At 34.7% G+C, this 142,303-nt stretch overlaps 13 protein-coding genes, 1 long non-coding RNA gene and 1 pseudogene across 24 annotated transcripts in view; 7 read left to right on the plus strand and 8 right to left on the minus strand.

The window, feature by feature from the left end:
• LOC109719547 lies at positions 2,611–3,227 on the plus strand. Its single transcript, XM_020246300.1, has one exon. The coding sequence runs from the start codon at positions 2,689–2,691 to the stop codon at positions 3,091–3,093; it is 405 nt and encodes a 134-aa protein (XP_020101889.1). The 5' UTR covers positions 2,611–2,688; the 3' UTR covers positions 3,094–3,227.
• On the plus strand, positions 4,590–8,319 carry LOC109720467 (receptor kinase-like protein Xa21). Its single transcript, XM_020247612.1, has 2 exons — positions 4,590–7,604; positions 8,082–8,319. The coding sequence occupies exons 1-2, from the start codon at positions 4,891–4,893 to the stop codon at positions 8,176–8,178; spliced, it is 2,811 nt and encodes a 936-aa protein (XP_020103201.1). The 5' UTR covers positions 4,590–4,890; the 3' UTR covers positions 8,179–8,319.
• LOC109720475 lies at positions 8,307–9,133 on the minus strand. 2 transcript variants are annotated; one of them, XR_002218983.1, is made up of 3 exons: positions 9,004–9,133; positions 8,797–8,914; positions 8,307–8,443 (listed from the first exon to the last, which is right to left on the minus strand). It is a non-coding gene; the product is annotated as an uncharacterized LOC109720475 (long non-coding RNA). The 2 variants fall into 2 exon arrangements; XR_002218982.1 differs by lacking the exon at positions 8,307–8,443 and having other exon boundaries at positions 8,756–8,914.
• On the minus strand, positions 11,053–12,495 carry LOC109715776 (protein PLASTID MOVEMENT IMPAIRED 1-RELATED 2-like). The gene has a single exon (XM_020240978.1). It carries the CDS (start codon positions 12,493–12,495, stop codon positions 11,053–11,055), a length of 1,443 nt encoding a protein of 480 aa, XP_020096567.1.
• On the minus strand, positions 15,844–19,068 carry LOC109715851 (uncharacterized membrane protein C776.05-like). The gene is made up of 6 exons (XM_020241097.1): positions 19,012–19,068; positions 18,053–18,085; positions 17,310–17,405; positions 17,135–17,228; positions 16,730–16,967; positions 15,844–16,446 (listed from the first exon to the last, which is right to left on the minus strand). The coding sequence occupies exons 1-6, from the start codon at positions 19,066–19,068 to the stop codon at positions 16,119–16,121; spliced, it is 846 nt and encodes a 281-aa protein (XP_020096686.1). The 3' UTR covers positions 15,844–16,118.
• Positions 22,302–22,920, plus strand: LOC109721589. Its single transcript, XM_020249278.1, has 2 exons — positions 22,302–22,660; positions 22,728–22,920. Exons 1-2 carry the CDS (start codon positions 22,367–22,369, stop codon positions 22,830–22,832), a joined length of 399 nt encoding a protein of 132 aa, XP_020104867.1. The 5' UTR covers positions 22,302–22,366; the 3' UTR covers positions 22,833–22,920.
• LOC109709105 (subtilisin-like protease SBT1.9) lies at positions 26,918–29,809 on the minus strand. Its single transcript, XM_020231178.1, has 3 exons — positions 29,067–29,809; positions 28,705–28,914; positions 26,918–28,616 (listed from the first exon to the last, which is right to left on the minus strand). Exons 1-3 carry the CDS (start codon positions 29,573–29,575, stop codon positions 27,074–27,076), a joined length of 2,262 nt encoding a protein of 753 aa, XP_020086767.1. The 5' UTR covers positions 29,576–29,809; the 3' UTR covers positions 26,918–27,073.
• LOC109717644 lies at positions 42,221–47,008 on the minus strand (annotated as a pseudogene).
• Positions 46,404–65,268, plus strand: LOC109715935 (DNA polymerase alpha catalytic subunit). The gene is made up of 32 exons (XM_020241201.1): positions 46,404–46,500; positions 53,143–54,509; positions 55,120–55,290; positions 55,383–55,466; positions 55,594–55,668; positions 55,901–55,965; positions 56,615–56,705; positions 56,814–56,999; positions 57,195–57,358; positions 57,475–57,589; positions 58,062–58,241; positions 58,318–58,431; positions 58,937–59,056; positions 59,141–59,464; positions 59,596–59,688; positions 59,856–59,974; positions 60,313–60,385; positions 60,492–60,548; positions 60,869–60,961; positions 61,118–61,240; positions 61,311–61,408; positions 61,506–61,551; positions 62,027–62,140; positions 62,232–62,312; positions 62,891–63,004; positions 63,096–63,185; positions 63,271–63,347; positions 63,667–63,886; positions 64,178–64,231; positions 64,320–64,439; positions 64,533–64,607; positions 64,713–65,268. The coding sequence occupies exons 1-32, from the start codon at positions 46,404–46,406 to the stop codon at positions 64,857–64,859; spliced, it is 4,947 nt and encodes a 1,648-aa protein (XP_020096790.1). The 3' UTR covers positions 64,860–65,268.
• LOC109710528 (nicotinate phosphoribosyltransferase 2-like) lies at positions 56,710–74,188 on the minus strand. Of its 5 annotated transcripts, none has more exons than XR_002216385.1 (17): positions 73,843–74,188; positions 73,415–73,559; positions 72,758–72,877; positions 72,544–72,678; positions 72,405–72,466; positions 71,869–71,944; positions 71,159–71,260; positions 70,606–70,722; positions 69,720–69,778; positions 68,824–68,998; positions 68,203–68,337; positions 68,028–68,126; positions 67,596–67,704; positions 67,108–67,220; positions 66,866–67,018; positions 59,168–59,219; positions 56,710–56,921 (listed from the first exon to the last, which is right to left on the minus strand). XR_002216385.1 is itself a non-coding variant. In XM_020233192.1 (15 exons), exons 1-15 carry the CDS (start codon positions 74,019–74,021, stop codon positions 66,941–66,943), a joined length of 1,704 nt encoding a protein of 567 aa, XP_020088781.1. In that variant the 5' UTR covers positions 74,022–74,188; the 3' UTR covers positions 66,285–66,940. The 5 variants fall into 5 exon arrangements, 1 of the variants encoding a protein (XP_020088781.1); XR_002216384.1 differs by lacking the exon at positions 56,710–56,921 and adding an exon at positions 64,687–65,060 and having other exon boundaries at positions 59,080–59,219; XR_002216386.1 differs by lacking the exon at positions 56,710–56,921 and having other exon boundaries at positions 59,080–59,219.
• Positions 83,479–89,815, plus strand: LOC109720071 (protein S-acyltransferase 8-like). Of its 2 annotated transcripts, none has more exons than XM_020246960.1 (5): positions 83,479–83,756; positions 85,659–85,844; positions 87,291–87,624; positions 88,093–88,286; positions 88,849–89,815. In XM_020246960.1, exons 1-5 carry the CDS (start codon positions 83,718–83,720, stop codon positions 89,338–89,340), a joined length of 1,245 nt encoding a protein of 414 aa, XP_020102549.1. In that variant the 5' UTR covers positions 83,479–83,717; the 3' UTR covers positions 89,341–89,815. The 2 variants fall into 2 exon arrangements, with proteins under 2 accessions (XP_020102549.1, XP_020102541.1); XM_020246952.1 differs by having other exon boundaries at positions 87,291–87,596; positions 88,053–88,286.
• LOC109719434 (ethylene-responsive transcription factor ERF110-like) lies at positions 108,647–115,035 on the plus strand. Of its 3 annotated transcripts, none has more exons than XM_020246130.1 (4): positions 108,647–109,043; positions 111,994–112,063; positions 112,183–112,645; positions 114,482–115,035. In XM_020246130.1, the coding sequence occupies exons 1-4, from the start codon at positions 108,968–108,970 to the stop codon at positions 114,626–114,628; spliced, it is 756 nt and encodes a 251-aa protein (XP_020101719.1). In that variant the 5' UTR covers positions 108,647–108,967; the 3' UTR covers positions 114,629–115,035. The 3 variants fall into 3 exon arrangements, with proteins under 3 accessions (XP_020101719.1, XP_020101711.1, XP_020101729.1); XM_020246122.1 differs by having other exon boundaries at positions 111,994–112,050; positions 112,170–112,645; XM_020246140.1 differs by having other exon boundaries at positions 111,994–112,050; positions 112,170–112,387; positions 114,239–115,035.
• Positions 118,851–124,039, plus strand: LOC109719426 (protein LIKE COV 2-like). 2 transcript variants are annotated; one of them, XM_020246103.1, is made up of 8 exons: positions 118,851–118,970; positions 120,588–120,640; positions 120,723–120,832; positions 121,612–121,779; positions 122,062–122,159; positions 122,350–122,476; positions 123,222–123,353; positions 123,696–124,039. In XM_020246103.1, exons 1-7 carry the CDS (start codon positions 118,863–118,865, stop codon positions 123,320–123,322), a joined length of 765 nt encoding a protein of 254 aa, XP_020101692.1. In that variant the 5' UTR covers positions 118,851–118,862; the 3' UTR covers positions 123,323–123,353; positions 123,696–124,039. The 2 variants fall into 2 exon arrangements, with proteins under 2 accessions (XP_020101692.1, XP_020101701.1); XM_020246112.1 differs by having other exon boundaries at positions 118,863–118,970; positions 120,561–120,640.
• LOC109715151 (polypyrimidine tract-binding protein homolog 3) lies at positions 125,053–131,175 on the minus strand. 2 transcript variants are annotated; one of them, XM_020240015.1, is made up of 15 exons: positions 130,986–131,175; positions 130,642–130,730; positions 130,427–130,498; positions 129,617–129,693; positions 129,193–129,277; positions 127,671–127,803; positions 127,352–127,416; positions 127,221–127,270; positions 127,092–127,133; positions 126,728–126,779; positions 126,566–126,620; positions 126,463–126,476; positions 126,195–126,302; positions 125,968–126,111; positions 125,053–125,671 (listed from the first exon to the last, which is right to left on the minus strand). In XM_020240015.1, exons 2-15 carry the CDS (start codon positions 130,696–130,698, stop codon positions 125,279–125,281), a joined length of 1,347 nt encoding a protein of 448 aa, XP_020095604.1. In that variant the 5' UTR covers positions 130,699–130,730; positions 130,986–131,175; the 3' UTR covers positions 125,053–125,278. The 2 variants fall into 2 exon arrangements, with proteins under 2 accessions (XP_020095604.1, XP_020095594.1); XM_020240005.1 differs by having other exon boundaries at positions 130,642–130,735.
• The window catches only part of LOC109716065 (60S ribosomal protein L3), a 3,739-nt gene continuing 1,574 nt past the window's right edge, over positions 140,139–142,303 (minus strand). Inside the window, exons 4-6 of the mRNA XM_020241355.1 lie at positions 141,628–141,932; positions 141,056–141,465; positions 140,139–140,626 (exon numbers count right to left, since the gene is read on the minus strand). Coding sequence (XP_020096944.1) covers positions 140,368–140,626; positions 141,056–141,465; positions 141,628–141,932 — 974 coding nt within the window. The 3' untranslated portion in view covers positions 140,139–140,367. The remainder of the gene's footprint in view (positions 140,627–141,055; positions 141,466–141,627; positions 141,933–142,303) is intronic.

The following is a 142,303-nucleotide window of genomic DNA, read 5'->3' on the forward strand; positions in this document are numbered from 1 at the left end:
GTCGTGTTTTTGTTTTTTAATGGGATAACTTTAAAAACTCTCTATGTGGTTTCACACTTTCTCACTTTAGTACCCTGTGATTTAAAGTGTATCAATTTGTCCCCATGTGGTTTCTTTTTTTTCTTTTTTTATCAATTTTATTGTTTTTGTTTTCTTAAATCAGTGACAAAATTAAAATTAAAGGGTATTAAAGTAAATATTCTGTAAATATAGATGGGTATCTGAATTTTTTTATATATAATTTAACGAAATATTAAGAAAAAAGCTATAGGAAAGATAAAAACAAAACAACATGGGAACAAATTGATACACTTTAAATCACATGGTACTAAAGTAAGAAAGTGCGAAACCACATAGGGTTTTTTGAAGTTTTTCCTTTTTTAATTATACACATAATCAAAATTATACCGAATCCTATCTGCTGGCTGCTGCTGCCCTCAAAGTCTATCTTCCTTCTGCAGCGGGAAAGAATCACCTACTCTTATTTTATAAGAGAGAGAGAAGCTGGTATACTATCGGTGGTACGAAGACCTTCGTGCTACCAAGTTATTTTTGATGATGTGTCTTTTAAATCAACGATCGGCTCCGTTAGACTTGATCTACGCTACTAAAAATATTTGTTAATTAAATTTCATAATTTTTCGACATTATTTGGCAAGTGATCAAAAGGTTTAAAAAATAATAATTTTAATGACCGATGTGATGCATTTGTGAATTTAACGGTGTAAAATAATTCAAATCCGATGAAATTTTTATAAAAACTTTTTTTTTACTATTTAGAGTAAGATCAGTACCTCTGATTTTAAATTCAAGTCTTTTATCATCATTTTTAATGAAATTTTTATTTTCAGCCGTTCATTTTTAGACTACTCGTTTGATAGGTAAATGATGTCGAAAATTTATAAAATTTAGTTTTCAAATACCTTCAATAGTGTAGATCAAGTCTAACGGAGCCGATTGTTGATTTGGAAGTCACATCGTCGAAAATAACTCGGTAGTATAGGTATACCAGCTGGACTCTCTCTCTCTCTCTCTCTCTCTCTCTTTCTCTCTCTCTCTCTCTCTCTCTCGAGTTAATTGCATACAGGTTTTCGCAAATATAATGAATTGTAATATATATCTCTATAAAGTTCAACTTTCATAAGTTATTCTTGCAAAAGTCCTAATATTTTCAAATATGTCCCTCTGGTTTATTACCGTTAAAGAACCGTTAGAAAACTGTTTATATTTCCAATTTTGCCATCACAAATATGTTCCTCCAAAAGTTATAACAATATAATATAAGAGGGGTAAAAATGTCAAAAATTAATCCGGGTAAAGCATTTAACCTATGGTTAACTAAACTTTTCTAACAGATTCTAACAGCAGGGACATATCTGAAAACATTAGGAGTTTTACAGGAATAACTTATGAAAATTAAACTTTATAGGGATATATTTGCAAGAACTTGTATGCAATTAACCTTATATAGAATTGAGCTTCTATACTTTTAAAAGTACGGAGACCTTTATACTTTTAAGTTGTTTTAAATGATAGGATATTCGATTAGGCGATCGGTTCCATTAGATACAACCTACGCTATTGAAACTATCTAGAAATCAATTTTTATAATTTTTTGACTTCATTTGTTTATTGAACGAGTAGCCTCAAAATGAACGGCTGAAAATAAAAATCTCATAAAAAATATTGATAAAAGGCTCAAATTTTAAATCAGAAGTATTGATCTTGCTTTGGATATTAAGTAAAATTTTTTATTAAAGTTTCATATATTTTGGATTGTTCTATACCGTTGAACTTAAAAATATGCTACATCGACCATTAAAATAGTCATTCTTGAAACTTTTTAGTTTCTAGATAGTTCTAATAGCGTAACTTATGCCTAACGCAGCCGATCGTCGAATCGGATGTCCTATCATCGAAAACAACTTACAAGTACGAAAGTCTCTGTACTTTCGAAAGTACGGAAGACACACTCTATACATACACACATGAGTCCGGCTACAATGCTATCAATAGCACCAAACACTTAGTGCTACTAAGTTTTCTGCCGTTATATCTACCATTTTGACCATTTCATTAGATCATACTATTCAACCAACCACCCACTCAACCCTAGAGGATCACCATCATTCTAACCGCACATTCCTTAATCTCAAGGTCGAAAAATTAATAGCACCAATAACTTGGTGGTATTAATAGTATTCCAGCCTAGCTCTATACACACAATATATACATTGAACATCATGTAAACGGTTAGCAGCATTTAGTCATGAATGAAACTTCTTCTCAATTTACCTTGGCCTTTACTCCACTAAATTATTTTGAAAGAAAAACAAAGTTGTATATGGTAACTAATGTCGTTATTAACTTAAATTAGAGTAGACCGGCCTTTTCTAACGCAAGTAGCAAAAGACTCGATAGTTAATATATGAGATTTTAAATTTAAAGTCCATACGTCTCACATTATCAACTAAATTTAAAGACCTACTGTAATAGATAAAGTCGGTCAATATATACTTTTCTTGTTGGAGAAGTATGAACAAATGCCATGCAACTTCCTCGAATAAATGCGGCGACGTACGCTCCTGTAACTTAAAGGCTCCTATCGTTAACTTGCAACGTTTTAGAGATTCAGCGCGCGTGTAATATATATTTCCCCTGATTTTGATTTCACTTTATTTTGGATCCATGGCCAATCTATTTAACCCCAGCTCGTATGGCCTGTATTTGGTCCCGCTCTTCCTCCTTGCCTACGTCTCCGCCAACTCTTCTGCTGCACGCCTCTTCGCGTGCGCCTCCTTCCTCATCCTGCGTCTCCTCCACATTTGCATCTGCCTTTACGAGGCCGCGCCGCACGGCTCCCCTCGCCGCGGCATCATCAGGGCTGCGGTCTGGTCGCTCTCCACTTTACTGACTGCGATGTTCTCGTACTGCATCGCGGAGACCCTTCCGCTGCCCGTGGCGGTGGTCGTGTGGTGCGCAGGCGCAGCGACAGTAACATTCGGGTTCTACTTGCTGTTCGTCTATAATAATTGTAAGAATGACGGTGCAGCTGATGCAACTGCGGCGGAGAAGCCAGCAGCTATCGATTAATGCTGTTTTGTATTTTTCATGAATTTGGGACGAAGCATGCGCAGATCACCGTATACGTACTTTACTTCAGCGTAATCTTATGTATCATGTATTATATGTATATTAATAAAATGGAATAATCCTTTGTATAAAAATGGTCTGATTACTTTAGCCACTCCAACTTCAAGAAGTCAATTTTTTTTAAAAAAATCCTTTATTAGAAACTACGGAAACTTGTAATTCATTTTAACCGGTCCTCCAAGGCTCCAACCCTAAATTAAAGCGAAGAAGGCAGCAGGACCATCGATGCACTAGGACGCCAGATGACTCTCAATACCAAACACAAAATGACTCTCAATGCCAAATGGGCCTAAAATCCAGTTTGGTGATAGATGACTCTCCCGCTAGTTCGGTTCACTCATGTTAGACTACGAATGAGAATGAGATTCACTAATTCTTCATAGTTATTATTTATTTTACAGAAATCAAATTTCAATTCTCATTTTACTCTAGAATGAAAAAGACCAATCCATTTACGATAATATTCGATTTTAAATTCTGTATTGATTCATTTTAAAGTAAATCATTTAAAATTCTCTTTCACAAATTCCTTCTCTACTTTTTTTATCACTCTTTTCTTTCTTAACTAAAATTTCTCTCGCAAAATTCTAAATATTTCATTCCGATTTTCATTCTCACAATGAGCAAAATATTTTTAAATAATTTATTATTTTATTTTTTTACTGTAGTATAATTTAAATTTAAGTTTTATTTTTATTCTAACCATAAAACAGAGGTGCTCTCAAGGCCAAACGGGGATAAGACCCAGTCTTTCCTACTGGGCCTAAAACTGAAAGCCACGTCCGGAGGGTGGGACCCGGTAGGAGCAGCCAAGGAAGACCGGCATTTACTGAGTAGCGTGCGACGACGGGTCCCGAGTTCCATTGACTACAAAGTCTACGGGCCTATGCCACATCACCATCTCTATTCTATCAATCAAATATTTTTTTTATAAAAAATTAATAAAAAATATATTTTAAAATATTACAATAGAGTGGAGAAAGCTTAAGTACTAAGGATCCGTTTGGAACGTAACATAGTTAAATTATATTATATTTATAAAAAAAACATACGGTTAATAAAATTAACCCTTTCTATTAAATTTATTCTTTTAAATATTTTTATTTTTATTTATTTATTTATTTATTACTAAAAAAAATAACTGATTAGGCCGCCGTACGCTTCCTTTCCATATGGGTACCGCTCCTCCAAAATTTTCTGTGTTTTTTACACATATGTAACTTTCGGGCAAAGTACAAGGTATTAAGTGCCCGTCGGGCACAGGTCGTATTCACTATATCGTATCGTGTAAATAAGATATCGGTATTATACAGATCCTGTACCGATGGTCCAGCTTAAAACCTTCTATTTTTTAAATTAGTAAATAAATATTTTCAATAAAATTTAAAAAATATGATAAAAAAATATACTAAATAGTTAAAATATTTTGTTGCTAAAAAAAATAAATATTTCATGCTATTATGTGTCGGTACATAAGAATTTTTTTGATCGACACGTATCGACACGGCTCGGCCTGCACCGTGTCATACTATGCAGGTAAGTTTTCGGCACAATCCCATATCACGACACTTAAATCCTTGCTTTCGGGTTTCAGCGTGGGAGTGCACATCGTAGTTAGTTTCCCTTTCCCTCCCTGCCCGTTAAGAAGATAGAAAGAGAGAGGCAGAGTTTGCTTGAAAGCTTTCCACAGTCCACACCTGAGCTGAACTCGATTACCGTTGGCCCGAGATTGCAGTTATGTCGCTGCTGTATTCACGTTCCACTTTTGTCATCCTTGTGGCCCTCCTCATTCTCTTTTCGTGCCATCACCACCGTGCAATTTCCTCGCGGGCTCACGCCGCCGCCGCGCTGCTGGACACCACCAACGCCGCCACCGACCGCCTCGCCCTCCTCTCCTTCAAGTCCTTGCTGAGCGATCCGTCGCACGCGCTTAGTTCGTGGAACGAGTCCACTCCTTTCTGCCGCTGGCAAGGCATCGAATGCGGAGGCCGCCGCCACCCGGACAGAGTCACGGCCTTGAGCTTGTCCTCCCTCAATCTCGCCGGAGCCTTCCCCCCCTCCGTCGCCAACCTCACCTTCCTCAAGAGACTCGACCTCTCTAACAACCAACTCGATGGCCAAGTTCCCGTCGAGCTCGGCCGCCTATCTCGGCTGCAGTACTTGAACCTCAGCCACAATTCTCTTCGCGGAAGCATCCCCGCGGCCCTCGGCCGTTGCTCGGCCCTTGAAACCATTGCTTTGGGATACAACCAACTTGAAGGTGAGATCCCACCCGACCTAGCAAACCTCTCCTCCCTCACGTATCTCAATCCGTCCCACAACACACTATCCGGCCAAATACCGCTCTCGCTAGGTAACCTTACCTCCCTCCGCCTTCTCGACCTAACCCGAACACAACTCTCCGGGGCCATTCCTTCTACCCTAGGCCGCCTCTCGAACCTCAAGTTCCTCTACTTAACCATCAACAACTTATCGGGAACAATACCTCCGTCCATTTGGAATATCTCCTCCCTCGTCCACCTCTTGGTGGGCGGCAACGAGCGACTCACAGGCCGCATCCCACAGGATGTCGGCGAGACCCTTCCTCGCCTCGAAGCTCTGTTCATGTATCAAAACCAGTTCTACGGACCAATTCCGGCTTCACTAGCAAACGCCACCAGGCTTTCGGATATTGAGATCAATACCAACTTCTTCAGCGGCACCATCCCTCCAGAGATCGGATCTTTGCAGCTTCTTCAGAAGCTGCTGCTCTATAAAAACTCACTCGAAGTGAAAGAACCTGATGATTGGGGCTTCTTCAAGGCCTTAACAAACTGCACTAACTTGCAATATCTGTTGTTACACAACAACAAGTTAAGTGGGTTGCTACCAACCTCAATTTCCAATCTCTCTGTTTCGATTGAAGTCATCTCTCTTGGATCGAACTCGCTCTCAGGTAGTGTTCCTGAAGGGATTGGGAACTTGGTGAACTTAAACCATTTCTCAATAGTTAATAACACTCTCACAGGTAGTCTCCCTGCATCAATAGGGATGCTTCAAAACTCGCAAATATTGGATTTTTCATATAATAACTTCACTGGAGAAATCCCATCCACCATTGGAAATCTCTCTCGGTTGTGGGAATTATATTTATATTCAAACGGGTTTAGTGGGAACATACCGAAAACACTCGGTAACTTACGTCATTTGCAGCAGCTAGACCTTTCTTATAACAAGCTGAGTGGTATGATACCTGAAGAGGTGATGGCCATCTCCTCTCTCTCAGCAGGTCTTGTCCTCTCGCATAATCTTCTTGTAGGACAGATACCTTCGGAAGTGGGAAATTTGAAGAATCTGGAGATGTTGGATGTACAAGGGAATAAACTATCCGGTACAATTCCTTCTACTCTCGGCGAGTGCCAAGTCCTTCAGTTTCTGTACGCACAAATGAACTCCTTACAGGGGAGCATTCCATCTTCTTTTAGAGCACTGAAAGCTATGCAAGAATTGGACCTCGCAAGCAACAATTTATCCGGAGAGATTCCAAGTTTTTTTGAGGATTACAGCAGCCTTTACTTTCTGAATCTCTCTTTCAACAACTTCGAGGGTGAAGTGCCGAAAACAGGGGTTTTCTCAAATATTAGCGCGTTTTCAGTCCAGGGGAATAAAAAGCTCTGCGGAGGAATCAAGCAACTTCATTTACCACCTTGTAATATCAAATCCCCACACAACAAACACACTTTTAGAACACTGATAATCGTGATTCTAGTTATAGTCGCTTCCGTGATTATCAGTTCAATCTTGCTATTGTTTTTCTTCTTCTATTCTCGATGTTGGCCGGAATCTGCAAGAGATCCTTCAACATCCCTGAAAGACCATTTAAGAATCTCTTACTCTGAATTGGTTAAAGCAACAGACGGATTCTCAGCGACTAACTTAATTGGCACGGGAAGCTATGGTTCTGTTTACAAAGGAGTATTGGAAGGCGAGGGAGAAGATAGTGTAAAGGTTGTGGCCGTGAAGGTTCTCAACCTTCAGACACCTGGATCTTTAAAAAGTTTCACAGCAGAGTGTGAAGCCATGAAGAACCTTCGACATAGAAATCTTGTAAGGATAATAACTTCGTGTTCGAGCTCAGATTACAATGGGAATGAATTCAAAGCGCTAGTCTTCGAATTCATGCCGAATGGTAGTTTGGAAGATTGGCTGCATCACGAAGCAAGCTCACAAGCTGAATCAAAACACTTGAGCCTTCTGCAAAGATTGAACATTGCAATTGATGTGGCTTCTGCATTGGATTATCTTCATTGCCACTCTGGCACACCAATTGTGCACCGTGATCTGAAGCCAAACAACGTTCTTTTGGATGATGACATGGTTGCGCATGTGGGGGACTTTGGATTAGCCCGGTTCCGGACAGCCCAAAAGTCAGCGAGCTCGATCGGGTTTATCGATTGGATACGTAGCTCCAGGTTAGTGTATCAACTGCCACATTTTTCTATTTTTCCTGTTGGATAATACTGTCTAAGCTTTCAAAAATGATATCATATACAATCTAGTTACTGTGATTCATGCATAAAAGGATACAAGGATAGGAAATCAGTGTAATGTACTCTAATTTTGAGCGACAATATCAATAAATACACAAAGAACCCAAAAAGATTATGAGACTTTTGTATATAGATCCCTTGCAATTTAGATAATTATGTGTTTACCCTTCTAAAGTGAAACTTTGCATCCATATTATCAGAAACAGCCAAATTTGTATAGATGGCCCTCTACTCTACTCCACGTAATAAAATATTAATTGGAAAAAGCAAATGACAAAACGACAGTTCTAAAACTTGTAGAACAATTATCCTTTAAACCTTGGCAGATGTCGTATCACTAGTTTTTTGAAGACATTGACTTACAAACTTATTCATTCCCATATATCTTGATTGTCCTAGAGTATGGAGCGGGGAACAGAGTCTCTGCACATGGAGACATCTACAGTTTTGGGATACTTCTCATGGAGATGATGACAGGAAGAAGACCCACAGATAACATCTTTAAAGAAGATCTAAGCCTTCACAGGTATGTTGAGATTGCGTTTCCTGATAGGGTCATTGAGATTGTCGATGCTCGCTTGCTTGCAGAACTAGCAGATGATGAAGACGAAGCTTTCGAAGAGAAGGAATCAACTGGCGGAAAAGCATTTCAGTGCATAGTTTCATTGCTTAGAGTCGGCCTCATGTGTTCAAAGCAATTCCCCGCCGAGCGAATGCTGATTGGAGATGTCATCAAGGAATTGCATGTAGTTCGAGAAATGCTGCTAGGGAAGAAGGATGTGTAGAAAGGAGGAAATGAAGATAGAAAGGAAGCATGTCTTCGAAACGATGCTTCATGATCCATGTGAAATCGTTAATGTTTCTCAGGGATGTAAACTTTATCCAAGCACACAGAATATGTGTATTTGTAGTTGGTAGTTAGCAATATATACAAAAGCCTTGTAGGTGCTGGAAACACAAAGAGCTCTAATACTGCTAAGTCCTTTGATGTAAAATCAAAGAACTAAGACTATGAAAGACAAGTTTAGGATTTATCAGCACATTTTGCTAAAAGTAAAATAATGTTAAAAAAAAAAAAAAGAGAATGATTTATTCATGGTTAGGAGAGGAGCACCTTTTTCATGGCTACAGTTATTTCAAGGCTCTGTAGTGGCCCCATCCTGGAGAATGAAGAGATAAGCCTCTCCAACTTCTATTGGCCCAAATCTGATTCCTCTGCTTCCTTGGCAATGCTAAATTAGACCAACAAAAAATAATAATAATAATAACTCCCAGAAAAAAAAAGAATTGAGCTAAAAAAAAGAAGTGGAGATGAACATACCTTTGCTCGAATAATAATTCCACCTCAAAATCCCAAATCCATCGAATTTACACAGCAATCCCACTAAAAGGAAAATAAAAATGGCGGCGTCTGCGATCGCCTCCGCCATTTCTTCTTCTTCGTCGTTGTCGTTGTCGTCGTCGCCCTTCTCCCGTTCGCATCTCCTCCCTTCTCGAAGACGACCACTGAAGGTGTTCGCCATGGCTAGCGAGAAGAAGGTAACCGCTTCTCCTCTCCTCCTTTCTCCCCCTCCCAGTCCGATCCGTATAGAAAAACCCCTAGACTTAAATCCGCGGGATTGGAACCCTAGGTTAACCGCTACTACGAGGGCTGGAAGAAGCATGATGGGCTGCAAGAATCTTTTAAGTTCGATCACTACTCTGATCTTCTTCATCGACAATTCCGTAATCAAGCCTAATCCACTCATCTAAAGTCAGCGTACTATCTTCTATCAACCCGTCATGATTGTCTCCGTTATCTTTAACATCTGGCATATGTAAGCCAGCAGGTGCTCCGTGTAGGAGTTATAGGGGGTTTGCTTCTGGCGGCTGTGGTGGGCATCCATAGCTGGAACTTCACTTATATATTTTTCACTTATTTTTTATTTTTTCTTTTTTCTTTTCATGCCGGATTGTATTTTGAGAGGCTAATTTTTTTAAAGTGTCTTAATTTTTGTCTTTTATTGTCAACGTTTAGATTGTATTCATTTTTTTAAACATAGTTTAGATTCTATGTCCTTACCTCTCGACAAATTTAATGCCAAGCCTTTATCTTATTCATTCTCTTACCATATGCATTGTGGAATGGCCTCTGACAGTGCGATCTGGAATTTGATGTTTCAGTTAATTACTTCTTTCATATATTTAGTTGCAAAAATTGAATAGGAAGTAGTAATTTCATTTATTGTGATCGAGGCATTGATATTTTGAAGTGGATGTATTATTACGTGACTTAAACTTACTATATACATAGGTTGGATTGTAGGAATATTGAATTTTTAAAGGTTTTTTAGCTTCTTTATTTTTTTTCGTACTTTAGCTTAGTCTCTTTTCTTTGTTTACTGTTGCTTTTGCCTCCAATGATACAAACTTTTATACCATATTTATAGTTTAATTCGAACGATAAATTTTACTTTTAAACCTATTTTGAAATATGCAAGATGTTCTTGGTTGAACTTTTTATTTTAACTCATGTAGGCATTGTTTCAATTGTCTGTAAATATTATTACCTGCCATATTCATTTTCATCAAGTATAATTACTTTTTAAATTAACCCGATCGATGCTCCTAAAATTTTGTGCTTATGTTTGGATTGAAAGTTAACATATAACGAGGAAAAATTGCACTTTTGGACCTTAGTCTATGAAATAGAGAACAGGGCTTTTGTCCTCGAATTTTACCAAATGGATTGTATTTTTTTTGTTAAGAAAGATCTGAGATACGTAAAGCCTTTTAGTTCTCTGACTTGCCTCCAGTGAAGTTGCAGTTTCAAACTCGGGCTATTTGCCGCATTGTAAATGTCGCTGTATTAATTTTCCAGCGGCATAATTTTTTTTTTTTTTACTTCTTATAGCCTTTTTATTCTCATATTTTACTGTAGTAATTACCTTCAGTATTTTTATTCTCATATTTACCTCCTGTGTTTTAATATTTTTTTAGCGTGAGGTGGCACAATTGTACTTGAAATCTGCATTATTTTTGTGTTGAAAGCTCCAGTTATTCTTTGCATGTTTGGCACAAATGTGATGGAATCCATCGACCGTATGCATATGTGGCACCCTTCTTCTGAAATCCAGTTTTGTGCCTGATGCTTGGCACACTCGGCGTTAATTTGGCTAAGGTTTTCTCTGTTGCCTCAGCGGTTCCATTAATTGGGCTACTCCAATCCGCTTCTGCTTTCACTTAAGGTGGATCCTCTTTGTCGGCATGTTATCGTTTAATCGCCGGTCGCGCGTCGAAGTTTCTCCATTCTTCATCCGTCTACCGTATGGCTCTGCCTTGCGCCCACTTGTTATTTACCGCGTTGGCACTCTATGCTCTGCCGTCAGTTTCATTTATGATTGAGGTCCTTTCCTGTTCGCTGTCCGATCACTGTTTCCTCGCCGAAATCACGACGAAGGCTACTGTTGCTGGAGGCCAAAACTTCCTTCTTGAACTGCTTCCACAATTGCTCCCTTGGTGAGTCGGGATCACTATCGGAGCTCAATTCCGATGAGCTTTCATCTATACCTAACATGCGCAAGATCGCAGAATCACGATTAGACCTGCGACCAACATAGCTCTGCGGATCAGTCAAGTTCTCTTCAATTTTCGGAGATTCTAATGTGTCCTCTGATCCTCGAACTGAGAAGGCAACAAAAGCGGATTCCGTCTCTTTCGCCATTTGATCCTCTTCGACAACTTGGTCTGCCGTGCTAGATCCGCCAATTCGATCCGTCGAACTAACCTCGACTCCCTGCTCGATCACGGTATACTTTGTTTCGTCGCACCCGTCCTCCTCCGAACATCCCTTGAGCAGCTCTGACAATGTGTAGTGTCTCGACTTCAACTTGGCCACCTCGCCGAGCTGACTTTGTGCCTCATGATCACTGCTGCCGCCACAAGAATTTTCATCTTCCGGCTCGAGAGGCGCACCGGACTTTGAGCTGCGCGGGATCTCATGGAGCACCTTCTTCACATTGTCCGTCGAATGCCGTTGATCATTGCTTCCAATCGAATCATTCATCTGACCAGGCCAATTCGATCCCCCGGCCTTTTCATATAAGACCTCGGAGATCTTCTTCTCCGCAATCGGATTGGCGGTGGCAGCAGCGCCGTCCTTGAGGATCGAGAATCCTAGGCTGACATCGAGCATTGCGCCCCTCGCCGCCCCGGATAGGCGGAGGCTGGTGCTCCACCTCCCCGCCGCCTTCTCCTCCTCCGCCATCTCCTCTGCGGTGAGCGGCAGCAACCGCGCCAGGTCCACCCGGTGCCTCCCGAGGTCCACCTCCGGGGATCCCACCACCGCGGCGCGGATCGCGAACGGGCGCGGCTCGTAGTGCACCGCGCGGAGCCGGGGCCCGCCGCCCCGGGTGTAGTACACGGAGCACCGGTGCGTTAGGGTTTCCTCGAACTCGGCGGCGCCGCCCACGAGGCGGACGGGGCGCGTCGCCCCGGCGTCGTCGGCGGCGGAGGAGGCGCGGCGCCACCGGACGGCGAGGGCGGCGCCGTGGAGCGCCGCGGGGAGGCCGTCGACGGAGTGGACGCGGAGGGAGAAGACGCACTCGAGGCGGCGTTGGTCGATGTGGGAGAGCGCCTTGAGGGACCTCCTCCACGGCGAGGGCTTCTTCGAGGACGAGGGCTTGGGCCTGGGGCAGGCGACGTCGCCGGAGGAGCGGCCGGGGACGAGGGAGAGGGCTCTGCTTAGGGTTTGGATGTCGCGGAGGAAACGGCCGTCTCCGGCGTCGTCGTCGTCGGCGTCGCCTCCCATGGCGGAGAGCGACCTCTCCGACATGGCTTGAAGTGGAGTTCCGAAAAAAGAGGAGCTCATGTGACCGTCACGCGAAGAGGCGAATTACAGCAAGGAAGTGGAGTTCCGTTCCGTTCCGTTCCGGGGTTCTCCCTCTGACCTCTGTCCGTCGTCGTTGCGTTTGAAGAGAAAGGCTGTGCCTGCATGGATTTGACATGGTGATAGCTTTATTGGTCTATTTTAATTTTAATTTATTATTAGTGTAATTAATTAACATCTAATTTTGTTTTGTCACTTATAAAAATATTTTCAGGTTAGTATTTTCCCTTCGAGGGTTAAATAGGGATTAGCCGAGATTAATAATGCGTTACCGATAAATAAAAAGATTAGAGCATTCAAAACGAGGGGTCAGAGTGGTTGGATAAAATGTGGGGAGATTCGAAACGTGCAAACATGTCTAAACAAATTAATAAATAGGATTCTCGTGTCTTCTTACATCTTACTTACTTATCACGTGGCTACACTTTAAGCGGTTAAGCCGTTACGTAGCCGCTTAATGTCGGGGAGGGACCGCCTGTCCCTAGAGCAAGTCGCAAAAGGCTTGGTGGTTAGTAGTACCTGAAATCCAAGTTCGAATCCTAGTTGCTTCATATTTCCAACTAAATTTATTTATAAATAAAATAAACGAAGCATGTAGCGTGTTATCTCTCTCTCAAAAAAAAAAAAAAAAAAATGTCTGGTAGGACCGGGTCCCATATTATTTTAAATTTATCAAAATTTTAGAGTAAATTTTAATTTGTGTTTTTTTTTTCGCTTAGCATATTTGTGTAGTGACAATCTATGGTTTTAAGAATTACATTTTTTAGTCGGCCTTTTTAGTATTTGTATTTTTTTAATTTTTAATATGTCATTAAATAGAGTGGCAAAAAAATTCTATGTACAGATATAGAATGGTAAAAATGTGAATCATAGCCTAGGATGGCAAAATATTATTTTGTATCATTCCATAATTTCTAAAGTATAATACTTTGAGATCATGCAATTTATAAAATATAGTAATACTTTATAGGATAAAATAAAAAATGATGCAAAATAGCAACAACTGCAATTTTCTTAACTGAAAAAAAAAAGAAAATTCAAAATACGAATTCGCTAATCCATGAAAGGGTTAATCAAATTTTAACATTGCCGTCCCCATTTGGATTAGTTAATTTATACCGGCTCCACACAATATGATCAGAATTTAAGTCACACTTTAAGCCAAAAAAGATCGATGCACACACGCAGTGACCTACAAAATACAAAATTTATTAAAATTAAAATTTAAAATTTTACCTTTATTAAGTAACTGTCGCGAGCCCTGTTCTTCAATTTTTCATTGCTCACTGCTGTAAAAATCACGCTGATAGATTTTTTTTTTTAGAGATAGATAGCACGTTATCCGCTTCGTTTATTTTATTTAGAAATAAATTTGCTAGAAATGTGAATTAACTAGAATTCGAACTTGGTCTCGAATATCAATCACCAAATTCTTTGTCACTTGCTCTAGGGACGGTCGGTATCGCGTTGATAGCTTGCTCCGAGATATGAAGGGCATTGTGGTAATTTCATATTTTCAAAATACCAAACTACCGCTTCGTTACCTCTCTCCTTTTCACTACTGCAGTATAATGATATGGGTTTTCTTGGTCAATGGCCCTCTCCCTCTCTTTCTCTATTTTCCTTTTTTTTCTTTCCCCTTTGGTGTTTGGGGCCATCATTTTTTCCCTTGGAATGCTTTGTGATTTGTACAGCAGTAGTTGAAGCATATTCGAGATTACGATTGGTTTCTTTCTCTTTTTTGGATAGATAGATAGGTCTGTTACTCCATTCCAAAAAGGAAAAAAAGAAAAGAAAAGAAAAGAAGAAGTGTATTGGTTTTATTTGCAGAGGAATGCTTCAATACACCAGGTAAAATAAATTTAACTGTTCATATTTTAAGGGCGAGATTGATTTTTGCATAGTGGTTACCTGCTCAACAGGTTACCATTCATAAGGATAATATGAAAAAAAAATATATATAAACTAATTATCAAATTTGATCAACCTTATACAAATATTTGTTTTCTTGTTTAATTTTGTTACTTACCAAATTAGATAGTGCTAATTTGATAAGTAATAAATCTTTATAAATTGAATTTAAAATTCAATTTGAGCTTAAACTTTATAATTGTGTACATTAAATTCAAACTTAATTTTTATTTTTATTTTCAGAATGAAAAAATTTATGTTTAAATGAATAGTATATTTCAATTCAAATTGTTAATTTGATATATTAAAATGACACGAAATTTCAAATATATTAATTTAATTTAAATTATAAATTATGCTGTATTTATAAACATAACTTTTATTTTTTATTTAAATTAAAGGCTTTTATTTTTAAAATTAAATTCAAATTGTTCATTCGATAGTAAAAACAACATTAAAGTTTAAAAATATTGATTAAAATTAAATTTTAAATTTAGATTTAGTTTATATTATAGTTAAAAAAATAAAATTTGTTAACTATTTAAACTAAATGATTCTAAAGCAAAAAAGGAAAAGAGGTGCGGCAAGGAAGAAAAAATCGCGGCCTACGTGTAGGAAAATATCGCGGTCCACGAGGCTACACTCAGCCTCGTGGACTGTGTGGAGTGAGAGGTCCATGGTGGACATCTCGCTCCACTCCCCCTTTTTGTGTGTGTGTGTGTTGTGTGTGTGTGTATATATATATATATATCCAATTTTATTTTTATATTTTATAAGAATTATAATTATTTATGCATGATAATAGCATAAATCTAAAAAATTTTAATTAAATAAACGAATTTTTATTCCGAATTTTTAAATGATAAACGTAAAATTTTCGTATAAATCGCGTATACGAATTATTGGCGAATCTAATTTTTAAACCGTATTTTTCAACGAACTTAAAAATTAAAATACGATATTTATTCGTATTTTATCCGTATCGAATTTTTATCGTATTCGAATTAACTAACTATGGTTTAAAGACACGAGGTTTAATTTAGGAAAGGTAATAATACAAAGATGGAATATTGGAGGATAAGAATGAAGGAAGGTGGAAGATTCTAAATTTATAAAAATGACATGTTATGAGGATGAAAATTTACCAAAATGCCCTCATTGCAACTCCATGTAATAAAAAAAAATTTTGCCCTTATTAAAGTGGTGACCGGTATCTATACCCCCAAGTGTCGGTCACCCTCTTTTAATAGGTCTATCGTTACCATCCATTTAAAGAATTTTAATGGTTGAGATTTATTCGGTGCATAGGAGTTCAGAGAAATTGATTTTATGGCACCAAAGTAGAAGATTAATTGCATTCAAATCCTGTCACTTGATTCAAAGTTTTAAAATCTTAAGTTAAGATACAGAAAGTCCTGCAATCCTTCCTAAATAAGAATTAACTTGATAGGATGGAATGGATAGACATATCTGTAAACTGATAATCTTTAATTAGAGTATCTATGTAAAAGCACCAAAACGTTGTCGCGCGGCATAAGGATACAAGAAGAAAACGTAAAAGGCGATGTATATTCGTTGCGCCCAAACAACCTGAATTTCCATCGTTCCTACGATGGTTTTATGAATTATTTTGCTCATCATCATATTTGTTGTAATGATTAGTAGAAAGACCAACTGCAGGTTCCCGCATCTGATCGAAAGTCGGCTTCGATCGTCTCTTTATTTTTCTTCTCTTTACTGACGACTTGCCGTGGCGTGGCATCTAAAAGAAAACTCGCGCCGTACCATATGGTTGCAGAGATCTTGAAGATTTGAAACACCACATGCATCCTGTAAGAAAGGAATATGGGGACCGTAAGGGCCATCGTCGCGACGGTGAACACGGCTTGGATCAATATGTACATGATCCGACGGTTCTGATCTCCGAGCATGCCGCTTAGCAGCCACCAGATGTTGTTCGCCCTCTTCGCCTTCTTCGAGAGCTCCCTATTGGGTTTTTGACCAGCATTACAGACCCCAATGAGTTGAGGAACAGGAGACCAAATGAATTCGAAGGGTGATGCATGTTAGTGTGACTTCATTGACAGTAGACTGATAGAAGAACTTAATGGCTTAAGGAGAGATGTACATAATATCAGTTTTTCCTGGCGATTGGTTATGTGCATCAACATCATAATCATAGTTATATTCAATGTTTTAATTTTAGCTTTGGAAAAACCATGCATCAGATATTAAACAATTAGGTTCCATGAAGTTGTAAGATAAGAACCTGTAAGAAGTCATGATCTCAGGATCCTGCAATAGCCTCTGCCGTCTTAGAACATCGACTACGAGGAAATAGAGGAGTTGCCATAATGCATAGGCCACTAAAGGAACCAAAAATAGCCATGTCCAAATGTATGACTTGTCTTCGACGTAGGGCCATGATGCTCGAGCCGCTACTCCGTCCAGACGCATGGCAGAAAAAGTTTGCGGGTTCCACCATCGAATAGTGAAAAAAACTATCCCTGAAACATAGCACGCAATGAATAGTTAATGAAGCTAACTTGTTTGCTGAAGTGATTCAGAGTGTCTAATGTTCGAAAATTTTACTGAATTGCTTATGTAACTCTTTATAATACATAAGCTAAGTATTTTTATTCTTTCTTTTCTGAAAGCTACATAAGCTTCTTACCAGGTAAAAAATGTATTACTACGCTGACGATTTTGTCGAGAGAACTGAACACCAGACTACACCGCCAAACAATTAATGCCCAAGCGAGAGGCCCCTGAAACGATTTTACTGCGGAATAAGTACATAATATACAAGGGTAAAATAATTATATGCCAGAACATAACGAAAACTTTACCTCTGCAAATGAGAAGCAAACCATGAAAAGCTTTTCGTTCCTCGGAAAGAAGAGGAGCATCGCTAGGAAGAATGTATTTGCGTAGTAGCAGAAATCCTACAATTAAGTGTAGTGGTTATTCATAGCATTATTGGAAAATATAAAAGCATCTTATAGCTTGAGAGAAACAAATTATATAAGCCAAAAAAGAAATATACAAAATCATTTCAACACACACACACACACCTGCACGCACACGAAGATCCCGTGAGGCAATTCTGAAAACCGTCCCCCCACTCTCAAAACTGCTTTTAATTATCAGATTCGTTTCATTTACAAGCTTTGAATCGCCTTGGTATACATTTTTTTTTTTTTTTTACTAATTTTCTTGAAAGTAAATGGTAAAACAAAGTCTTCACAAACTTGAACAATGAAGTAATTAAGTGAGAATAACAAGCAGAGCTTACGGTAACATTTAAGTCTGCAAATTACCAACCTCCAAATAAATGTCGAGGGATCGCTAAAGATTCTGAAAACTCTTGCCTCCACATTAATTATCAGCAATATTCTTCTATTGTTGCGCCATGTTACGGTGTTCCAGCGATATTACAATACCAATTAACTTTGTTTTTTTTTTCCTCTCCCTTCCTAAGCTAGGTCAGTAACTATCTGACTTAGAAGAAGCAACTTTCACCAACAGTAATAAGTGCAAAGCACTAGAAAACTCTATTATATTAACAAATTACTCACAGGAAAGAACATACTGCCATTTTCTTGTAGCGATAGTAATATCCAGCCTGAGAGAACAAATGTAGAACATAAAACAAGCCGAGTATACATACTGACACATCTTGGGGCCTGATCAATCAAAATTAACGACACATGTACAAAGAAGAACTATCAAAAAGCCTTTAATTACTTAACTGTTGACGAGCACTAACACATTAAAAGAGAGCTTCTCAAGCACCAAGATGAAGCAAAATGCACCCAAATCCAAGCACACCCAAACAAAATGAGTCACCTGAATCATCTTAAAATCACATTGTGGAGAAAGAAACTCGATTTATGGCAAATTAATAATTGACAACCAAATTTCATTTGCCGACCGAAAAAAAATTGTTTATAAACTCCAAAAATTAACCAACTTTGATATATACACCCATATATTACGAAATGCTATACCGCTCGGTCATTATATTACCCCAAAAGAGTATGATCAGAAATTATCTTAAGCAGCCCTCTCCCGAAGGATAGCAAGACATGTGGTAAATGCTAATTTTTTCAGCAACAATTAATGGAATGAACTTAGAACTAGCTCTGATAAACGTTGTCAAATAATCGATCGAATTAGAAAACGACCCAGTAACTTTCCTTTAAGAAAAAAAAAAGAGAAAAAAAAAAAAAAAAAAAAAAAAAAATAAATTACATCTATCATCATCATGTTTCAGTAAAGCTACAATTATTTTATAGCTAAACTCATAGCCGCCAACAAACAATCAAACAAATTATTTTTGCAGTACAACTACTGAAATAAGATGCGTTCGTGGCTCTCGGCTTGTTGGCGAATCTTAACAGCGTGCTTGGACAAAATCCTCTCACCAAAATTGAAAATTTTTTTTTGCAATCCATAAAAATTATCCGGAGAAAATAAAAAAAAAAAAAAAAAAAAAACGCACCAGAGCATAGTAAGAAAGTACTCAAATCAGCAATTCGCCGTATGTACGCTATCCTTTCGCCGGATCTTTGGATCGCCTTCGGCATCTGACGCCCCCTCCGCCATTTTCGGTTAGTTCCTAAAAAGAATCAAAAATTACCTTTAATCTTTCTTTTTTACCTTTTTTTGTTTTCGTGAATCTGACGCGAGAGCGAGCGAGAGATGAGCGCGCCTTGAGGAGGACCTATATTATCGTCAACCGTCATCCTCTGCGTTGACGTTAATAATTAGTTATCTATCAAAGGTGGATTTTTGGCAGAAGTATTCCTCAATATTTTTTTTTTACATAAACTTCCCTCCTAATGCTTGTAATTTTATTTTTTTTCAATAATATCTAATTTTTTTTTCATACCTGCTTATTCTTCGGGTAGGCATACATATAAATAAGTGCAACATTGTTAATCAAAACATAGAAGTTAGAATTGCTTGTAAATATTAACTTAATCATTAGCAAATTGCATGATTTAACTGAAGTGAAATAGAAAGAGCAAAAGAGGTTAAGAGTATGTTAGGTGTAGAGGAGAGACTATGTGGGGGCACTTCGCATATTGAATTTTCTGCATTTTAATTTTTTTTTTTTTTTTTTTTTGGCTTTAGATCCTTTTTCTTAATTACTTGTCGAGATTGTTTTCAACTCGTGAATAATAAATGTTGAAGGGCTCTATTGCAAAAAAAAGGGGAAAACTTCAAAAACCGCCCCTGTGGTTTCGTACTTTCTCACTTTAGTACCATGTGATTTAGAATATATCAATTTGATGCCCTGTGGTTTCATTTTTATCTTTTCGGCAGCTTTTTTGTTAATATTTCGTTAAATTATATATAAAAAGACTTTAGATACCCATCTAGGTTTAGCGAATATTTACTTTAGTATCCTTTAATTTTAATTTTGTCACTGATTTAAGAAAAAAATAGTAAAATTGATAATAAAAAGAGAAAAATGAAACCACATGACACTAAATTGATACACTTTAAATCATAGGATACTAAAGTGAGAAAGTGCGAAACCACAGGTGGTTTTTTGAAGTTTTTTCCAAAAAAAAAAGAAAAAATAAGGGTTTAAACAGTAGATGTACCAATGGAATATTCCGTATATGTGCTCTTAAATAGATCCAAGATTCTGCGCACCTTTTTTAAGAATATCCAGGAGCAGCAAGAAAAATCAAACAAAGTGGGCGGGGCCTAGGCCTTGCAACTCCAGAGCCCAAATCCAATTTTGTCTGACCCTGGTCGATCCGTATTTGGTTTTGTGTTGTCTTTTAATTAGTGCAATTTAAAGCTGAGATGAGGGATCCGCGCTAGCTAGTTTAATAAGTCGACTATGGTGGGTATGTTCACGTGATTTGAATGTTCATTCGCCGTGGTGGTGCTTAGGTATAAAAACTAGAGCAATACGAATTGTACACATATTTTATAGGTGTAAATCTTACATTCTGATCTCTTGAGAGCTTAGATTTATTTATATGTCTGATCAATACTTTTTTTGTAAATTATAAAAATTGTAAAATGGTTTTTAAATTTTCTAATGATGATATGTAAAATGTGCACCTAGGCACTAATATTTTGTTTTATTTTTGCTTTTACCCTTTCAGCTATTTTTTCTTTATTTTCATATTTTTTTCATGCCATTTCTTATTTTAGTTTTCATCTCCGAAGAGAGAAAGAGAGAACAGTAGCATGTTATCTATTTTTTAAAATAAATTTACCTAAAAATATGAAACAACTAGACTTAAATTTAAAATCTTGGGTGCCAATAATCAAACCTTTAGTCACTAATATTCGAAATGTTTAGTAAAAAATATAAAATAAAAAATAAGCAAAACGAATAGCATGTTATCTTTCTTTATAAATTTTAAAAAAGAATCACCAGCAATATAAAGATTTAGTTAAAAAAAAAAAAAACGAAACGAATGGTATACTATCTTTTTCTATAATTTTTTTTAAAACAAGCTCAACTTTCTGATCACAAACTACAGCTTAAAATTAGTTTTGATTGGTACTCTGCTCATTTGCTGCTAGAGAAGTCAGTGGGTTGGATACGGAAACGGATATTCAAAAACTGTTAGTTCGAACCCTACTATGAAACCGTCGAAATTTGGAAATCTATAACAAACTCCAATCCCAACAAAAAAAATTCAAAATCCGGACGCAAAAACAATCATTTATCTTCACCGTATGACAAAGGGCTTGGTGGTTGGTATCCAAGATCCCAAGTTCAAATCCTAATTGATTCACATTTCCAACTAAATTTATTTCTAAATGAAATAAACGAAACGGATAGCGTGATATCTATTTCTTAAAAAAACAAAAAAATTTAAAAATATCCACAGTAAAAAACCACTATAAAAAAAAACTATAACAAATAATATTTTTATAAATATATTATATTATTATAAAATTGGTTTGAGTTTCAGATCCGAACCTAAATCCGTCAAATTTTAATTTTTAATTATACTCATAACTAAAATTATACTAATTTAGCATCAGGTAAATCTGTTTCATTCCAATCGTGATTTGGATGAAATGTCCGGTATCCAGTCCATTGGCATCCCTTTCTTCTGCCCTAATAGTCTTTCTTCCTTCTGCAGCGGGAAAAGAATCAACAACCCTTATTTTTTTATTTTTTTATTTTTTTTTCCTTTTTTTATTGAACTTCGTGGAAAAAAGGTATCAGCAATTGCTCAAGAGAGATACCAATCTTGCTGGGCAAGTAGATATAAAGCACCGAATTAGGCTACTATACTATCTATAGTACCGAGCTCCGGTACTATAGTGTTGATTTTCGATCTTAGGGCGTTCAAATCAACGATCCACACCGTTAAATATGATTTAGGGTATATGAATTTCTTAGGAATAAAATTTTAGTTTTTTTCGATATCGTTTACTTAGTAAATAAATTATATCAAAATGGACGGTAAAAATTGAATAATCTTTAAAATTTGAGTATAGGACTTTTAAATCCAAGATCAAGAATGTTAACCTTAATCTATATAGTTTAAAGTATTTTCTTTGAAAATTTGAAAAAATTTAGATTCTTCTACACCGTTAAACTCCAAACTTGTCATAATAGTCATTGAAAATTAACAATTTTGAAATAGTTTGATCATAAAGTAAACTATGTCGAAAAAATATAAAATTTTATTTATAGAAACTTTAAATATCCTAGATCAGTTTTAACTGTGTGGATCGTTGATTTGAACGTCCTAAGATCGAAAATCAACACTATAGTATCGGAACTCGGTACTATAGATAGTATAGTAGCCTAGCTCTAAAGCACCTATAAATTAAGGCTCCCAACGTTAAGTTGCAACTTATTAGATATTCAGCGTGTAATATTTCCCGCGATTTTGATTCAGTTCTGGGATTCATGACGCCAAGTTCATACGGCCTCTTGTTGGTCCCACTCTTCCTCCTTGCCTACGTCTCCGCCAACTCTTCTGCTGCACGTCTCTTCGCGTGCGTCTCTTTCCTCACCCTGCTCCTCCTCCGCATATGCATCCACCTTCACGAGGCTGCGCCGCACGGCTCCCCTCGCCGCAGAAGCATCAGGGCTGCGGTCTGGTCGCTCTCCACTTTACTGACTGCGATGTTCTCGTACCGCGTCGCGGAGACCCTTCCGCTGCCCATGGTGGTGGTCGTGTGGTGCACAGGCGCGGCGACGGTAACCTTCGGGTTCTACTTGCTGTTCGTTTATGATGATTGTAAGAATGACGGTGCCGCTGATGCAGCTGCGGCGGAGAAGCCGGCAGCTATGGATTAATGCTGCTTGGATTATTTTTCATGAACGTGGGACGAAGTATACGCAGATCACCGTGCACTTTCCTTCAGCGTAATCTTATGTGTCATGTACTATACATAAATTAATAAAATTATGTGTCATGTACTATACGTTAAATTAATAAAATGGAATCATCCATTTGGTGGTTGGATTTGTATAAAAATGGTCTGATTACTTTATCCACTCGAACTTCAAAAGTCAAGTTTTTTTTTTTTTTTTTTTAAATCCTTTAAAAACTACATAAACTTGAAAGTCATCTTAACCGGTCCTCCAAGGCTCCAACCGTAAATTAAGGCGAAGGAGGCAACAGGACCACTGCTGCACTGGGACGCCCGATACCAAACACCATATGACTCTAAGGTACCGTTTGGTTCGGGTATAAGCAAGAACTAGCTATTACAGGGATAGTTACAAATATGAGGATAAGAAAAATAGTGTTTGGATGAAAATTGGGTTGTTTCCGGGGATAAGAACAATCTTAGGTAGTTTTATATAGAAAATGAAGGTGTTGGTTGGGATAATCGAAAACTACTATTTTTGGATAAAAAATTAGCGTTTGGGTATAAAGGGAAATAAGAGTCTATTCCTATCCCTATTCCTTAACCAAACGCTGCCTAAGGATTCATTTGGTTCGTATTATGAAAAATTATTAGAAGTAAAAAGATATTCAAAAATTTTATTCTTATTTATTCAATTACTAAGAATGTAGTATTTCGGTATTTGGCTCGTAATATTATATTATTTAGTCATATTATTTAAAATTATAAAAAAATATACAATTTATTTATTTATTTTTTAATTAATTTAAAATAATACTATGAAAAATTTTAAAATCTTTTTAGAAAAAAGAAAGAGAGAATATAGATTAGAAAGAGAGAGAGCATAATTAAAGAAATAGAAAGATAAATAGAGTCGAGATTAGAGGAAATGAGAGAGTTGAAATTTTAGAAAAAGAAGGAAAGAAATAGCTTAGTTTAGAGAGAGAGAAAGAGTTGAAGTTTAGAGAGAAAAAGATAAGTTTAAAGAGAGATATGAGATTAGAGTGTAAAGAAAAATAATACCCACCAGTCGGCGGGTGAGAAGAAAAAAAGATATTAGACATATTATTATTACCCTAATCTATTAATATAAGGATACCCACCATCTCTCAAAAGAATGAGATTATTATTTTGGGATGAATCTCATTTTCAAGTAAATATAGTATTACCAACTAAATTACTTAGTGCGTTTAGCCAAACACCATCATATTTTTTTTTATTCCTATTAAAAGATAGCGCGAACTAAACACACCCTAAATACCAAATGGGCCTAAAGCCCAATTTGACGACAGATGACTCTCCCAACTCGTTTCGTTCACCCATGTTAGACTACGAATGAGAATAAAATTTACTAATTGTGATAGTTATTATTTATTTTATAAAAGTTAAATTTTAATTTCCATTCCACTCTAAAATAAGAAAGACCAATCCATTTATGATAATATTCGATTTTAAATTCTGTATTGATTCATTTTAAAATAAATCATTTAAAATTCTCTTTCACAAATTCCTTCTCCACTTTCTTGATCACTCTTTTCTTTCTTAACTAAAATTTTTCTCTCAAAATTCTAATCTAAATATTTCATTCCCATTTTCATTCTCACAATGAGCCAAATATTTTTAAATAATGAATATTTTTTATTCTGGTATAATTTAAATTTAAATTTTATTTTTATTCTAATCATAAATCAGAGGTGTTATCAAGGCCAAACAGGCATAAGAGGGGACAAAAATTTTATGGGCATAGTCCCCAAACTGGACAAAAATTTTATGGGCATTGTCCCCAAACTAATTAGTTTGGGGACTATGCAGATCGACGCCACGTGGCCGATCTGACAGCCACGGATGAAAAGAAAAAAAAAAAAATTTGTGTTTTTAGAGAGAGAGAGAAAAAGCAACTGAAAAACGTGATTGTTGGATCGGCTATGTAGCGCCGTTCTGCATAATCTCTAAACTAATTAGTTTGAAAACTACACCCATAAAATTTTTGTCCCATAACACCCTATCTTTCCAACTGGGCCTAAAAATAAAAGCCACGTCCGGAAGGATAGGACGCGGTAGGAGCACTCAAGGAAGACCAGCATTTATCGAGTAGCGTGTGACGACTGACGAGACCCGAGTCCCATTGACTACTAAGTCTATGGTCCCACGCCACATCATCTGTATTCAACCAATCAAATATATTTTTATAAAAAATTAATAAAAATATATTTTAAAATATTATAATACAGTGGTTGAAGCTTAAGTACTAAGGCTCGTTAGGTTCGGAAATTAGGAAGAACTAATTATATCGGAAATAGGTACAAGTATGAATTTTTATAAAAATAAGAGTATTTTTTTATTTGAATTGTGAGTATAAGTTGGAACTAAAAAAATTATCTTTGGATTGTTAAATTGGAACAAGAGGAATAAGAATTATAATTTGAAATTAAGATTATATTATCTAATTAATTAACATCAAATGTTATATTTATAATTTAATTTTTAAATGTTATATTTATAATTTTTAATTAAAATTTTTAATTTTTAAANCTGAGATGCTTTGGAGACTAAAAAAATATTAATTTTTTGAATTATAGTTAGATTATTTTTTAAAAAATAAAATAAAATGATAATCTGCTCCAACCTAGTAAAAAAAATTCTACAATTATTCAACTCCACACCCTCCCGTTAATTTTTAAATTGTAATATAATATTTTTAATGCTTTGGAGACTATTAATCTTTTGAAGTATTTAAAAATATTAGAAGTTTTATAAGAATAATGTATGAAAATTAAATTTTGTAAAGATATATTTACAATTTACTATATAGATCTGTATTAAATTAGCCTTTTTTATTAAATTTATTTTTTTACTTTTATTTTTATATTTATTTATTATTTTTTAATTATTAAAAAAATAAATGATTAGGCCGCCGTGCGCTTCTTTTCCGGAAAATATTCTAGAATGCAACGGATATATTGGTGACGTGGCGTAACAAACCAATCAAATGTCTCCTTTTAGGAGTATATGTTCTATAATGATTGTAAAAAAATATTTTTATTATACTTTTGTTTGAAAAAAAGGAATGTTATTGACTTGTTATTTGATGACGTGGTGCAAGTGTATGACGTGGTGCAAGTGTGATAGTACAAAATTCCTTCTCATCCAGAGGGGTACTGCAGTATCGCTCCTCCAAAATTTTCCCTGTTTTTCCCACGTCCGTAGCTTTCGGGTTTCAGCGTGGGAGTGCACATCGTAGTTACTTTCCCTTCCCCTCCCTGCCCATTAAGAAGAAAGAAAGAGAGAGACAAGAGTTTGCTTGTAACCATTCCACACCAGAGCTAAACGCGATTATCGTTGGCCCGAGATTGCAGTTATGTCGCTGCTGCATTCACGTTCCACTTTTGTCATCCTTGTGTCCCTCCTCGCACTCTTTTCGTGCCATCACCACCGTGCAATTGCCTCGCGGGCTCACGCCGCCGCCGTGCTGCTGGACACCACCAACGCCGCCGCCGACAGCCTCGCCCTCCTCTCCTTCAAGTCCTTGCTGACCGATCCATCTCACACGCTTAGTTCGTGGAACGAGTCCACTCCTTTCTGCCGCTGGCAAGGCATTGAATGCGGAGGCCGCCGCCACCCGGACAGAGTCACGGCCTTGAGCTTGTCCTCGCTCAATCTCGCCGGAGCCTTTCCCCCCTCCGTCGCCAACCTCACCTTCCTCAAGACACTCGACCTCTCTAACAACCAACTCGATGGCCAAGTCCCCGTCGAGCTCGAACGCCTATCTCGGCNAAATAATTTGCTACCCTAATATTTATCTCACTCCAAAATGATAGAACAATTAAAGCATTTTCTATTTTTCTTCATTAATTTATTAAAGAACAATCTATAATGCGTAATCATATATAGATTCAAAATCACTTCATAAATAAAAATGCCTTACGGTATGTAACTGTATCTGCTAAGGACAAATTTTATAGACATAGTCTCCAAATTTTATGGGTATAGTTTAGGGACTATGTGGATCGGCACCACGTCCCACGAATGTCTTTTTTTAGTTACTTTTTCTCTCTCTCTCTCTAAAAATACAGGGCTTTTTTTTTCTTTCCATCCGTGACCGATGGGCCATACGGCGCCCATCCGCATAGTCCCCAAACTATTTAGTTTGGGGACTATGCCCATAAAATTTTTGTCCATCTGCTGCTGCATCTTCCTGCAATTGCAACTTTAATTTATTTCCCACTCTTCATTATAGCTCTCCATGCACGCGCGAATCTTAAAGCACCACTATAGGGCTCCTCACCGTGTATTTCCCGCTAGTATCAAACCAAATTATGGCACCATAGTTCTCACCCGTACCGGAAATTGGCGACTTAACCGTAACGGTCACTTTGTAGCTCAGCTGCTGAAGAGTCTCCCGGAACTCCAGTGTCTGCGGCCACACCGCGATGTTGACTCCCTTCGCGGGCGCCACCGCGACACTGTAGTTCCCAGGGGTCCCGACGTTTGTCAGGGTCCGCGAGAACTGCTGGGCGGCGCCGCGCGTTGCTTTCGGCCCGAAAATCGCAATGAACGACGGGTAGTTGAGGTCGGCCGACGGCTTCGAGCAGTCAACGGCCAACGGCGGCAACCGCGCGATCGCGGCAATCTGCGCGCGCGTGTAGTTGGCGCTGCACAGCATGTTCACGTAGTCCTGCGGCACGGCTTCGTAGACGAGCCCCGGGTTGAGCGCCCCGTTGGGGTTGACATGCCCGGCACCGACCGCTAGGGGGCTGGCGAAGGCGTAGCCGTTGCCGGCATCCCTGATCGACTGTCCCATGTTGTCGACGAATGCCGCGGTGGTCATCATCGCCGACCGGACCGCCGCTACGCTCCACTCCGGGTGGGCCGCCTTCAGCAGCACCGCCACGCCGCTCGCGTGTGGGCACGCCATCGACGTCCCCGAGATCACCATAAACTCGCTGGCGAGCAGCGTGTTGCCGATCACCGACGTCGGTAGCGTCGGTATCCACGACGCGAGGATGCTGTCCCCGGGAGCTAGGATGTCGGGCTTCAACACACCGGGGAAGCTCGCCGATGGCCCCCGCAACGAGTAGCCGGTCACGACCGGGGCCGGCTTCGTGCCCAGAACCGTCTGCTTGAACTGCACGCTTGCAGTGGGATGCGAAACTGTGCGGACGTACTTCAGGAGCTTTACCGTGGCCTTCGGGCCAATGACCACCCCCGGAAACGAGAATCTGAAGTAGGATTCGTTTGAAAGAAAGATTGCGCCGCCAACGGTGGATTGGCCCACCACCTCCACCTGGTCGAACAGCGACCCAGTGTCGTGGCACACGACGACCGCACCGTCCAATGCAGATAAATCAGCCGCGGAATTGCAAGCCGAGATGGTCCTGTTGTAGACCAAGGATCTGTTTTGGATCCACGCGTTCTCAGGGTAGAGCGAAAGGCCAGTTAGGGTTCGCCCGTTGCCGAGCGTCACCACCGCGGAGAACTGGCGGTCGACCGTGCCGGCGGCCACCGTCAGCTGCCAGGGGATGCCGTTGTGCAGCGAGGTGAGCTTCGGACCGTAGTTCCCGACCGATGACGAGACAAAGACGCCCCGCTCCATCGCAGCGAACGAGGCGATCGCGACCGGGTCCTCGTACAGCGGGACGCCGTCGAACCCCATCGATATCGAGATGACGTCGACACCGTCCGCGATCGCCCGGTCCATCCCGGCCAGCACGTCCGACGCGTACCGCCCCTCGTCCCAGTTCGTCTTGTACATGGCCACCCTCGCCCGCGGCGCGATCCCTCGTGCAATGCCACGAGCGTACCTGTAAAACCAGCCCCTTTATCATCTAAAGCTTATGCTGGTAGAGAATGATTATATATATCAGAGTAAATCACGCTTCCAACATATACCCGTAGAAGGAGGCGTCGGGGACGAAGTTTCCGGCGGCGGTGGAGGAGGTGTGGGTGCCGTGGCCGTCCGTGTCGCGAGTCGAGTTCATGGAGAGGACTATGCCCGGGTTCGCGGCGACGAGGCCCTTGTTGAAGAATTGAGCTCCGATGAGCTTCCGGTTGCACAACGACAAGTTGAACGCCTGGCCCGGCTCACACTTACCCTTCCACCTGTTGAATATAAAATATTAAAATATATTAACATTTAAGTTTTTGGAGAAAATAATTTTTACTTAAACCTACTGCAAAATGAGGTTCAGTAAAATTTTAACAGCTTTATATATGCACATTGTATCAGAGAAGTGACGGTTATTTCGCATCACCTTTTGGGCACCTCAGAATAGCCGGCGTCGTTGAAGCTCCGGCTCTCGGGCCAGATCCCGGTATCGATCATTCCGACGATGACATCCTCGCCTAACTTGGAAGCCGACCAAAGACCGCTCGACGGGTCGAGCGAGAGGAACCGGTACGTGTACGTCGTGTCGAGGGTCGCCTGGCGATCAGCGTACGCCGACACGAAGCCCGGAGAGCGGCGAAGGCTTCGCAGCTCATCCTCCGACAGAAGAGCGCTGAACCCGTGAAAAGCGTCATCGTACGCATAAACGAGACTAGGAGCGTCGGCAGACGCCTTTACAGACGCGAGGGTGACGGAATACCACTCGCGGTGGTCGGAGAATGTCGCTGGCATGGCCGACTTATCCATGTGGACAATGTACGTGGATCTACCGACCGCAGACACCGCCGCCACCGCCGCCGCTGCCGCCACCGAGAGAAGAAGGATTGAGAAAACAAGGCATGTTCCAAGGAGGAGAGCATGAATAGTAAGGGCCATTACAAGTGTACACTAGTTCTCCTTAGCCCTGCAGTGTGACCTGCATATGGTGCACACTTTATATAGCCTTTTCTATCTCCAATTGTAATGAGGTTACCCTTAGGACGGTCAAATAGAATAATCTATGAAAGCAACATGAAATAGAAGAAGCAAAGAAGGACACTATCGCATCGGCGATATCACACCAACTACTTTGGACGAGAGAAAAAAAGGGAAGGAAAGCATAGGAATGGCCGATGCAACGTAAGACTCATTCCTATTATTTTCGTAGGCTTTTTCGCTGCTAGTATAGTTGGTAGAAATATAATACGTATTTTTTAGCTTTCATCGAAAAATGATAAAAAAATAGAATTTATTTCTACAACGTAGAGTTGTTTGAGAATAATATTTTTATATTCAACACACTTCTTAATATCTCGACTTAAAACTTTCTGAAAGATATAAGATGTGGTTGATTTAAACTAAATTAAAGAAAATTAAATAAATTTAGATGATTAGTAAAACTTTAAATTCTATTTTTTTATCATTTTTCGATGAAAGCTAAAAAATACGTATTATATTTCTACCAACTATACTAGCAGCGAAAAAGCCTACGAAAATAATAGGAATGAGTCTTACNAGTGTTTGACTTAGATTTTAAAAAGTGGAGCTTTTGGTTAATCCCCCTTTCAAAATCTTATTCTGATGTCCAAAATCAGACCCTGTTGTTAAAATCTTATTCCAATTTTGAACTAAAATTTTAAGCTTAAGTTTTATTCTAAATTAATTTAAATTTATATTTAGGTTTTAAATTTTAAATTTTGAATTTCCTAATTTCAAATTTTAGATTTTAAATTTCAAAACTCAAATCTCAAATTTAAATTTTAAAATTCAAAACTCAAATCTCAAATTTTAAATTTTAAAATTTAAAATCCGAAAGCTAAATTTTAAATGCTAAAGTTTTAAATTTATAAATTTCAAATTTAGATTTTAAATTCAAATGCCAAAATTTAAATTTGGGTTCAGATTTTATATTTAGAATTTTGAATTATTGGAGTCAAATTTTAATTTTGAATTCATATTTTAATATAAAATTCTGCAAAGAAAAATTTATTTTCAAACAGTAAAAAATTTTTTCCAAACAATTTTATAAAATTACTTCAGAAAATCACTTTCCTTCCAGACAGAGACGAAGCTATATTGGGGCTGAGGGGGCCATGGCCCCCCCAAATTTTCATAATTTGCATAATAGTCCTTTTATATAAAAAATTTTAAAAAAATATTTTTATTTAGTTTTAAAAGTATGATAAGTAATCTGTTTTTTAAAAAAAAAAATTTGCGCTAATATAATGCTCTCTCAACTCTGAGTTATTTATTTTTTATTTAGTACCTTCATAACTTCTAATTTTTTTAGATACTTTTTTTATTTAATTAAATTAAAGTTTATATTAAAGTTAATAGCTCTGTCAACTAATAGTCATTTATTGTCACAATTATATTTAGTAAAATTTAAGAAATTAAATTATTCATTGAATTACTATTAGATTTTATAAATTTTAAAATTATTTTAGTGAAATAATATAAATAAATAATTAGAAGTTAGTAAGTATAAATAAAAAAGGGGTAATGTTTTTTTACACTAATTATTTAGTCAATATATTTTTCATCAAAAAGTTGATTAGGTAAATTTTGTTTATTTGCTAAAATTTTGATTTGTATATATTTTTGGCCCCCCTTATAATCGAGTGCTAGCTTCGTCCCTACTTCTAGATTCAGCCAATACTTTACAGCTTTTAACCAAAATCAATTCTCAAAACTAAAATTAATTCTGTAGAAATTACTTTTTCAAAATCTTAGGCCAAACGGCCCCATATTCAAAAAGCTTGGAAGCATCAAATTTTGGATAGATCATCATCACATTTGCTTTGTAGTTTCTTTTGTTTTTTTATACATACTACTAATATATTGCTTTTGCACTCTATACATATTCAAACTCCATTTAGTAATAAAAATAAAAACGCTTATGTTTCTTTTATCCCTTTCTGTTCTTGTTTACTACGATTATTTCTGGCATTATTGCATTACAAGCTCCAATAATGACAAGAAGCAAACAAAAACAAAAACAAAAACAAAAACAAAATCTCTGCTATATCTAATCATCTAATTAAAATTCAATTTTACTTCCAAATCATGTAAGCTAAATACTTAATTTCTGCTTCTGATTAGATAAAAATATTTCCTCTACGAACCATATATCAAAAATTCTTGATCTACACCATGTCTAAGTCAACTAAGCTCGACTTGACTTAAAAGTCCACTTAAAACTAACCTACCTAATTAATGTTAATAAATACCAAACAGAATTAGAAATATCTCTTTTAGTATCAATTTTTGGGTCAAAGTTTGAATTTGGACCTCAAATTCAATATACCAAAATGAAGAAACTGATCTCCTACATATCTCATTTCCACAAATAATAAGACCAGGAACAATGACCATTTGGATTCTACTCTTTAACTTGCATATGTATTATTATAAGACTAGTTATATTGCACCTGTAATTAGGGCTGGCAAACAAGCGAGCCGGCTCGCGTTCGACTCGTGTTTGGCTCGATATTCGGCTCGCTCGAGCTCGACTCGAAATTGAATGAGCCGAGCTTGAACAAAATAAAAGGCTCGAAATTCATTTCAAGCCGAGCTTGAGTATTACTCGGCTCGTTCGAATTAGGCTCGAAAAGCTCGAAAAGCTAGAATATATATATATATATATATATATATATATATATATAATTATTGTGCAGCTATTGGTGCTTGTAAGTTTGTACGTTAGATCTACTTCTCGATCATTTTCATAACCATTAGATTATACTATTCAACCAACCACCGCACTCAATCCTAGGGCCTAACATCATCGCATACCGATATCTTAATTCAATGGCTAAAAATTAACAAGCACCAATAACTTGATACTTTTAAAAGTATAGGACTCATTATATATATTATATATATAGAAGAGAGAGAAGAGAAGAGAGAGAGAGAGAGAGTGAGGATACAATGTCATCGGAAGCACGGAGCCTTCCGTGCTTCCAACTCGTTTTCGATGTTGCGACTTTCGAATCGTCGATCGGCTCGTTAAACTTGATCTAGAGTATTGAGTACTCTAGAAAATAAATTTTATTATTTTTCGATATCATTTGCCTAGTGATCGAATGGGCTCAAAATCAATAAATTTCAATGGTCGGATTGAGCCGTTTGCAAGTTTAACGGTGTAACATATCCAAATCACGTGAAAATTTTGATAGAAAATCTTTATATATACAATATAAAACAAGATCAATATGGCTCCGTGCTTCCAGCTCGTTTTCGATGTTGCGACTTCTCGAATCGTTGATCGGCTCCGTTAAACTTGATTAAGTATTTGAAGTACCTAGAAAATAAATTTTATGATTTTACGAATTCATTGCCTAGTGAACGAGAGCTCAAATCAACGGCTGAAATAAAAATCTTAACAAAATGTAATAATATACATTAAAATTTTAACATCAAAGATATTGATCTTGTTTTATATAGTAATAAAGAATTTTCTATCAAAATTTCACGTGATTTGATATGTCTACAACCGTTAAACTTGCAAAACGGCTCACTACGACCATTGAAATTTGTTGATTTTGAGCCCATTCGATCACTAGGCAAATGATATCGAAAAATAATAAAATTTATTTTCTAGGTACTCCAAATACTCTAGATCAAGTTTAACGGAGCCGATCGACGATTCGAAAGTCGCAACATCGAAAACGAGCTGGAAGCACGGAAGGCTCGTGGCTTCGGATACATAGTATCCTACTACTAATATACTATATATTATAATTATAATATATAATATATATATATATATATAATGTATTTTTAATTATATATAGGGTTTAATTTAATTGACTATTCATTGTTAAGCCCATAAATAAATCCAACAAGTTCAACCGTGCAATTGAGCAAACTCTAAATTTACATAATACACTCTCTCTTTCAACTGTTCATTCTCACTGTTGCAACATAACCCTAAAACATGATAACATTCAAATTCTCAAATCCCTAATTTTTTTCCGCCCCCTCTCTCTCTGTTCTCTCTCTCTTTCTCCCTCCTCTCGTTCTCCCTCAACCCTCACCAGTCAGGCAGTCACCTCTAGCTCACATTTCTTGCATTATTTTGTATTTTGAACTATTGGACATTTGCATCAAATTGTAGGTAATGTTATATAAAAATTAAACTATTGATTATATAATGTCGAGGAATTTCAATCGGCTCGTTTAGAGCTCGAGCTTGGCTCGACTCGAAATTAGGCTCGCTTGAGCTCGGCTCGAATTAATTTCAAGCCGAGCTTGAGCCTAGATTTAGGCTCGAAATTAATTTCAAGCCGAATTTGAGCTGACATAAGCTCGCTCGAGCTCGGCTCGTTTCCACCCCTACCTGTAATGTACATCACATTTAAAAATTCATTAAATTTAAATTTAAAGCTAAAATAAAATTTGAATCTGTATCTTAAATTTAAATAATTATTGGTGACAAACTCTATTTTTTAATTAAGTTATTTTCTAAATTTGATTTGTTTCTCATCCTATTTAGTTATACTGTAAATATTTTTTATATGTGTTCCGTACCGTACAATTTTTTTTAATATATATACCCAAAATTTAAAAATTGAATTGATTTCAGATATTAAATTAAAGTTTGAATTTAGATTTAAATGTATGAATCAGACTCAAAATATAAATTTAATTTTGAATCCATTATTTGAATTTAAATAATTGTTGATTGGATATGTCTATTTTTAAGCTATTCTATTTTTCATACCTGATTTTCTTTTAGTTAGTTAATTATTAAAAGAATTTTATAATGTGTACGGAGTATTCTTTTATTCTACCTACGATTCTATTTGTTAACTCAAAATTTTTTATCTGCTTTTATATTTATAGTATAGATAGTAAATTTTTTTACTTTTTTATTTTTTCTAAGAATAATAGTAAATTTGTGTCTTTGTTCTTAATTACAAAGATTCCCCCTCAATTGCTACTTTGCATTAAAACTTGCATCAAATTCGAATCCTATATTTTGTCTCTAACTCATATAAATCTAAAATTTGAGATAATTATTGAATTTGGCTATAAAACTTTACAAAACCAAGTTTGCATATCACGTCACTTAAATCGTTTAAGTAAAACTTGCATCTTTTAACTTATTTTAGTTGAATTTGACAACTAAATCCAATAACTATTCCATATTTTTGGGCTCATTTGCCACAGTGACAAAGCATAAGATGAAAATTTATGCAATTTTTAACACAGAACACTAATTAAGATTTTGGCCAAAGTGTAAGGGTGAGTTTTGTAATCAAACTTTTATTCTTTCAGAATTCTAGTTATGGATTATATTCCTCTATAATTGCAGCAGTGTAGCATTTTGGGAGGCACAGCAAGAAAGCGAACTAATTGTTCTTGAACACAGCCGTGAGGGAGAGGTAGAGCTGCTATTTATTTAAACGCTTAGGTATTTTGGTCAGATTTCCAAAAAATCTGTACTGAAACTGCGAAATCCAAAAAAAGAGCCAAAATTTGCAAAAACGCAAAACCAAATTATTTTTATGCAAAATGTCCTATCAAATCTATCTCTTTACAGCTCAACAGTGTGCATATTTATCTTTACAGGTTCACTGTCGTTAGTTGACTATTAAATTTTCGCCGTTTAGACCAGTATGCAAACTTACAAATTTTGCTTTTGTAAAAACTTTTTAAGAATTTAAAATTTATAGCTTATATGGAATGATATAAAAGTTAGAATCAAAAGTTAAAAATCATAAAAGTTATTTAATATAATTAAAAAGACACTTATTTAAGAGTAAAATGAATATTTTATTGAAGAATAATCAACTTTAACCAGTTAATTAACTAACAAATATAAGGACATTTTTACAAACTATACAACTTTGGAGGAATATATATGATAACTTCAGGTCGGGTCGGGTCGGGTCCGAATTTGGATACTTAAGTTACTAATATATCCATCGGATCTATTTGAGCTGGTATGGATAGTGACTATCCGTATACTACTCATTTAAGACCAGATACGAGTCGGATCTAAATCGGGTACAGGTAACCATATACATATTTTTTTATAGGTTTTATTAAATAATCTGTGGACAAATTATAAATCATCCCCTATAAAAAAAATCACATTCTAATAAATTGTACCCAGTCCAATAAAATTTATTCAAAAGAACAATAAAATATCTCAATACATTGGTCCAAAATATATACACCTACCATACGGTAATATGAACCATATAATACCACAATAAGTATGGGACTAAAACACATGCACCTGTTGGCTTAAATAGGCCAGCATCCTGTCCTGTAGCGGGAGACCATGTTACGTCAAGTCATGTTCGAAATGGCGTGAGGCTCGGTGGGTCGAGTCATGTTCGAAGTGGCGTGAGACTGGTTGGGCCAAGCCTCAATTGAGACCCGTGGGCATTGTATCTATATGTTTTAAGTAAATTGGTTGTGTATTTCTCATAGCTCAAGCTTTTGGGATTAATGATAACCGTCAACGATCCGACAAGTGGTATCAGAACCAGAGCTCACGGGTTCGATTTCCGCATGCTGCAAATGTGTGCAGATGCTGGAAGGGGGATTGTTGGCTTAAATAGACCAGCATCCTGTCCTATGGTGGGAGGCCATATTGCGTCGAGTTATGTTCGAAATGGCGTAAGGTTGAGTGGGCCGAGTCATGTTCGAAGTGGCGTGAGGCTGATTGGGCCGAGTCACAATCGAGACCTGTGGACACTGTATCTATATGTTTTAAGTGAATTGGTTGTGTATTTAATAGCTCAAGCTTTTGGGATTAATAGAAAGCGCCAACAATCCGACAGCACCTACTATTATATAGTTAAAATGTATACATGAAACATTACATTAAAAAAAATAAATTTCAAGTTTTTTAATTTTCATGAGTGAACAATAACATAATAGTCAGAATAACTAATAAAATAGTTATCAAAATTTTTCTCTTTGTCAATTGATTCTTTTTTGCAATATTACCAGCAACAAAAATGCTAAACCTATCAAATAAACTCTTAGATGGAAATGAAACAAAAAAAATAAAGAGTAAAAAAATAAGGAAAAAGAAAGGAGTAAATTAAAGAGCTGCTAGAGTTTTAGTGTTTCACTAAGATGAAAATACTTAAAGACTCCTTATCTATAAGTCCTATTAAAATTGATCCCTCAACTTTAAAAGTTCAAATCTTTTTATTTACTATTGGATATTTCACCGACCCCAGTCAGGGTCCGAGTCCAGACTAGAAAACTATTCCGAGCCCTATCCATTTAAAAGTTGGGTTCGAGTCGAATCTAAATCGGGTATGGGTATAAAATATCCGGACCCATATCCGAAACTTTAATCGGTAATTTTTTTTATCCATATATTATCCATTTTTTATTGGGTCCGGTTTGGATCCGGATAGGGTCTGGATCGGATATGGTATATCGGATATTTTGGACAGCTTTATTTTTCCCCTCTCTTTCTTTATAGCTGGTTATGGGCGGGGCCCAAACCTTTTACACTTTATAGCATTTTGTGGGCCGGGCCTAATTTCATGGGTTAGAGGCCTACTTTGGGAGNTTATGGGCGGGGCCCAAACCTTTTACACTTAATAGCATTTTGTAGGCCAGGCCTAATTTCATGGGTTAGAGGCCTGCTTTGGTAGCGCAATTTTGGGCCCCAAATGCTATTGAACGAAAAGGAGTTTGGGGCGAAAGTATATATATATATATATGCTTCTCAGTTTTATAGTTGGACCGTAGAAACTATGTACTAGTGTAATATGCATAGACACGAAAATAAATAAATTGTTTTAGTATCATACTTTTTTATATTGCATAACGCAATCTCTTCCTAGATTTGACTTAGACATGATTACGTGCTAGGGGGCTTATCCTTTATATTAACAAAGCTTAGCCGGCATTTTAGGCACAATTTTTTTGAAAAAAAAAAAAACTTCAGTGGAGAGCTCTCCAGTGAAGTCTCATTGAGGAGCCTCCGATTTGCAGCCACGTGTCAGTTTTTTTCTCTACTCAAATATTATAATCCTCCCCTCTAGAATTTATAATTCTTTTTTGGATTTTAATATTAAAAGCACCCAACGAATTCTCGGATATAAGTAAAACTGACACGTGACAGTGGATTGGACAGCTCTCCACCAAAATTTTATCCCAATTTGCTTTCTTTCTTATCCTGTTTTTTCCTTATTTTTTATTATTGTAGCCGGACTAATTATATAATTATGCATAAAAATCTATTAAGAATAATAATCTTATATTGAATACAAAGCAGAATCCTGATCGGTATATAATGTATAATGTATATAAAATGCGGAGAATATTTTCACTTATTAGTTTAAACTTATCACAGAAGATTCATTACATAGGTCTAAGCTTTTGGTAACGGTTTAGCAAGAACTAAAGTATTCATCACTGTTTTTTTTTTTTTTTTTTGAGAGAGAGAGATAGGTAGCACGCTATCCGTTTCGTTTATTTTATTTAGAAATAAACTTAGCTNTTTTTGAGAGAGAGAGATAGGTAGCACGCTATCCGTTTCGTTTATTTTATTTAGAAATAAACTTAGCTGGAAATATAAATCAACTAGGATTTGAGCTTGGAACCTCGGGTACCAACCAACAAATCTTTTGCCACTTGCTCTAGAAACGATCGGTGTATTCATCACTGTTGCATAAAGGAGAAACAATAAATGACAATTTTAGTAGATAAAACCTAGAATTCCTTTGAGCCATTAAATAACAATTTTGATAAGCACTAGTGTGGGGACATAGTATTGCCTGCTTCAAGGGGAAGTACTTCATGAATCCCTATGACATTTTGGATTGCATATTTAAACTTGTTACGACAAACGCACGGAAAACGAAAAATGGCGAATACGAAACACTCAAACCACAAGCAAAAAATAAATATAACAGACACAGATTTACGTGAAAAATTCTTTGCAGGGAAAAAACCACGGGCGGCCCGAGCCCTCCGCTACCCACCACATACATTCATTTTTCCTTCACAATTTAATTTTTCAATTTGGTCGCACCGCGAAGCTGTCGGCGAGTCGTAAACTTGAACCTAAGTCGATAATAAATTTCGAGTCATATCTAACAAAACTAATCAAAATTTTTACTGATATACGTATATACACATTAACAATTTATAAAGATAATATTGTAACCGACCTGTAACTGTAATTTTTTTTAATATAATGTATTGAATAATCTGACGTCCGACAGCATTTGAGTCGATTACAACTAGATTCTCAGATCTTTTATCGCATATTTATTTTTTTTTTCTTTTCTGCGGTTTTGATTTAACATTTAACTGTTTTTTTTTTAAGAGAGAGAATGATCATAGGGTATGTTTAATTATTTAGTTATTGGATTCCACCATTAAATGAATGGAATTGTCCATATAATGGCGCCGTAGTTTATATCAAACGCATCAATTAATTAGAGTAAATAATTAAGGACAGCTCAGTCCTTTTCAAGGACTTTAGTACTAAAACAAAATAGGAGATAAATTATAAAATATAATAAAATATAAGGACATAGAAATAAATATACAAAAGTTGAGCAACTCTTGTGCGATTTTTATCCATCAATTATTGCGTTCTCTTCATGCATTAAATTCTAATTCCAACAAGGTACATACATTCGCCATAAAAAGCAAAGTGTTGGCTATAAATAGAGAACATATGATATGGAAAAAAACAAAGAATCCCAGGGAACAAAACTATTACCGTTTAGCTCGGGTATAACTAAGAACTAACTATTATAGAAATAGGTGCAAATACGGAGATAAGTAAAATAGTATTTGGATAAAAATTAGATTATTTTCGGGGATAAGAAAAATAGCGTTTGGATAGATAATATGAAATAAGAAAAATAGTGGATAGTTATATATAGAAATGAAGGTGTTGGTCGGAATAGTTATACAAACTTATTCTAGATATTCAAGAACTACTATTCTCTAGTAAAAAATTTACGTTTGAATATAAATGAGGGGATAAGAGGTTATCCCTCCCCTTAAACTCCAACGGAGGGAAAAAAGCCTAGTTGTTAGTTTTAATTGCTTTTCCTATGCCTAGACCTGGCAAACGGGCGGGTTGGGTAACCCGCGGGCAGGTTATTGTACCCGCGGGTTACTTGGGCATGGGTAAAATTTACCCGTAAATTTTTGGGTAGCCAACATCTTTACCCATACCCGCCCGCGGGTGGGCGGGTGGGTATGCGGGTTACCCGCAATTTTTTTTTCTTTTTTTCTCTTATTTTTTTTAAATGCAAATACATACATATAAGTTTTAAAAATATAACATAATTCATTATTTAAAATATCATAACATACAATAAAAATATTTAAAGTATTAAAACAAAAAAATTTTGTAATATAAAAGACACGATAAGAAATTAGGGTTAGAATTTTTAGAATTGATAAATAAAAATATATGTATTTTAATTAAAAAATATATTTTTTAATTAAAAAAAATATGTGCGGGTATCCGTGGGTACCCGCGGGTTACCCAAAATACCCACAGCTTAATGGGTACCCATCCGTTTTACCCGTAATTTTTTGGGTTTGAAACGTTAGTACCCATACCCGCAAATTTATGGGTAACCCGCGGGCACCCATGGGTATGGGTCAAGATTGCCAGGTCTACCTATGCCCTCCGTAGCTTGGGGGGTGTTTGGTTTTTTGAAACAATATGAAAAACTATTTTCATAAAAATAAAAATTTTATAAAAAGTACGTGTTTCATAGCTTTTATTCTTCCAATAAAAAAATTGAAAAATAAAAATAATATTTTTTTCACGAAATTTGAAAAAAAATATATATATTTTAGGGACTGTTTGTTTACTAGGAAAGTGTGGAAAAAATGTTTCCAAGAAATTTTTTCAGTTTTCCAGCCATTTGTTTAAAAAAAAAAACTATTTTTTTAAGCTTTTTTTTCAAATTTCATAGAAAACTAGTGTTTTTGTTTTTCTAAAAAAATTCGAAAAACCAAAATACTAGTTTTCTATTAAATTTAGAAATAAAATTTCAAAAAAGCTATTTTCTTTTAAAACCAAACGAACGATAAACTTTTAAAATATTATGAAAACCTCTTTTTTTAATTCTTTTTTTATATTTTTCGTAGAATCAAGCAGCTAATAAACAGATGAAAATTAGTTTTTCAGCTAGAAAACTATTTCCTGAATTATTTAATATTTATGGAAGAACCAAACACCCTAGAGAGAGAGAGAGAGAGAGAGAGAGAGAGAGAGAGAGGAGAGAGAAAGGAAAGAAAAAAGTGATCACACATTCACAATTCACTTTCCAACTACAAACACCTTCAATTACCTTCAATTATTCAGCAATGGAGAGGGTCCATGATGCTCATACATTACAGAGCATTTCCAGCTGGAATTTTATTTTTATTTTTTTCATTTTTTTTTTGTTTTTTAGGAATCAATACATTGAGCCAAATATGGATGGATTGGGCTGCTTCCACATACAGCATGTGACACTGTTCTAACTATTTTAATTTTATATATTATTACGTATGTATCTACACATCGTACTCCAGTAAAGCAGGATTCGAACCAAAAACTCATTGAGTTAAATGATTTGACAAGAGCCGTTAATATTTTAGTTTGCGAGTACAAATCCACATTTCCTTCATTCACAAAGAAAAGATAATAACCCTCTGAGATTAAGATTATTGTTTTGTTTTTTGGTAAATTTAGAGTACATGCAGTAACTATTTCTTTGGGAATCATTTTGGTGCCTCTTGTATCAATCTCTTTAAACTCTTGAAACAAGTTTAAAACTTTTAATAGTACTCAACTGTCTAGTTTACCTGTCTATTTAGCCTGGCTTTTGAAAAACCTCTATAACATTGTTGCAAAAAAACAACAACAACAAATCCTCATTTGACATGGGAAAAGGCCAAAAAGAGGCTTAAGGCTAGCAGAAAAGCTCTAATTTAAATTTTTTAATTACACTAAAGATTAAAAAATAATAATTATTAATGCTTGTCCAAATAGCTTTATTCAAATAATATTTTCATATGCCCCCAATGATACTTATTTTTCATGTTTGTTTACTGAATGATTTGCAAGTTCATACTTCTGCTTCCTCAATGTTAATGTAATGAACATGACCAGCAATTTCACTTTTACTGTACATAGGACATAGCAGAATGACCAGATTTATGGAGAAGCTCACAGTGAAGCATGAAGTTGTGATAAAGCATTATTAACATGAAAGTAATAATATCACTAGCTTCCTACACGATTACATCAGTTCACAGTGAAGCATAAATGAAGTTGTAATAAAGTATAGCGACAAGAGGATAGTAATACCACCAGCTGCTAGCCTAGTTGGTCAATACCCACCTTTACAGTTCAATAGGTCCCGAGATCAAGCCCAACTTCAAAATGGGGCTCGAGGAGGGGTTGCTTACGAGCCTGAGACCTACCGATTCCCTGCGATGGGGATCAACCAGCTAAGCTAGCAACTGGTATATTTTATTTTCGTAAATCTAGAAAAGTAATGAACCACAAGCATTTACATGAAAAATCATACAAAGAAAACAAAAAAGAATCAAGAACTGTAATTCAGTTACTCGGCAAACTAAGATATCCAGTATGCTTAATCAACATAACTCAAAGCAATAAACATTTTAACTATACAGGAATCACTATTACAAAAAATATAGATGGAGCAAGCTATGCGGATCCTAAACGATAGGGTAAGATATAACGAATGGACGCATAGCCAGAATTCTACAAAATTTATGTAATATGAACCAACTTCGAACCTGAATATACAACAGCGACCGAATCGTATTAATAGGCCCTTTACACCGACCTGCTCGTGGACTTGTGTAGAAAAGTGGCTTTAAGTATTAAAAGCTCATCCTGTTGAGATTGCCGAAGCTATTACTTACTCTTTCCATCTCGACGGCCTGTTGACATGAGTGCTGCTCTCATATCCGCTGCTGTCGCCAGAATCATTCACTTGTTTCTCTAACAATCTTGTTTTCTCGAGCGGACTATCTCGATATGTTCGCCCACCTCGACGATCCTGAAATTAGTTGAATTTTTTGTTATGAATACAATAAAATAGCTCGAGTAATTTTAGATGTTAATCCCTATGAGGGAAGGAGGAAGGCACAACCACTACCATTTAGAAAAAGAAAAAGCGAAACGAGAGAGATTTAGTTTTTGGGTTCGCTTTGTGATTGATAAAAGGAGACTATTATTTGATTATTTGCCAGAGAGTAAGATTCGAAGTAATGATTCGCCATAAAATTGCACTGAGACCACATATAGATTCTTAAAGACTAAAAAAAGGGCCTTTACAATACAATTCAAAAGCAAAGTTCAATTGCAAAAGCTATAGATGTTGGAGTACGAAATGAAGTAAAGCTGCCTTAAAATCCTCAAACTCTAAAGAATCATACTTAAATTATTATTCTGCAATAAAGCAGCAAAAAGAGAAATTAAAATAAGTCACTTAGCAGTCATGCTAGCTCAGAAGGGCTCTAAATGTTAAAGTGGTAGTTTCAAAAAAGATGTAGATAAGTACGGAGAATACTATCTATGAGAAAGAATAAATGAGGTAACATATGTTTGGCATGTCTTCTGTGTCAGCTTCTCTACTCTAAAAAGCAAAGCTTCTATAAACCACATTTGGCTCTGAGCGTGGAGCACATGGGCAGATGCTCCAATCTGAAGCTTTTTTGTGGCATAAGCCGTAAAACAAGTTGTTGCTGCTTCTTTGAACAGCTCTAGTCAAGGAAGATTTATTAGGAAGTTCATGTCAAGCCAAACTGGCCCTAATACATAAAATTTGGCACACCAAGCATGCAAAAGAAACCAAAGAAGAAGTTAATTAAATTTGAGCACATGCTAGTGTACTTACATCTCTATAAGGAAAATCATCAACTTCAAGCATGTGAATCACATGCCCCATCTTTGGTCTCTTATGTGAATCGGGATCGACACATCTTAATGCCACTAAAAGGGCCCTTTTCAATGCCCTGGAAGTAGGTTTCTCCAGCAATTTAGGATCCAAAACCCCTTCAGAGTTCCTATTACTCACCATCGTCTTGAGCCACTCAACCAAATTAACCTGAATTTTTTTCTCCAATGTAGCTTGATTAGTACATTGCTAAGTAGTAATAAAGAATTAACTTATATAAGTAAATTGTTAAATTATGCGAAACAATTGTTATTCCCCAAAAGTTAAAGCTACCAGAGAACAGTGTTTTTAATATTTATATTCCGATCAACACTTCACCTTACGCCTGAGCTCGAGACTTCTTGATACGCCGAATTGTAGAATTAAATTAAATGGGAGGAAATTAAACAAAGCTAGGAGCCTGACGAGACTTAACCTCAGGGCCTCTTGCTCTGATACCATGTAAAATTATGTAGAACAACCGTTCTTCTCCAAAAGCTTAACTTATGGAAGAACAGTATTTTTTATATTTTATCATCAACATAAATAAATACTAACCTCTCCAGGAGGTCTGCTGTAGTCAACTGGGTTTCGGCCGGATAAAATTTCCATTATAAGAATTCCAAAGCTGTATACATCGCTCCTCTCATTTAACATCCCAGTGCTAGCGTATTCTGGGGCTACATAACTATTAAAGCAAAAAACACCAAATTCCCATTAGTAATTTTTAAAAATTTCTAATAAAGTACAAAGTTTTCCTCGGTTTAAATTAAAGCTGACCCAAATGTGCCCATCACGCGCGTAGTTATGTAGCTCCTCTCAGACCCTAAGAGCTTTGCGAGACCAAAATCCGAGACCTTTGGGTTCCATTGCTTATCGAGCAGTATATTGCTCGATTTAATGTCGCGATGAACTACTTTGGGTTCAAGTCCCTCATGCAAGTACATCAACCTAGATTACATTCGAGATCGTACAACAGTGACTTATAGAAAAAACAGTGATTTGGAAATTTACAGAAAAAATTTACAGTAATACCCTTTAGCTGTTCCGAGAATAATGTTCATTCGGATATCCCATGTTAGAGGACTGCGAGGTCCAACATCCCCATGAAGCCATTGTTCTAAGTTCCCATTATCAACATATTCATAAACTAGTATCCTAGAAGAAATATAACAAAATAGTTATACTTCGCAATAATTCATCTGCAATGTTTCAAATTAGAGTAGAATTTAGTCCTGATTAAATGAAAAAAAAAAAAGACAAATACCTGTGAGCACCTTCTGCGCAGTAACCGAGCAACCTAACCAAATGCTTATGCCGAACACGCCCAATTGCTTCTACTTCGACCTTGAATTCCCTCTCAGCTTGGCCCCTAAAAGCACCAACTCATCACTCTCATGCAAAGGAACATGATTCACCAAATCAAGAACCCCAAATCCCACTCAAAAGAAAAAGGAATTAAATAAATAATCACTAGCTAAACTATACATTACCACACAAAACAACTATCTTAAGTAACAATTCTACAAAAATATAGCTCAAATTGCATCAGATGCATCAAACTTACTCCTAGTTAAAGTTCATGGAAACACAAAGAAGCAAATTAACATTGTACCTAAACGACAATGATCCCTCCAAACAATATAAATTTTATTATATAAAAGATCGATTTAGTAAGAAACAGGCATAAGAATGTATATATATTAACACTCCCGCCCACATGCGGGCACGTGGAACCTCACAGAATGATGTGAAAGGAGTTAACGATCGATCTAGTAGGCAACTAGCAGAGGAATATATATTAACAAATTTAATACTCTCTAGTCTCTACAGCAATTCACATCTCAGAGGCAAATGATCGAACAGTAAATGTACAAACCAAAAAAAGGGCCATTGAAGTTGTTACCTGTTGTTGAGCAAATTTTTCACAGCAACCTGAGTCCCATCCTCCAAAACCCCGTGGTAAACAATCCCATACCCGCCCTCGCCGATCACGTTCTCGTCGGCGAAGAACCCGGTCGCCACCTCGAGCTCCCGGAGCGTGTACCAATGCCCCCACCCCAGATGCGACACCTCCGGCGCCGCCATCGCCACCTGCTCCCCGCTCGACGCGGCGGCGCCGGCGCCGGCGCCGGTGCCGCCGCCGCGGTCGGGGTAGGTGATCCGGTGATCCTTTCCGAGCTCGATGTGGATCCTGTGCTGCGCGAGCAAACCCTCCTCCTCGTGGAGCAAAGCGCGGCGCTCGGCCGAGGCGGAGGAGGGGTCGGCGGGCTCCGCCGCCGCGGGGGGCGGCGGCGGCGGGGGCGGCGGAGGGGGAGGGGTTTGGGTTTGGGTTTGGGCGGGGGCGGGGGGGTCGAAGCGGATCTCTTGGATCTCCTTGGAGACGGCGGGGATGTTAGGGTTNNGGGGAGGGGGAGGGGGAGGGGGAGGGGGCGCGCTTGGAGGCGAGCCAGAGGGAGATGAGGAAGAGGAGGAGGACGAACGCGGCGCCGACGCAGATCCCGACGACGACCCACATGTGTAGTCCGAAGATGACGGTGCGCTTCGAGAGCTCGTCGTTGAGGAACGGCGAGCTGTACCCCGACATCCCCGCTTCTTCTGCTTCTAGAAGCTTCTCCTTCTAGAAGCTTCTCCTTCTACCGCTTCTGCTTCTGCTTCTGCTTCTGCTTCTGAGGAGAGAGGGTGGTGGGAATTGAAGCAGAGGAAGAGGAATGTGTGATGTGTTTGTGTTGTGGGTGTGCGTAAAGGTGTGGAGTTTGGGAGAGTAGTGATATGGGTGTGTTGAGGCAAACAAAGATGGGGAAATGGTGCTTGTTCAAGTTCTATCACATGGATATTTCACAACGGGGCAATTTGGAACTAATGAGCAGGTGCTAGATAGTGTTGGAGTGAAAGCTCCAGGTGCTGTTACTTTGAGTAGAGAGAGAGAGAGAGAGAGAGATGGGTGTTCAAGAAAAAGCCTTTTGAGGAGGGGGGGTATGGGAGATGGTGATGTCAATTACTACAAGGGTATTTCACAAGAGGCAATTTTGGCATGAATGAGTGGAGGACACTGGTGAAAGCTCCAGGTGTTGTTGTTTGAGCATAAGAGAAGAGAAAGAGAGATATAGATCAAAGATGGAATCTTAAGACAAAAATAGTTGGGAGTTTTTCAGATCATGTAAATTTAAGTGGGTGGAAGTGTGGAGGAGGTGAGGTGGAGATTGGATATTTTTCTATTGGAATTTAATAGCAATGTCAGATTAGAGAAAGATAGGTGGAGAATTTTTATTTTTTTATTTTTTTTTGCATTTATGTGTTGGAAGGTGGCAGGGAATGGCTTATTATTAGCAAATTTAGCAATTAAAAAACTGATTACAATATCTCAACTAAATATAAAACATTATGATGAGGATCTTAATATTGTGGAGAACTAAGAAGAGGAGGAAACCATGATTTATGGTGGAGCTCTTTGAGGATGGAATCAAAAGAAAAAGAGAACACAAGGATAAAAAACTATTTGCATGCACCCAGTGTATCTGTTCTCATGTACATAGTAACATAGAGCATCCAAGTTTTGATGATTAAGATTTAAGAACAATATTATTATGCTTACAAGTAATTCTACATAGTTTTAAAAAACTTAATTAATTTGCTGGATTTTATTTCTACATATAAATTTTAAATTTTAATTTTAAAAAATTTTTAACAAAATTTAGGAATGATGTGTATGGTGAACCAGGTGCATGAAACAATTTCCAATAACACAAGAGACAGGAGAAGGGAAGAGGGTACTGCATGAAGGATGCAGCTGTCATTGATGGGACCTTTGGAATAATTAGAAGCCTCCAAGATTGGGGGTTTATAGCATAGTATAGTGACATAGGTTTATTTTAGATTCATTCTTAGGCATGGATTTGGATCTATTTGACTAATTCCTCTTGGTTGGTAAGCCCAATAATGATACTTCAAGGTTAATTTACACTTTTGGTCCTCAAACTATGGAGCGTCCGACACTTTAGTTCTTAAATTTTAATTTATTATAATTTTTAAATTTTTTTAAAAAATTATTATAATTAAATTTTATAATCTAACTTGTATGATTAAATATTTATATATTATTAATATAAAAATTATGTAGCAATATTGTCATTGATGATTACGTTATACTGATTGAGATGCCATATCATTTTCATATAATCATTATGTTTATATTTAGCCAACTAAATTGAGTTACTATCTAATGAAAAATGGTTCTTGTACATCCAAAAAGGATTGTATATCTTACACTCTCTATTATAGGATTGATAAAAATTCAAATAATTTTTAGTAAAAATAATTAATATGACATGTAAAGTATAAATGATCTTGAAAATTAGAATAGAATAAGTGTAAGATATACATCCCATTTTAAAATATATCTGTATTATTGATCCTATTTAATACACCCTTGGTCTGAGTGTATATTTTACGTTTCATTCATTCAATAATTCTTACTTTTTAACTTGTCTTATCATCATTATTATTACTACTCCTACTAAAAATAAAAAAGGATTTTATGGAGATCCCCTCAACTAAAGGTTGTTTTGAAACTATCCAATTCAAATTTAACTTTCATTTTTTAGAATCAAATAATTGTTGTGGAATAAATTATAAATTTTATCACACTAATCAATAAGTTTACCAATTTTACTAATTTTAATTATTTTTGGTGGATAAAATTGGAATTTCTAACCACTAGCAACTAATAATAGCATTAAATTTAATAAAATTGCTAATAAAAATGACGAAAATAACTTGATTGAAAAAAAAAAATTAAAAGTTAAAACCTCATTTGGTATTATCATCGTTATTATTCTATTTTTCTAAACATAATTTTTATATAAAATAATGTAAAAAGAATTGTGGATTGCTTGCATTTCTTACATTCAAACTATTTGTTTAATAGTAAAAAATAAAAATTTAAAGGTAATTTTTTTTTTACTTTTTAGAATTTTGTCGATAAATATTCATCTATCACTTTGTTGGAGTGCATTACAAACTAGTTAATTATAAAAATAATAAGAAAAATTATTTTACTAATATATTAAAATATATATATATATATAGTGTTTAAAAACTAATAAAAATAAAAAACATTGATTCCAAATAAGGCTTAAGAGAGTAAATTATAACAGTTAAAGTTGAGGGGGCTTCTTCAAAATTGAGTATAGTTGAGGGGTTCTCCATACATTCTCACAACAATGATATTATAGTAAAAATAATTAAGAATAATTAAGAAATTGACCCCCAAACACCCATTGTCAGTAGTGTTAGATGCCATGCACTAAGTTAAAGTATAGTGAGAAAATTTAGGTGTAATCAATGTTCTACTCACTGATGTTGACCACAGAAGATGTGGGAATCCCCACAAATCCATTCATACAAGAATAATATAATATTATTAGAATAATTTTTTATCTTTCACGCATAAAAAATTTACTAATTTTTTTATCCCATATAAAATAAATAAATAAATAAATAATGTAAATATCTTTGAGAGAGTGTAATTTTTGTTTAAAGAATATAACTTTCATCTTGAAAGATGCAATTTATATCTTAAATAGTGCAATTTATGTGCATAATAGTATAATATTTTTTTAAAATAGTGTAATTTTATCTTAAAACTATAATTTTATATTTTTCTTCCTTCTTCTCTGATTTTCTTCATTATTCTTTAATTTTTGGCATTTGGTTTTTTTTTTTGTTTTAAACAAACAAAAGTGCTCCGATATCACTGAGGCCGCGCTCGTCGCCGCCCTCTCGGTTAGGCGGGTAGGCCGGGTGGCCCCTCCCTTGCCAGCAAGTTCTCTGCGCCGAGAAGCGCTTCCTCTTTGTTGTCGGCGGCGGTGATGTGGACGGCAAGTTTCCAGAAGTGATTTTAGTGGGCACAAAATCTACCGCAGTAGAGGTGGAAGGCGAAAGCGAAGGCAGAGGAAGATAACGCATTACCGTCCTCGTTACCATCGCGAAGGACCACGGAGGCGGTAGAGGAGTATCGGAGAGAAAAAAAGAAAGTAGTAGTGCGGCCTCGGCAGGGTTGGAGGCGAGAGGACGAGAGGTGCAGGCGCAGTGTAGTAACCCTGGAATTCAGCATTTGAGACTTATCGACAGCTCTGAAGAATGTTGGGACAAGTCCGAGTACTGTTTGCGTGAAATAGACGCAAACTGGACTCAGCGGGACGCGAGAGCAGAGAGTTAGCATTGCAATCTGCAAATTGCAGATTTCCAGCAATTGGTACCAGTACCACACAGGGGCGTATCGGTACCCAGTGCATTTTTCTGCGCAGACTACTCTCGGGTTGCCCATTCTGCTACAGCGTACCGGTACAACATTGGACTGGTACCAGTACTCCAGGGTAGGTGAGGGGTTGTTTGGTCTTTTGGCTACCTCGTTGTTTTCACCCTCTCTCCTACTCCTTCATATACATGTAGAGAGACTGAGGGAAGGTTTTGCATGTTCTCTCCTTCTTTCTCTCTCTAGTTCTTGAGCCGTACGTGGAGGAGGCCTCGGGTGGAGTCAGAGCGACGTCGACGTTGCGCCGCGGTGCCGTTCGAGCGTGCGTTCGTCGTGATAGCGCCGTTAGGAGGCCGGGCGAGCGTGTGGTTCTGCTTCTATCGACTTCTTGCCGGATTTAGAATAGCTTTCGAGGTGGGTCAAAGTGATGCGTACCGGATTTCGCGGATTTTCCTCATAATTCTATATGTTGACAGCATGTGTTTTTAGCTTCGTTTAGCATATTGTTTAGCTCGATTCTTAGATTTGCATGTTATTGATCGTGAATTGGAGCTTAGAATACTATCTAAATTATACATGTTGGACTTAATTTTGACTTAGGAAAAAACTGGCGTTTCTATACTGTCATATGTTAAAACTACCAGATTTAGCTCTAAGAGCCGTAATTTATTTGTATCGCCGCAGTTTGTAGACGGTAGATACCCAGAATAGTGTAGAATATATTTACGCTCGTGCTGAAGTGCCGAGTGTATTTTTACAGCAGTGTTTAGGCTGTTCCGGATTGTCGGGTACCGTTGGGGTTGACGGTAGACCCAGATTGCTGTTTTTGCATCAGATTGTGCCGAGGGCACGTGAGTTCAGTTGTTAGACTCTGTTTACTTGACTATAGCCTGTGAGAGCCTGATTGAGCTCGACAGAGACACGTTTGAATACTCGGTTGGGTAGCGCCCACGAGTGCCACTCCGGAGTCGGGCCTTGTGCTTTTGCGTTGGTGTCGTTTTGTCCTGGTTGAACTTGCTCTCCACTGATGACCGGTTTGGTGTCAATTAGTGTAGCTTCGACAGACGGGACGGGTGTGTTCACAGTCCCTAATGAGATTCGATCAGGATTTACATTTTCTACAGATTGTTGTGTTAGAGCATGATAGTAAGTGGCATTTAGCTGTAGATTTGTTCTAGCTTTTCTTACTATCCCTGCTTACTTCTGTAAACTTAGTGGGTGAGCCGTTGAGGTCGGTAGCGGTACCCACTAAGGACTACTTCTTTTTGCAGTAGTTCTCACACCCAGTTGTTGAAACCTTTTGCAGAGCCATCTTCTTCGGCTGCTACTGCTGCTGAGTCTGATCGTGGAAAGGGCGTGGCGAGTTAGAGCCCTTCCTGACGAGTTGTAGAGCTAGAGAAGCACCAGCTACATATAGTTGTAGTTTTTGGGTTATTATACATACTGATGCTTGTATCTCGCTGGAGCGAGTATTTTGTTTACCTGGATGTAATGTATGTATAGTGAATCTCTAATGTTTATATATGTTTTTATTTCGACAGGTCTATATTACTAGTTGTAGTGTTGTGTGATTACAAGTACAAGTACAGCTATCGCTTCGTATACAGGAAAAATTTCTTTGTATACGGCGGATTTGTCGGCGTGCCCGGAGAAAACGAGTAATCCGGGGCGTGATACGCGGTTGAAGGCGAGAGTGCGTAGGGCAGAGGCGAGGCGAGGCGGGTAGCCTCCACCTCCGCTGCCCTCCGGATAAAAAAAAAACGAGATAAAAAAAAAAGAGAAAAAGGAATGAGGTAGTTTGGTCAGTTTTTAATCTACAATATTTATTTGACAACAAAAAGCAGAAATTATAAGGGTTTTTTTGTTTCTATGATTTTAAACAATTTTATTTTGAATCAAATGTGCCCTAAATATATTAATTGGTGTTTGAAAAATAATAAAATAACAACAAAACCGCAAATAACTACTCATATACTTGTAGATTACGCGTCAATTTTATACCTCAGTCATCTAAAAATTATTATATTTGAACTTAGTTTAGGAACTTTTTTAATATTAAAAATCCAAAACTATTTTGTGACCTCAAATACGGGAGAGATGTAAGATTTATATCTATATAAATGAAAATCGACTAATACGGGATAAAGTACACTTTTGGTCCTCAAACTATGACGCGCTTGACACTATATCCCTAAAAACTTTAATTTGTCATAATTTTTAGTTTACATTTTTTAAATTATAATAGTTAAGTCTCACGGGTTAATTTTAATGGCTAAATATTAACAAATTATTAATATAAAAATGGTATAATATCTATGGGTTAATTGCATATAGCTCCTTGTAAACATATCGAAAAGTAATTCAAGGGCGGAGCCATTGAGGTGCCCCCCAATTTTTTAAAATTACATAAAAGTCCTTTAGAATAAAAATTAAAATATTATAAATTTTAATTTTAGGGGGCCAAATTAATTTTTTTTAATAAAATCTATGTCTTAAAATTTTTTTTCGAATTTCACTATTACAGTTTTGTTCCTCTTTGAGCATATTGTCGTTATTTTTGCTAGTAATAACTAATTAGTGAATCCGATAAATTTTTTTCTTATTATTCGAGGTCGAATTTTTTTCCTATCAAATCTAAATCTTGACCCTTCTGAATCTTTATTTCTGGCTTCGTCCCCGAAGTAATTATATGTATATAAAGTTCAACTTTTTATTTTTGTCCCTTTAAAATTTTTACCGTTTTCAAATATACCTGTGCTGTTAAAATCCGTTAGCAAAATATAATCAACCATAAGTAAAATACTTGACCCTGATTAGTGAATGAATTAAATTGACATTTTTATCCCTCTTATATTATTGGGTAAAATACTTTTTTTGGAAGGATCTTTGTTTTTAATCCTAACAATTGAGTTTTTGAAAGAATATATTTATAAGGATAAAAATATCATTTTACTTAATTGCTATTAAAAAATAAACAGTATTCTAACGGTAACAAACTAGAGGAGCAAATACGAATATCACTTAACTTTTGTAGGGATAAAAATAAAAAAATTAAACTTTGTAGGAATATATTTACTATTCGATATGATTATAGGGGACTGTATGAAATTAACCCTAATATTTAAATTATTATCTTGTCTTCATTTTTCATTACTATTATTTTAATAACTTTTTAATATTTAGTCAATTAAATTAAATTATAAGTTGATTATAATAATTTAGAAAGTACAAGTTATAATGTAAATTAATATTTAAGAATTATATTGTAGACAGTGTGATAGTTTAAGGAACCAAAGTGTGGTCCAAGTTCAAAACCCTAGCTTCGCGTTCCTTCTCCTTTTGGCGCCAAACCTTCCCGCCCATTAATAAGTTTCACGAACCGGGGTTTTTCGCCCCCAAATCCCCAATTGCTCAATCGAGCTCGATATCGAGAGAGAGAGAGAGAGAGAGAGAGAATGGCGGAGTCTACAAGCGCCGCCGCTGGGCGGAGGCGGCGGCGCGCTCCGCCGCTCTGGAGCGTCTCAGGGCCCTCCGCCGCCGTTCCGATCTCTCCGGCGACGCCGCCGCCTCCGCCGCCGCCCCCCTCCAGGCGAAGATGGAGGCCCCGATCTACGACACTGTCGCCGAGGAGGACTACGCCGCCCTCGTCGCTCGCCGCCGCGCCGACGCCCAAGGCTTCATCGTCGACGACGATGGGCTCGGCTACGCCGACGAGGGCCAGGAGGAGGACTGGTCCCACCCCAGCCTCCCCCTCTCCTCCGACGAGGATGGCGGCGACGGCATGTCGGACGCTGACGCAGACGATCACCGCAACAGGCGGCGGCGGCGAAAGCCGTCGTCCTCCGCTGCCAAGGACCCCGCGGCGGCGGCGGCAGCGGCTAAGAAGCACCCGCCATCGTCGCTCTCGGCGGCGGCCGCGATGATGGGGAAGCAGCGCCTCTCTGCGATGTTCACCTCGTCCGTGTTCAAGAAGAGCGATCGGGGGAAGGGAGGGCCGGCTGCATCGTCGGCAGATAGCATCGTGGATGACGTCATTGCAGAATTTGCCCCTGATGAGAACGATCGGGAGGAGCGGCGGCGGCGATCTCTTGCCCACCATGGGGTTCGGAGCTTGATGGTGCTACCTCCCCTGTCGGAGATTCGGATTAAGAGTGAGGTTCCGCCTTTTACCCCCACAGATCATGCTATTACTGTTGGAAACCCTAATTCAGATGTGAATGGAGTTGAATTGGAGAATGGTTTCCACGGAAATGGTGATTTCGGTCAAGGAGATGATCCAATTACCGAAATTAAAGAAGAGAAAGCTGCGGATCCTCAGATTGAATCAAGCAACAAGGGTTTAGATGAGGTAAAATCTGATGAAAATGGAGAATTAAGGGCCGAAGAGGGGAAGATTGGGAAGGGGCACTCTCTTAATGCAAAGATTAAGGTGGAAGCAGATAAAAATGTGGCAAGTGCTACAGATGGTTGGAAGGCGATATGTGGCGAAGAGGATAACGCCCAAAGTGATGGACAGGTGATTGAATTGAATGCCAATGCCGATGAGAACTCAGAGTTTATACTGGATTCTGATGGATCACTACCTTTCTATATAATTGATGCATATGAGGAGGCATTTGGGGCTAATCCTGGTACTCTCTATTTATTTGGAAAGGTTATGATTCTTTCCTCCCCTATCCTTGTATTATCTTAAATCATGCTTATGGCAGTTGAGTGTTAATTTTACGAAGCTGACATACAAGTGGCAGCTTTAATCCTGTGCAATGGCAGAAACGCACAACAAGGACATATAATCACCTCTTATGTAAATCCTTTAAAATTAAAGCTAAAAAAAGATAACCTAAATAACTATAAAAGTACAGTGGGTAATAAAAGTATAGAAAATTTGATAACTTCAATATGTTAAGCACCAATGTTTATTGTTATGGGGTGGTCCCACAAGTTCATCGGTGACCAGTTTTTGTATGCTAGGAATTAGTATAAATGATCAATACTTGATTTCTGGATAAAAATTAAGACGTCTGAATTTAATCTTGTACAGAATTAGATATCATTGGATGCATGAATATAAAGATGAAATAGATGTTGGATTAATCTAAATGTTTGTAAATTGGCTAGTGCAAATGTAAAATGAACAAAATTACAGACTCTAATTATAGGTAAGAAAGAAGTAGATCCATTCTCAATTCTACTTTGTAAATTGGTTATGCTTGGAAATGACAATAGCTTATTCATCTGATTTGAGAAGTTTTTCCAACTGTCAGGTGAAAGCAGGCAGTGCATATCAAAGTTGCTGTGTAGTCGTGAAGAATATGCAAAGATGTGTCTATGCTATCCCAAAAGGTAGTGTATTCCCAAGCAATGCTATCTCAGAGATTGAAAGGAGCGCCACAGATGCTCATAATTCAACAGCATCATTTCGGGCAAATCTGCAAGTACGCTTAAAATTCTCTAGGGCACTCTCTAAGTATCCTGCTTCATTTTTATGATGCGCATGAAGTCTTATGCATTTTATACCCTTTTCTAGGAGATGGCATCAAGATTAAAGAATGAGATAGCAAATAGATTGTCGGATTTCAATGCATCCACTTTTGTCATGACGCCAGTTAAGGTTTGTAAGACTCTGTGCTTACTACTTGATCAAAGGCTATGGCACTTCTATCATTTAATTACTCTTGTTTGCTTTTACATTGATTTTTTTTTTTGTTTTGTTTTGGGTCATACTTGGTATGCTTTAGAGGAAGTATGCATTTGAGAGGTCTGATTTGTCCACTGGAGAGCAGTATGTTCTCAAGATTAACTATCCATACAAGGTATACAAGCTACAACTAGACTTTGTTATTGCACCTATATTTGCTCCTCTATCAGTCTATCTTCCTTACTAAAAATCCAGCTTAAAATGAAGGTTACCCATGCCTCATCTAATAAACAACCATTTATTCTTCAGTAAAATATGATGATACTTTGTTCTGATTTGATGATTAAACATAAGGTGTTCTCATTGTTTTCAATTTTTAAGTATTCAGACTACATGGCTTTTAACAGGATCCGCCACTTCCAGCAGACCTTAAAGGAAAACATTTCCTTGCATTACTTGGGACACACACCAGGTATGATAACTCATGGTCATTTGAGCCACACTTTTACATATGCATGTAATTGCCATGAACTTTATGCAGCAGAAACTAGCAGAAATTTATTTTCTGTCATTTGAACTGATATGTCCTTGTAGAGAATCAGAACATCAACCCGTCTCAATATTTGAGGCCTTGGTGCAGCATGTATTATGCTTGTGGCTGGTCGTCAACACCAATGTGACACAGCAAATAAATCTATGATTATGTCATTGACAGCTATATGGCAGTCTTCAACTGAAAAACCTTAATCTAAAAGATAGGTTTACCTCTTATATGTAAGAATTTTGTATGCCCTGGCAAATTCTACTCTGCAATTCTTTTTTCTTCGTACTCCTGCTGCATGCGAATATATTGGTGAAGTGTTTAATTATTGAAGTTATTGTTCAGCTATAATTAAGGATCTAGTTATGTCTCGTAATTTCCTGGTCGTCAGGTTTATTATTTGCAGACAATCCAGTTGATAATGACCAATTATTAAATTCAATATAATGGATCATGGGAATAAATAGACAGGCATTTTGAATGCGACATTTTCTGTTTATAAAGGAAAACATGAACGAAAGTTATACTTATTTCATGGTTTATTCAGGCAGAAAGAATAACCCTATTTTTTTCTTTCCAGTGCTCTTGAAATGTTTCTAATCAAAAGGAAAATAAAGGGACCGTCCTGGCTCTCTATTTCCAAATTTGTGACCTGTCCAGCCACTCAAAGGGTACAATCTTCGGCTCATTTGATAGTACTTGTGATTTTGCATACTGTTAATCTGCTGTATTATCTGTCAACTCAATCATATTACATTCCCTTGGTTGGCTTGGAACAGGTCAGCTGGTGCAAATCTGAGATAGTTGTTGACTGTCCCAAGGATATATCTATTTCTACTTCAAAGTCATTGCTGGAAATTCCTACTGTCGTTGTTGCAGCTATCAATCTGAAAACAACCATAAACCCAAAGCACAATATAAATGAGATTGTCTCAGCTTCAGTTATCTGCTGCCACAAGGCAAAAGTAAGTGAGACTGTTTAGATAACCTGTTCTAGAAACCTTCCCTTTTGTTTGGGTCATTGCACAGGATATAAAGTCATATGTATTCTGTTCTTGTAAATTTAAGTATCGTTAGTTGGTTGAGTTTGTTTTTGCATTTGTAGAATAGTATTGAATTTTACTCATTCGCATATTGATTGTGTTTTGATAAATTTTCAGATTGATGGCCCCATGGTGGCTTCAGAATGGAAGAGAAGGGGTATGCTCACCCATTTTACTGTTGTTCGCAAGCTTGAAGGGGGAATATTTCCGATGGGTCTAACAAAGGAGGTTTCAGATAGAAATTCCAAGGCTGGAACAAATGTACTGGCATTAGAAAGCAGGTGGACTACTGTACTGTTCTTAATTTTTTTGGAACTTTTGTACCTTTGAAATCTTAAAATGTTGTGTTTCCCCTGCTTTGCATATATAAAAGCATTAGCTTTTAAACCTCTCGCAGTGAACGCGCGTTGCTAAATCGATTGATGATTGAAATGCACAAATTAGACTGTGATGTTCTTGTTGGACACAATATTTCTGGGTTTGACCTTGATGTTCTTCTCCACCGAGCTCAGGTTTGACTCTTTCATCAAGCTTAATATATCCGGTCTGGCAGGCTAAAATGTGCATCCTCCAACTATAGGTGATTTGCAAATAGTTCCACGATCTTTATTCTTTTGGATTATAACTCCCGACTATTGTACAATTTGATTCCGGAACTAGATGGATTATCAAGGGTCTCAATTCCATCTGAATTTAATGGTCTATATCCATTAAATCTTCTGACCTTTACCAAAATCAGAAGATGTTTTAGTTAGGGTGTCAAAATCCAGAAGATACAATTTAGGAACCTGTTCCCAAATCACCTACTGTTATGTTGTGGGGTTTTGGAGGGGGTGGGGGTTGTTCCATATATGTAAGTTATGATTGATATTGATAGTGAGGATGATAGCAGACATAGTTTCAACCAACCTCCTCCATTTCAACCTTAAGACTATTTACTCTTCAGTTAATTATATATGATGCATTTTTTCCCTTTTAATGCAGGCTTGCAAAGTGCCAAGCAGTATGTGGTCCAAGATTGGCCGTCTTAAGCGCTCTGTAATGCCGAAGCTCAACAAAGGAAGTGGCATTTATGGTTCCGGAGCTAGTCCAGGAATTATGTCTTGTATTGCAGGCCGTCTACTATGTGACACCTATTTGTGCTCACGAGATCTGTTGAAAGAGGTATGTTGAGTTTCTATGTACATACTGTTTGAATTTCTTATTAATACCAACTTTCTAACTCATTTTGTCTATTTAGGTAAGTTATTCTTTGACCCAGCTTGCAAAGACGCAGCTGAACAAAGACCGGAAGGAGATCTCTCCGCATGATATCCCTTCCTTGTTCCAGTCTTCTGGGACTCTTCTTGAATTGGTAGGTTTTACTGCGATAAAAACGTTCTTTATGTACCTTTTCAGTTTATTTAGATTTCTGTTAGGGTTAAAAGAACAAACCCACTTAGTTTTTCTAAATTGCTGTTTCACTCATAAACTTTAATTTGGTGCACAAACAGACCCACTAACTTTATTCCCATTGCAATTTTGCCTACAAAGTTTTGATTTAGGATGGAAAACTGAGTATCAATGTGAGTAAACATAATATGGTTGAAAAAAACCAAATTCTACCTGCTAAAGTTCAATTCGGTAAAACAAAATAAATCATATCATCAGGAAGATAAGTTTGGTTTGCACATCATGGACCGAATTGCAACTGAAAAGAGCAGTGGGATTTGTTGCACCAAATTAATTTAACGGATCAAATTGCAATTTGGAGAATTGTTCTATGTTTTTATGATTTTAACCATTTCTATTATATGCTTACAGCTCAATGATGCTTCCCTTAAATTTCAACTGCGTGTTCTTTTCCTTTATGAAAGTAGGTTGAATACGGTGAGACTGATGCCTGGCTCTCTCTTGAACTGATGTTTCATTTGAGTGTTCTTCCCCTTACTCGGCAATTAACTAATATCAGCGGGAATCTTTGGGGAAAAACTCTTCAGGTAAATGCCATTATGTGGATTCATTTCTACTCAATACTCTCATAATTCAACCAGTGTATCATTTACTATTTCAAGTATCTTTAGGGTGCTAGAGCTCAACGAGTGGAATACCTGCTATTGCATGCCTTTCATGCAAAGAAGTTCATAGTGCCAGACAAGATTCCTGCACGCAATAAAGAGCCAAACTCAGCCAAGCGAAAAATGAATACTGATGCAGATGTTGCGGATGTGGATGAGCTAAATGTAAATGATATCTCTCTTGATAATGATGCACAACATCTGGATCAAGGGAAAGGGAAAAAGGGTCCTTCATACTCTGGTGGCTTGGTTTTGGAACCCAAAAAGGGCTTATATGACAAGTATATACTGCTACTGGACTTCAACAGCCTATATCCTTCAATTATTCAGGTATTAGAGCTTTCCAATGTCCGTGTCCTTATTGCTTTAAGGTTTGCTGATTTTCTTAGTGTGTTACTTATGATTAATAATTGGCATGCTTTATATTCATCAGCTGCTTCGTTGTGCTTTTCTTTTAACAGGAGTACAATATTTGCTTCACTACAGTTGAACGATCTTATGATGGCCTTGTTCCTAGTTTACCATCTTCAAAAACTACTGGAGTTTTACCTGAGGTATCTTTCCAATAGTTTAGTAGTAAGATGGAGAATCAATTTGTAGTTGCTAGACATGTTTTACTGCCAGTAATTTTGCTGTTGATTTTTGTAGAATACTTGGACTTAATTTCTTGTTTTGATAACCTTTATGTTGCATATTTCATCTGATGTATTTGACCCTGCAGTTGTTGAGGAATTTGGTTGAGAGAAGAAGAATGGTTAAGTCATGGCTGAAGACAGCTACTGGTCTCAAAGTTCAGCAACTTGATATTCAACAACAGGCACTGAAGCTCACTGCCAATAGGTAATGATTGTTGCTGCACATTCCATTTTTTTTTTACTTGTACAGAAGTTCACATCTATACGCCTGAAAAATCTGAATATTCCTAGGTACAGATTGATGTATGTACCTGAAAAATTGCATATATGCCCATACTTACAACTACGCCCCTCTTTAAAAGATCTTTTTCTAATGGATAAGGACCCAACCATTGGGTATTTTTGTAGGAAACTGTGCTTTTGAGGTACATAAATATACTTCAGCTTCTGCAGGAGTATACATGTAAATAGTTATTTTGCAGGGATATATGTTAATTTACCCTTTAATAACAGCTAACACATTCTTTTGTCATTTGTTTTCAGCATGTATGGCTGCTTGGGCTTTTCCAATTCTAGGTTTTATGCAAAGCAACTTGCAGAGCTCATAACTTCACAAGTGAGGAGAAACTTCAATTTCCTAAACTCCATATGGAAGAGTACTACTAAACATGTATAATAGCTTAAATAAACGTATCTAAGCAATCCTTAGATGCTTTTTGCAGGGAAGAGAAATCTTGCAAAGTACTGTGGACTTGGTTCAGAATAACTTAAATTTGGAGGTACTTTGGCAAATTTTACTGTTCTAATGTCATTATTCTGATGTCATTGTTAATTAAGGTGATTGATGAATAACAAAATTCTTGCTATAAGCACCTAGTGGGTCTTCTTTTCTCTCAAGGTTTCAAACTCCTAGTTGTTCCCACTGCATCCAACAGCCTCATTTTTTTTTGCGTGCTAAATTCTGTTACACATCGTTGATATTCTTAGGAATTAATTAGTAATTTTGAACTGTTGCTTGTTAACCTGTGTGATAAATTAATGCAGATGTGAGTTTGAATGAACTTTTTTGGTTCATTATTTTATTTGGGTTGTTGGGCAGGTAATTTATGGCGATACAGATTCGATTATGATCTACAGTGGGTTGGATGACATTTCTAAGGCAAAAGCTATTGCTGGAAAGGTCATTCAGGAGGTAACGCTTCTCCCTAAGTGATTATTATTATTATTAAAATTATTAGATGTTTATCTTATCTTCATATCACTTTCGAAGGAGTTTAACATTTGGAAGAGGAAAGTAAGTTCATATCAAATGCATGATACGTTGAATTTTTGTGAACTTCTGATGCAGGTCAATAAAAAATACCGTTGCCTAGAGATTGATCTTGACGGCCTCTACAAAAGAATGCTTCTTCTCAAAAAGAAGAAATATGCTGCTGTCAAAGTGCTTTTCAAAGATGGAACACCATATGAGGTGACGCTGATTACACTTTTGGTCCATAATGGCGTTCAAATGAACATGTCTCACATTGTATTTGGCGCAGGTCATTGAGCGAAAGGGTCTTGATATGGTCCGTCGAGACTGGAGTTTACTATCTAAAGAAACAGGCGATTATTGCCTCAGCCAGATATTATCAGGAGGGTAGGCATTTGCTTTTATGTAATCCAAGTTAAGGGGAAAAAAGAGCAATTTCCAATTTATCTCTTCCAGTTTGGATATGACTTTCCAATTTATACAGGACATGTGAGGATGTCGTGGAGGCAATCCATAGTTCTCTTATGAAGGTCGGAATGCATGTTTTTAAAATCCGTCTTCAAATTCTTACAGTTTCTATTTCTAATTTGAAATGTTTTGTTTCCAGTGGTTTATATGTCTGTCATAGTTGTATATTAATTTTGGGGCATTAATGTGTATACATACGCCTATCAAATCTTCCAAAAGTATACCCACATAATACTCCTGCATTTTCTTAGACCCCCATTGGAAAACCATTATTTTAAATTGAGTCATCAAATTCTTATGACTTTTTATTTGACAACATTTTCTATTAGTAGCACCTTTGCAAGCACAGGGTATATTTATGTACGAAATTAAATTTTTTTAAGGGTATATTTTGAAAATTCATTTTGCCCTGGAAGTGTGGGGGTGTGTATGTGTTATATACATGTCGTTATATGGGTATACATGTTTTCTTACTTTTTTGTTGGGAATTTTCAATCTTTTATATGGCAACATGCTCTTCTCTGTATATATATACAGGTACAAGAGGAAATGAGGAATGGCGAAATAGCACTTGAGAAATATGTTATCACAAAGTCCCTAACAAAACCACCTGAGGACTATCCAGATGCCAAAAACCAGCCTCATGTCCAGGTCAAACCTGTTCTATACTTAATATTATTGATGTTTAGTTAGTATACATTCTATATGCAATCTACTAATATATTTCATGTTTGTGTTATAGGTGGCTTTAAGATTGAAGCAAAATGGCTACTCAGGATGCTCTGCCGGTGATACAGTTCCTTACATTATTTGCTGTCAACAGGTATAAGATGCCTCTTTTTGTTTCCTGCTTTGATGTATATGACAAAGTGTATCTGCTAAGATTCTGGGTGGAAGTGTGAATTACCTTGCTTTCGTTTCGAAGCAGATGAAATATTGATTTGCCGTATAAGCTTTTCGAAATGCTGGCTCAATACATCTGTTTGAAGAAGTACAGCGGCCTTTTCCAATTAAATTTCCTCTACAGCTTCTTGCCATAGCAAAACTGGAAACTTCATATTAGAGCTTCTTTCTTAGGCCGTAAAGTTCATTTTAGTTTTATGGCTGAGCAAAAGCTTCCGACTTCTTTTATTTTTTAAGTTAGATGTGTGGTTTCTATAAGTTTTTGCCTTTTGATGTAAATAAGCTATTTCAGAAGTCAGGCCAAACAAGCACTTATAGCATTTTTTTTGTAACATAATCTAGAGATATGCATTTTAGCATGTATAATTTTCAAATAAAGAATGCAAGACTTGAAAACGACAGGAATATCTTTATGCCATAAGTTAATTCCGCACCAAATTTATTTTCTTTTACAAGCAACCAGACCTGATATTATTTTTTCATCACCATTTTGTCCAGGATAATAGTTCTAGTTCTTCCACCGGAATTGCTCAGAGGGCTAGGCATCCAGAAGAGCTCAAAAGGGACAGTGGCGGTTGGATGATCGACATCGAATATTACTTGTCTCAACAGGTTCCTTTTCTTGTATACCATTACTCGTATTTTTTTCCTTTGTTGAGGGTAGTCTACCTACAAAAAATTTCTAATCTCTTGCTATTTTCAGATTCATCCTGTGGTTTCACGATTGTGCGCTTCCATTCAGGGCACAAGCCCAGCTCGTTTGGCCGAGTGTCTAGGGCTTGATTCATCTAAGGTGCACCTTCACCCTAGTAATTCATCTTTGGTGGTGTTTTCCAGCTCCGTTCTAAATATTTTTCTTTGTGCTTTTTTATGCTTAGTTCCAATCGAAAGTTGTTGAATCTGCAAACCAAGATCCTTCTACCGTGCTTTTATCAGTAACAGATGATGACGAGAGGTAACTATTTTTTGTTTATGTTCGCAAAACTTTGAGAAAGCCTTCTCTTTAGTCGTCATAGTATATAGGAATGTACCACGTGCCATGCCAATCATATGATGACGTGTTAGAATAATAAGTGTAAATCAGGAGCATTTTAGAAATTCCAAGTTTGAATGAATGTAAAAGAAAATTTTTTTTTCACCTTTTTTCCCCCCTATTTGGTGATGCTTGATTAGGATGTACTCTATTTTATGTGGTATAAGTGTTATAGAGAATTTTTTCCAAAGTTTCATATTAAACATTTTTGTTACCGTCCACGAACAAATAATACATGCAGGTATAAAGGCTGTGAGCCACTTCGATTGTCGTGTCCGAGCTGCTCGAGCACTTTCAATTGCCCTCCTGTATCCAGCCTACTTTCTGCTTCAAGTAATAAAAGCCAATCGGATTCACAAACTGAAGAGCCTAGTCACAACTTTTGGCAGAGAATGCGTTGCCCTAGATGTCCAGATGATATCGACGGATCTCGAGTATCTCCAGTCATGCTCGCTAACCAGGTGCCACAACTTTCAGACCTCTCTTATAAGCTTATATGATGGCTAAATTGCAGAAAATCCCCTTATTGGTAATGTTGTGACTTTCACTTCGCCCCTCTAAAATATTGAATATACCTAAACATTACTGCACCTAAACTACAAGATTTTCATCCTGTCACTCTGCTTAGGTTTTAAATTTCAGTAAGGTAATGTGAAAATCATGGTATTTTTAGGGGATTTTACGAAGTCTTATCCATTTATGATCTAGCATTTGCCAAGTTGTAAAACTAACAATCAAAGCTCTATTTGCAGATCAAAAGACAGGCTGATAACTTCATCTCTTTGTACTACAAAGGGTTAATGACGGTAAATAAGAAATTTATAATCTTATTTTAATCGCTGTGTACTAGAAAATACCACAGTTTGTGATGTATTTCTATTTTGGGTCCACCAGTGTGATGATGAACTATGCAAATACACCACCCGCAGTCTGAACCTTCGAGTAATCGGCGATTCTGAAAGAGGAATGGTCTGTCCAAATTACCCACGGTGTAACGGCCATCTTGTAAAACAGGTTAGTGAATGCAGCGTCGAAACTCGATCCATTCATATTTTCCTCGGATTTTGCTTCACATGGTGACTGAATCCCTGTGCAACTCGTTAACAGTACACCGAGGCGGATTTATACCGGCAGTTGTCATATTTCTGTTATGTGTTGGATGCAGCACGGTGCCTCGAGAAGGTTATTTATTTATTTATTTTTTAATCTCAGCCAATATATTCTATTTTTTTTTTCCTTAATCAGTTATTCTATTTGTTACCTGACAGTCTGATGGTGTAACTGCAGTTGGACCTGAAAGCTAGGGCTCCTTTTGAGAAGGAATTTGCGGCGATCCGTGAAGCCGTCAGTTTAGCTACTTCCGTGATACAGAAACTCCGAGATCAGTGCGCCTATGGGTGGGTACAACTGAAGGACCTCACCGTCTCGATCTAAATTTGATCAGAGGCCACTCTCCATCCATGATAGTCTTGTAGCTGCAGAGGTCGATCAGAGATTCGGGCTGTGTTACGAAAAGCAGATTCTCATAACTCAGAAGCCCAACCTCTTCGAAAGATATGCTATATAAAGGTTGATGTCTCGTTGCGAGCCGCAAAAGCGAGTAGAGCTAGCGAGTGATTCAATAATGTGTTACATCTGCCAATTAGAAAGTGAAGGTTAGGTCGTCTCAGCAAATTTTCATCATAGACGGGTTGCGTCAAATCAGGTACGTAACAAAATGGGAATCTGATGTATCTATCCAAGCAGTTCTAGGTATTGTATTCAGAAGGTCACCGGATGTTGTTTTGTACATCATGAAACAAGCCTCCATGAAAATAGACTTATTTGTTTTTTTGCATCTTAATTACAATTGAGTAATATGCTAGGGATGTTTTAAAACGTTGTTTTTATGATTGTCGATGTATCTGGTATGTATGCTGTCTCGCATACCAGCAGTAGCAGCATAGTATTATTTGTGGGAATTCTAAGCATTTTTTCACAGAAAAAAAATGTGGCAAATGTTTTCCAGGTTTTCTACGTTTTACATATTGATGGCATCTAAAATGAATGGTTCGTGGATTCAAAGATTCAAATTGTTATTTGTTACGGAGGCCAAATTATTCTGTCATTTACTGTTGACAGAAACTACCATTCATTCATTGACCGGACTAAGATGGAATATTTTATGGAATCTTACCCTGCAGTAACGGAATATAATGTTTGTAACAAAGTAAAGCAGCAATACATGGACAAATTGATTTCTCATTAGGATGTAGCAGCAAACAAACGGGATAATTTTCTATGGAGTACGGCTATAGTGCTTCCAAAAGCACCAGTCATGTGGGTGCTTCTAATTTTTTGAACTGTAGATAAATTTCTTTGATTATTTCTAATTCTTGGATTAATATTATCTCCTTAGAAAAATTACAAAATCCTAGAGGGAACTTAGCCCTAGTGAGGACCACTATCATTCTAATCCTACAATTCTTGATCCAAAAACTAAAAAGTCAGTTGCATCAATTCCTATATGCTTCCGGGAGCATAATAACTCTACACATTTTCTATGTTATCTAAGCTATAATTATCAAATATATTCCTATAAAAATTCAAATATTAAAAGTTACACCTACAAGATGACCACTCTTAGTTGGTCGGGTTCTTCCCTCATAGAAATTTATTGTTTCAAAAAACTTCTTTAGAATTTATGATTTATGACTTAACTAGAATTACGCAAGATTTAGAATAAAAATATTAGAAATGATAAGTGCTGTTAAGAACAATTAAAAAATTTTTATTCAAGAATAGGATGGTCATTTTGTAAAAGAAAAGTTAACTTTAACTTGACAAATAATGGACAGAATATATTACAAACAACGAAAGTTGGGAAAGACATTTGATAACTAAATTTTATAGAGATAAATATACAATTTCATTGCTATGTAGGGACACATATGCAATTAACCCTAAACAAAACCCACTAACCGTATCAAAGATAATACACACCAAGGAGGGCAATATATATACATCAAAATATCTTAGCATATATTATATTATGACCTTGTTTGGATATCAAACTAAGTTATCCGATGATAGTTTTTTTATATATAACTGGAAGGTAGGAGTTTAATTTTTCACTTCTCCAAAGGGCTTGACATTTATAATTTAGTAGAATAACATATCATCTATGAGGTGATTTATCTTATTTCGAAAAAATAATTTGAAGGCTAAATATGCTATTCTATTTAAGACATTTAACCACACTCCTAGCTTCCAACCATGGTAGAAAATAGTCATATCGAATAAAATATTACTTGCTAACTTATTCTGACATCCAAATATAACCTATGTTAAATCAAAATACCTCAAAAGATCTTAGTATGTTACATTATGTGAAATAATTGTGTGCATGATGCATCAAGTGAAATTATTATGGCCTCATTGCTGTTTGCTTGAAAACATACCTCTATGTAACACACAGTTTCTCGTTTAGATTGCGTTGTTCACATGTAAGTTCTCCACATGTCACATTCACCTGTTTATTGCAGTTCACCAACCGGTGCCTCACTAAGCCACAGGAAGTGGATGAAGTCATATAACTTCGCGCTCACGCTAACCTGGTCGGTTATTAAATGATATTTTGAGTCTGAATTTTTTACTTGTAAGATTCTCCGATTTAGTGAATTGGCGAGAGCGATTGACGTACCTTGTATGGTGTTGGGTTTAACCTCCTCATGTGATCCGGACGCATTTGGTCGAGATGCTGCATACAGCGCTTTCTGATTTTCCCTATTGGTGGTAGTTCTTCCCTTGTTTTATCTGCAGAAGAAAGAAAAGAGTCGAAATTCAAAAACTTGTGCCTAAAAGCTGTTGCTATTTATGACATAAAAGAAAATTGACGAGGCATTGTTTTCACCATGCTTCTGCTCCCATGACTGATACCGTGTCCTAAAATATTGCTAAACTCACAAGAAACTTCTACAATGTCTTCGAGATATAGAAAACTACTCTTTTTTTTTTTAATAAGAGTGGTATGATCCCTGGAACTTATTTAACTTACAAATTTAGTGTAAATGAAAACATTATTCTAGCAGCGCCTATATATAAGAATCTACCGAAATGTCTCAAAAATAAAAAGACAAAAGTTCATCGCATAGAGAAGAAAATAAACTACTAAAGAAAATTGATCCATACGTGAATTTCCAGGCCAATAACATTTTAATAGTTCCTCGATGTGCTGTGGCACAACGTATGCCCTTTTTGACTCGGTAAATGGATGGCGGCACAATATCCTCTCTCCAATCTATTAATTGCAACCAAAAAAAAAAAAAGAAAAAAAAAATCAAATCACTCCAATAAAAAGATACAAAACTAAAATAACTCATTAACATGTTTCCAATAGACCTAAATGTACTGAAAAAACCAAGAAATACTAATTAAGAGATATCCCTAGTTTTGCTTGCTCTCATCATTTTCGCAAGTTATGCAGATATATAAAAATATGTGAATTTTGAGGGGTCAATATATATGGAAAAAAACTCCCTATGCTTAATCATACAATTTTTTTTTTGTCATTTAACTTGCAAATTTAAACCCTTAGCAATCACAAATAAGGTGATCGTGCACCTTTGGAGCTGGCTCATTTTCTCCAGTCATTATATCCACCAACGGGTAGCCCTCTTTTCCATACAACCTGTAACATCGTTTCTTACATGGTATAGAAACCTAAGAAAAAGAAAAAAACAGAAGCAGTTAGGTGCAAAAAAAAACTTCCATTAATTTAACCAAATACCACATGTACCTTTGTTACATCTTCAGAGAGTTTGATGCGTGGCTGATTATTGATTTCCACAAGTTTGAATACACAACCAAGAGCTGCTTGAGCATAGCAAGTGACGAGGTACGTTCCAATGCCAAAGGCATCTACCTCATGACCCTTCATGAAAAGTTAATATGTCATTATGGGTGTGCAACAATAATGAGAAATTATTGCTTGCACTTGATGCACCACATAAGCTGTGCACCGCAGAGTGAGATGCTTTCGATCCAACTACCGAGCTTACTTTTAGAGCAAATAATTTTTAATTGAAGAAAAGGTTGCAACTCTCTGAGATGTGCAGATTGAAGTACAAGATGGATGGATCGTATCTCACAGGGCAATGCATGCAAATGTTGTGCACCGAGTTTAGACAATATTTTCATCGATTGCAGTGTAAGTGAATAAATGGGTGTAAGCTAGTAGAAAAATCTTTGAGAGTGCATGCGCATGTGCACATGCATCCACACACAAATTCCTGGATCAAAGAACTATATTTGCATCAACCCATCCTTAAGGCCAGGGGAGTTGATTACACTTCAGAAATTCAATTGGTAATCAAAGCTGAGAAGATGAAATCCTATTTCTATGTTCAAATATGTTCACCTGCTTGTTCAATGCATCGATAGTTTCCTCATTTAGATCGTTGCTTGCTGTAATATTCATTTTTCCAAAATCAAACACATCAAATTCTTCTTCTATCGACTGAAAGAACTTCCGGGCTTCAGTTGACAAGTAAGCTAAATCACCAGAGTCCAGCCTAATTCCAATTGCTTTATACCTGCATCAAACAATTTTCAACTTGCCAATATGTAATTTTATGATGATAAATTAGTACAGTTGCAATAAGCGCAATAAAAGATCTGTATGTGAAACTGATGACAATATGGAAGCTCAAGGATGTTACAAACATAACATAAGCAGAATCTATACGGGAAAAGAGATATTGCAAACTAGCGTAACGAAATCATCACCTCCAGTTTATCAGGCAACTGCTGCATTTTGTTTTTTTAGTTCAATCATGACTAAAATTAAGAATCATAATTAACAACTGGTATTTTGAAAGCAAAAGCATGTGCCCAGCATCCTTCACCTTAGTTGGTTCCGCATACACAACATCATTGACTAACATTTTCTCTAAAAACAAGAACAATCTCTTACAATCATGCATTATCCGACATTACTGTTTTGTTCCCAAGAATTTTATTAATGCATTTCATGCATAAAACAGGGGAAAAAAGGTAAAATTCGTAATGTATCCTATATATCCTTAACAGAGGGTTGTTTGCGGGAATGAAGCGCTTAGTTAGAAAGCCATTCTATATATACATATATTATATCTGGTGTTTCCTAGGGAATAAAATATGTTAAAGCAGTTCAAAAATGAAAGGTCAAGTTAAATACAAAGAATAGCATGCAAGGACTGAACATACATCTTTGAATGAAAAGATTAATGTGCATGTGAAGAGGTTCTCGAAAATTAGTTGAAGGCTCAAAATTACCCCAAATCATTAAGAGATAAAGCAACTGCACAGAAGTTGGGCACCCCACTCCGGATAACCTGTTGAATGCACATTTAAAGACCAGCTTCTGTATTAGCTAAAATACCAAAAAAGAGATATCTACTATTGGGTATAAAAAGTCAAACTCCAAAGACAGATTACAATAGTATGCCACAGAAATTGTTGACCGATCAAACCTATTTTAATGCAGCAAACGCACTCCAGTCTGTTATATTCTTCTACATTTAAATCATTAAAATTCGGAAAGGGAGATTGGAGTCCTGTAGTCAATAGGAGTTCAGTGCAAGTAGGTCTTTCTAAACTTCTAATTTGAACCCACGCTACATATTGTATGTATTGGATGGTTGCTCAATTGTTCCTAATTATATTAATACCGTATCTGTCTCAAAAGCTCATTGTAAATAGCTAATGTAGTGAAATCCAAATATCCAATCACTGTTGCTTAAGTGTAAGTGCTAATTCATGTAGTGCGCCACATATTAGTACTTCAAATAGATATAGACAGCTAGATGCACAACATAAGATTGTTTGGGGCAAGACAGGTATTAAAGCTTATATGATATATTGCTTTCGGCTGGTAGTCAAGTACAACTGGATGGCTGTTAAGTGCTATATTGACAAGCCAAACTAAAATCTGCATGTATCCCTGAAATATGACAATTTAATACCATAAAAAAAACACTCATCCTTATGACAAAATTCAATACACAGAGGAAGATTTTGTGATAATTTGCATACATAGATCACAATGGAAGAAACATTAATGGGTTGGAGTAGAAGGACAAAAAAATGGTTTGACAATCAACAGTAGATAATTAAATGATGGGAAGAATAGAAGGTAAGAGCTACATAAACATCAACTTACATCATATGTATCCACAAGTGCTAGAAAGTTTTTTGGAAAAGCCAAAGCATATGATGTGAATGCCGCCAGCTCACTTTGATTAGTCTCCCCAAAGACACCATGGAGTGATTTTGCCCGCTGAAAGCATGTACTTTGTAGTAATTATAATAATTTAAAAAGAAAAGGAGTACAACAATCAGAAGTTTAACACCCTCATTGTACAAACTTGCATCATCCAGCTTTACAATTATTACTAAAAGCTAGCTCTAATCATTTTCAGTATTAGTAGCTTGTCCATTTGAGTGTGAATGGTGTTTTCCTCAACACAAGAAGAATATCAATAGGTTGGTACTATAAACTATGCAAATATGCATATGTAATTGTGAGCCTGTGACAACTATAAATCAAATTTAATTGTATCATTAATCAATCATTGGTGCATATCTATTTGTTCAGTAATAATTCATTTAATAAGTAAAAGATATTGAACATAATGGTTTCAGCTCTGTTTTATTTACAAGGGGGAAAAGAAACGTGAGATTGCAGATAAATTATGCTATAACCAATTAACCACCTGAATTTTGTTCAGCCAATTCTGCACCAAAGTTACAAAATCTTCACATGTGCTTGAACCATCATGAGATAGAAGTGCTTTGTCAATAATCTCATCAAGGCTCTTGATAAAAAGTAAAAAAATTGAATGTTAGAGCAGCAGATGCATTACACACAATAGCAAGATAAAAATAGCAAATATCATAATAACAGCGAGAGAATATCATGTGCAGGACGAACAAGGCATGAAAACATAAAATATTATATCTTTCTGAAAAGGCAATTAGAATTTCCAGTTTGTCCCAAATAAATCTAATCCAGGTTCATTTTTGCATTTAGGAATGGCTTCCTGTTGCCTAACCATAAAGAGACAAAAAGAATAATCAGTGAGAGCGTGTTTTCATCAGATCTTTAAAGTTGATTGACTGGGTTTCTGGTCCGGAATCTATTTTATCATCATTTACAAGCAAACATAGTCTGGTAGTAGTTTAAGAGACAATCAAAAGCCCCATAGAGTTTAAGATTTTGGATCAAATAACTTTGAAAAAGGACCATTATCTGGTGTTTCTCTCCAGTAATAACAGAATATCAAAGAATATGTGCCAACAAAATTCTAAAGCAAGTGTGACTGTGAGATTAATTCCATGGAAAGTAGTGCGACTGTGAGAGATATCTATTGACCATTATGTTCTGGAAAGCTGATGTATAAGGATTACAAGTAATTTCTCCAACCATGTAAGAGCTGACAAAAGCATGTGAATGAGTCCCGCGAAGTGGTATCCCGAACAATCTTCCTGCTTCAACGTTGCTGTCAACATAAGGTGATTCAGCTTTCTCATTATACCAAAATAGCTAAATAAAATTACTAACTATAAAAATAAAAAAACTCCTTTCCTATGATCATAAAGCTATTTCACATTCAAGCGGCATCTAGTAATGTCATTACTTTTTTGCCTTACATCCTTTATTGATGCTGTGTTTCAACAGGAAAGATCTTCCTTGGAGATAAAGATTACACATAATAAGAAATAGCCAGGAAACCTAAAAAATGAGGCAAGTCCCAGGGCTTATTATCTGAACTCTTAAGAATATCAAGAACAAAGAATGCAACACAATCAAACGTTATTTAGACTAAAGAGAAACTTTTTCACAGAATATACATAGAACATACAGTGCACCATCAAGGAAATTGATTCACTCAACGGTCCAAACAAAAAAGAGTACAAAGGTCCCTACGATATGGCGTTCAGTGTATCAACAGAAAAAACCTTGTGGCATCAAATCCGCCCATATAGCAATATCTTGAGGCGCTTATTCCTCCATCAGGCCCCTAAGATTGTGAAATCAAAGTTATGAACATATAGGTTTAGACCTTTTAAATAAACTTAAAAAGTTATTAACAGCTACCTGTGCCCGCCGAAGTCCAAATTCAAGCAAGGTCTTTGACTTTCCAGCAACAAGTCGGTGTCTTGCAGCGTTTGTAGTAACTAAAGAGGCATAATTGACAAGACATAGGAAAGGAGTTTCGAGCAGCTGGACTACCTGGAAAGATATCACACATTAAATTATCATGCATGTTTAGGATTTACTCTCAACATGTAAAATTAACAATGGAACTTACAGCTACTGGCCCTTCAATCCTCATCAAGGGAATCTTAGGGAACACAACAGAACCCTCAGGAATGGCATAAACCTCAACATCAGAGCAGTCAATTGACCTCAGATAGTCAAAGAATCCATCCTAAAGGAGGAAAAGAAAATATCCAACATCATGTTGTATTATCAAAACTCTCAAGTGAAAACAAAATAACCTATAGAACAGACAACTAAATTAGCGGCTAATTATTGAGTGTCTCCTATATAATGTAGGAAACCAAGATAAAGAAGGACAAAGAGTAAGAGATATATCGCAAATAACTAGAGAGGATATATCGCAAATAACTAGAGAGTTGTGATGTTCCGACAATGTTGAGGCATATGAAACGTATAGAAGTTGCGAATTATGTATGAGGATTATAACATGCCTTACGTAACTAGAGCTCTACTAAGTGACAAATTTTTAGACTTTCTTGTAACTTCTTTTCCAAATCTTGCTAAGAATACATGTTTTAACCTCCTATGGAAAAGCACACCCACATGCTATTATGATATCAAATTGTTCTAACATATTCTTCTCAGCAATACCACTGGTATATGTAGAGGCAACAGATTATAAAAGTTAAGAAAAGAGTGCATAACATGGAATAGTAGCTAGTAGATAAAAACATGGTACTCATACCTCACACGTCGGCATGGCCGACCGCAAGAATGAGATCTCCTCCTCCTTCAATTTGAAATTAGCGACAAATCTTATGCATTCTTCGAGCCCGCCAAAGATGGTATATTCACCTCCAAACGGATTCTTCCGGAAGTACAGATCAAAGCTGAAACAGAATCAAACTCACAACCAATATCAACATATATTGTTTAATCAAATCCACCTCCTCTCGCCATCCAAATCATTCGTTCTTTCACCAGGGAGCGTAATATCCCACTCAAAATCGTAAATAAAACAAATCCTAAGCAAATCAATCAAAGCGAGCTAACAAATCAAAGCAATTCAAATCGCCAAACTCATCCAAATCAATCATTTCAACATCCCTAGGGCATCAAATCCATCACCCAACCCACAAAAAAGGGAGCGGAATCGAGAGGATCAGCGCTCACACAGCTCGGTCGAGATGCTTCCCCGCTTTCCAATAGGCGTAGGCCATGGTGAACTGGTAGAGATCGGCGAGGAGGGGCGTCACCATCGGATTCGTCGGCATCGGCGGCGGGGGCGGCGATCGCCGGTCCTCCTCGATCGATCCGTTCGGCACGGCGATCGACTCCGAATCCGGCTCCATCAGTGCTCCGATCGTCCTTTCTCGATCTCCCTCGATCGCTCTCGATCGATCTCCTTTTCTAGGGTTTTTGCAGAGAAAGAGAGAGGAGAATATATGCTATGGTGAATGCAGTGATAAGCGGTAGCAGTGACATGGCGGGGAGAAGCGGTGCTCAAAATGAAACAGCTTCCCAATTCAGTCCACGTAGTTCCAAACGGGGACAGGTACATGCGGGGACTCGTCGTGGACCTTTGTCCACGTAGGCTTATAAAAAAAATTTAAAAACAATTCTTTTTTTATATTTATAAAATTACAGTAATTAATTGCATATAACTCCCTGTAAATATATCGAATAACAAATATATCCCTACAGAGCTTAGCTTTTTATTTTTGTCCTTATAAAAGTCTTAATGTTTTCAAATATACTCTTGCTGTTAGAATCCGTTAGAAAATATAGTTAATTATACGTAAAATATTTAATCCTGATTAGTGAATGAGTTAAATTAACTTTTTTACCCTTCTTATATTATTAGATAAAATATTTTTTTAGGAGAAAATTTCTACCGGTTTCTAACAGTTGGAATTTTTAGAGAGATATATTTGTTAGGACAAAAATATCATTTCACTTATCTGTTGTTAAAAAATAAATAGTACTTTAATGGTGACAAATCAGAGGGACAAATATGAATATTACCAGACTTTTGTAGGGATAAAAATAAAAAGTTGAATTTTATAAGAATATATTTGCTATTCGATATATTTACAAAGAGCTGTATGCAATCAACCCCAAAAAAGGCTATATGCTTTTTTGGTAGCGTCTCTAACGGTAATTCTAAAACTAAAATATTTGAGGAGAAAAGATTATAAACATTTTCTAATTTTTTTGAATCTTTTAAAATATAAAATGATATTTTAATCACCATATTATTTAATTGGACTTTAACGGTACACTAAGTAGTTATAAATCTTACACTCCTCTCACCTAAGGATTCTTAATCTCTACTTGTTATATCAATCTTTTTTAACCAAAAATTCAAAGAATTTTGTAAATTCTAAAATATTTAGGGTGCAAAATTTACATCTAGCTAGAAGTGTATATGTACCATTTTCCTAACTAAAAAATATCTATTTTATATTTTAAAAAGCCTAAAAATTTTAAAATACTTTTTTTTTTACTTAAAATAATAGTGACAACCGCGGAAGAGAAGTATAGAAGAATATAAGTATGAAAGCATATTACTTCTGTAAAAGTGGCAACCGCAATTTAACAGCATAAAAAGAGAGAGGAATGGAAGCGCTTTACCATTTTTGAATATTTTAAAGTGTAAAATAAGTTTTTTTAGCCACCATATTTCCAAACTAGATTGTATACATACCGCTAATTTTCTCCTAATTGATTTTGTTAAATTAAATTTTGATAAAAAATTATTTTTCTTTTGTCATTTGTTTAATAGAGATGAGAGCTCCTCAATTTGAAGCCATTCTATAATAATTTCCTTCTTTTTCTGGATTTATTTCTCCTGGACTTTTAATAATTTTAATTTAATTATGTTAGTTCCTAATTTAAAATTTTAATTAAAATTAATAATTTAGTAAACTATTGGGCATTTGGAATCAAAATTTTTATCTAATAAAATATTCATGAGATCATTAAAGTTACCTAGCATAGTTGGTTAAAGACTTGATGATCAACAAGTAGATCTCAAGTTTAAAGCCTAATTATTTCATATTTTTAGCTATATTTTTTTCAAAACAACAAAAAAAATAGACAAGTTACTACTTTTCTATATATATGCGTCTGGTATACTTCTGGAAGCACGGAGCGTTCCATGCTTTTAAGTTGTTTTCGATGTTTGGACTTTCGAATCGACGATCGGCTCCGTTAGACTTGATCTAGAGTATTTGAAGTATCTAGAAAATAAATTTTGCGATTTTTCGATATCATTTGCCTAGTAATCGAAGTGGCTCAAAATCAACGGCTGAAAATAAAAAACTTACAAAATATGATGATATGACATTAAAATTTTAGATCAAAGTTATTAATCTTGTTTTATATGGTATAAAGAATTTTCTGTCAAAATTTCATGTGATTTGAATATTTCTACACTGTTAAACTTGTAAACGGCTCACCACGGTCATTAAAATTATTGATTTTGAGCCCCTTCGATCACTAGGCAAATGATATCGAAAAATCACAAAATTTTATTTTCTAGACACTTCAAATACTCTAGATCAACTCTACCGGAGCCGATACTTCATCGAAAAGTCCCAACACTGCGAAAGGCAACTGACAAGCACGAAAAGCTCCGTGTCTTTCCAGAAGCATACCGGCCCACTCTATATAATATATATATATATATATACTATATATATTTAGTGTTTGGGGTCAATTTTTTCAAGAGAAGGTGTGACTCTTCACGCTCCCTCTCTTCTCTCTCTCTCACTTCCTCTCATCTTCTCTCCTCTCTCTTTAAACCTTTTTCTCGCGGCGAATTTTATCCTTATTTTTTTTCCTACGCAACTTTTTCTACTTATTTTCCATATTTTTCTCTAAAAAGAGTTATTTGGTTCCTCAAAAAAATATGAATTTTTTTTAAAAAAATTCAAGGAAAATATTTTATCTAATTTTTCATCCATTTAGTTCCAAAAATAAATGGAATTTTTTTTTAAAAAAAATCCATATTTAATGGAAACCTAATATTTTTGTTTTTTGAAAAAAAAAAAGGAAAACACTAGTTTTCTACAAAATCTGAAAAAAAAAAAGTTTTTCTTAGAATCAAATGAATAAAAAATTGGAAAGAGGATTTTCCATGAAAATTTTTTTTAATAAATTTTTTTTTCATATTTTTCTAAGGAACCAATTGTAGTCTCTAAAATCTTCACTATAATCATCTAGTGTTTTTTTCGCTCTTCTTGCTTCGCTCTTTTACAATTCGGGACTTTTCAGTCTTCTAACTCTTTTAGGCATCGCAGACTTTATGAATATCCTTCGAACTGAAGCTTGGCAGATTTGAAGATAGGGATGTTTTGATATAGTTCAAGAGATGAAAATTAAAACAAAAGTACAGTCTGGATGATTGTTTTTGTCTATGATCTTCTCCAACAAGGCACTAAATAAAGATAACAATACTATGGTAGATGCTATTCTCACTTTAGGTGAGATGGAATAATAATTAATAACACTTCTATCCTATTCCTACTAATTCTCACTATTATCAATCAAATGCGGTGAAAATAATGCTTACAATTGCAATTTTTTGAGATATGTTTCACTAATTTTAGAAGATAATTTTTCAAAAATTAATATTTACAGAGCTAAATTTAATATTGTCAGAATAGGTACATTATATCTAGTTACTATTTGAATTTTTTGCACTGACAATACCAAAATTTGCAATAAAAATATCAATTTCCATTTTTCAAACCATATATTTAAAAACAATAGTGGGTATAGTGTACCTAACTTATTACCAGCCCTTCTTTTGTCTGATTGTTGAGAAAAGAAAATGACAAAAGCAATGTGCCAGTTATGAGTTATATATAACCATGCAATAATAGAATGAGTTATGAGTTAGGATGGTCCTGTAATAATAATATAATGAATTATGAATTATTATTATTATTATTATTATTATTATGACAACAATCAATTCATGCATGAAAACAACATGTTGCATTACTTCATCTCTATGCCTTGCAAACAATTTGTGCCAAATTAAACCCCATTTAGAGCAAACAATAATAAGATTACCGACCGTATCTAGTGCAGTTGTGATTAGTGAGTGAGTGCGACGCCCTATTTCCTAGGAGGTCCTCCACTCTAGAGTTATTTTTGTCCTAAACTAGCTCAATCCTTCTAACTTCCTGAGTCTAGTCATTTTCCAAAATATTATAATTGGATTAATGATTCAAGTCTACTCTATCTTCTGTATAGAACTATTCCAAAATTTGGAAGGGCTACATTCTTCCCTCTTTAAGTCTTGACGTTTTCGTCAGACTTAAGCATACTCGCAAATACCAAACGACATGAGATTCATTTTGCCAATCTTAACTAACCTTATAGGGAGCGGTGCTACACCTGCAAAGATCGCCAATCGGGGAGCATTGCTCTACTCGTTATATAATTCTAAATCAATGGAGACTTATTTTATATTTTGGCTCGTGATTATCACTGATACCAGCTGTGACGAACAGCTTTTCAGAAAGATCATTTATCTTAGAACTACTCTAACTTGAGTTAGAGTTTCTAGCAAAAACTTGAGGAGCTCTCCGTCTACTCTCATCTGTCTAAACAACACTATATTAAAAAAATAATTAATGAAAATCAATAAGAAAATTTGATCCGTTTTATTAATTTTGAATCCATTATTCTTTAAAAAATGTGGAGTCTACAATGTGAAAAAAGATTCTAGGATTGCAACCCTTAATCAAAGGATAGTAATACATTTTTTTTGGATTAATTTTAATTAAAATAACTATTATGTCACTCTTTTTTCGAAGATAACTATTATGTCACTCTTTTTTTAATTAAAATAAAAAAATTGCATAAACCGTGAGGGATAAAGTTATAAATTTTGAATTGAACGTTGTAATCCTACAATTCTTTTTGAATTGTAGCACTCTTTAAGTAATAGATCCAAGCTTAGTAGTGCTTGGCCTAACATTCGAGAAATTGATTTATGTAGAATTAATTTTAATTTAGAAAATTGATTCTCTAAGTTTGATTAATTCTAGCAGGAAATTCATTTTTCTAAAGTGACAATTTTTTTTATGTTTACAAGTAATGAATTTAAATTTTAAAATTTTAATTTAAAATCTGAGTNCTATATATATATATATATATATATATATATATATTAGTGTTTGGTCAATTTTTCAGAGAAGGTGGGACTCTTCACCTCCCTCTCTCTCTCTCTCTCTCTCTCTCTCTCTCTCTCTCTCTCTCTTTAACCTTTTCTCCGGAATTTTTATCCTTTTTTTCTAGCAATTTTTCTACTTATTTTCCATATTTTTCTCTAAAAAGAGTTATTTGGTTCCTCAAAAAAATATGAATTTTTTTAAAAAAAATTCAAGGAAAATATTTTATCTAATTTTTCATCCATTTAGTTCCAAAAATAAATGGATTTTTTTTTAAAAAAAATCCATATTTAATGGAAACCTAATATTTTTGTTTCTTGAAAAAAAAAGGAAAACACTAGTTTTCTGCAAAATCTGAAAAGAAAAAGTTTTTCTTAGAATCAAATGAATAAAAAATTGGAAAGAGGATTTTCCATGAAAATTTTTTGTAATAATTTTTTTTTTCATATTTTTCTAAGGAACCAATTGTAGTCTCTAAAATCTTCACTATAATCATCTAGTGTTTTTTTCGCTCTTCTTGCTTCGCTCTTTTACAATTCGGGACTTTTCAGTCTTCTAACTCTTTTAGACATCGCAGACTTTATGAATATCCTTCGAACTGAAGCTTGGCAGATTCGAAGATAAGGATGTTTTGATATAATTCAAGAGACGAAAATTAAAACAAAAGTACAGTCTGGATGATTGTTTTTGTCTATAATCTTCTCCAACAAGGCACTAAATAAAGATAACAATATTATGGTAGATGCTATTCTCACTTTAGGTGAGATGGAATAATAATTAATAACACTTCTATCCTATTCCTACTAATTCTCACTATTATCAATCAAATGCGGTAAAAATAATGCTTACAATTGCAATTGTTTGAGATATGTTTCACTAATTTTAGAAGATAATTTTTCAAAAATTAATATTTACATAGCTAAATTTAATATTGTCAGAATAGGTACATTATATCTAGTTACCATTTGAATTTTTTGCACTGATAATACCAAAATTTGCTATAAAAATATCAATTTTCATTTTTCAAACCATATATTTAAAAACAATAGTGGGTATAGTGTACCTAACTTATTACCAGCCCTTCTTTTGTCTGATTGTTGAGAAAAGAAAATGACAAAAGCAATGTGCCAGTTATGAGTTACACATAACCATGCAATAATAGAATGAGTTATGAGTTAGGATGGTCCTGTAATAATAATATAATGAATTATGAATTATTATTATTATTATTATTATTATGACAACAATCAATTCATGCATGAAAACAACATGTTGCATTACTTCATCTCTATGCCTTGCAAACAATTTGTGCCAAATTAAACCCCATTTTGAGCAAACAATAATAAGATTACCGACCGTATCTAGTGCAGTTGTGATTAGTGAGTGAGTGCGACGCCCTATTTCCTAGGAGGTCCTCCACTCTAGAGTTATTTTTGTCCTAAACTAGCTCAACCCTTCTAACTTCTTGAGTGTAGTCGTTTTCCAAAATATTATAATTGGATTAATGATTCAAGTCTACTCTATCTTCTATATAGAACTATTCCAAAATTTGGGAGTGCTACATTCTTCCCTCTTTAAGTCTCGACGTTTTCGTCAGGCTTAAGCATACTCGCAAATACCAAACGAGGTGAGATTCATTTTGCCAGTCTTAACTAACCTTGTAGGGAGCCGTGCTACACCTGCAAAGATCGCCAATCGGGAAGCGTTGCTCTACCCGTTATATAACCCTAAATCAATGGAGACTTATTTTATATTTTGGCTCATGATTACCACTGATACCAACTGTGACGAACAGTTTTTCAGAAAGATCATTTATCTTAGAACTACTCTAACTTGAGTTAGAGTTTCTAGCAAAACTTGAGGAGCTCTCCATCTACTCTCATGTGTCTGAACAACACTATATTAAAAAAATAATTAATGAAAATCAATAAGAAAATTTGATCCGTTTTATTAATTTTGAATCCATTATTCTTTAAAAAATGTGGAGTCTACAATGTGAAAAAAGATTCTAGGATTGCAACCCTTAATCAAAGGATAGTAATACATTTTTTTTTGGATTTAATGTTAAGAAAACAAGAGAAAAATATGATGGGGAAGAAGAATCTAACCAATGGATTCGAAGATAACTATTATGTCACTCTTTTTTTAATTAAAATAAAAAAATTGCATAAACCGTGAGGGATAAAGTTATAAATTTTGAATTGAACGTTGTAATCCTACAATTCTTTTTGAATTGTAGCACTCTTTAAGTAATAGATCCAAGCTTAGTAGTGTTTGGCCTAACATTCGAGAAATTGATTTATGTAGAATTAATTTTAATTTAGAAAATTGATTCTCTAAGTTTGATTAATTCTAGCAGGAAATTCATTTTTCTAAAGTGACAATTTTTTTTTATGTTTACAAATTATGAATATAAATTTTAAAATTTTAATTTAAAATCTGAGTCAAAATTAAAATTTTTTATTAAATTTAAAATCTAATTTAAAATTTAAATTTTAAAAATTAAAAATTAAAATTTAAATTTAAAATTTGAAATTAAAAATCTGAATTTATATTTAAAATTTTAATTTTAATTTAAAATTTGAGTCCAAAAGCAGAATTAGATTTTGAGAAGCAAATTTTAATTGCTTCTGATTTTGGGCCTATAAAATCATAATTAAAATTAATTCCAAGAATCAAAATCAAAATTTGAAAAAAAAAAAAACCAAATGCTCTATTGAAAAAAAATATATATTTTTGACTCTAAAATCACTTTCTATAATCTAGGCTAAGCACCCTCTTAATAAAGTGAATTAGACTATCATGTGGACTTCATTATTTATTNAGTTTTTATTTTTTTTTTTTTTTTTTTTGGCATTTTTAGTATTCAAAAACCAAAAAGTCAAGAGTTGGCGTTTGGACGAGGGAAAAATTCTACTTGATTTTTTTTTTTGGAGAGATAGGTAGCACGCTACTCGCTTCGTTTATTTCATTTGAAAAATAAACTTAGCTGAAAATGTGAATCAATTAGGATTCGAACTTAAGTCTCGAGGGTACCAACCACCAAGTTCTTTGCCATTTGCTCTAAGGACTGTCGGTTAAAAAAAAAAAAAAAAATTCTACTTGTACACTCCAAAATGGGGGGTGTGGAGTAAAAAAAATTGATGTAACAATTAAAAAAATTAATGACCCTTAGATAGAGTAAGTGTAAGATAAACACCCTATTTTGAGGTACACCAGTAGTATTTAGGAATGCAAATGAGGAGGATCTGGCGATGGAGCCCCGCTTTCCTTCCCGCTCCAACTATCAAAATTCTGCCCCGACTACCAAAATCCCATCCCGCTTCCCGCCCTATATCCATGACGGATCATAAAATATTATTCCTCAGTTCGCTAGCTTGATAACCCACCTCCCGCTCGTGCCTCGAATAATATTTTGTAAATATAAATCAATAAATTTTTTAATAATAATAAATAATATTATCAAGTTATATATAATTAACAATATCCACTATAAAAATAAAAAATATCAATCACAATTCGCAATAAAAAATAAAAGTTTCAAATATATGCATATTAAAAAAAAAGTTTACTAGACTTATAACACCAACTCAAGAAATAAGAGCACTAATTTATTCATAGTTGATTTTTTTTTGATAAATATATTATTTTTTAGAATTATTTTTTAAAAATATAAATAATTTTCGAGGCTGATTCAGGCAGATTAAGAGCGAATCAAGATTTTTTCTATTTTCTCTCTCGAATCAGCCTCTGATCATAAAGATTATTCCGTTTTCAATTTCGAAGCTATTTATTTTTTTTCATTTACTGTTCCATTCGAAGCGATACCCGAATCCATTTGCACTCCTAGTGGCGGCATTGCTCTAGTAGGTGGTGCCCACCCTTTTAAGTAAAAGTATATGAAGAGCCCCTTAATGGTAGACATTTTTGAAATTGCTCTCTCAACTTTAATTTTTATTAGGATCCCCTCACCTTTTAATTTTTTGAAGTTAGAAAAATTTTAAAACTTTATGGTTCTATTATGTATTAGCCATTAATTATTTTAATTTTATTTTCTAACAAATAATTAAAATTATTAATTTTTGCGCACTTAGAAATTCAAAAAAATTAAAAATTTTTTAAAAAGTTGCCTATAGTTGAGGAGTCTCCATACAATTTTAGCATAAATATATTAATATTTTTTTCCTGTCTTTTCTTTTATTTTCTTTCCTATTTTCTCAGCCTTTCTTGTTTTCTTTTCAAAGCACTCAATTATTTTATGAAAAAACTTTAAATAATTTTAAAATTTGAAAGCTAAGATGTGTCAATCAAATGTTTCAAGCTGAAGGGGTAATTTCAAATTGCCTATAGTTTTTTACAATAAAATATTAATATTTCTTTTTATTTTTCCAATTTTCTCGTGCTATTTTTTACCTTCCAAAGCAGTGAAGCACTCAATTATTAGTTTTTTGAAAAAAAATTAAGTAATTTGCAAAATTAAAAATTTAAGGGGTTTCAATCAAAAAGATCTAAGCTGAGGGGGCCATTTCAAACTTTCCTATAGTGGAAGGGTTTCCATACATTTTTACCATAAAATATTAATATTTCTATTTTTTTTTTCCAATTTTCTCAGCCTATCTTTTTCCTTCCAAAGTACTCAATTTACACCTCACTCATTCTCTCTCCCTCTCTCTCTATTCGCTCTTGGGCAACCTCTTTTCGCCATCGAAACCCCCACAAAAGTGTGGAAACGAACGAACACCTTCGATCCACGTTTAGGGTTTGCTCCTTTGGATTCGTAAGAGTCGTAGTGGATAACATGGAGGAGCTCCAAATCCTCGACTTGTTTAGGGGCTAATCGCGGCGGGGCTTCGATCTTCCATGGCGAAGCGCGTGTACCAAGTTTGGAAAGGGAACAATGTAAGATTCTTGACGCATTTTGATGTTGATGTTGATGTTGTTGTTCTCTAGTTTTAGGTCGGATTTGGTTATATTTGGAGACTAGGTTTAGTGGGGTTTTGTTCTTTTTAGGGTAGGATTTGTGTTTGGTTTGTTTTAGATTAGTGGGCTTTTTCATATATGATCACTATTTGATTACTTAAACCAATTGGTTTGTTGGGGATTTAACAGGTATTATGTTGTTTAATTAGGGATGTTTACTATTATTTAATGTGTTATGTCCTCTCAATTGCACTAATTGCAACTTCTAGGGTTCCCTTTGTACATTTTTTTTGCTTTACCTATCTGTTATCTTGTTGATTTTACATAAAATTTTTATGAATTTTGTTATGGGCATGTTCCTTTAATGTTTATAATAATAACTGAAGAAGAAGGAAAAAAGAAATTGAGCCTCATTAAGGTGGGTGTTATTTTGCCACTTATAGTTGGTAGTATTTATTGGTTTTGGCCTATATAGAGATATTTAACAAATGTGCTTATAATCTCTCTCAAAAAAAAAAAAACAAATGTGCTTATAGGTTTTGACCTATATATGATTTTGCCACTTTTCTAGGTGTAGGGCTAAGCTAATTGCTAATCCAATTTCAACTTAATTACACTTTCTTAATGCATCTTTCCGTGAAATACATGCCTAGAATTAATTTTTTATTACTGTAGTGTTTATTTAATCAGGGTTTTTCTGGTGAAGGTTATAACCACATTTCTTCTAGGATCAGTCATTGCAGAGGATATAAAATAATCGACAACATTATAGCGTCATGCTCCTTTGGGGACCATATTAATTTATTTGATCATATGGACAACTTTATGAGGGCATTATAACCAACTTAAACTATGCTAATTATGCTTCATCTAGCCTTTAAAGCTTACCATGCCAAGTAACTTCCTGGCCACTATTTGCATTAGCAGTGGATCTTCTCAATTTCGGTCACAAGTAATGTAGGGTTTCCTTTACTAGAAATCAATTTTCCTATTCTCAAAACTTATTGTATATTCTCTGATGGCACCAACAAGTTAAGCCTTATTAATATAGGCCCATCCAGTTAAGGAATCTACAACATTCTGCTTATATAAAACTTGTTGATTATCTATATATGTGAATGGCAACTTCTATTGTAGTGTTGCCGGCATTGCACTGCTATGATGTCTCAGCAATGTGTGTGAGGCTTTGATTGTGTCTTATGTTCGGGAGTTTGGACTTTGGTGCCATAATCATATATTTTGTAATCAAATTTTGCTATCATCTGGTGTCTATATTAGTATTTTTTATTCTGGAAATTTTTTTACCATAATTATAGTTAAGCTGATATAAAAATCCTAAACAAGTTTTTAGCACCTGGGTTTATCTATCTAGGGGGCATTTTGATGAGCAGCTATTGTTGCTAATTAACTTCCGATAAGTTGTTCTGCTTCTCTTCCATTTCCTTGGCATTTTCTATATAATAGACAATGAAGTATTATAGGATTTGTATTTTATTTTTCTTTTGTTCACATATATCCTATGAATGGATTTTTATACTGTACCAAATAGGCAAGATTATGGAAATATCCATGCAATGTTAGTTTCATGTATGCTAAGGGTGGCTATGCAAAAAAAAAATCTGTTTTAGCATATATAACCCTAGCATGGCCATGAATGTAGATAACTACAGTTTTAGGGACACATGCAAACACCACCTTTGCAGGGGTACTCGTTCAATTTTGTGTGTTTGCAGGTTGTATTTATGCAAAACTTAATCTTATAATCTCTCTCTGAGCAAGAAGTCCATTGATAGTATTATGACTAATCACGAGTTTCAAAACTTCATTATGTTTCACAATAATTTGAAATTTTTACCCCTTCTCTTTTTCTTTCTTCTGCAGAGGTTTATCTTTGGTGGCAGATTGATATTTGGACCAGATGCAAAATCACTTTTTATCACCATTTCACTAATTGTTGTTCCTGTTGTGATCTTTTGTGTATTTGTTGCAAGAAATCTCCTTCACAAATTTCCAGAATATGATGCGGGATATGCTGTTCTGATTGTTGCAATAGCCTTTACAATTCATGTTAGTAGTCTTCTCCCATTTAAACATGTCGATAAATTCATAGAAATTGTTTCTTATTAACTTATTTTTTATTGTTCTGTATGATTAGTTAAGCTACAATATTGTATCTATTGTTTTATCTCATTTGACTAAGATGTTTAAAACTTATTCATAGGTTATACTAATACAAATCTAGTCTCTGAAGTTTTACTCGTAGTTTTAACCAATGTTCCAAAAAGAAGTCCTGTGGCCGTATACGTGGCTCGGACCATAAACCACACTGCATATGTCATATGTGGTGCAGTATGCGATCGGACAACATATGCGGCTCATATGCGGCCATATGCGGCAAGCGGTCGCATATGCAGTAAGTATTTTGTTTTTAAGGTGGGATTAAAATATAACATTCAATGAGATTGTTTGATTAATAATTATACATATATGTATGACCATTTCCATACAGGTTTAATTAATAATAATGTATATAAATGCAATTATCTTTATATAAATATAACCTAACTATTTTTTCTTCTTATTTTAGGTATTATTCCAAATCTATCTAATAATTATGTTTAAATATTGATGAATAATTTTGTTGTATGTTCGATGTTATTATAGTAATTTTTTTTTAAGTGTTGGCCTCTCAAATGATGCGAATGACAATTTACTCAAAAAGTTAGTATTCTTCATAAAAGTTTAGCATACTGCTTTTTAAAACATTAATTTTTGTTCGACATTTTTATGATTTTGCATCAAAATTTTATTTATTTCTATTTAATAATTAAGAGTAAATTACTAATTGTTAGTTTAGTGATGCATGTGTGCATATGAGCTCTTTTACTTGTAATTAATTATTTTAATTTGTGAATTCTGAATTGGTATTTTGGTTATTTAGCTTTGTTAGGAAGCATTTATATATGGTTTTAATACCTACAAATAATTTTATACATGGACCACATATGCGGCTGGATACTGCATATGCACTATGTTATAGGTAACTGCATGGATACTGCATAACACTTTTTGGAACATTGGTTTTAACTATAACAATGTTATCCTTTAAGTTTGTAATGCATAACAATTAAGTCCTTCTATAACTATACTGTCTGAAAAAATGAACCAATAATTAGCAGCATCATTGGACTTAGTTTGGTTAAAATAGAAGTTTTGGGAAATAATTTGAAATGGGAGTCAAACCGAGGGATTACATGTAGATTGGAACTGAGTTTGATATCAAAATCGGAGTCAAAACACGTCGGAGATTAAATTTGTAATTTTCCCAGATATTATTGACTCATTGTTGCCTTGTATTTTCTTTCTTTTTTCCTTTTCCCTTTTTTTTTTTTTATTAGTAACCTTGTTTTTGTACTCTAAAGCTGATGGACAGCTATCATAATATATATTCTTTTGGCTGTTATTTTATTTGGCAATAAAAGTGAAATCTACCCTTGTTTTGTATTATTCTAGGTGCTGCTACTGCTTTTTCTTACTTCATCTCGAGATCCAGGTATTGTACCTCGTGCATCACATCCACCAGAGGAAGAATTTTCGTATAATACTTCAGCCCCATCTGAGATTGGTGGGAGGCGTACACCTGGTCTACAATTTCCGCGAATAAAGGAAGTAATGGTTAATGGTATGCCTGTGAAAGTAAAGTACTGCGACACTTGCATGGTCTACCGGCCTCCTCGTTGTTCTCATTGCTCCATATGCAATAACTGTGTGGAACGCTTTGATCATCATTGCCCTTGGGTGGGACAATGCATTGGACAGGTGCACTACATCATTTTCTGCCTTTTATGTAAGGATTTTGCATTTGTATCCCCCACAAAATAATTTATTTGTGTAAGTAGATAATCTTGCAGGAGTATGCATGTAAATATCTCTTTACTGTAGTCATAGTATGTGGAGTACTGGCTATTAATCTCCTGGAAAACTAGTAAGATCGAGTCATCCCGCAATGTAAATTACATCTTGTTTTCCAGCAAGTAGCTTATTATGGTGAGAACACTAAGCTATTTCCTTAAATAGGTTTGGTTTTAGTTTTGGTTTAGCTTACTCAAAACAATCTTTTGGTTTAGTTTTATGCCATTCATTACTCAAGTCAATCTTTTGGTTTAGTTTTATGCCATTCATTCTTTAGAAGCATTCATTCTTACCCACTTTGGTCTATTAGATTTAATAGACTGATGTGCTTCACTTCTTATACTTTTTCTTGTTTTTGTGCAGCGTAACTACCGCTTCTTTTTCTTATTTGTTTCTTCGTCAGCTCTTCTCTGCATTTATGTGTTTGCAATGTCGGCATTATACATCAAGATTCTCATGGATGAGGATTATCCTACTGTTTGGAAGGCAATGAAAGAGTCTCCAGCATCTGTGGTGCTAATGATATACTGCTTCATTTCTCTTTGGTTCGTGGGTGGTCTTACTGGTTTCCATTTGTACCTCATTGCCTCGAACCAGGTCCGCTTTCTTTATGACAAAAATAGAGTGATTGTATTTTCCCCCCCCTTTTTCTACTAATTACTTTTTTGCTGAATTGCTTTCCCTGTTCTTTGGGGTGAATGTTCTCACATGAATGTGTAATTTGGATTTATAAAGCCAAGCCATGATAATTCTCGAGCCTTTTTAATTATGCACTGTTGTTTTTTCACTACGAAAATTATTTGGCACAGTGTTATATGTTGACAAAATGGCCAATATATTGTAGATGCTTGAGGTGTGATTAGGATATGAAATATAAGTTGGTACTATTGTACCCGCTTACATAATAACCTGTTTCTATGGTAAGTGAGCTTATTTCTCTTAGTATAACTGTATTTGTAGAAGCTTTAGGAAAACTAGTTTCTGTGTTTTTTTGTTTTTTCTAAAATATTGAATCAGACAAATGAAAGAAATGGTTCTGAAATCCATATAGATTTCTTATTGTACATGTCATATTAAATTAAAATTTTTGCAAGTAATGCAAACTTATTCATTCCTCAAGTTTCCTGGTCATAATAAGTGATTGTTTTGGTTTCCACAGACCACTTACGAGAACTTCCGGTACAGAACCGACAACCGTCATAATGTCTACAGTCGAGGTTGTCTTAAGAACTTTCTAGAAGTCTTTTGCTCCAAGATAGAACCTTCTAGAAACAAGTTCCGTTCCTATGTACAAGAGGAAGTCGCAAGGCCTTCTCCTTTCATTCAGAATAGGGAGATGGTGGCAGAAGACGAACCCCCTCGAGGCCCACGTGCAAAGGTCGAAGACGATCTCGAGATTGGTGGTGATCTTTTGAAGATTTCACGCCGTCATCACTTTGAGGATGTGGATGAAGAGCTCAATAGCAGAGACAGAATGGTCAACTTGGTATCAGATTCCGATCTTTCTGTTATGGATACACAAGGTCCTGTTAATAAAAGGGAGGAACGAAGAAGTGGAAGTTGGAATATCTTGCCCGAAGTTCTCAGTGCGAGCTCTTCACTTTCTGAAGCTGGAGTTGTGTCCAGAAAGGAAGAACTTAATCAGCCGTAGATATATTCTAAAACCAATTCCATATCTTGTATCCTTTTGAGGCGAGAAGAAAAGGCAAATTTGAGGAGGAAGGAATGAAGTACCATGGAGGTTCTTCCACTCGACAGCCTTTTGAGCTCTGTATGTGCTCTCGGTTTTCCAAGTTCGTATTTGCGTTAGTTTCAATTAAAGAAGCGGAGGAATTTGAAAGCCATGCCAAGTGCTCTCTTTTCTTTTATCTTGATGCTTGTGTTTGTAGTGTTTTTTTTTGCAGGTGTTTCACAATTCTTTCTGTAAAGCCCTATTGCAGGATATTCAGAATGTTATGTATTCTTCTTCTTTTTCTTCATCTTCTGTTGCTTCTTTTTTCCTCTGATATCAAAACATGTCATGTATGTATTTCTGCTCATTTCAGTTAACAAGGAAGAAGCTTGTAGATTGTTGATTTTCCTTCGAAGGCATCTTGAATAGTTATATGTCTATGCCCTGTCAGTTCTTTTTCGGAAGTTTAATCTAAATTTCCATACTTATATCGTAATACCGGATATAGTAACAAGTGATCACTTTCATAGAAGCTCATCTAAATTGTGCATGGATATTGCGTTGCTTTTCTGCCCCACAACATTGCATGCCAGATGTCTATTGCGGGAATGCTGTTTGTTGTCTTGCTCTCTTTCCTCTTCTTGTCCATGATCATTCGGAAAATTAGGATGAATATCTAGGCCAATGTATTTTCTGACATGTTTTGTATAAGTTGCTGATCTATGTTGATTTGCAGGGAAACTATTCATCTGAGTCAACTTGATTGGTGTGTGATGGCTCCTAACTAATGTAAGTAATGCACGTTTTGTGTTTTCGTTTTTGCTTCTCCTCCTCTTTTTTTTTTTTTTGGTATTTGTGCTGTGTATAAATTTGCTTACTGGATAAAAAAGTACTTAATGAAAACGCACTATGGTGCCTAAATGTTGTGATAGAAAACCCATTGACTACTTTATTCTATCTGACTAAGACCCACAATTTGCTGCAGTTGTTATCATGGAAGTAGTCGGCTGCCGTGACGATGCCGCCCGACCCACTATCCGACATGTTACAGTTTTCAACGGGTTATGTGCGCCTGATCATTCGAGGTGGACTTTCGCTGTAGCGGTCGGTTGACTTTGAAGGTAAGAAATGTCTTAAGTCTGGTATCTTCAGTTGACTTCATTTTCAAACAAAATTTGGATACTTCGCCACTTGCTTTGTTGCGCGAATTCAACTGTTAGTTATTTGTTGGTTGTTTGCTACAGTGACGTATTTATTGGTGGAGTTAATGGATTCAAAGGTTTGACGTATTTATTTCATTAGTCAATACGTATCCATAGAGAGAGATATTATAGTACCAATGATGTGATATAGTTTAAATTGTTTGATAGCAACAGTTGTGACCACAAATTGCCATTCCCATACGTTACTCTCACTGATCATATTTTTTGCAACTGGATTCACGGAGTTGAGCTCACAAAAGATTTTTTTTTTTTTTTGAAAAAAAGCTTTTTGTTGTTACCTTTGATTGCTACAGCCACACAATTTGGGGCTTGTTTGTTCCAAGCTTTTGCTCTGCTTCTCTTTAAGCTGTAGTTTTCTAAGAAAGAGTGTTTGGTGATAAGAAAGGTCTACATCTTCTATCTCAGTTGAGATTTGGAGATGCAAAAAAAACAGAAGCTCCAGTTTAGTCCTGCTGATTCGGAATGTCAACTGGTCTGATTCGGATTCGAAGCGAATTTTTAAGAACTCGAACCTTAACGCGATGGGTTTTGAAAATTCATATCCAAATCCGAATCCGACTGAAAATCCAAAAATCCAAATCTGTACCGGAAAAATACAATTTGAAGTAATTATTTTTCTTTCTCATATTTCAAAACATATAATAATAAAATTTAAATTTTTAGAACACAAATTTAAATATAGTATCGAACATTCATGTATATGTGTGTGTGTGTGAGAGGCCACTATAGTATTGAAATTATATACGTTTGCTTTTGGACCCTTGGATATCTAGGATTTATTAGTCGGTGGTGGTAACAGTATGGATCCAAGAGTCAAAAAGATTGAAGTTGGTGCTTCCAATAGTATCGGAGCTCAACTTTATATATATTATATTGTAAAATGTATTCGGGTTTAGAAGGTTCCGGTTGAGTATGGATAAAATTCATATCCTTGTACACATCTGTCGGGTTTTCGTTCTTTATACTTACATTCGAAATCATGTTTATTTAGCATTAGATAAATCTGTCCCATTCGGATTCAGATTCGGATGAAATTTTGAATATTCGTACCCATTGACTTTCCTACTTCTCATTCAGTTATAAATGATTTGTTGTAGAGAGTTGTTAGTGTGGGGGATTGAAAATAAAGAGCCTTTCGATGAGCACAGCATTATTGAGGAGCGCCTCAATGAAATCTTATTAAGATGGCTTTGTGAGCCGTATGATTCACTCTATGCTCGAATCTTAAAGCTATGTTCTCCTAAAGTTCTCTTACAAGTATTGTTTATAAATAACAGTATTTTATTAAATAGGGGCAATTTTAAATATATCCCTCAAAATTATAAAAATATCACAAGTACTCTTTCAAAATTATCAATATCAATATTATCCCCTATAATTCTATATGTTATATCATAAATGCTCTTTTGTTCAGTTTTTTAAGGTTTAAATTACAAAATAACCTATTTACCCCTTATAATAGTTAATTATCAATAATTTATAACTTTAAGTTTAATTTATATCACTTAGAATAGTATTTTTATTTCCCAGACACAATAGTTCATATAAAAATAATCAAATTAAACTATAAAAATATACATTTGAAATAAAAGTATAGCAAGATAAATCAAAGATAAAATAGAAAACTATCAAACTATATATAACATAATATAAAGATTTAAAAAGTAATCAAAATAAACTATAAAAAGACAAATATGAAAAAAAAAAACTCATAATAATATAAACTGAAGCTAAAATAAAGAATTTTCAAACTGCATCTACAACAATCTAAAAATCTTAAAATAAATCTAACCAAAAAATATCTAATTCTTCCATTTGTAATTAAACAGATAAAATGGATATATACTAATTAAATGAAATAAAATAAAAATATATTAAACTAGTCAAAATAAAGACATATTAAAATAATTAAAGTAAACTAGAAAAATACTTATAATAAACACATAGTATCTTGGTAATAAAATATGTATTATGACAGTTGTAAGAGTGAGAGGAGTAATAGGGGTATTTTAGCCATATTTTTTTTTTGAAATACAGGTAATATGGATAATTTTGATAATTTTATTAACTTTTAAGATTATTTTTGATATTTAATTTTTGAAGGGTATCTATATAATTAGGGATGGGTGAGAAGGTCCCTATCAAATTAACCCTAAATGGTGTTGTGCCTTATAACAAGATTAAACATACTTGAAGTATAGGATTGAATTGGAGGGAGAGTTCACAAATTTACACATAAAAAAGGAGAAGGTCACAAGAAGCCCAAATGTAAAATGGTCCCTAATGAAATAATATAATTTTTCTAAAAAATTCATAGGTTGAATAAATTTCAACAAATATTTTATATCTTTTCGGGAGGTAAACCATTTCCCTAAAAAGTTTGAAAAAGATGTTGTCAAAAAGTTGCACATTGAAAATTGAGCTTTGAACTCACACAGTCAATTTTCAAGTACTTGGCATGATTGAGAAACAGATTTTTTTCTTCTTTTTTTTTTTTAGCCTTTTAAATTTTAATGTTGGGTTAATTGCACCGTTACTCCCAATCTTTATCTTATTTTCATTTTGATTCTACTATTTTTTTCCCCTTATATTTAGGTTCTTAATCTTTATTATTTATTTCAATTAAATCCCACCATTGAAAATGCCATTAATTATAACAAAAACTGTCACGCCAATATTTATCATTTTAATGTCGTACCAGTGTCAAATTTTACTACACAGCAATTTTTGCTAAAATTAACAATATTTTTAACCAGAAGGGGCTAAATAAAGATAAATAATAAAAATTAGGGACCTAGTTATTTTTAAAAAAAATTTGGGGATCAAAACAAAAAAAAGATAAAAGTTTGGGAGTAACAGATCAATTAATCCTTTATATTAATCTTTATTTTTTTTTTTATTCCTGTGTCTTTCAAAGTGTAATGATTCTTTTCCCTGCCGAATATGTGCCTATTTCAAAGTGTTTGATACGATTCCCACATCTTTCTCGAGCAAGCAATATTGACTATGACATTACCTTAGTTTTTTTTTTTATTAATATATAAACTTTTCTACTTAATTTTTGTCCCAATTTAGAAGCCCTAGAAACTTCCTCTTGTTTTTTATACTTTTTTTTAACCGCAGTAAACTATGTTTTTTTGAATCATTTTATCTTGCCTTTTGTAGCATCCAACTAAGTCAAAACTTATGGCTTCGTGCATAACACCTTTTCACGTGATGGGTGCGTCTGGTTCGGATTATCTTAACAGGATTACAGATAATTCTGCTATGATTACTATATTTGATTCATACAGTAAGTAATCTTATCAGTAATATATATAGTATTACAAATGGTGCAAGATTATACCGAAAATATTACCGAGCGGGGTGAGTATCATGTATTACTGTTGGGGGTTATCTTGCATTTATATAAAATTACAAGTTTATCTCCGAACCTCCAAATTCTCTCAATACAACATTTTTAAAATTTTAATTTTAAGTTTTTAAATTTCAAGTTTCAAGTTTCAAATTTTAAATTTTAAATTTTAAAAATTAGAAATTAAAAATTAAAAATTTTTAAATTTCAAAATTTAAGCTTCAAATTTTAAATTTTAAATTTAAATTTAAATTTAAATTAAAATATTAAATTGTATGTTTTTATTCAGATTGAAAATTTCAAATTTAAAATTAAAAAATAAAATTTATAATGCAAAAATTAATATTTAAAATAAAATTAGTAAAAATTTTGAATTTGAAATTTTTAAATTTTAAATTACAAATGTTATTTAAATTCTGAATTTTAAATTTAGATTTTATTTTTTATTTTATATATATTTATATTTATATTTTAGATTTTAAATTAGAAATTTCATATTTATATTTTAAATTAAAATATTAAATTATAGTTGTTGTATAGATGTGTGGAAAGTTTAAATTAAAAAATTAAATTATTTAAAATAAAATTTGGTAAAAAAATATTGTTTGTAAACAGTAAAAAAAAGTTTACGAAATATAACTAAGGGCAATTTTGGAATAGACTATATTTTATTGTCTAAATTACTAAATTTTATAGCCAGAACCAAACATAGTAATGCTATAAACACTACAATCTAGTATTACACTACTGTATTAAACCAAACGCACTAATGCACCATCAGTAGTAATCTTATTTAGAAATTCAAGATACCTGGATATATCGAAATACTTTGTAATATAACATAAACTCGAACTCGAACCAAACGCGCCATAAGGGTAATTTTAGAATTGATTACACTTTGTTGTCTGAATTACTGAATTTTATAAATTGAACCGAATATAGTAATATTATATACACTGTAATCCAATATTACATTACTATATTAAACCAAACGCGCTAATGCAATGTCAATAGTAATTTCATTCAAAAATCTAAATATCTGGATATGTCGAAATAATCTGTAATATTACATAACACGAACCAAACGCGCCCTATGAACTTTCCTTTTGGTTTATCATAATTTTATTTTATTGCCATGTGATTTAAAAAAATTATATTTTAATTATTTTATTTTATTTTTATTTTATTTTGAGACAAAATAGCAAAGTAATATTCTTTGCAAACTGCATGATGATAAATACAAATTATACAATGAAAAAATGCTATAGCGTATCATCTGTCGTAACGAAAAAGTATCACTTTATTTTTTGTTCAACAGTAGCTTCGAATGATGAATAAAAAAATAAAATTATATAATAATTGATGTAATTTTTTGACCCCTACAATGGCAAAGTGAGAACACTTTAAATTATAGAGAAGCAAAGTAAATACATACTTGGAGCAATAATTTCTTGTTAGTTTAAAGATTGGTTAATTTATTTCATTTTGAGACAATTGTTGATTTTTAATTACAAAATTTGAATGCGTTGTTTATCTTTACGAATTTAGTTAGCATATTTTATATAATTGATGCAACTATAAATTCACTAAAATAACTAATTAACTTAAATTTTATATCAGAAGAACAATCAAATCATTTAAATCAAACGGAATGACAAGCTGGGTAGTAAAATTAAAATTTTGTAAGATTTAGCAGAAGAATCAAAATGGTTTATAGTTCAGATATGTTTCATATGTTTTTACCAATATAAAAATATAAAACACCATTTTCTATAGCTTTAATTGAAGATAAGGGGATCTATTAAACTATTTGATAAAATTTAAATAGTCTAATTACTAAAATTGAAAGTTTAGACCTCTCTTTACAAAAAAGCTAAAGTTTATATTCTATCAATCAGGCTAAAATTATTTTTAATTTCTATAATCAACAAATTATTGTTAATAAATATTAATCAACAACAATAAAATAATTACAAAAGAACAAAAAATTACTAGCATTATTCGCTTATTCTCTGATATAGATAGAGATCAAGCCGCAACTGGAACAATACGTACGGTCTATGGAATTGGATCTGAAAAACGTGCTATACCTTAATAAAGAAAAAAAAGTAAAGAATATATATATATATATAGTTTTATTTTATCTTTATCCTAATCTAGGAATATATTATTATAGGACGTCCTCTTTATTCCCTCCTCTGCTTTATTCATAGTTATGGTATATGGTATCCACGTCATTTCATGCATAAGATCATGTCTGATATATCTATAGAGTTCAGCTACTATACTATCAATAGCACAAAATATTTTATGCTACTAAATTTTTCGCTGTTAGATTTACCCCTTAAACCATTTTCACCCATTAGATTATATACTATTCAATCAACCACCCACTTAATCGTAAAATACCACTATCATCCTAACTGCACATTTATTTATCCAAGGGTCGAAAAGTTAATAGTATCAATGACTTAGTGCTATTAATAGCATAGTATTCTAGTTCTTTGTATATGCACACATATATATAGAGTAGGTCTTTTGTGCTATTAGAAGTACGGAGACATCTGTGTTCCTATGTTATTTTCGATGATGGAGCTTTCGAATCGACAGTCGGCTGCATCAGGCTTGATCTAGCGTATTTAAAGTATCCAAAAAAATAAATTTTATAACTTTTCAATATCATTTACCTAGCGATTGAAATGGTTCAAAATTAATAACTTTTAATGGTTGATGTATATGGTTTGCAAGCTTAACGATGTAGAAATATTCAAATCGGATAAAATTTTGATAGAAAATTTTTTATACTATTTACTGCAAGATCAATATCTCTGATCGAAAAATTTTAGTACTATATCATTACTTTTCGTGAGATTTACCGAATTGAAAAAAGAGTTAGAAAAATGCTTTGATTCTCTTATTTATCTAACCAAGAGATTCATGAATTACAATCCTGATACATATCAATACAAATGGTTCAGTGGGAAGTAAGAATTTTCATAAACATTTTAGAAGATTTCGTTTCTGAATAGAAGTAGTGTTCAATCGATTTCGTATTAATCAATATTTGATTGATAGGGACGACTCTATCAAGAAATTAGATTTGTTTAAGTCACTTCGTTTCATTTTATCCCAAGTCACTTTCATTTTCTTTGTGAGTATCGCAAATATCTCCATTCACTTATCCAAAATTCGCATCTATAAATTGAGGATTCAAATGATTAACTCTGCAATCAGTTGCTATAATCAATAAGGGTTCATATTGTTTATTTGAATAGACGAAGACCCTTCTTTTTTGAACTTTGGCTTTGTTATAAATAAATATTTAAATTTAATTTTTTTTAAAAAATAAAATATATTTTTGATCTTCAACTACAAGGCACGTGGCACTTTGGTTTTCAAAATTTAATTTATTTTAATTTTTAGTCTGAAATATTTTAAATTTTTATAAACGAGGTCCTACAACTTAATTTAGTAAGCTGAAGTTTACTCATTTTTTCTTTATTAATTTGGAATTGCATGCGCATGAGTGGCATTCTGTAAATAATCCAAACACCAGGGCCAAAAAAAAGCAGCCGACATCCAGGAAAAGTCACGTGTCCACTTGTGTAGTAGACTCAATCCATGGGGGAGGAACATAAAATAAATTAAAAAAAAAACTTCAAATATTATTTATGTGATTTTACGCTTTTTCATTTTCATACCATATGATTTAAAATGCATGACTCTAGTATCCCGTAGTGTCTTTTTTTTTTTTCGTTGTTCTCTCGGTTAATTTTTTCGTTAAATCAGTGATAACTATATGGTACTAAAGTAGATATTCAATAAATCATAAGTGGGGTATCTAAAGTTTTTTTGTATATAATTTAACGAAAAGTTAAAAGATGTGCTGACGAAAATAAAAAAAAAAAAATCGGCCACAGGGCACTAAAGTGATACACTTTAAACTACAGAATAGTAAAATAAGAAAATGCGAAATCTCATAGGTGATATTTACAAAGTTTACTCATAAATAAATAATAAAATTAATGCGCCAAAAAAGGATAAAATTTATGTGACATGGCGTGGGTGTGCGGGAACTATTTATTATTTCAGGGATCAAATCGAAAATGACACTCTGAATTATATAACTGCAATGAAATATACGATAAATCAGCATTTATCAAATTTTTTAAAAAAGTTAGAAAATATAGTTTGAACCTCTTATTTCTCAAATCCAAAGATTTATAGATGGTCTAATGTGAGCAACAATTTCCAAAAAAATTTGAAAGATTTCATTTTTTGAACATAAAAATTACTTGAAGTAGTGTTCGATTGATTGCGTATTAATTAATATTTGATTGATTGGTTCGAGGCCATCGACGAATCGTTTTGTTTTTTTCTTATTTTGTCCTTAGTCACTTTTTCTTTTCTTTGTGAGTATCGAAACTATTCCCATTTTTAGGTTCTGAGTCATAGGATTCGTATCTATGACTCGAACGACAAACTCCGCAATCAGTTGCTAGAATCAATAAGTGTTCAAATCGTTTACTCGAATAAAGTGAAATAATTTTCTCCTAAACTTTGGCTCTCTCATAAATAAAATTTTAATTTTAACTTTTTTAAATAAAATATACTTTTGACCTTCAACTACGAAACCTATGATTTTTTGGTTCTTAAACTTAAATTTATTTTAATTTTTAGCTTAAATTTTTTAAATTATTATAATCAAGTCCCACAAACTAATTTAGTTAGCTAAATATTGATAAATTATTAATGTAAAACTGATATGAAAATACTGCAATTTTGATTCGACAATAATTAAAATGTTATATCACTTCTATATCTGTAATTTGTCAACATTTAGTTAACTAAATTAGATTGTAGGATTTGATTGTAATAATCAATATGTTCAATTCAGAAATTATTATAAATTAGAATTTGAGAACCAAAGTATTATGCGCCTTTTAGTTTAAAGGTGCAATTTAACCTTTTTGTAATTTCTCTTTTCAAGTGAACTTATTAATTGTATAACCAAACGTCATGCACGTAATCCTAAAACACTTTAAAGTATAATTTTTTTCCCTCTAATTTTGATAACTATGCATAATGATGGAAGAATAGATCAAATCAAACTTTAATTTTAATTATTTTTTAAAACGTTAGATACAAAAAGAAAAAAAAATTATGTTTTGCCCTTATAAATTTATCTCTGCAAAAAGCTATATATATATTTTTTCTCTCTCTCTCCTTGCCTTCGCCATGACTTGTGTGGCATACGTACTTCATTTTCGCCGCGATCAAGGGCTTCGCTATCGACGTCGCTGCCGTTGTAGGTCTCGTCATCGCCATGGATAAAGAGGAGATGATGAGAAAGATAATGAGACTGGATAAAGAGGAGATGGTGAGAAAGATAATGAGACTCAACATTAAAATACAAATTTTATATATATATATATATATATATATATATATATATATATGAGGTAAAAAGGTTATTTTATTTCTTAACTAACTGTGGTCAACTTTTTTAACTCATGATTATTTAAATTTTGGTAACAGAAGAATATATTCACAAACGAAAGGACTTTTGGATGGATAAATCGGATAACTTAAGTTTCTTACGTATAAATTTGTTATTTGATATTTTTGCAGGAAACCAATGCAATTATCCCTTTGTTTGTATCGTCATTGACCATGCAAAAAGTACATATAGGCACACAAATTAAGTGTCCTTGTGCTTAGCATATTATTGGATTCATGCACCACATTATTCAAACCATTAATTGAATAAAAATTTTTCAACGAAAAAATTAGGGGACCAGTTGGCAAAATAGAATTTGTTTTCTTTTCTTTTTTCTAAAGCATTATTGGGTGGCGCCAAAAAAAGTCGGTGGGTTGGTTCCTCACAAAAGTATGAGATTTTTTTTAAGAAAAAAAAAATCTAGTTTTTTGTTTGTTTGTTTTAAAAAATTAGTTATTTTGACTTTTTTTTTGAGGTTTTATAAAAAAATTAGTGTTTTTATTTTTTATAATTTTTTTGAAAAATAAAAACATTAGTTTTTCATAAAATATGGAAAAATTGAAAAAAAAAACTAGTCTTTTTTAAAAACCAAACAGATAGAAAACTTAAAAAGAAAATTTTTTTTCCATAAACTTTGAAATCATGATTTTTTAATTTTAAAATTTGAATGCGTTATTTACTTTTACGGATTTAATTTGGTTAGTATATTTCACACACTACTCGCAACTATAATTTATTAAAATAAGTAATTAGTTTTGATTTTAAAATCAAAGGCTTATTCAAATCAGATAAACTGAAAGCTTATATAGTAAAATTAAATTTTTAAAAGATTGAGTAGCTTATTCAAAATGGTACATAATTCAGATAAGTTTTGTACGTTTTTACCTCTATTTAATTAATAGATTGAATATAACTCATAAATGTATGCACTTAAAAAAATGGATGATTGGATCAACAAAGAACCTTTTTTCTTAATTTTTTTTAATATTATAAATATATTTTTAACAAGTCCATTGACAATTAAAAACTTTTTTAAAATGAACATATTTGCGAAGCTCTGATACCATGTATGTGTGAACTATCATCGAGCAAAAGCGTGTGTATAGTGTGTGTAAATTATAAAATTATGTTAATATATATTTTTTCACTTTTAAGCTACGAAAATAATCATAAACAACAATGAAAGATCCATGTTATTATTATTATTATTATTATTCACTTAAGTAATGAAAAGTACTAATTAAAAATAATACCTTTCAAAAAAGAAAATAATAATAAATATAAGTGTGAAACTGAGAAACTTCCTACGTACATATCTCCCTTAATTTCTCCGCTACATTTGAATAGAAAATAAAATAAAATAATAATAATAAAAACACAAGCAAATTGGATTTGGCATATATATATATATATATATATATATATATATATAGAGTGAGGCTACTATGCTATCGGAAGCACGGAGCCTTCCGTGCTTCCAGCTCGTTTTCGATGTTGCGGCTTTCGAATCGTTGATCGGCTCCGTTAAACTTGATCTAGAGTATTTGAAGTACCTAGAAAATAAATTTTATGATTTTATGATATCATTTGCCTAGTGAACGAAGGGGCTCANAATAAAATAAAATAATAATAATAAAAACACAAGCAAATATATATATATATATATATATATATATATATATATATATATATATATATATATATATATATAGCACATTCAATATTATTATACGATAAGGTTTGATTATTGACTCAAATATACAGAAATTGTTTGGTTTAGTTATTCAATCTCATTTCTTTCTATTTTCATGCTTTATTTGAATTTAAATGGCTGAAAAATCAATTTTGATCAAATAATATACGTACAAATTATTTCATGCAACAGGAGCATTCGTAAGTCGTGCACCGTTCCTTTAACTGTACTCTATAATCTAAAATATCGATTTTATAAGAAAATGTCTAATAATAGTAACGTCACAGAGATTATTAGGTGAATTATAACACGTTACACGTGGACATAGATAATAAAATAACATACATATAAAAATGGAATATTAGAATATATTATATAAATCGACATGATTTTACTATATATGTATATATAAAAACAATCTTATTAAGAACTTTTTTCGACAACGTATGAAGAAATTGTCTCTGAGCGTCCTTGCTGTATAACAAATACCGCCGTTTCAGAAAGTACCGTCATATGCATATTATTATTAATTATTTAGACGATTTAAAGCATTAGAATATATCTCACCCATGTATAGCGTAATCGTTGGTATATACGCGACGACTTTTTGTTTGCCAAAGCTCCCTAGTATGATGGTACTAGACTATTTTGGAACATTTTTAAGCATCGTAATTATCGAACATAAAATATTTTTCCTGTAAAATTATTAAGAAACAACCCATAAATATTGTTAACATAATCTATCTTATACTTTTATCTAACTATCTAATTTTCTAATAAATGTGACGTAATTTAGTGAATGATAGAGATTGAACTATGAGGTTAAATAGATAAAATATGAAAAGAACGGTGTGCGAATATAATGATTAATGCACTATGTCCATGCAATTAATAATGTTAATTTCGATAAAATTATGGCTAGGACGAAACCATGGAGTTGGTTATGTCACATTGGGTTATGAAACCATTTTAGGCATAAATTGTAATACTTTGGTACAATTATTTGCATGAGATATTATTAATATTTATTGAATTAAAGCTTACTAATATTTAATTGTAGCATCACATTTTATTTATATGCTTTATTTACATTTGGGACATGCACACTTAATTTACATTTAGTAATAAATAATTTGCATCAAAATCCACGAGGCGATTATTTATAAGTTATTAAGCTAAAAAATAATTTTAAGAGAAAAAATTATTATTATCAGTATTAAAGCAGTACGGCATTGAATGGGATTGAGAGATGTGTGATTTTGAATCAAATCTACTTTATTAGATTATTAGTTAGAACAAATCAAAATTAATTAATATTTTAATATTTTCAAAAGAGAAACGTGGACAACGCAGCTTTACATATTTGGCATGTGACACACTTGTAACTAAAAATATTGTTATTAATTATATTCAAAAACATGAAACCACATTTGTACAGTAATAAGATGGATAGTGTCATTAATTAATCTAACCATTAAAAAAGGGTAAATTGCATGCACCTTATTTGCTAAGTTTTACCCTTTTTTTGCTGATTATGCTCTACATTTTATTTTAGTTAAGTTTCAACCATCTAAATTTTTATTAATTTTAATGAACTAGGTCACGTTGACTCTAATAAAGTCATGCTTACTCATGTAGATCACGGTCGTGGTTCAGTAACCTTTGGTTAATCTCGCCGATATTTTTTTAAAATTTTTAGAAGAATTTGGTGGCTCGTATGCTCGAAGTTTAGAACATTAAGTGCTCGAAAAGCGACGGCAGGATTGTGGTAAAATTGGGCTAAATGTGATGGGCACGAGGTTAGGGGCCGAAGTGAGAGAAACTAAGTAAAGATTAGATACTAATGGTGTAATTAATTTTAAAAATTAAGAATCTAAGTATGAAGGGATTTTGACTATTTATTTTGCATAACATTTATAAATTTAGTTAAATTTAATTGTATATTTTAAGTTAAAATAAATTTTAAATCTGTGTTTTAAATTTAAGTGGTTATCGTTGGCCTGAGTATATTTCTTTGTATTGATTTATTTTCTAAAGTTAATTTTTTTCTAAGTATGTTTTCAATTTAGTTAATTATACCATAAATATTTTTGATATTTGTTCCATAACATATGATTTTTTAAATTATAATCAAAATTTAAAAATTTGAATCAATTTTTAAATTCATCTTAAAATTTGAATTTAGATTTAAATTTATGAATCAAACTCAAAATTTAAATTTAAAAATTGAAGTTACTATTTGAATTTAAATAATTATTGATTTGATATGTCACGCCCCGGATTACCATGTTTCTCCGGGCACGCCAACAGACTCGCCGTATACATAGAAATTTTTTGGGCATACAAAGCGACAGCTGTATCTGTAATCACATCATAGCCACAACCAGAAGTATAGAGCTGCTAAACGGAAAAATATATAAATAATATAAAAGGGTTCCAGTACATACAAAAGTCTACAACCCAACTCACTCCAGTGAGTACAACGACACTATAACAATATGTACATAAAAAGCCTAAAACCAAAAAACTATCTCTGGATAGTACTCCTTTAGCACGGCGACAAGACTGGTAAGGATCTAACTCGCGACTCCCTTCCCACGGTACAAGTCAGCAACAGCAGCAGCCGCAGGCGAAGGCTCTGTAAAAAGATGTCAACAACTGAGTGTGAGAACTACTATAAAACAAGTAGTCCTCAGTGGATACCATCACCAACCTCAACGGCTCACCCACTAAGTCTACAGAAATATGCATAAAGGATAGTAAGGAAAGTTGAAAAGAAATCTATAGTTACATGCCACTCTACTATCACTAAATAGTGTTGTATGTAAATATAATATGCATCTCACTGACCCAATCTCACTAGGGACTGTGATACACCGGTCCCGTCTGTCTAACTACACCATACACCACCCCGTGGGCAGCCGGCGGAGAGCAATATCCAAACCGAACTACTACGATATCAACCCAAAGCAAGATAGTCAGACTTCGGAACGGCACTCGTGGGCGCGACTCAACCGAGTATGCAAGCGTGTCTCTGCCGAGCTCAATCAGGCTCTCACAGGCTATAGTCAAAGCAATAGGGTCAACTGGTCTAACAACCAAAATTCACATGCCCTTGGCACAATCTGATGCAAGACACAGAAATCTGGGTCCACCGTCAACTGCGACGGCATCTGACAATACAAAACAGTCTATACTCTACTGTAAAACGAGCTCGGTATCTCAGCACGAGAGTAAATTCATTCTACACTAATCTAGGTATCCATCGCATCCTAACAGCGACGATACAAAAGAACCACAGCTTCTAAAACTAAATCTGGTAACATTTCATAAATGATAGTGTAGGGTTCAATAGTCTTCTACTAAGTCAATTCCAAATCCAACATGTAAAACGAATCTAGAATTTAAAACTCCAACTCAGATTTCACAAAAAACTATGCAAATCGGTGAATTGAGCGACTAATATGATACCACACATGAAATACATGTGCTGACAAAAACTCGGCTTAGGAGGAAATCCGACGATTTCGGTAAACTTCAACCCACCTGGAAATACTCGTCCAACCACGGCGAGAAGTCGAAAGAAGGGAAATCCACGCGCTCGCCCGGCCTCCAATGGTGCAACCGCGACGCCCCACACTCTCGGACGGCCCTTCGGAGCAACGTCGAAAATCACCCGAGCTCAAGCCGCAACCTCCACCACGAACGACGTCCAAAACTAGAGAGAGAGAGGCAACAACAACCAAAAAACCCTCTCTGAGCTCTCTACAGTATATAAAAGTAGAGGATAAGGTTGAAGTTATCGACACATCAAAGGACCAAACTATCCCTTTCCTACTCAAAAATCTAGCTGGAGTACCGGTACTCCACTTGAATACCGGTACTCGGGCCTTCAGCCGGCAGCCTCGCGCACTGGGTACCGGTACTCACTCGATGCAATATCGGTACTCGGGCTCGGTACCGGTACTCGACAAGTCGGTACCGTACTCAGCATCAAATACACACCAACTCGAGAGCATCCAATTCTGTAATCCACTGTGGTACTGGTACTTCTCTCCGGTACCGGTGCTCAACACTGAAATCCTGCACTTTACAGATTTCAGTGACAGAACTTCACTTTCGTGTCGCGTTGAGTCCGTTTTGCATCTATTTCGCGCCAAAACGATTCCGACTTGTTCCGACACTCTCAAAATGTATTGACAAGTCTTAAATACTGACATCACCTAGGCCTCTAAACACCAGAGACACTACATGATAGGTATATTTTAAGCTATTATATTTTTCAAATCAGGTTTGTTTTTAGTTAGTTATTCTATTTATTATTCCATCTACCAATTTAAAATTTTCTATCTATTTTTTGAATATAGTATATGTATTTTGAGCCTTTTTTAAACTAAATTAAGCAATTTAATTTTAAATCCTTTCATTTTGTACGCAAGTAGATGTGTTTTGGGAGGGTGTTAATATATTCTTCATCTTGTAGATATCGATCTTTCGGATAACAATTTTTTATTTGGATACTTTAGAGATACAATTTTTTCTCCTATTAATTTAGATCATAGACTCTTTGATAATTATAGTCTTTTGTTACGTTTGAAAATTGAATGATTAGATTTAAAGATTTGATGGGTGATGAGTTGTACTAATGAGAAGAGAGTGAATTTCATTTGTATTGTGATTCCATTATTTCTTTACTATTAATATAATTAATTTATAGAAATAATAATATCTGATAAAATAATTTAAACTTAAACTTGTCACACTGTCTCCAGCTTAATTAATTAAGAAGAGTCTTTTATGTAACAGTTATGTCCCATAATATATAGTGGGTGTTTGGGCTCAGTTTTTAAAAAATAATTTTGAATACAAAAGTAATTTTTGGTTTAATAGAGTGTTTGACAATCTCATTTTTAAAATCTGATTCTAATTTTCACAATCAGTTTTCTGCTTTTCAAGGCCCAAAATAAAAAAAAACAACTAGAATCTGTTTCTTTAAACCTGATTCTGATTTTGGACTTAAATTTTAAGCTTTAAACTTCAATTTAGATTTTAAATTTCAAATTGTAAATTTAAACTGAGATTTTAAAATTTAAATTTTGAATTTTGAATTTAAATTTTTAAATTTTAAATTTTAAATTTATATTTAAATTAAATTATCAAATTATAAAACTTAAAATTTAAAATTTAAATTATTTTAAAATAAATTTTAGTAAAAAAATTGATTATTTGCAAAGAGTAAAAAAAATTTGCCGAACAGCTTTATAAAATCATTTCAGAAAAATCGCTTGTTATCTAAACTTACTCAAACGTTCTATAATTTTTAATCAAAATTAATTCTTCAAAACAAAATTAATTATACAAAAATTATCTCTTCAGAATCTAGATCAAACACGCCCATACTCCAAACTAATTTTATGTGCCACTATAAGATAGTAAAGAATTTGATTAAGGATAATTATATAAATTTTATTAATTAATAAGTTATCAAGTAATCGCAATAATTAATCAACGGTAGAGATCAAAAGGACAATTGTACGTACGATTTGCGGGAAATTGATTTTAAGCTTCTTACGTACAATTTCCAATAATAAATATTATTAATTACAATTGATAATTATTCGCTGTAATATTTTTTTTTTTTTCAACAAATAAGACTCATTGCTATAAATCTCGCAGTAATAAATGGCTAAATAATATGATTTGCATTATCACAATAGTACAAACTGTTATGATAAAATATATAATAATATATAATTATTACACTGAATGTACTCATACATATGAACGTACAATGGGTGATTGATAAAATTACTCCAATAAAATAAATTTATTTAAAATAACTGTTGCAAAAAAGACCTGCATGCAAATATACTCTCTGCAATGACTAATATAATTTTTCTTCGCTATGGCAGATTAATAGAATTAGTTTGATAAAATTTTTACTTAAAATAACTGTTACAGAGAAGACTCGCATAGAAATAGACTCTGCAGTGGCTAGAATAATTTTTTTCTGTGGCTAATCAATAAAATTAGTTCGATAAAAATTCTACTTAAAATAATTATTGTAGAGAAAGCAAGCACACAAATACGCTCTGCAATGACTCGAACAAATTTTTTTTACTGTCGCTGAATGATAAAATTAGTTTGCCAAAAATTTTATTTAAAATAACTGTTGCAGAAATGACTTGCGCGCAAATACGCCCTACAACGACTAGAATAATTTTTCATAATTGTGGCTAATTGATAAATTAGTCGGACAAAAATTTTATTAAAATTTTATTTAAAATAATTGCCACAAAAAAGACCTGTATAGAAACAGTGACTATGTCGGCAGAAAAACTTCCGTACAAAAAAATTCGAATTCAAATTCAAATTCAAATCCAAACCCAAACGCAAATTGTTCTCTCACTGTCATAAGCCACTTTTTTTATGTCCGGGTCCATTCCCCCTCTGAAACCTTTGTACCCTCCATTCTCGATCGTACGGTTAATATTTTCTGAGTATTCCAAATCTGGTCAAACCCTTAAAAACAAATGTCAAATGTGAACGTGTTCATATATATTCCACATGTCCGTATATTTATTTATTTATTATTTATTTAAACATGGTATTAATTAAATATGTTACGTATTAATTAGGCACCGCACCGGTGGAGACGCACCATTTATTCTTCTTTATTCTTTGCGGCTCTCCCATTTGAATTGACCCACGTTTTTAATCTCTCTCTCTATAAATATTTTATAGAAAAAACTACAAATACTTCATTGTGGTTTCATTCTTTCTTATTCTAGTATTCTGTGGTTTAAAGTTTATCAAGTAAGTATCATATAGTTTCGTACTTTCTCACTTTAGTATTTTGTGGCTTAAAGTGTATTAAGTTGGTGCCCTGTGGTTTCGCACTTTTTCACTTTAGTATTCTATGGTTTAATATTTCATTAAGAGAAAAATAAAACTACCGAGTACTAACTTGATACAAAAATAAAATCACAGGGTACTAACTTGATGCAAAAATAAAATCACAGAGTACTAACTCGACACACTTTAAACCACAAGGTATTAAAGTGAGAAAGTGCGAAACCATAGGGTATTAACTTGATACACTTTAAACTACAGATACTGAAATGAAAAAGTACGAAACCACATGAAGGGTTTTTGAAATTTTTCCTATATTATAATGTATATAGAGTTGGACTGGGCTACTATTAGTAGCAAAATCTCATTGTTGCTATCAGTTTTTTAGCCTTTAGATCAACTCTTTTCATTATTTCTAACCATTGGATTAAATACTATAACTCAGTGGGAACCACTCAACCCTATGGGGACCATTCAACTCTAACCGACTAATATCATTTTGACCCTACAATTTTTCATCAAAGGGTTAAAAATTTAATAGCAAAAAGAGCATTTTACTATTAATAGTATTCCAGCCTAATTCATGTGTATATATGTATATATATTCTCTCTCTATATATTATAATGTATGTATATGTATATATATGGGTTTGCTACGTTAATGAAGTGCTCTTGATTATTGCCATAGTCTTTAAGATTCGTGCTGCGGCTTATAGTTAAGTTAGGTGACAAAACTGGCGAACGAGCCGCACCATGAGCAGCACCACTCCCCGGAGGAGATGACGCCGATGTCGACGGCGGCAGAGGCGTGGGCGGGTTCGTGGCGGCAGCGTGTCGACGCATCGCGGCAGATGTCGGAGATGGTGTCGGCGCTGGCCCACATCGTGGCGGAGGGACGTTGCGCGGCGGACGCCTCGTCACTAGTGTCAGCGCCAGCATTGATAGCAGATTCGTGACACGATAGCAGGATTGAAAAAGTAGAGATGGGACGGCATCAGGGCTACGTGCATGAGTTGGGAAGTTATTCGCATGGGGAGGCATCGTACAATATTATTAGAGGTAAAATATATTATATTATGTATATTACTTAGTTGTTTCTGTTAATAATAGTAGTTCTACATTGAATATAAACTGTTCTAAGCATTTTGGAAGAAAAAATAACGAAAGAGGCAACAAAAAAATAAATAAAAAAATATATTATTTTAGATATGAAATTGATAATGGAGAAGTTTAGAATAAACTCTGATATCATATTATATACACTACAACATAATTAGATTATAACGACACATTTTTAAAATATTGTTGTGTAAGTGTCTCATTTTTTTAAAAAAAATCTACTAATGTCTAAATATAAAGCTCAATTCATTAAAAATTAAAAATTTTCTTTATTCAACCAACTCCACCTAACCTACTAGACCCAATTATAAATAAAAAAGAAAAAAAAAAGAAAAAATATTGATCACTATCCTCCTTCTCCTCTTTTGCCGCCGCAGCCGACAAGATAGGGCTTCGGCGGCTGGACTTCGGCCGCGAGGATCTCGCAGGGATCGTAGAGAGCTACGATTGCCATGTGTCCCTCCGGCACAAGTCGCTGGAGAAGTGGATGCCAAACATTAAGACAGCCCTATATATAGTGACCCAAAATATAACAACACTTTTAAAAAATGTCGGTAATTTAGCCATCAGTATTTTTTTTTTACTTGTACCGATATTTAAAAGTGTCGCTATACACTATCTCTTTTATAGTGACAAAAAATCGACTTAGTGAGAAGTTGTTCAGAATTGATCTTAATACTTTTTTATCTCTGCTTTTTTTTTCATGCAGTTAAGCTGTAGTTGTTTTACGACAAATTAAGGCCCCGTTTGGTTGGGGGGATAAGCGGGGATAACGAAAGTTATCCCCGCTACTCCGGCAAACGGGATAAAATTTGGCCGGAATATTTTATTCTGGTCAAACCTTGCTATTCCCGGTTATCCCGGAATAGTAAGGAATTTGCTATTCCACCATTTTGGTGGAATAGTGCTATTCCAATTCTTAATTTCAAACTTAATTAAAATTATAAATTGAATTAAAACTAAATTATATAAATATAATATATTATATATTATAATACATTATTTTTATTATAAAATTATTAATTGTACTATATTAATACCAACAACAGCAAAACAGGATTAACCTGAACGAGAGGTGCCTGCCGAATCACACCTCCATCAACATATCGAAGCTGTCCGCCTTGCCCACATAAGTGTCAGGGATCACTCTAACCCAGTTTCAAATGTAATAAGATGTCTATCATCACGGCCTAGTACTATCATATCACCGTACATCGACATCTAACAAAGGTCAAGGAAATGATAGTAACTCATATGGAAGACATCTGAATCACCCACTCGACAACTCCAGTTATCGCCATGAGTGACTCCTGATGAAGAAAAATGTCATCAAGAGTGCGGGTCAACACCTAGAAAACATCTCGGAAGCCAACGCCGACGACGATGACGATTATGACCAACACCTTTCCTATAACGCTCAATCTCGGAAAGGACTGCTCAACATCTCCATCTTCTCATGGTCGATGTCTATCAATATCAAAAACCAAGAAATGTATGACAACAACATGGAGCGACCTCGCTCATAAAACATGGGCCTACGATACATACATAACTTGGTAACAACAAATAGATATAGAATAAAAGAGAAATCGTCGAGATATTATGACCAACATCACAACATACTTATGTCCACGTCGAAGCGAAGCATATGTCCTTTTTAAGAATACATATGCCGCTCAGATAATCGCGAGGGCTTTTTTGCTCATTAGGCTCCGTACTGTTAAATTATTTTTCTTAAATAATATTATAAATTTATATTAAATAATATTTAAAAAAATATTATAAATTTATATTTATTATANTATTATTTATAATAAATAATATGTACTATATTAATACATATTATTTTATTGAGTTTTTACTCTTTATTTGTCATGAACTAAGAAGTTAATTAAAGAGATGCATCTAAAAAATATTTAATTATAGTACTTTCAAAAAATTAAAATTTGCCTAATTATAACTAACTATATTTTTTTCTGGTTTACATGTGGTTGTATACATGTTTAAAGTAATATATATAGTACATGCCCCTGATTATGCATGTGTTTTTTACTTAATTTGTGTTTTATGTGTTTTAGAGTTTCTAAAGTGCGAGAATCACGTTGCCTTGTATTCACGTAACAATTTTTCTACACAAAATGTTAATTTATACAAATGGATAGTAATATTGATATATCAAAAGTTATTACTAATAAAACTGATTTATCGAACATAATCATTGACGGATATAATAAACTCGACGAAGATAAATATTTTGTGAATACCATTGTCTTATTTGTTTCTCTCTATCATACCAACACTAAAATTCTTAAGTCCGACTCAGATAAAAAATATACTAGCAAAATAAATATAAAGACTCAGTTTAACGATTCGTTACTTTCTAAATAAAAAAAATATTAATCAGTAGTGTGAAAGGACAAGATAAAATATATAAAAAAACTATGATTAGTAGGATGATGTCAATAATCTCTGACCGCTCAAAAGGACAAAATAAAAGTCTTTAATTTGCTGGTTTGTGTAACAACTTATTATGTTCTTTTAGAGATAGTCTCATCTATTGTTCATCACAAGAACTAGCACGAATATCATAACATAATGGACGGTTGATAAGAAACTGTGTCCGCGTTAAATTTTTGTTGTGTTCTCTGTCACAATGATAGCATAGTAATTGGTGAGATGATCTCAACCCTCGTCAAACACATATTTAACTGATAAGGACATGATGTGTCCACCTTGTGGCTGCTACATGTATTTGCATGCTTATCTCTCTCTTTTTGACTCTCTCTCTCTCTCTATATAAAGGGTGGAGACATATAGTCATATACTACTTGTATTTGTAAACTTATTATTATTATTATTATTTTATGTTTGTATTTGAAAACCAAAGCAGAGACTCCTCCTCCCCTGTTTCCAAGCAGAGCAATGGAAGAGGCTTCCCCTCCCACCTCCTCCTCCTCCTCCGCCTCGCCGCCGCCGCCGCCGCCGCCGCCGCCGCCGCCGCCGCCGCCGCCGCCGCCGCCGCCGCCGCCGCCGCCGCCGCCGCCGCCGCCGCCGCCGCCGCCGCCGCCTCCTCCTCCTCCGCCTCGCCGCCGCCGCCACCGATGCGGCGCTACCGTGGCGTGCGGCAGCGGCCGTGGGGGAAGTGGGCGGCGGAGATCCGCGACCCGCACAAGGCGGCCCGCGTGTGGCTCGGCACGTTCGACACCGCTGAGGCCGCCGCGCGGGCCTACGACGCCGCCGCCCTCCGCTTCCGCGGCAGCCGCGCCAAGCTCAACTTCCCCGAGGACGCCCGTATCCTCCCCCCGACACCGCCGCCGCCACCGCCACCGCATGAAACTACGGCGACGACGCAAACCGCGGCCGCAGAGTACGCGGATTACGCGAGGATTCTGCAGCTGGAACAGATGATGAGTTCGAATTATGAGACCACAATGGCTGGTCTTTCGAATCCTGATCCTGCACCCTTCTCTGCTTCCGCATCCTCTGTTTCTGCATCCTCTGTTTCTGCTTCTCATTCTTACTATCCCCAGTTCTATAACCAGGATGCGGGGGATCCGCAGCAGGCGAATTTTGCGGGCTCCGGCGAGGGGGGTTGGAGTTGGGATAGTGGTGGATCCGCAAACTATGATTACACTATGCCTCCTTGGAGTGATTCAACTCAGTANAAGGGAAAACTTCAAAAACCCCCCCTGTGGTTTCGTGCTTTCTCACTTTAGTACCCTGTGGTTTAAAACGTATCAATTTGCCCCCCTGTGGTTTCATTTTTATCTTTTCGGAAGCTTTTTCGTTAATATTTCGTTAAATTATATACAAAAAACTTCAAATAACCATCTATATTTATCGAATATTCACTTTAGTATTCTTTAATTTTAACTTTGTCACTGATTTAAGAAAAAAATAATAGTAAAATTGATAACAAAAAGAGAAAAACGAAACCACAGGGGAGCAAATTGATACGTTTTAAACCACAGGGTACTAAAGTGAGAAAGCACGAAACCACAGGGGGGGTTTTTGAAGTTTTCCCTTTTATTTAATTTGTGTTTTATGTGTTTTAGAGTTTCTAAAGTGCGAGAATCACGTTGCCTTGTATTCACATAACAATTTTTCTACACAAAATGTTAATTTATACAAATGGATAGTAATATTGATATATCAAAAGTTATTACTAATAAAACTGATTTATTGAACATAATTATTGACGGATATAATAAACTCGACGAAGATAAATATTTTGTCAATACCATTGTTTTATTTGTTTCTCTATCATACCAACACTAAAATGTCTGAATAATTCTTAAGTCCGACTCAGATAAAAAATATACTAGCAAAATAAATATAAAGACTCAGTTTAACGATTCGTTATTTTCTAAATAAAAATAATATTAATCAGTAGCGTGAAAGGATGAGATAAAATATATAAAAAAATTATGATTAGTAGGATGATATCAATAATCTATGATCGCTCAAAAGGACAAAATAAAAGTCTTTAATTTGCTGGTTTGTGTAACAACTTATTATGTTCTTTTAGAGATAGTCTCATCTATTGTTCATCACAAGAACTAGCACGAATATCATAACATAATGGACGGTTGATAAGACCGTCTCAAATTAGAAACTGTGTCCGCGTTAAATTTTTGTTGTGTTCTCTGTCACAATGATAGCATAGTAATTGGTGAGATGATCTCAACCCTTGTCAAACGCATATTTAACTGATAAGGACATGATGTGTCCACCTTGTGGCTGCTACATGTATTTGCATGCTTATCTCTCTCTCTTTTTGACTCTCTCTCTCTCTCTCTATATAAAGGGTGGAGACATATAGTCATATACTACTTGTATTTGTAAACTTATTATTATTATTATTATTTTATGTTTGTATTTGAAAACCAAAGCAGAGACTCCTCCTCCCCTGTTTCCAAGCAGAGCAATGGAAGAGGCTTCCCCTCCCACCTCCTCCTCCTCCGCCTCGCCGCCGCCGCCGCCGCCTCCGATGCGGCGCTACCGTGGCGTGCGGCAGCGGCCGTGGGGGAAGTGGGCGGCGGAGATCCGCGACCCGCACAAGGCGGCCCGCGTGTGGCTCGGACGCCGCCGCCCTCCGCTTCCGCGGCAGCCGCGCCAAGCTCAACTTCCCCGAGGACGCCCGTATCCTCCCCCCGACACCACCGCCGCCACCGCCACCGCATGAAACTACGGCGGCGACGCAAACCGCGGCCGCAGGGTACGCGGATTACGCGAGGATTCTGCAGCTGGAACAGATGATGAGTTCGAATTATGAGACCACATTGGCTGGTCTTTCGAATCCTGATCCTGCACCCTCCTCTGCTTCCGCATCCTCTGTTTCTGCTTCTCATTCTTACTATCCCCAGTTCTATAACCAGGATGCGGGGGATCCGCAGCAGGCGAATTTTGCGGGCTCCGGCGAGGGGGGTTGGAGTTGGGATAGTGGTGGATCCGCAAACTATGATTACACTATGCCTCCTTGGAGTGATTCAACTCAGTATCCACCATCTTCTTCTTCATCCTAGTGCTTGTTTTCGTCCCTCCTCCTCTCTGTAGGGTATAGTGTTGTTCGATAAAGTGCTTCATAAATAATACTTTTAAACGAAGTGTTGTGTCAAATCTCTTCGGCAGATTCTCTCTTTAGTAGAAGTATATGCATCTCAGAGTTCTATTTCTAAACAGAAGTGCCAATTTTTTATTCTTGCAAAATATTCGACGGAGGTGATTATTGTTGAAATTAAGTAGCAAAAGAAGAAAAAGTGAGACCAAACGGATATTTAGTAAAGCGCGAATGGTTTTGAGTAGTTTATGCTTTGTTGTATCTTTTTTATTTTTTTTAATTTTGACTTTTTATTTTTGGGTATTCTTGGGTGGTGCTTGTTATTCTTTTATAAGCAAAGAAAAGAGGATGGAGTTTTTCCCTTTTGTTTAATTGGTTGTCTAAGAATTAAGATTAAAGTTTGCATGCTAATTTATCAACGATAGATGTGTCACATTGTTTTATCTTTTGGAATATTAGCTCTTATAGATAGTTAATTTATCCGCGTATATATCATGTGAAGGGTTTTAGTTACATTCGTAAGATGTGGTATATGTTTGTTAACACATTAATAATCCGTAAAGACAACTTTTTGAGGTTCAAAATGGGCTTTTTGCTGCTGCTTAAGTTGCAAACAAGGAGTAAATTATTGGGTTTGATCAGGTTAGTTTGGGTCCTGTTGATGGTTGAAATTGTAATCTGAACTCTAAAACAAACCAATTTAAGATCAGGTTGAGATGCATTAATTTACCATTTTCAAACCTAATTTTAGAAACTTGTACTTTGATGGGATGAAATGGAGACTATGGAATGCTCTAAGATCACTACAATATTAAACACATTACCTTTTATTATTAGAAACGAGATGGAGAGATTTAATGTTGCATTATTAGATAATGATTGATAAAACTCTATAATGCAAATATAATGACCTTTTTATTAAGATATTGTTTGGAATCATTGGATAAACATAATAGAAATACTAATGTCAAGCTATTAAATTAGATTTAATGAAAATTACTAACACCAAAAGATATAAAAATATGATGGCCTTCTATTGCAATGCTATTCATGACTATAACATAAACATGCAAAATAGAAAGGTTTGGTGTTTTACCGAACAAAAGCATCTAATGAATGGTGAAAATTCGAAGCATGCATTGAGAAAATTCGCATTGGTTAGATTAATGTAGGTCAAATCGCCTTAGGAGAGTCCATAAGATACTCATGTGAGAGAGAGTTGTGACTTACCAGAAACATGATGACTCGAGACATAGACTTGAATTAAAAAGAAAAAAAAAATAAATTATACTAGGTGTCTGGTCGTATTCGATATCAGAATCTACTGCTCTAATATCATTGTTAGAAATTTGCGACTTACGTTAACACCAGATTTTCTCCGATACCAGTTTGTTATAATAAAAACTAAAAAGATTTAGTTCGTCCAATGCGAAAATACTAAAAAAGAATCGGGAAAGAGAGAATAAAAATAAAGGATATAAATATTTACGTCGTTTGGCCACTAGTCTAAATCCATGGATAAAAACGATACGGAGATCTTCATTATAATCAAAATAGTATATAAAAAATGCCCCTCTTACAAAATTTTAATCCCAAAAATACATTGATACTCTCTCATCTGCCGCACCAAATTAATGGAATAAAAGATGTATTTATAATAGTGGCTAAATTCTAATACAACTAGAAATATAAATCTACTCAGATTAGGAATAACCTCAATAAGATTAGTCATATTCTAAACTTAATTTAATGGGATAACCAAAATAGAATAGGGTTAGAAAATCTTGCAATTCCAAAATTTATGACATCTAATAATTTCCGTCTTAACTTGAATTTTTTGTCTTTTCCACCAAAACTTAAAAGCTTCTAAAGTGTTACTGTACATGCGAACCAGTTTAGAGAATACTTGAACTTGATCGTCGAAAAAAAAATTTTTTTTTTTTGGGAGAGAGATAGGTAGCACGCTACCCGCTTCGTTTATTTAATTTAAAAATAAACTTACCTGGAAATGTGAATCAACTAAGATACGAAATTGGGTCTCGGGTACCAACCACCAAGTCCTTTGCCACTTGCTCTAGGGACGGTCGGTGATCGCCGAAAAAAACTTAATGAGCAAAATTTGCGGGGTAGCAAAATTTGCGGGGTTTTCTAAAGTGCCAATTTTCTCTTCTCTAGTTATGCCTTTTTGCAACCTCTGTTGCGTTAGAACGACAACTTGCTGTAAAACCGAAACTGTTGGAGCGATCAAACTTCTTGATCTCAAACTTCGTCGACGTCTTAAACACTCAAACGAACAAGCGGATAGCATGCTATCTTTCTCTCTCTCAAAAAAAAAAAGCTACAATTCTAACTAAACAAGTGTATATAAACTATAATTATGTGAAACCAAATGGCCCATCACGGCAAAATCAATTAGGCCCTGTTTGGATGCATAGTTAAAAAACTCCATGGAATTTTTATTCTATGGTTTTGGTCTAAATAAAATACGGAATCCTGTAACTACAAAAAAATTCCACAGCTTCATTTTTAAGCTGTTTGGATACATATCATACAATTACACAGTATTTATAACAATTAAATTTCTAAAATTTTATAATTCAAAATTCAAAACTCAAAATTCAAAATTCAAAATTCAAAATATAAAAATAAAATTTTAAAAATTAAAAATAAAAATTCAAAATATAAAATTAAAATTTAAAATTTAAAATTTAAAAAGTAAATTAGATTTTATGTTTTAAATTTGAAATTTGAAATTTGGAATTTGAAATTTCAAATTTGAAATTTGAAACTTTAAAATTTAAAACTTAAAGTATACCATTTAAACTTTAAATTTTGAAATTTAAAAAATCTATAATTAAAATTTTAAATTTCAAATTTAATAATTTATAAATTTACATATTTATAAATTTAAAATTTAAAATTTAAGTTTAAATTTAAATTTTGAAGATTGAAAATTAAAAATTAAAAATAAAATTAAAATTTGAAATTTGAAATTTGAAATTTGAACTTTTTTGGAAATTTGAAATTTGAAATTTGAACTTTTTGAAATTTGATAAATTTGAATTGTTTTGAAATTTGAAAATTTGAAATTTGAAATTTGAAATTTGAAATTTGAAATTTGAAATTTGAAATTGAAATTGAAATTTGAAATGTTGAATTTGGATTTGAATTTTTTTGAACTTTTTGAAATTTGAAATTTAAAGTGTGAAAGTTGAAGTGAAATTTGAAATTTGAAATTTGAAGTTTTTGAAATTTGAAATTTAAAATTTAAAATTTGAAGTTTTTGAAATTTGAAATTTGAAATTTAAAATTTGAAATTTAAAATCAAAATTAAATTTGAATTTTAAAATTTTAAAATTTGAAATCTAAAATTTTATGTTGAAATTTAAAATTTAAAAATTGATACATCTTTGGGAGCCCAAAATGGTGGAATTTTTTTCCTTTGGTTAAAGTGGATTGTAAGTTTACTCCATTTTTTGGAGTATAGTATAACTATACTCCAAAAATTACGTCATTTTTTTTTCTTCCAAACGCTTTATAGGATTATTTTCCTGCCAGCGTAGCATAGTTTAACTATGCTACGTTTTTAGAGGCATCCAAACGGGGCCTTACTGGGTTTAAAATAAGGGTTAATTTTATATGGGTCCTGCAAAGGTATCAACAATAAATATATTCCTACAAAACTTAAGTTATAATATTTATTCCTTCAAAAGTTCTCGCCGTGGCACGTGTGGTATGTCTCATTTTTACCATAACTAGGGGTCTCGCCTTCAACGTCGCTGTTGCCGTAGGTCTCGTTGTTGTCATAGATAAAAAAGGAGATGATGAGGAAATTGACAGTGGCTTAACATTGAAATACTATTGATTATTTAAATTTTGATAACAAAATGATATATTTGCAAGACGAAAGAATTTTGGAGGAATAAATATGATAACTTATATTTTGTAAAAATATATTTGCTATGCAATTATCCTCTAACACAAATTATTATAGTTACAATTATCCCTCAAAACAAAGTATAGTTACGAACGGATTTAATTTACTACGAATTAAACAATGAATATTTACGGCCAAAAATATATTCCCGTAGCCAAACGCGCACCGGTGGTAAACCCACGTGGAAACCAACTCGATCAGTGACAAATTTAGAAGAGAGAGAGGGAGAGGGAGAAAGCTTCCCCATAGAGAGAGAGTGTGNATGGCGGAGAGGGAGGAGGAGGAGGCGTCCACGTCGGTGCCGCTGAGCCAGGGCGCGGATCTCGAGGCGCCGCCCCCGCCGAGCTCCCCCAACTCCTCCACTCGCAAGGTTCGGATCCCGATCCCTCCCTCCGATCTCGCCGCATTTTTTGTTGCCCTAATCCCATGATCCCATCCCTTTCGCCCACCCAGATCCGTTTCCTGTTTGTTTTCTGTTGTTGTTGTTGTTGTTGTTGTTGATGATGATGGTGATGATGATGATGATGATTTCGCATGGGTAATTTGGATGTGATAGTGTGTGTCATCGATCTCTTCCGTTGCGGTGGCGATCGCCAATTTTCATGTGATGATCGCATATATTGGACGATTTGAGCTGTGGATTCAGAGATCGAGCGAGCGAGCGAGCGAGCGATCTAGGGTTTGCGAATTTGGGTTGCGTTGATAACTATACCTGCAATTTGATCCAATTTTCAATCGTGCGATTTGATTCGATCTGTGTAATGCAATCTAGGGTTCACAATTTTGATGCGATGTGACTTGGCGTAGATCTTGAAGAAAGGAAGTGTTTGATGCAATGCACTTAACTACCCTGTGGTGTAGCACATTTTCACTTTGCCACTCCGTGGTTCAAAAAGTTGCACTTAACTCTATCCCTGGATACTATTTTTGTTTCAACGAAAAAATCTATTGTCAAATGGGGTAGTAAAGTAAAATGGTAAATAATACAACGGGATAGTGAAGTATAATTTTTTGGAATCACGGGGTAGCAAAGTGAAAATGCGCTAATTATCACAAGGGACATATTGAAGTTTACCCCAAAAAAAAAAAAAAAAAAAGTTCTGAAACTTAGTGTAGGATTGGGATGTAGGAACGGGCTCAAAAGCAGAAGCTCAAATTAGTGCTTCTGCTTCACCGGTTCAAGGATTTTAGTATAGTGCTTCTTCTAATAACACTGCTCGAACATCAATCCGTTGAATAGCACTTCACCCTACACCAGGACTAAACAGGCCGAATATAACTTAGTAACGACTGCGTCGTTGCTTAATCAGCATTATAAGAGAATATTGCACAACTTAGGAGAAGTACAGGGAATTCGACCATTTCTATTATAGTTACACTGAAAGGGAAATATCATAGGGAGTAAAAACTTAGTGCAAATGAACCTGAAGGACCATGCTTGTTAAATAAGACTGAAAAATCTGCGGAAAAAAAAACTTCTTGCAACTGTGTTGATCACTTTAGAAAACTGCTATAAGCCGAGCTACTTGCTGGAAAAGCAAGATTGCGAAAGAGTGAACTCTAAAATCTAGCGCCAAATGACGGGAGACTGTGAGATCATCAGGAGGAAGGATCCCGCAAGCCTTTGAAGGGTGCTACGGAATGGGCTCACTGTCACAAAGTCATGTAGGTTGGATCCAAAGGTCTTCCAAAGTTAGAATATTGGAAATTGACTAAAACCTTGTCGCTTATCATTAAAATGTTGTGTATTCGCATGTATAGATATAAGTTTAAGGCCTAGACAAAAGGTATTAAAGGTAAACCCACGTCATTTGCCTGCAACTTCTTGTAATGAGTCAGCTTAGATAAATTGGCCGCATTTCATGCGCATACCTGTCTTTCTTTTGTACCAACAATTCATGAATCTGTATATGTATGTGCGACCAGTTTCCTTATAATAGGCTGACTTGTTTTTGTACAGTATTACTAAACAAAACCTCTTAACCAGGCATGTTGTGCGGTTCTCCAGAGCTGGTTCTCAAGAAAATTCATGACCGGATGGTACGCCATCTTAATGTTGCAAAAACAAAAATATATTTGTGATTGTTTTGTATACCTAACTTCTTCTCTGTTCATTTTGCAGTGTTGTTCTTTTTCCTGTTGCTGTCACATTTTTCCTGACATGGTGGTTTGTTCAGTTTGTTGATGGTTTCTTCAGTCCTCTATATGCCAAGCTTGGTGTTGACATATTTGGTAATTCTTGTTGTAATTTTTTTTTGATTTTTTCTGGTCAGATGAAAGTTATATACGGATACATCCTCTTGTTCTGCTAAATTGCTTTGCTTCTTGGAGTTGGTAGAACATGCCTCGACAGGAGGATAAGTGTTTGTCATTTTATATCCTATCTCAATCAGTAGCTTTCTAGCTGAAATGTTGAAAAGGGCTTCTTGCTGTTGGATGAGCATTACTATGATGTGCAGAGAAAATTGAACTCACAAGAAATTAGTAGTTGCCATTATTGATTAAAACTTAAAGGTTTGGACAGGAATTTTTGAGAATCATCAAAAGAAAATGGTACTTAATTTTCTCTATGTTGAAGTATATTACTAAACTTAGTGGGCTTCCCTGGCGCATAGAGATGGATTCTGCTGTGAAATTGAGATGAGTTTTCGTACTTAATTTAAAAGAAGGCATGCTAGTTTTATCATTTCTAGTTATACAATGATCTTGCTTCAAGTTTTGGAAACATTATAGAACGGATTGTGATCTGACTCTGATAAAAGGTAAGTCCTTTGGGTTCATTTTCTGTTCAAAGCAAGAATTTGGAAAAAATTCTGCATGAAACTTAGCGGCAAGATCCTTGTGCACCACTTCTCCCTTTGTGGTGAAGCCGGCTGTAATTGCACTATTTCTGGATGTCATGCTATTTGAATGTGTAGACAGTTAAATATGTCATAGATCTTTAGGTATGGTTGACATTTTCTGCAGAACTTTCTCATTTAGTTTCTATTATTACATCCTGTGTTTAACAGGCCTTGGATTTTTGACATCTGTGGTATTCATATTTCTTGTTGGGATATTTGCTTCTTCATGGTTGGGCGCCACTGTTTTCTGGGTTGGAGAATGGTTCATAAAGAAAATGCCCTTTATGAAGCATATTTACTCAGCATCAAAGCAAATCAGCACGGCTATTTCACCAGGTAACTCATTTTGTATCTATACGCCCATAATATGTAAATCTTTGTTGACGAAAATAATCAAAATGATATCTTGTTTGAGGTAAACAAGATATACATGCATGAATAAGTAAGGCATTTATCCTTATATATTTTCTAATTAGCGACTCTTATCTTAATCCTTAGAATGATAATTTATTTTGGGAATAAAATCACTACCAATAGTTATACTTTGATATAAAACAGGCCTCAGTTTTGATTCTAGCGGCTCCACTTTTACATGCTTTTTTTTTTTTTTATGTGCAGATCAAAATACCACAGCATTTAAGGAGGTAGCTATCATACGCCATCCACGGATTGGTGAATATGCATTTGGTTTCATCACATCATCTGTGGTCCTTCAGGTACTTCGACTGAAAATGTTATTATCTATGTTGTTATGAATATACGTTATCTTTAGATTGCTAGAGCAGCTATTTTATCTAGTCAGACTTGCTGTAAGGTCAAATAGTCTTTCAAGATATAAACTTTACAAGGATGTTTAATCTCTTCTTTGAAGCTTTTTTTCCCCTCTTTTTTTGTTATTTATTGCAGAGTGATAAAGGTGATGAAGAGTTATGTAGTGTTTACGTCCCAACAAACCATCTATATATTGGTGACATATTTTTGGTCAACTCTGAAGAGGTCATTAGACCGAATCTATCCATTCGAGAAGGCATAGGTTGATCCCCTTGAACCTTCTGATTCTGCATTGTCTTGTTCCTTTGTTGGCTTTCTTATAAGTTAGTTGAAATCTGTCTAAATTGATTACTGAATTTTATTCTGTATTTTTGGAATGCAATTTTGTTGCTTTGGAGTTGGTGTTCAAGTTTGCTTCATATTGTGCTTTTAGAATGCTTCTTTTCTTTTGGAATATGTTAGTTTACTTGATCCATGTCTTATAAATTTCATGGTGGCTTTTTCAATTACTATAATTAACAATGTTTAAACTATGTTGGGATATATCATAAATTATTTGTGGATCCATTCCTCTTTGAATTATTATTCCTTTGCATTTCCTCTTTTCTTTTTTTTCTGTTTGTCAATCAGTTTTTTAGTCCACAAAATCTTACTTTTTTATATGCGGTATATTTCAGTTGGCCATGTTTACTACAGTTTAATGGAATTTGAGCAAATCATTGAGAAAATTTTTGAGTTCTATCGCATCATCTATACTCTGTTTACTTAGTTCGTAGCCCCATATGTTGGTGGGACAAATATAATCTTATGCAGATTATCTTAGTTGTTCACTAGATTAATATTTTCTTTAAGCACTTCTTTTTTGTCAGCTTTACTATATCTTATCTGGAAACTTCTAATGTCATAAATGCAACATTTGTAAACCTAGTCATTTTAGCTGTTTAACTATGTCTAATAATCTATTTTTATTTGATGAAATGCTTTTCTTAATGTTTTGTGCTCTTCAGAGATTATTGTGTCTGGGGGGATGACTATGCCACAAGCGATTGCTCCTCTCGAGCGGGCTTCTCATAAGAATCAGAGTATCCGCCTGGACCGAATCGCATAAAGCTTTCTCACTCTCTCAATCTACAAATGAGGTATGTCTCACTAGCGCTTCTTATCCCTTCAAACTTACATATATGTCCCCATAAAATCTGAATTTTCATACATATGACTCTTGCAATGTAGTTTCGTACGAAAATAGTGTTATCTTAAGCTCGGGGTCATCGAATCGATTGGGGGAAGTTGGTTTCAAGGGTTATTTTTAACGAGTATATGATAAAATTAGGCTTTTTCATGGCATAAATGAAAAAACAAAAAAAAAATCTGATTTTGCTGGGATGACTTGCAATGCCAAAGAGAGGTTGGTCTCTCTGAGCTTTTCACTATAGGACGATTTGTTTTGTATTTATTATTATATCTCCTTTTTTGTGATGCAGGTTAAGTTGGGTTACAGGACCAAAACATCGATGCTCTGAGTTATTTAAATCGGTGTGCAACTTCTGTGCTTTAATATGTAGATATTAAACCTTTCTAGGCTTAAGGGTGAAGGAACAAATGTGGCTGAGAAAGATTTTTTATTTATTCAAGTTCGTATAGTGGAATACAGCATGGTAAGACATACATACAATTCTATAGGTTTATGTGTATACATCCACATCCTAATGTTTCTACCCAGTAGAGAATATTGTGTTCTCGTTGAATTCAATAAACATTTTATATGTATAACTAAATGAAAAGTGCTAGAGTTTCTCATCTTTCATTGTTAACAGGCTTGGTTAAATTAACTGTATTCTATTTGGCTTTTTCCTGATTATGTTACAGCTAAATAATGGCTCCTTAATTTGTCGAATTGCTCCCTCTCTCTCTCTCTCTCTCTCTCTCTCTCATATCCATTTGCTTCGAATTACGTCAAGTTATTGTTGGTTTAATGATTCAGTGTTGAAGAGAAACTGTACAGAAATTTTGAACCAAAGATTTGAGGGTATTAGTGTGTGTAATTTTCATAGATTTCCCCAGAAACAAAAAAGAAGAAAAAGAAGCAAACAACTGCAAACCTGCAACTGGGCCAGAGGTGGACGTACAAATGCAAACAGAACCAGTTCCAGGTCACACCTTATCTTCTATTGTTTCGCAAATTGAAACTTCATTGCTTTTTAGTTCCAACTTCATTTCAACTATGCTTTCCAGCAGCTAGTGAGACAAAAGTCGAACCCCATGTACTGGCGGCAGCGATGACTAGGTAACAAACCCTTTTGTATTCAGCGTATTCACGCAAATTTGTGAAGTTGGATGCGGCCGACATGCTGCGGCTGCAGAAACCTTGTATTCAGCGTATTCACGCAAATTTGTGAAGTTGGATGCGGCCGCCGCTGCTGCGGCTGCAGAAACCTTAGCAGTTTCGTCGGCGGATTCACATTTGTCAAGCATCTTTGCTGCTCCCACTGCTCCCTGGTGAATTTGGCATAGCCAAATTGCTCTGGATTCTTAATTCCTCCACTAGTTCCCAGCAAATTCAAGGGAGTCCACCCCTAAATTCCCCATTATTAAGATCTCGCAATGTAGCATCATCCCTACTTACCCTACATTGCTTTCAGTACATATTCAACAACCAAATACTTTCCACATTTCACTTGTGGTAAAGCATTCGGCGTCGATGCATACGAAGTTAAACTTCGTGAATCACACACGGCCGTTCGTGCTTCCCCATGCGCGGAAACAGGAACTTTCGCCAATATCACGAAGATCATTTTGTACCAAACAGGCCTCCCACAAATACCCATCACCACATTCCCCTAGAACACAAAAAAGGTAACACACTTAAAGGTGCAACAGTCCCGCAATTATCGCAGAAATCCACATAAACAGGGAAACAAAAAAGAAAAGCCAAATTATGCTGTTGTTCTAATCCCGCATCCAATGTTCTTGGTGATAACATAAAGTACAAGGTGGAGAAAGAACAGGAAAGAAGATAGGGAGAGCCTTCAACATTGATCTCACATGTTTACTTTCAGAGGGATCTCTAAATACTCTGCAGTTGGGAGAAGGAAATCCGAATGACGGATCTGTCGAGGGAGGTCGCATGCTTGCAAACTAGGGTTTCAGTCGCTTGCTCCTCGTTCTCGAACAAAACTAGGGCTTGCTTCTTCCCGTTCACCTCGAAGAGCTTGCTGTTGACTATGGTGCCGTGCTCACTTAGGTGGGCAATGACGTCATCCTCCGTGATTTCTTGCGGGAGGGCGGAAACATGGATCATCTTCGTCGGGGCGCAGCAATATCGGTAGTTCTTTGCCGCGTTATTGTTGCTAAATCGGTTAAGGTTAGAATTGGCAAATTCACGGGTGTCGGGAGCAGGCGTGATGTTCGGATACTTGGAGAAATTCACCTCTATTTTCTTCCCAAATAGCATTGCTCCCTGCGGCAGGTAATAAAGTTTGCTATGATTATGAAGTCCATTAACTAGGAAATGACAACTTTGAAAGCTTGCTGAATTTAGTAAAGGAAAAGAAGAGAAAAAGGCTAAAACTCAGAAACCCCTCTGGAAATATCATGATTTGCGCTTTAAGCAATGTGTAGATCACAATATCTCTAGGGGTTTTTTCTGTATTTTTTCTCAAAACAAAAAAGGCAGCATTCTCAGTAATACTAGTTTATTAGCGATCAAGCTTATGATATAACAGCAGAAAAGTACAAGGGCCAAAGCAAGCGAACCTTCAAGAAGTGTACAGCAAGTTCAGCCTGAAACCCATCAGCCATCTGAACAAGCGCATGATCCGGTTTATTGCGAAGGATCTTAATTCTTATAATGTTGCCATATAAAGAAAACAAATTGAAAAGCTTGTCCTCGTCAATCTTCTGCACAAGTGTAATGAAAATATCAATAACTTTTTGAGTGAAGTGAAATAACAAAATTATAGAACGAGGATGTCAGGACTTACTTCAGTGTTCAAATTAGTGGCTAAGATTGTGCACCTGTCATTGGTACCACTTATTCCAGGAGGCAATCCTCCACCAAAAGCAGCTGCAATTGCTGCGGCATTGCCCATCTAGCAATAAAGATGATTAAATTTCATGGAAATGCTTTCATAAATTTTCCAAAAAGATGGTAATCAGGAAGCGACTAACGCCTATTTAATAATTTGCACAAATTTAACGTATCTGAAACCAACAAAACCTTCGAGAGCTGTGCAGTTCAGAGATACAAACCTGGCCATACGCAACTGATGCAAAATAAAGTGGGGAAAAGGAGTCAGTGTTTCAGTAATAAGTGACAAGCAAGGCAATAAAGATAGAAAGTCAAAGCAAGCACCTCTAGCACTAGGTCCTTGGAGCCCATATAAACCTCCAGCATCACCATAACCAGGCTATATTAAAAACATATAATTGAATATCATTAGCATCTAATAGACGATCTCTCTTTTGCAGCAAATAGGGCACCAACAGCAGACAAGGACAAAGAAAAGCAGCCTACCTGTGAGGGTCTACCTCGTTGTTCAGTGGGCAACGACGGGTTTGTGAAATCTCTGAACAGAGAAAATACACACAAAAAAGAAAATAAGCATAAACTAGAACATATGACGGGGAGAAACATGCTAATCTTGTCACTCAAGTTCCCTCATAATAAATCTGGAGTATCTTTTTCATCTCTGTCATTTCAAATTTTAGTTTCACAAAATAGAAATAACGTGTATTTATGCAAAAAATTAACAGTTACAATTAAAGAAAAGTATTGTAATGATCCAAATGCCATTGATTTTGCTCCACAATCCTATTCACATTTGGCAATAACAGAGAAACAATAATCACCATACTAAGTTGCATGATAAGTAACATACCTAGACCGGTCATTGTTGTAATTGACTTGCAATTCGTTGAGACTGGTTTGGAAAAGAAGATATTCACTGAGATATTCAGAAGAGAAAAAAGGCGAAAATTTAAGTAAAAGAGAATTACAAAGAACATACTTCGAGAACTGTATATCTAGCTGACAACATCCATCATAAATATTCCGCCCCTATAGAAAGAAATAGTCATGTTATTAATAAGGAAATATAACACAAGCATAAAAATATGCAGTCGAATGCAAGTAACATACTTGCAAAGCACTTCTCGCTTGTATAGCACTCTGGCGTGATTGATACTGGATAAGGGCTTGAAAACCTATACAACATCAAGTAATAAAACTCCGGTAAGCTAACTAATAGTCTTCCTTGACAAATGCTGAACAAAAAGAAGATTTTGTTAATGCTTGCATTAAATGCAATGCTCAAATGAACTAATTCAAAGTGAACAACCAAGAAAGAGAGATTTTTTTAATAAACACACAACCACAAATCCACTAGACCAGTTGGTAAATTTTGGCGTATTATTAAGACAGAGAGATATATAGAGAGAGATGACTTGAGGGTGCTGACCAGCTGACTTCTGAAAAGTGACGATCTTCTCCACAAACCCATGAGGAGAAAAGACTTGATGCAGCACTTCCACTGTTATGGGATAGAGCATGTGGTGAATTGTTACTAAGAGGATTCGATTGGGTTGCGAATCCTTGAGCCCAACAGCAGACCGTCCCAGAGAGAGAAGTGAGAGAAAGAGAGAGAAGAATAAATAGAGAGGCATATAGTGGGAAAAAGGAGAAGTAATAATAGAGAGAAGATATGAATCTAAAACTACTTAAAGAAAAGTTATGAGTAGATAGGCAAAGAGTACTATAAAGAGAGTTGGTATTAAACTTCAACAAACTATAGCCCAGACATATAATTTAAATATCAGCAGTATAGACACATTCATGGGAAGTTTTTTATTAACTCAAATTTGTCGAAACATATTTCTTAGAATGTAGTGACAAAAAACAATTGAAACTCCAGTTACAGAACACCATTATCTCACAGCAACATATCGCAAACGTTTTTGTCCTATTCAGACCAGCAAGTCTTTTTTTTTCTCACTAACACATAACATTATTACTTTATATATATATATATATATATATATATATATATATATATATATATATATATCTCATCTTAGCCCTTCCAAATAATAATCTGGACAACATGTCAAAAATTACATTGAGACTGTCCGCAAAACACCAATTAGTCCTAACCAGCAATCTCTGGAAGCAGTTTGTCCAAGAACATAACAGCAGTGAGCATCCCTACTGTAAGTAAGGCAGAAAGAGATCATAGATTTTGTTCTTTAACTGCACTAACTATATGGTCATAAATAATAAAAAAAGATCAATAGTGACAAAGAGAGAGAAAAAAAAAAGGGAATGCTTACGCAATCAGGTTTGTCAAATTTGTTCTGTTTTTTACTGGTCTGATGACATTTTCTTCCAATATAGCACCCTTCTTGTTGCTCTTTTAGGTTTTGTCCTACACATTCATTACCATTTATCTCTACACTTTAGGTTATCATCATGGTTTCATGCCACACAAGACTGACAGTGGATTACAACTATGGTTTGGATTATCTCTACACTTTAGGTCATCATCATTCACGTATATCAGTCACCTCCCGATAATCTCACAATTTTGGTTACTTTGTTATCTTCTTCTATGTTTCTTTTTTATTTTATTACTTCTATTCTTGAGCTTTATTAAAATTTTCCTCTAAAGTTTGGACTGACTAGTTCCTTTGAACCTATCTACAGCATACTTTTTACTTCACTTTTGTCATGCAAATATTCAATACCATTATCTATGTCCAATAGCCAAATTTTTTTGTATATATAGCTTCACAAAGGTGACAAAAAATAAGTTTGTTAAAACCTCATTTTTTGTAAAGCATCCAAAAATGTGTAATATATCAGCTAACATCACTTCCTGGACTTTCTAAAGCAGTCACCCACCACACAACATACATTCTGTTGTGGAATAATACAATGACAGATCTTCATGACAACAAAAAGTAAACAAGAAAATTAAAAACTACCTGATCAGATTTCCGTCCTTGCGAGTTTTGGTCAACAGTTGTCAATTCCTGGTGAGAAGAAAATTGAAGATAAACATTCCTTCCTCTGAAATGGCAACAGAGAAACTCATGTGAGTTGCCAGTTAGGAGAATAAGAATAAAATTTATAACAGTCAGACATGGATAGAAGTCAGACACGGATATGGGAGAGTAATTATATAAAAAAGGAAAATGAGAGAATGTGATGCCAAGTATATAATCTTGTAAGACAAGATGAAGTTCACAAGTGTACAAGATGAAATTCACAAAGGGCTAAAGGAAAAGGCAAAACCTCATAGGAAAACTTTACTGTTACTCTTAGCTACAAGTACTCATAATAAGCTGGAAAGAAAAGTCTAAAACTTTTAAGTGATACAAAAAATCATTAAGTGAATCACTCTTTTACCTGACACTAGGTTGAACTGTAGTGTAGTATTGCAAGACGTTTACAGCAGAAGCCACATCATGCATCTGGAGAAGAGCCTGAGCACAGAAAGATATTTAATAAATACAGCATACAGAAAAGGATAATGAAGATATTGAACAAGCAGTGGGGAACTGCAATGAAGAATATAGTCAAATACAAAGAGGGACAGAATAGGACAGAAGAGAAGGGAAGAAATATGAAAGAAACAACGCGAAAAGATAGGAAAATAGCAGTCTACTGTGATGTTCAGACGCATAGAAAAGAAGAAACAAGAAAACAAGCTTTCGATTGAGTTATTTCCTTTCTCTCCCTTTCCCTTCACTTTAAAGAGTAGGTGAAAAAAAAAAGACCTTCTTTGGCATTGCTGTTGTTTTCATTTTTGTAAATGTGAATTACATATGATTGTATGCGCCGTTGTTGGTTAGCTTTCAATGCAACTTGGCCAAGATAAAGAATGACATATTCTTTGAAAAACAAAGAAGCAGAAAAAAAAAAAAAATACAAACAAGTTTTTCTTTTTGTTGCGAAACAAAGCCCATAGATGTATTGGCTGCAAACACTCGGGTATCCGTCCGCACCACTGTCGCGTGGAATTTACATTTAAAAAAAGCAAACTAAGAAAATGACATTGGTACCAAACTAAGTTCTTGCCATTTAAGGGGATTTTTCATTCTCCTTTTCCATCCATTTCTCTTCCTCTTTCTCTTTTCAAGACTCATTCACAGATCGTATACAAATAAATAATTTTTTTAAGGGGAGAGAGAAACAAAGCAAATGAAGAATCAATACCTGATTTTTGGCTCGTAACATTACAAGCTTTGTGACGGTGCCGAATGGCTGAAACAACTGGAGAAGATCACTCTAACCAACAGAAAAGAAGGGGAAAAAACTAATCACAACTCCAAAATCATCAACACAAAAGAAAAAACTAGTCACAACTCCCAAATCATCAACAACAGAGCTTACTTACACCAATTTTAATCGGGAAAAAAATAAAAAATTACCTCCGATATCTCGTGCCCTACGTTCCGAACATGAATCACTTTGGAAGGCTCGCTCATCCTCGCTTGTTTCTCTTCAACAAGACGAAGTACTTACCTACAAAAACCCTCATCATTTTGACATTTTCGCGATAAAAATAACCATAAATTAAAAAAAAATGGCGAAAAGAGCGGCGCATTGAGATCGAGAGCTACTCTACCCACGCGATAACGCTCGAAACCCAAACAAATCCAACAGAAACCAAAAAAAACGAGGAGAAAATCCATCCATCAACACTACGAATCAAACAAATCACGTAAACACCCACACGAAAACACACGGGAACAAAAACGAACACCACAACTACCTTGAGATGAGGCAGCTCGAAGGATCTGGTTAGGGTTGCGCGACTGGAGCTCTGAGCATGGGGGAATTCTAGGGTTTTGCTCCAATCGATCGATTTAGGGCTTCGATTTGGGGGTGGTGGGGAGGGGACGAAGCGGCCGCGTGCCCTAGGTTGGATCTCCTCTCCGTTTATGTACTCTTGTTATCTTCTTAGCTCGCGAGGTCGAGAGTTTTATTGTTAATAGGGAAAACTTCAAATACCACCCCGATAGTTTCATATTTTTTCACTTTAGTACCTTATGATTTAAAATGTATCAATTTAGTATTATGTGGGATGTGGTTTTATTTTTATCTTTTTATTATCGATTCCACTAATTTTTTTTATTAAATCAGTGACAAAGTTAAAACTAAAGGGTACTAAAGTGAATATTCGATAAACCTAGGTAGGGTATCTGAAGTTTTTTGTATATAATTTAACGAAATATTAACGGAGAAGCTGACGAAAAGATAAAAATAAAACCACGGGACACTAACTTGATACACTTTAAACTATAGGGTACTAAAGTGAGAAAGTGCAAAACTACAGATGAAGCGTGTTACGATGCTCCGCAAAACACCAACAAAAATTTCGTGGGGACGGTCCCAATAGAGATCTCAATGGGTGCGGATACCTGAAATTTTTATTCGAATTCGAATTCGAGCGGAACGCATTTACTTAATGTTAAACACATATAGTTTCAAATACAGAAATAAAAATTGAAAATACGATGGATTTGAATTTGGCATGGATTTTCATTGTACCCTATCCGAACCCGAATTAATTTTTCATTATAATATATATAGAGAAAGCGAGAGTTGAGCTGGAATACTATTAATAATATTTGGATTATTTTACTATCAATTTTTTAACCGTTAAATCTACACTTTAATCAATTCTTTTCTAAATCATACTATTCAACCAATCACTCACTCAACCAACCAATCACCCACTCAACCTCCTGGTCCACTACTAAACCCTAGGAAACCATTATTATTCTAATCTTATAATTTTTTTTCATTCAAGGATTAAAAATTTAATAGCGAAAAAGCCCAAAAATACTATTAATAATATTCTGGCCCAATTTTATATATTTATATATATATATATATATATATGTATCATTATTAGTATATTAATTATATTATTTATAGTGAGTACTATTTATCGAATATCGGAGCCTCCGTGCTTCCATCATTCATGTTTCGACTTCGAATGTTCGATCAGGCTCCTTAAACTTGATCTGCTATTGAAGTACTAAAAATAAAACTTTTTTATTTTTCGATATAATTTTGCCTAGGTATCGATGGCTCAAAATCAAATCAAATTTCAGATGGCGTAGTAAAGCCGTTTAAGTTTACTATATAGAAATATCAAATCAGTGGTGTAATTTTGATAGAAATTCTTAGTATACTATATAAAACAAGATCATTATCTTTGATTTAAAATTTTAATGTAAATTATTACATTTTTGTAAGATTTTTATTTCACCAGTTGTATTTTAAGCCCTTCGATGCATTATTGTAAATGATATCGAAAATTGTAAAAATATTTTAGAATTTTTAAATACCTTAATCAGTTTAACGAGAGCGTTATCGATAGATTTTGAAAGCGAAATGAAAACCAGTGAAGCCGGAGGCCATGCTTCTGATAGTAGTAGACTCACTCTTATTTTTATATATTGTATATATATAGTATAAGTATATTTAGTCCGTTGAATACTATCATTCACAAGGTTATGTTATCGAGTTTTCACCGTTTGACTCCTTATTATTCCGTTTAATTTATTACTTATTCAAACCAACCACCCACTTCACACTGGCCCACATCATCTAAACTGTATATTTCTCAAATCCAATTCCTATAAAAACTTAAAGCACTTAATAATTGTGTGATTTATAAGTTATTTCCAGCCTATTATATTATATTATATAGTTAATATAATATTATATATTATTATTTATAGAGTAGAGCTACTAGCTATCGATGACGTGATCATTCCGTGCTTCCAGTCGTTTTCATGTCGACTTTTCGAATCGATTGCATCCGTTGTAACTTATCCTAGATATTGTGTACTATAAATAAATTTATATTTTTCTTATATTATTGCCTAGTGACGAATTGCCTAAAATCAAAAATATTTAAATTGGCGTAGTATCGTATTCAAGTTTAACGGTTGAGAAATACAAATCACGTGTGTAAATTATTGATAAAAATTCTTCTTAACTATATATAAACAAGATCAATATCTTTGATTTAAATTTTTAATGTCATATATTACTTTTGTAATATTTTTTTTCACCGTTTTTTGAGCCCCTACGTTTACTAGCAAAAATTATCGTTAAAACATAAAATATTTCTAGGTACTTTTTATAACTCTATGATCAATTTAACGTATCCGATCGACTTCGAAAGTCGCCGAACACCGCGAAACAGCTGAATCACGATAAAGCTCTGTTGTTATTTACTGATAGCATATAGCATCACATTATATATATATTATATATATATATATATATATAATATATATATATATATATTAAAAATTTAGATTTAATATAATATGTCTTGATATATTGTGAAGAGAAATAATTATTGCAGGTTCGGATTTTGCATTTTTTGTCAGATTCGAATTTGGATATGAATTTTTAAAATCCATCGGATTCGGATTTGTGTTCGGATTTTTTAAAACTCACCCTAATTCGACCCATTGGCATTTCTAGTCCCCAACCCCATCGCCGTTCATTGTGCAGATATTTTGAATCTCAAAGCAGTATGAACAGTGAATGAAAAAGCGCTCATATTAGAAATTATTTTCACCTATTTTTTTGAATAATTTCAAAAGTCTCGCCAAAAATTATAGAAATGTTGTAAATATTTCTTCAAAATTGTCAATATTTTTTTTGTTTCTATAAATTAATATAATAAATTATATTAAAAATGCCATTAAAAATAATTGTGTAGTATCATGTGAGGCTAATATATTTGTCTTTTATTGAAAAATAGCTTGGTCTTTGTTTATGATTTAATTTGTGAGTGCCTTTTTAGTGTACTCAAGTTCTTTTTATCAGTATCATGTGAGTCTCACATTAATAATAATAAATAACTATCTGAAACTAAAAGTATGGTATACTTTTTTGTAATTATTTAGTATTAGTACAGTGCAGTTTGTTGCAATTAATGAGTTATAAATTGATATACACTCAATTGTATTTATTATGTTTTCAAACGAAATAATATTTAAATTAATTAAAAAGATATAGATAATAGATGATGGACAAAATAAAATTTTATTTAGTTTTTTTAAAAAATTATTATTAATTTGGATATTGATGATAGTTTTTCTAAATTAAAGGATACTTTGATACTTTTAGCTTAGTATTATTGTAATTCATGGTTAGAGTAAGTACGTGTACATATGAAATTAACCCTCTGTTTTTTTTTAGGAATATCGTGTGTCGGATCGAGATAATTTTTATCGTGAAAATGAGTCTGTTTGGTTAGAATGTTGAATGTAGTACTGTGGAAGAAGTATCGTAGAATATAGTATTGGAATGTGCAAAAAAATTAAAAAAAAAAAGTAGTAAAGTGTTTCGCTGATTCTGTCATAAAGTGCTATTTCTTATAGAAAATTATTTGGTAAGATTTTATTAAAGTGTTGTTAACTATTATAAATTGCATAAAAAAAAAAATTAAATAGGCACCATCGTACTTTTTAACTTTTAAGAATTATGTAATTTTGGTAAAAGAAAAAAAAAGAAATTATTTAAGCTGATTGATACTTTTATCAAATTTCATAACTCTGATTATTTTTTAGCTATAAAAATAATAATTTTTTACCTATCTAAATATGAAAACTAAATTAAGAAAAAATAACAGTCGAGGGCCCTCAATCGACAAAATAAAATTTGAATGTCTATTTAAGAATGGCCTAATGTTGAGGAGGTATTCATACATTTTTACCTAAAAAACTAAAATTTTATTAAATTTAATAATTTGTTTGTTATTTAGTCTTAATTGATCTACTTTTATTGATTAGAAAATAAATGCGGGTTTAAATTTGATAATTTAATTTTAGAAATTTTAAATAAATGGAGAAAGAAAAAGATGTAGTTGGGACATAATAGAATACTATAATTGTGTAAGAATAAATTTATCATTTTAGAAATATGATTTAAATGAGTATCATTTCGTATTAAATAACTACAGAAATTTCGTCTATCAGCTTTTGCGTTCAGGCTTAAAAAATAATTAATTGCGACTTGCAACTATAACAGAATGTAGTCAAACAGTATTTAGCAACCCTACGCATTATTTGGCCAAAACAAAAATCAGGCCAAACATGCACAAAGTCTCATTCAACATTCAACATATAAAAGTTTTGAATATCGTTGGAGGGTGTTGGGATTACAGTCGCCTTCGAAAAGGCGTATGATATGGTTAACTGGTCGTTTCTTAGAAAGGTTTTAGAAATGTTAGGCTACAATGACAAATGGTGCGGATGGATCGGCGAATGTATTTGTAACTCTAAGTTGGTGGTCCTTGTCAATGGTGTAGCAAATAAGTGGATCAAATCTAAAAGAGGAGTGCGCCAAGGCGACCTTCTATCTCCCTACCTTTTCCTTATGGTAGTTGCGTGTCTGGCCAGGATGACGGAAAGGGTGGAGGAATCTAATATGCTCAAAGGAATTGGACCAACGAGAGATAACTCCGTCACTTTAATACAATATGCAGATGATAACTTATTTTTTTGTGAGGCGAGAAAAAGATATATGCGGAATCTCAAATTTTTGTGGTATCTCTTTGAGTGGGCATCTGAAATAAAGATTAATAATAAGAAATCGGAATTATTTTACATGAGGAGTAAAAAAGAGAAGAATGTTTAACTCTCTGGTATCTTGCAGTGTAAAGTTGGCAAACTGCCCACTAAATACTTGGGCCTACCGTTGACGTGCAGGAAGCTTAAAACAGATGATTCGGTAGGCATCATTAATAACTTTCACAGGAGAATTGATGGTTCGCAGGCTAAACTGCTATCTAGAGGTGGCCGTTTAACTTTGGTTAACTCTATGCTTTTTAACCTGTCGATGCACTTTTTCTCTATTTTTAAAGCACCTAAATGGGCTCTAAAGCGCATGGAAGCCTTGCGAAGGGACTTCTTTTGGAGCCGGCGAGCAAGCTATACAGGGGGCGTCCACTTGGTTGCCAGGAAAAACGTGTGCATGAGTCGGGAAGAAAGAGGTCTAAGAGTTAAGGATTTGGCTACTATGAACAATGCTCTTCTAACAAAATGGTGGTGGTGCTTTTTTTCTGAAAAGGAATTACAATGGACTGAGTTGATCAGGGGATTATACTATATCAGAAGACGCTCACTATTTGAAGGTCGATCATTTCGACCTGCCTCACAATAGTGGAAGAACGTGTTAGAATTGAAAGATGTGTTCAAAAGTGGTCTAAGTTATGAGCTGGAAGATGAACTACTCATTGATTTCTGGTCTGACAGATGGTGTGGTGACACGTCTCTTAAGTCTCGCTTTCCGGACATTTTTGCTCTTGTTGATCATAAAGAGGCGCGAGTCGGTGAATACTTCTCTCTCTCCTGATGGAGCTGGCGGAAGATGCTGAGAGGGGCGAGAAGTTACACACAACACAGTAGACAGAGAACTAAGGAATTAAAGACCGCCCTCACTAACTTTCGAGTTACTGGTCAACCTGATGTCATCTTCTGGAGATGGAACCCCGAATATAATTTTACTATTAAATCTGTATACTCGCTGGTCAGAACTGGGGGGGTCAAAGATGTTGCAACACCTGTCATTTGGAAATTGCAAATCCCGACAAAAGTCAAAATTTTTCTCTGGTTAACCTTAAAAGAGAGACTACCTACTGTGAACAATCTGCTTAAAAGAGGATAGTTAGGAAATAACTGTTGTGTCTTGTGTGCCGACAGTCTGGAGACAGTTGATCACCTGTTGGTGGGATGTGTCGTTAGCAAGTTCATATTTTTTTCATTCCTTAAATACTCCCACGTTCCCCCCTCCACTGAGGACGCCACTACCGCCTGGGAGAAGTTGTCAGGGAAGGGGTCACCGGCTGACATTGCGAAAGCGCAGACAACCATGGCAGCCACGTGGTGGTTGATCTTGTGTGAAAGAAATAACGTGATTTTTCAGATGCTACCAATGGACGCTATCTCTACTGCCCATCATGTCGAAGTACTAATGAAAGAGTAGGCCAATTTCTATAGAGTTGGGCGGTGATGACATTTGTTGCAACCTTCCTTCGATGTTTGTTTTCGTCTCTTCGGTTTTTCGTGTTTTTATCTTTACATTACTCTTTTTTTCTGTCTTTTGCCCTTTCTCTATTATTTTTTTTTATTTTATTGCCTCCCCGAGGCCTTGACTGTCTCACTTTATGTAGCTAAATTCACTTATTTAATGAATGAAGCAGGTAGCGTGTCACCTTTCTCTCAAAAAAAAAAAGTTTTGAATATCGAAGCCACATTAATGGTGTATGGAAGAGTCTCGTTTTAAAATTTTGTTTCCTTTTTTTTTCAGAAACACTAAGTGTTGGGTGTCACAGTTCGGTTTGAATTTTGGAGAGGCTTGTATTAGAAACTTTTTTCACCACTTTTATTATTATTATTATTATTATTATTATTATTATTATTTAATTAGAAACATCAAGTGTTGGGTGGGACCCTCCTCAGCATGAGAATGTCTCATTTATTGATTTAAATCTTTTTATTTAGGAACACTAGGGTTGGGACTGCATTTGGCAAAGTTGCATTGGGACCCCTCAACTCTAGAAAATTTTGAATGAGATCCCTTTGTTTTGTATTGCTGCTCTTTTTTATTTTATTTTTGTAATTATAGATCTGAGTAAAATAGAATGCTCTTCTGGAATTGAATGGGATCATCTACTTTTGTATTAGTGACAGAAAATTCAGACTAAATATAAATGTTTGAACTTTTTATAAATCGAATTTTGAGATTTTAAAATATCATTTATATACTGATTAAGTGGTTTCAAATTTATCATATATTAGTATTAAAAATTACTAAATTTGAAACCATCAAAAACTTAGCAAATTGTATTGAAAAATTACAAAATTAAGTTTAAGAAATTTAAATAGCCGAAATTAAGTTTAGTCATGTCGTTCATCAATTCAGATGTTTCATTACTGGAAACGGCGAACGGTCGTATCATATATTTACTTATTTTCTTGAAAACTGAAAAGAAATTAATAAAAAAATGTACAACCATGGCATAGAATAAAGGTTCTTTTAGTGAGGCTTTAACTTAAGATTTTTTTTTCTGAATTAAGCAATTTTAGTGAATTAATGAAAATTTTATTATACTTGTCTTTCAATTTTATTAAATTTAAAAAGTTAAATACCAATATACTACTCTACATTTAAATAATTAATTTATATATTCCTCTATATTTTAAGTTAACCTAATACAATAAGCATAACACAAGTAAAATAAAGAGGGAAAAAAATGAAAAACAATTCAAGAAAATTTTAAAATAAAAAATTTGCATGAAACAATCTAGTGCTAATATCCTGTAAAATAACTAAATATAATAAAGTTTTTAATCTAGCTAACAAGTATAGCCCAAACTTAAAATAAATAAATAAATAAATAAATAAATAATAGAAGTTAGCCCTTGTTTGGTATTATTATTGTTTTTTTAAATATGCATTCTCTATAAAATAGTATGGGATGGATGAAGGGTGGGTTATTTTGAAAGGGCGTATTTCATAATTTTCGATAGTTAGGGGGTCTCGGTGCATTTTTACCGCTTGCGTTCTCGTTTTCTACTATTAATGTTAGATCTGCGGAGTACGTTACCGTGAGTGGACCAAGCGTAGCTGTTCCCTGAACCCGGTCCACGGTTTCGTCTGTAGACCGCAAAGCAAGGGTTGGGATTGGAACCAAAAAAAACAAAAAAAAAAACCTTCCAAACAATTTTGGTTCAGTTCGGTCCGGTTTATTGTTTGGTTCAAAGCGAGAAATCAACCAAACTCAAATTCAAATTTTAGATTTGATTTGGTTCAATTTTTTCACATTGTGGGAACAATCTCTCAGAATGTTTCATTTATCGTTCACACTGTTTTAAAATTCACTTAGATTTTGTCAGAAAAGCGATTTCAATACCATGTTAAAGATTTTAAACCAACCGATTTTTTCTGAAATTACGAAATGCTAAAGAACACAGTATCATATGGAGTGTTCCCACATTCTCCATCAAATTTTTGTTATGACAATTCTCTAATTTAGGTTTTTTTTTTTTGGGTACTCACAACTTTTCCTTTGAATCTTACTTCTAACCTTGCTTTAGGTAGAGAAGGACAGCTGAAAGTTGTAAACTTTCCTTTTAAGAAGCCATCTGCTTCACCTAATAAATGTAACATGGAAAATGAGAAATGCTTTTGAGTTTTCCATAAACATGAGTTGTTGAGGGATTTATACTATATATATTTTTACATACGTGCATAAATTAGTTAAAATTCTCGACATTCTAAGCGGTATTAGGCAAACACATCATACCCACTTATAAAATCATATAAAATTTCACTAATATGCTTACATTATAAGATTTCAATTGTGTGATTTGTACAACTTACAAAAATAATGATCTAGTTCAAGCATAAAATAATAATTATAGTAGACAAAATAAATAGAAAATTACCAATTATATGTATGAGGAAGAAAAGGAGAATCTAAAACTGGTGATGAGCAAAGCATTTTCCATACTTACCAATATGATAAACTTTGGCACGTGCTCCAAAAGTACCACATGAATTTATTTTTACATCAACATAGAAAATTCAGTAATAATGTTTAATGTTTAATGTTTAATTCTATCCAAAGTGGAAGTATAAATGACTACCCACACAGAAGGCAGTTTCTTTATCAACTCAGTACACAGAATTTTCTTGAAAATCTAAAAACTCTTGCATTACCCACTACTATCTCATTATTTTGAATTTAAGTTGTAAACTAACAAGATAGTTACTAGTAAGTTTAAAAAATTAAAGAGAGTCCCTTACCAACAGGTTAAAGGAATCATCACTCACAAAATTGAACAGCTTATCTCAACCAAACTTAAATTCTAAATCCAACATAAAATGATCTGGAGCAAACCAAATATTGATAGTCTAAATTTCTCATGAAGTATCAAAGAAAAACCAAGTCTTCCCATAAAAGCACCAAAAAGTAAAACTAGAGTCTCAAATAGACCAAAATCTGCAATTAGAACAATAATAAAATATCTTCTTAACCGCAAGACTACACGCTTCGACAAAAGAAACTCATCGAAATCAAATAGATAAACTGCACGAAAAACAGGAGACGCGGCTTAGGCCTTAAGCTTGCCGTAGAATTTCTGCTTCTCCTCAGTCGTCTGGAAGCGGCCGTGGCCAAACTTCGAGGAGGTGTCGATGAACTTGAGCTTGATCTCCTCGAGAGCAAGGCGGGAGGTTTGCTTCAACAAGGATTGGCGGAGAGTAATGACCCTCTTCTTCGGGCCCATGCAGCAACCCTTGATCATCACATAATCGTCCTTCACAATACCATAGTGGGGGAAACCACCCATCGGCGTGATATCCTTCTCAGTCCTGTTTAGAAAGGGTGGGGAAAAAAAAAAGGACTGTCAACCAGAGCCGCATAAAACACATGGGTCAGATGGAAAAGATATATAAATGAGCTAAAGAGGGTGTCAGCAATATCATTCGACTGGCCCTATTATAGTTCTTTCTTTTGTTACTTTAGTACAACTTTAATCAGTTGACCATTACTTTGAGGTAAAATACATTACTGGTCCTCAATCTTTTAGCCAAATTTCCATTCGGTCCATTACATACTTAGTCGACTAAATTTCTCCCTTAGAATAGACTTTCATGGACATAAAATGGACATCGGAATAACTGCGGTAGGAGTTAGGGACCGAACAGTAAAAATTGAAAGGTTAATCCCAAACTTAAGACTTGGCTGATAATAATTATCATATTTCAGATAGTAATTAAAGGAAAAGGAGGAATAATAACCTGTCAAACTCGGTTACAGCAGTATGTGATTCGTCGCCAGCTTTACCAAGCTTGTATATCTTCTTGTTCAATTCAGTGCGGTGGTGGTAGCCATTCTGACCGGCTCGAGCAACAGTGTAGGAAACCCTAGCCGGGTGCCATGCGCCAATACAGGCAACCTTACGAAGCCCCCTGTGTGTTTTGCGAGGAAGGCGGGTAACTCCCCACCTCGTCACCACACCTTCGTAACCCTTACCTTTGGTCACACCGATCACATCGATCATCTCATCTTTTTGGAAGACGGCGTCGACAGGGATCTGCTTCTCAAAGAAGCCATAAGCATAATCCACCTTTTGTGCAATGGTTCCTCCGTTCACCTGGATTTCCATCAGATGAGCCTTCTTCTGTTTGAGGCCCTTCATCTTTCTTATCTGAATCAAAAGCAACATGACAAAAAACAAGTTCCATTAGAAGAATACAAACCACATATATATACACAACTCTATCATTAAGGAGAAAATACAAGCAATGGAGGGGTAAAAGGTAAACTAATTGTTATAGAACAAAAGTGTGAACACATTTTTAGGCGGTACCTGAGTATGAGCTAGCACACGGATAACCGAAGCATACTTTTTCATCTTATCGAGCTGCACTTGAATTTCCTTCTTTCCTTCTTCCGTTTCATATTTCTTAGAGTACTTTGTGAAAGCCTTCTTCTTGCTTTTGTACCAGTTCTTGTAGAATCTCCTCCTCACTTCCTCGCTCAGATGCTGGGCCCACACTGTATTAAGGGAGCGCAGGCCACGTGGCGTCTTGATGTATGCAACAATACCAACAACAACCATGGGCGGAGTTTCAATGATAGTTACAGCCTCGCATGTCTCCTTCTTGTGAAGCTCTGAATGTCACCAAGAGTTAAATCAAAAGGAGTCAATTATAAGTAATTATTGCACAATAAAAAAAACCTATACAAAGAAAACATAAGTACAATGGCACAAGTTGATGGCGAAGCAAAAAAGAAATAGATGAATAGTGAGATATATTATCAGTGCCACATGAAAGCAGAAACTTATCAACCTTAATGTAAACAAAAGCCAATAAAACTAAAATTTTCAATATAAGCACGATGAAGAGTGTTTTGAGTTAGTTATGGAAGTAAATAGTGAAAAGATGAGTCATTTGTGAAAAATTTCACCTTAATTACCAAAAAACAATTCTAAGACCAGCAAAGGCAAGTTTTAAGATAAATATAAAGATTAATAGTTGACG

Source organism: Ananas comosus, linkage group 1 (genome assembly GCF_001540865.1).
Source record: "Ananas comosus cultivar F153 linkage group 1, ASM154086v1, whole genome shotgun sequence".
In the NCBI taxonomy this organism is placed as follows: domain Eukaryota; kingdom Viridiplantae; phylum Streptophyta; class Magnoliopsida; order Poales; family Bromeliaceae; genus Ananas; species Ananas comosus.

Bases quoted from the DNA above. Each gene is read 5' to 3' on its own strand.
- LOC109719547 (XM_020246300.1), top strand. From the start codon at position 2,689: ATGGCCAATCTATTTAACCCCAGCTCGTATGGCCTGTATTTGGTCCCG.
- LOC109720467 (XM_020247612.1), top strand. From the start codon at position 4,891: ATGTCGCTGCTGTATTCACGTTCCACTTTTGTCATCCTTGTGGCCCTC. The intron at 7,605-8,081 runs GTTAGTGTATCA...TGATTGTCCTAG, and splicing joins GATTGGATACGTAGCTCCAG to AGTATGGAGCGGGGAACAGA.
- LOC109715776 (XM_020240978.1), bottom strand. From the start codon at position 12,495: ATGTCGGAGAGGTCGCTCTCCGCCATGGGAGGCGACGCCGACGACGAC.
- LOC109715851 (XM_020241097.1), bottom strand. From the start codon at position 19,068: ATGGCGGAGGGGGCGTCAGATGCCGAAGGCGATCCAAAGATCCGGCGA. The intron at 17,406-18,052 runs GTATGTTCTTTC...ACTTAATTGTAG, and splicing joins ATCGCTACAAGAAAATGGCA to GATTTCTGCTACTACGCAAA. The intron at 16,447-16,729 runs GTTCTTATCTTA...AAAACCCAATAG, and splicing joins GAGATCATGACTTCTTACAG to GGAGCTCTCGAAGAAGGCGA.
- LOC109721589 (XM_020249278.1), top strand. From the start codon at position 22,367: ATGACGCCAAGTTCATACGGCCTCTTGTTGGTCCCACTCTTCCTCCTT. The intron at 22,661-22,727 runs GTAACCTTCGGG...CCGCTGATGCAG, and splicing joins GGTGCACAGGCGCGGCGACG to CTGCGGCGGAGAAGCCGGCA.
- LOC109709105 (XM_020231178.1), bottom strand. From the start codon at position 29,575: ATGGCCCTTACTATTCATGCTCTCCTCCTTGGAACATGCCTTGTTTTC. The intron at 28,915-29,066 runs GTGATGCGAAAT...TATATTCAACAG, and splicing joins TATTCTGAGGTGCCCAAAAG to GTGGAAGGGTAAGTGTGAGC. The intron at 28,617-28,704 runs GTATATGTTGGA...CTGGTTTTACAG, and splicing joins CCCGACGCCTCCTTCTACGG to GTACGCTCGTGGCATTGCAC.
- LOC109715935 (XM_020241201.1), top strand. From the start codon at position 46,404: ATGGTGCTTGTTCAAGTTCTATCACATGGATATTTCACAACGGGGCAA. The intron at 61,409-61,505 runs GTAGGCATTTGC...CAATTTATACAG, and splicing joins AGCCAGATATTATCAGGAGG to GACATGTGAGGATGTCGTGG. The intron at 63,005-63,095 runs GTTCCTTTTCTT...TGCTATTTTCAG, and splicing joins AATATTACTTGTCTCAACAG to ATTCATCCTGTGGTTTCACG.
- LOC109710528 (XM_020233192.1), bottom strand. From the start codon at position 74,021: ATGGAGCCGGATTCGGAGTCGATCGCCGTGCCGAACGGATCGATCGAG. The intron at 72,878-73,414 runs GTATGAGTACCA...TTCCTCCTTTAG, and splicing joins CGGCCATGCCGACGTGTGAG to GATGGATTCTTTGACTATCT. The intron at 69,779-70,605 runs GTAAGTTGATGT...TGCATTCAACAG, and splicing joins CACTTGTGGATACATATGAT to GTTATCCGGAGTGGGGTGCC.
- LOC109720071 (XM_020246952.1), top strand. From the start codon at position 83,718: ATGGCGAAGCGCGTGTACCAAGTTTGGAAAGGGAACAAT. The intron at 83,757-85,658 runs GTAAGATTCTTG...TTTCTTCTGCAG, and splicing joins AAGTTTGGAAAGGGAACAAT to AGGTTTATCTTTGGTGGCAG. The intron at 88,287-88,848 runs GTCCGCTTTCTT...TGGTTTCCACAG, and splicing joins ACCTCATTGCCTCGAACCAG to ACCACTTACGAGAACTTCCG.
- LOC109719434 (XM_020246130.1), top strand. From the start codon at position 108,968: ATGGGACGGCATCAGGGCTACGTGCATGAGTTGGGAAGTTATTCGCAT. The intron at 109,044-111,993 runs GTAAAATATATT...AAACCAAAGCAG, and splicing joins ATCGTACAATATTATTAGAG to AGACTCCTCCTCCCCTGTTT. The intron at 112,646-114,481 runs GATGCGGGGGAT...TTCTATAACCAG, and splicing joins ATCCCCAGTTCTATAACCAG to GATGCGGGGGATCCGCAGCA.
- LOC109719426 (XM_020246103.1), top strand. From the start codon at position 118,863: ATGGCGGAGAGGGAGGAGGAGGAGGCGTCCACGTCGGTGCCGCTGAGC. The intron at 118,971-120,587 runs GTTCGGATCCCG...CCTCTTAACCAG, and splicing joins CCAACTCCTCCACTCGCAAG to GCATGTTGTGCGGTTCTCCA. The intron at 122,160-122,349 runs GTACTTCGACTG...TATTTATTGCAG, and splicing joins CATCATCTGTGGTCCTTCAG to AGTGATAAAGGTGATGAAGA.
- LOC109715151 (XM_020240015.1), bottom strand. From the start codon at position 130,698: ATGAGCGAGCCTTCCAAAGTGATTCATGTTCGGAACGTAGGGCACGAG. The intron at 126,780-127,091 runs GTATGTTACTTA...TTCTCTGTTCAG, and splicing joins TACAACAATGACCGGTCTAG to AGATTTCACAAACCCGTCGT. The intron at 125,672-125,967 runs GTTCGCTTGCTT...TACCTGCCGCAG, and splicing joins TTGCTGTACACTTCTTGAAG to GGAGCAATGCTATTTGGGAA.